At 42.8% G+C, this 144,179-nt stretch overlaps 2 protein-coding genes and 1 long non-coding RNA gene across 12 annotated transcripts; 1 reads left to right on the forward strand and 2 right to left on the reverse strand.

Moving 5' to 3' along the window:
- Window positions 1–966: 966 nt before the first annotated feature.
- LOC138788340 (uncharacterized) lies at window positions 967–34,951 on the reverse strand. Of its 2 annotated transcripts, none has more exons than XR_011362573.1 (3): window positions 34,859–34,951; window positions 3,139–3,304; window positions 967–1,647 (listed from the first exon to the last, which is right to left on the reverse strand). It is a non-coding gene; the product is annotated as an uncharacterized lncRNA (long non-coding RNA). The 2 variants fall into 2 exon arrangements; XR_011362572.1 differs by lacking the exon at window positions 34,859–34,951 and adding an exon at window positions 34,423–34,501.
- On the forward strand, window positions 1,265–112,065 carry NFAT5 (nuclear factor of activated T cells 5). 9 transcript variants are annotated; one of them, XM_069966109.1, is made up of 14 exons: window positions 1,265–1,665; window positions 72,807–72,932; window positions 79,329–79,860; window positions 85,756–85,942; window positions 87,595–87,785; window positions 89,581–89,753; window positions 91,402–91,536; window positions 92,775–92,827; window positions 93,310–93,442; window positions 93,921–93,998; window positions 104,169–104,317; window positions 106,415–108,671; window positions 109,201–109,424; window positions 109,958–112,065. In XM_069966109.1, exons 1-13 carry the CDS (start codon window positions 1,575–1,577, stop codon window positions 109,419–109,421), a joined length of 4,326 nt encoding a protein of 1,441 aa, XP_069822210.1. In that variant the 5' UTR covers window positions 1,265–1,574; the 3' UTR covers window positions 109,422–109,424; window positions 109,958–112,065. The 9 variants fall into 9 exon arrangements, with proteins under 9 accessions (XP_069822210.1, XP_069822213.1, XP_069822211.1 ...); XM_069966110.1 differs by lacking the exon at window positions 1,265–1,665 and adding an exon at window positions 32,135–32,217; XM_069966111.1 differs by lacking the exon at window positions 1,265–1,665 and adding an exon at window positions 34,802–34,968.
- A 7,527-nt stretch (window positions 112,066–119,592) lies between these two features.
- On the reverse strand, window positions 119,593–133,174 carry LOC138789742 (NAD(P)H dehydrogenase [quinone] 1-like). Its single transcript, XM_069968534.1, has 5 exons — window positions 133,000–133,174; window positions 131,494–131,624; window positions 131,218–131,331; window positions 121,597–121,698; window positions 119,593–121,257 (listed from the first exon to the last, which is right to left on the reverse strand). Exons 1-5 carry the CDS (start codon window positions 133,172–133,174, stop codon window positions 120,943–120,945), a joined length of 837 nt encoding a protein of 278 aa, XP_069824635.1. The 3' UTR covers window positions 119,593–120,942.
- Between the last annotated feature and the right edge of the window lie 11,005 nt (window positions 133,175–144,179).

A 144,179-nucleotide genomic window follows, 5' to 3' on the forward strand; every position in this document is an offset into this window, starting at 1 on the left:
CACATGCCCTATGTAAATTTGGAAGGTTTTTCACAGGACAAAATTATAGTCCGACCATCCCGCCACACTAGAAGTGGCTGGTTTTAAGAATAGAAAACCTGTCAAAAAAATTGGCTGCTTAGTAAATCTGTCACTCACACCCGCACCCACTTGGCGGATTTTTGGACAAAAATTACGGGTTTGTCGGGTTTCTGGAAAGAGACAAAAAAGGTCAATTTTTTGACAGGAACACATTAGTAAATCAGCCCCAATGTCAATAAATAAAGTATATGTTAGCACTTAAGAGGGCACATTCCCTCTACCAAAGTTACTATGAGGCCATATGAAGCGCACATGCACGAAACAGCTGTAGCCTCAGTGGGAAGCGCCTGCTATGTATTAATCTGACCTGCATGACGGGGATCCACAAAATAAATCTGCACTTTCATGCTGAGTGGCTTTATTTCTTCTGGATGCGTTACAATTGTGTGGCAGAACACCACCAATATGAAAATAAACACAACACAATGGAAATAAACACAAACGGCAATTTAAGATAAAACAATAAAAAAAAACATTCAATATAAAAGGCATGAAGAGGTACATACTTCACTAGATCAATGCCTGCATAGAGGGGAAGGCGCCTTTAAGGCAATAAACAGCCAGAACAGTACAGAAAAAAGTCCATCACACTCAAAGCCATTCATACAGGTGCCCCCTCTCCACAAATACACAGGCCAACCAAAAATACATGAATCATATTATCAAATTGAATCAGGCAAGGATGTATTGGTCCCCATCTCTAAATATACAATAATGTACAGTAATGCACACACGATTCTGTCCCAAAATGGCAATAAGGTCCATTTCTTCTTCTTTTTTTTTTTGCCCATCTTAATATTATACAAGGAAAGATGTAGTAGGCTCTCTAGAGAGCCTACTACATCTTTCCATTTACTCCCACTCTCCAGGCTCTGAGACAGTAGTGCACTCGAAGGGGGTGATTTACGATATTTTATATACATCAGTTAGGTGCAGCAAACCTTACTACTCTTTTCTCCTCGTCTTAATATTATACAAGTCTTGATAAAATACTATAGCACCATAATTGACCAGGCATCGTGCCCAACATTGAACCAACTATTTCACATCCAAGTCCTTGGCAAAGACAACATTGTGCAAGGGGTTAATTTTTAGCAAAGACAAAAGGGAGAAGGACCAACATGTTTAACTTGGAAGGACACAGCCCGAGAGCTGCCAGACAGGTTTAGGCAGAGTAACAGAGAGGAATTCTCTTTAATGAAGCACAGCACTTCTGGCTCTGATAAGCTGCAGTGTGCAGGTTTGAGAGTGCTGCTGTATGACCTATGGTAACAAAGATCTGACCCTGTCCATATATAAAGGGCAGCCCAGGACTAACACAGTGCTACTGTGCCTATGCCAAAATAGCCGAACCGATCAGGACTCTTCGTGAGAAGCTAAAGGAGCTGCTGTTCCTGGATTTTAGAGACAACATAAAGAGTCTTATTGAGTGTTATAAGCATTGCTCTTAGAGAGGCTGACAAGCGTCAGGCGGTCTGAGAGTCAGCAGCGTTATGCGCTCTCTCTCTGAGGATATCTTCTCTGCTCCACGGCTTGCAAGTCGATGGCGACATGGTGGTCCAATTCCTAGAGTGAGAAGGAGAGGTAAGCAGATTCAATGTAGATTTTTGCAGAAACCTGAGGAACACTGCAACCCTTAGACTTTTTGTAATTAAAACAAGGCAAAGAACATTAGAACTAAATAATAATAATAATAATAATAATAATAATAATAATAATAAAAATTAAAAAAAAAGTATAACATTTCTTACTCTTACATGTACCGTATTGCAGCAGATTTAATGGTGCAGATTCGTAGTGGATCCGCAACAGATTTTATCTAAATAACTGAACACAGCATCAGATCTGCACCATAAAATCTGCTCCGGATCCTGTACTTGTGAACGCACCCTTAGGGTTAGTTCATAGAATTTTTTTTTAAGGTGAAAATATGTCCAAAAATAAAGGGCATGGTCATTATTTTACAGCTTTTATTTCAGATGGTGTGTGCACTGGCGGCTGATGGCACATTGACTTCAATAGGGCACATTATAGGTTGAAATTACGGCCGTAATTTTCCCCCAGATTAGGGCTGTATTTTGCCCTCATTCCTACGCTGTGTAAACATAGCCTAAAGGTATTTTTGAATTACATTGTGTACTGTAACACAGTTTTCTTTGGTAATCTGTGTCCCAAAAGAAGCCCAAAGAGTTTGAGCCTATGTAATGAGTGTGTCCACTGATAGGCCGGGTTCACACTATGTACAACACCGGCCGTTCTGTGACCCGGCCATGTCACAGAACAGCCGGTGTCAGTGAAGTTTATCTCGGCCAGTACTGCAATACCGGCCGGATAAACTTTAATTCTATTTAATTGGGATGCAGGCGCATCCATGTGCGCCCGCATCCCAATTCACCATTGAACACAATGGAGAGTGTGGCCGGAGCCACACTCTCCATTGTGTAACCTGTCAGGCTTGTGCGGCCGCTATTCAATAAATATTGGCTGCATAAAACTGACATGTCAGTTTTTACTGTGGCTGCTAGCGATCCAGGTAAGGATCTAGCCAAGGGATGGCTCCTGTAAGCAAGGTCATCACTTAACATTACTGTAAGGCTCATTTATGGTGCCTGCAGAAAAGTTGACAAGGATGAGGGTTCATTGATTCAACTACAGTTTAGAATTTACAAGTAATGCTAGAGCCACACTGCATTTTTGCTGTCTGTTTAACATATCTGTTTAAAGGGAAAAAAAATTTATGCAAAAAACGGTTGGTAAAAACAAATGCAGTTGTATGCCATCGTGCAGCACCAGTTTTCCATTGAAATTTCATATTATAAAAAAAAATCATGGAAGTGTATCTTTTCATATGTACACAAAGACGTGATACAGGGAAACAGGTGTGAAAACAGTGTGAACCTAGTCTGAGGGTCAGTACTAGGATATTAGAGACCACTTTATTGCTCTGCAATGGCAGAAGGTTAGACAACCTTCTATATTTCTTAAAGGGTTGCTTCACACAAGCGTTTTCCTCTCTGTCACAGTTTTTTTTTCATTTTGATATCAGAGAAACGTTACCTAGTGGATCTGTCAAACTACCAAATAACTTCAATGGGTTTTTATTTTTCTTCGTCTGCATCAGTGGTGCTCCATTAAGTTAGTACCATTAAAAAAAAAAAAAAAAAGGTAATTTTGCAGTCAGTTTGCTCAGTACTTTGTGCTTATCCATTCATTCAAGGCAGATCTGTTCAAGAATGAGACAAACGCAGATGTTAACATAGCCTAACATAAAGGTTTGTGTATATTTTTATGTTTGCATAGAACAAGTGCTTATGGAGAAAGCTGGCCGTACAAGGTGATATAGAGCACTTAGTAAACATTTTACTGCTTGATATTGTCAATTCCCCCATTAAAAGGAGAAGTTCGAGGAAGTTTGGGGATGGCCCTGGTACTACTCCCCCATCATCTATCTGCTCATACTATGAGCAGATAGATGATGGGGGAGTAGTACAGTGTGCATGATTCCAATGGAGTGTCCAGCAGGGGCGCACTATATATAGAAGTCAATGGTACTCATTGACTTCTATATATAGTGTGCCCCCTGCTGGACACTCCATTGGAATTACACCCTGGTTCGTGACGTCACGGTATTTCTGAGATTTTGAAGTCTCCGTGATCTACTAAATTAAGGGAAATAGCAGTAAATGTGCATTTCCCATAATTAATGTATATTAGGAATTTGTCTAACTTTCCCTAACTAATAACATATTAAAAAATGCTTTTGCCCGAACTTCTCCTTTAACTCCATTTAATCATTGGAATGGGATTATACCCCCTATATAGCATATGTTATCTGACACATATTTTAGGGTATCCTTTAAGTGTCACTGTCTTTACAAAAAACTTTTGACATGTCATAGAGACATCGGGAGAACGAATGGGGAGAAGACACGCTGCAACGTGTCCACTCTCCGCTCTGAGTTAGAAAAAAAAAATCGTACTTATAATGGAGCTCTATGGACCCTTATTCTTTTTTCTAACTCATTGTGGGGAGAGAACACGCTGCAGCCGGGAGCCTGAGAAGCGTGTGAATGCACCCTAAGGGTGGGTTCACATGTAATGGATCATCAGCGAATTTCACGCTGCCAGTTTGCAGAAAAATCTACTGCAGATCCTTTCCTGTCACTTTCAATGAGATGACATACACATACAATCACAGCGGGATTGTCATTGCCATTACTAGTCCGCGCTCCGGCTTGCTTAGGGGGTTCCTAGCGTCTGGACACCCCACTCGGCCAATGGGTGCACTGCCTCACCGCAGCCATTAATGTATGGCGGCAAGGATGAAGGTAAGAAACCTAATTTTATCCTGAATGCCCCATGCACAAAAGGGACATATCAGCAGGTTAGATTCCTCTAACCTGCTAATAGCTTTTCCTTAAACTATTTGACACTGCAGATTCAGCACAGCCCAAATGACCGATGCTTAACTGATATATGGAGGCATATATAACAGTATAGCATCCATGTCCACATATTAGGTAAATGCAACATTGTTTCAAAGAAGGTTAATGGCACCTTAAAGGGGAACTCCAGGTAGAGGGGGGAAAAAAACGAAACTTCTGCAGAAGCAAATAGCATTACTTACCTATCTATCTATCTATCTATCTATCAGTTTCGAAACTACCAAAAATCTTTTTTTTTATTTTTTTTTTAGGGGGGGGGGGTTGTCCTGTTGCAGAACATAAAGGCTGTGTTGACACATTGCAGTTTCATTGTGTTACTGAATTATTTGCAGTATTTTATTGTGCCCCCCCCCCCAGTACACTGTATTCTCTACCTGTAACACCACACAGCATGCTGTATTCTCTACCTGTAACACCACACAGCACGCTGTATTCTCTACCTGTAACACCACACAGCACACTGTATTCTCTACCTGTAACACCACACAGCGTCCTGTATTCTCTAACTGTAGCACCACACAGCACGCTGTATTCTCTACCTGTAACACCACACAGCACACTGTATTCTCTACCTGTAACACCACACAGCACACTGTATTCTCTACCTGTAACACCACACAGCACGCTGTATTCTCTACCTGTAACACCACACAGCAGGCTGTATTCTCTACCTGTAACACCACACAGCACGCTGTATTCTCTACCTGTAACACCACACAGCACACTGTATTCTCTACCTGTAACACCACACAGCACCCTGTTACTACCTGTAAAGCTGATAAAGTAAAGAGAAGAACTGATAAAGTAAAGAACTTTTTAAATTTAATTTATTTTTTTTTTCTTTTCATCTCCACACACATATTATGATCAAGCATCTTTTATCTTTGAGATTTGAGCCCCACAATAAGGACTTTATCAAATATTATCTTACAAGAGATATACTGTTTATGCCTCCAGATGGGATTGACAGTGCCAGCTCTGATACTCTGCATCATTTAATTGTGTTACTGCATCATTTTTGTGAATACGCTGCAGTACTGCAATGAAACTCCATCATGTGTGAACATAGCCCTAATTTCACTGCAGAGTGTTGCACAATCAGTAAAGTTGCAGCACCTGCTTCTGGCTGGTCACAGATGATGAATCACTCAGGGAATTGGGGGATCCAGCCAAGCCTCCTGTGACATCACACCCTATGCTCAGCAAACACACACAATGTGAGACAGAGGCATGGAATATTTGTCTCCTAAGGTGGGAGAGCAGAGGGAGCGGGAGACAATGTGGATTGACACAGGGGCAATTTTTCTTCACTTCCTGGATTTCAATCAGTTACCAGTGTGGCAGAACCGTACAGATGTGGTAATACATTGTATAGACACATCTATATAACTTTAAATATACTTTTAATAGAAAACAAGTTTTCCTTATGTAGAGTTCCCCTTTAATAAGATAATAGGTAAATCATTTGGCTACAGCCAATGAGGCTGGTGCAGGCAAGAAAGCTAAAGTCATGCATACCACATTCACACAGATGCCAAATATCAAGCTGTTTAACAGGACCTTAAGGTTTACCTAATGCTAATGCAATCATGCCTGCAACCATGGTCCTTAAGATCAGTGGCATAGCTACCATAGAGGCAGGGTAGGCAGTTGCTATGGAGCCCGTGCAGGAGGGGGGCCCGGGGGAGAAGGTAAGAGCGTGTGTCCTTCTGCTTAACCCCTTATGTACTACAGTGTGTAAGTGACCCAATGTTTACTTACATGCTGCAACACAAAAAAAGGTTAACAAGACAGATCTCTGCTTTACTGCACTGATAATCTCTGACCTCTGTTCCCCAGCTAGCAATTATGCACAGTGCTTTGTGTTGTGCGTAGGATAGGGGGGCCCCTTAAAATTTTTTGCTATGGGGCCCCGTGAATCCTAGCTACGCCCCTGCTTAAGATCAAAGCAATATATTAATGGGAAACTATGGAAGTTGGGGATTTCCTGTTAGGAAGAGAAGGGGCAGTTCATTGTAAGGGGAGTTCTTTCATGGTAAAGTTGGTAAGAAGGTTGGCAGACGCCAATGTCAAATAGAGAATGAGGTGTAATCATAAGGGCAGTGAAAGTACAATACAAGGAAACTGGACAGACAGGTTGTTATTCTTAGTTCTGATACTATTAATTATCTACAATTAGCTGAAAATACAACACCCCATCTTTTCAGAGCAAACCTGAGACATATCTCTGAAACTTTTATAATGTCCTGAACCCCCTTATGTACGTTTGCACATAAAATGTTCAGAGCCATAGATAAAATCGAACACAGGCTCTGTTTGTGATGTAAGGGGTACTCGGGTCCTTTAAAATGGTTTATATAGTACTGCTGTTATATACAACATAATAAGCATGCTATTATTACCTCATCACGCTCTCCCAAGGTTCTCCTGCACCATCTTTTGGTTCCCTGCTGAACACTACCATGGCACTTCTTAAACAAACTTGTCTCGGCAGTGACAGCCTGCTTAGCCAATTGCTGAGGCAGGACATTGCCATAGCCAGTAAGTGGCTAGAGGGTGATGGAAGTGTTCAGAGACATCGCAGGAGGACCTTGGGACAGTGTGGCGAGGTAACAATAGTTTATGTTTATTATGTTGTAGATAACGGCAGTAATATGTATAAATATAAAAAAAACACCTTTACAGGCTGGAGTACCCTTTTACTTGAAGGGTTATCCACCTAAGTGCTAAAATATGAAATGCTCCCAAACCTAGTAAGTCTTACCAAGTCCACATGAGTATTTTGAGCCGTCTCCTGTCTTTCTAGCTTCTGCCATTCCTGAGTTACAATTTTTTCTAAAAGCCAATCTATAACAAAGATAGCAGCATCCAGGAAACTACATTTTCCATCATGCATCTCCCTGATTGGTCCATTTGCGTACTCACTTCCTTAGCTTTCCAGACCACTGCTTTCATTAATATTGCACAGTAAACATAGGACTGTTTTTTTCCCCCACTGATTTTGCATCACATCACCCTAGTATATATTCCATACTAGCCGATGATGTAGCAGAGCTATGTGCTACACCTGCAATGGGCATATGTTTACCAGGGGTTGTGGTGTAGGTTTAGATCTCTGCTTGCTGACTGTGAACTATAACTTTTCATATTACAGGTGCATGGAGATGATGCAGATGATGTCTCCTGGGGGCCGGGTTACCAAGTCAATAGGCAACTAACCCAACCCCAAAGAGGAGATCACATGTCCTGTGCCTACAAGGGGGGGGGGGAGGAAGCAGCGTGTTGTCAGAGAGGATGCAGATGATTTTAGACATGCAGAGCAGGTAAGTATGAGAAAAAAAACTGGGAAAGGGTGCAAGATCGTTTACACATATACATAACACGTATATTAGACCTAGGGTGGTATTGGGAAGGGGAATCATTAAGAATATTGTTTTTGTTACCTGGATAACCCCTTTAAGTCTACTAATGCTCTAAGGTGAATCTCAACATTATGAAGAGATGTCAATAGATAAATCCCACTAGAAGTTACTGCCCATCAACTTCCAGCAGTTAAATGTCTAAATCTGATATATACTATCACACTCTGCACATTACATCAATCTCTTGTGTATTATTTTTACACAATTTAATTTCATATTGTCTACTCTGTTCATTGTTTATGGTATGCCTGTGAGTGAACCAGGTGGGGCAGGGATATAGAAATTGTTGTCACTGCCTTGGTTTTTGCAAGTACACCCAAACTACTTATTGGACTTATGGTCTGTTTACACGAAGGGATATTCCGCCCAATTGATCGTTTAACGATTTTGAAGCGACGAATTGGTTTTTATAACGATCAGAGTTTAGACGAATAAATCATTAGAAAAATCGTTATTGCGATAGTTTTTAAGATCGCTTAAGCCCTTGTCACACATAGGGTGAATCTTTAAAAGACTGTTTACACAAAGCGATCTGCGTTTTTTTAGCGAACGACCAACGACGATTTGAGAACATCGATTAATGAACAATTTTTCGCTCTACGCTTGATCGTTCGCTGTGTTTACACGAGCCGATTATTGCTCATGCAAACGTTAAGGCGAAAATTCGAACAACAATCATTCCGTGTAAACGCACCATAATGCATGTGTATAACCATTCCACAACCAATCTCCAATTATTATTATTTGTTTTTATCTACTATTCTTTCTGGGGGTCAAAAGGAAAGCACAATTATGGCATGTGGAATATAGATATATAGATATAGATATAGAGAAATTTAGAGATATAGAGGGATTATATAGTGATATAGATATATATAGAGATATATAGAAATATAAAGATAAATGTAGACATAGAGCGAGAGAGAGAGAGAGCGAGAAAGAGAAAGAGAGGAAAATATTTGATACATAGATGATTTTGCAACTCTTCCCACCTAAAGCGAATGGAAAGGTCTGTAATTTTTATCAAAGGCACACTTTAACTGTGAGAGACAGAATATATATATATATATATATATATATATATATATATATATATAAAACATCACATTGTAAGATTTTTAAATAATTCCTGGAATGGCCTTGTCAGTCTCCATACCTGGCATGGTGGCATGGTCAGTCTCCATACCTGAACCCAGCAGAAAATCTTTGGAGGGAGCTGAAACTTGGGACCCAATTACACTGGCCAAGCGGCGCGGAGGAGGCTGGCGGCAGGGCTGACATCTCACACTGCTCCGAGATCTGCGGTTCTGCTTCGGGATCTGCGGTCTGGTGCAACGGACCGCAGATCCCAGAGCAGTGTCAGATGTTATCCCTGCCACCAGCCTCCTCCGCGCCGCACAGACCACCAACCCCCCGCCTGGGATGTAACCTGGACATGATCTCTGAGGGATCCTCCGGCGGGGCAGTGATGACGTCGCTGCTCCTGCTGGGGGATCACTCCGGCGACTGACCGGCTGAAGAGGCTAGAAGAGATGAACACAGTATTAGGTGAGTATATATATATATATATATATATATATATATATTTTTTTTTTTTTTTTTTTTTTTTGTAGCAATGCAGGGGGGCATAATAACTATATGGGGGACATTGCAGGGGGACAATATAACTATATGGGGGACATTGCAGCGGGTCATTATAACTATATGGGGGACATTATTACTATATGGGGGACATTGCAGGGGGTCATTATAACTATATGGGGGTCATTATAACTATATGGGGGACATTGCAGGGGGGCAATATAACTATATGGGGGACATTGCAGGGGGACAATATAACTATATGGGGGACATTGCAGGGGGACAATATAACTATATGGGGGACATTGCAGGGGGGCAATATAACCATATGGGGGACATTGCAGGGGGACAATATAACTATATGGGGGACAATGCAGGGATACATTATTAGTATATGGGGTGAGGGGGCTGGTTGAGGGTGTGAAGGGGGAGTTAGGGGAGGTTGGTTGAGGGGGGAGTGAGGGGTTGAGTGTGGGCTGGGTGAGGGGTGGAAAGAGAGGGATGCTTTTACTTTTTTTTTGGGGGGGGGGGGGCGTTTTGGCATTTTGCACTGGGATTTGATTATAGTTTTCTTTTTTATAGTCCAGCCCTCCGACGGTCTTAGGGACAGTAAACTGGCCCCCTCTGTGAAAAGTTTGGGGACCCCTGCCCTAGAGGTTAGCTATTTGATGGAAATTCATTGTAAAGTGTTCAGTTCTGCAATGGCACTGTAAGGCAAATAAAGCATTACACAGGCGTCACTAAAATCCTGATCCAGGCCCTGATAATAACTGTATTTCATTTTTGTGATTCCTTCTATTAGTATATACTAGAAAATGTACCCGGCGCTGCCCGGGTATAAAGTGTCAGTGTCCTGTATACCTGCAGGGTCGTATTTACCATTAGGCACCCATGGTCTGGTGTGTAGGGTAGCACCTTGCAGAGGGGCAGTACCCTCCTGTTCAGACTTGCCAGAAAATCTGGTGTCTTTTCGAGGGGGGTATGGCGGTATTGGTCTGGTATAGCGGTGTTTTCCAGTCACAGTATGGCTGTATTGGTCAGGTCTGGTATGGCAGTGTTATTCAGTCACAGTGTGTCGGTATTGGTCATGACTGGTATGGCGGTGTTATCCAGTCACAGTATGGCGGTATTGGTCAGGTCTGGTGTGGCTGTGTTATCCAGTCACAGTATGGCGGTATTGGTCAGGTCTGGTATGGCAGTGTTATTCAGTAAAGTGTGTCGGTATTGGTCATGTCTGGTATGGCGGTGTTATCCAGTCACAGTACGGCGGTATTGGTCAGGTCTGGTGTGGCGGTGTTCTCCAGTCACAGTATGGCGGTATTGGTCAGGTCTGGTATAGTGGTGTTATCCAGTCACAGTTTGGCGGTATTAGTCAGGTGTGGTATGACAGTGTTATCCAGTGACAGTATGGTGGTATTGGTCAGGTCTGGTGTGGCAGTGTTACCCAGTCACAGTATGGCGGTATTGGTCAGGTCTGGTATGACAGTGTTATCCAGCACAGTATGGCGGTATTGGTCAGGTCTGGTGTGGCAGTGTTACCCAGTCACAGTATGGCGGTATTGGTCAGGTCTGGTATGGCAGTGTTCTCCAGTCACAGTGTGGCGGTATTGGTCAGGTCTGGTATGGCAGTGTTATCCAGTCACAGTATGGCGGTATTGGTAAGGTCTGGTTTGGAGGTGTTACCCAGTCACAGTGTGGCAATATTGGTCAGGTGTTTTATGACAGTGTTATCCAGCACAGTATGGCGGTATTGGTCAGGTCTGGCAGTGTTATCCAGTCACAGTATGGTTGTATTGGTCAGGTCTGGTATGGCAGTGTTATCCAGTCACATTGTGGCGGTATTGGTCAGGTCTAGTATGCCAGTGTTATCCAGTCACAGTGTGGCGGTATTGGTCAGGTCTGGTATGGCAGTGTTATCCAGTCACAGTGTGGCGGTATTGGTCAGGTCTGGTATGGAGGTGTTACCCAGTCACAGTGTGGCGGTATTGGTCAGGTCTGGTATGGCAGTGTTATCCAGTCACAGTATGGCGGTATTGGTCAGGTCTGGTGTGGCGGTGTTACCCAGTCACAGTTTGGTATACCTGTCCTGTAGTGCCCTGTATATACATGTACTGTATAGATGGAGTAGGGGGTCCTGTATATACATGTACTGTATAGATGGAGTAGGGGGTCCTGTATATACATGTACTGTATAGATGGAGTAGGGGGTCCTGTATATACATGTACTGTATAGATGGAGTAGGGGCTCCTGTATATACATGTACTGTATAGATGGAGTAGGGGCTCCTGTATATACATGTACTGTATAGATGGAGTAGGGGGTCCTGTATATACATGTACTGTATAGATGGAGTAGGGGGCCCTGTATATACATGTACTGTATAGATGGAGTAGGGGGTCCTGTATATACATGTACTGTATAGATGGAGTAGGGGGTCCTGTATATACATGTACTGTATAGATGGAGTAGGGGGCCCTGTATATACATGTACTGTATAAATGGAGTAGGGGGTCCTGTATATACATGTACTGTATAGATGGAGTAGGGGGTCCTGTATATACATGTAATGTATAGTTGGAGTAGGGGGTCCTGTATATACATGTACTGTATAGATGGAGTAGGGGGTCCTGTATATACATGCACTGTATAGATGGAGTAGGGGGCCCTGTATATACATGTACTGTATAGATGGAGTAGGGGGTCCTGTATATACATGTACTGTATAGATGGAGTAGGGGGTCCTGTATATACATGTACTGTATGGATGGAGTAGGGGGCCCTGTATATACATGTACTGTATAGATGAAGTAGGGGGTCCTGTATATACATGTACTGTATAGATGGAGTAGGGGGTCCTGTATATACATGTAATGTATAGTTGGAGTAGGGGGTCCTGTATATACATGTACTGTATAGATGGAGTAGGGGGTCCTGTATATACATGCACTGTATAGATGGAGTAGGGGGCCCTGTATATACATGTACTGTATAGATGGAGTAGGGGGTCCTGTATATACATGTACTGTATAGATGGAGTAGGGGGTCCTGTATATACATGTACTGTATGGATGGAGTAGGGGGCCCTGTATATACATGTACTGTATAGATGAAGTAGGGGGCCCTGTATATACATGTACTGTATAGATGGAGTAGGGGGCCCTGTACAGGGCCGCCGATAGGGCAGTACAAGTGGTACTGCCGTATGGGGCCCGGACCCTAAGAGACACGGGGGGGGGGGGCCCGGCGGGCCCGCCGGCCGCCGCCCCCCACCGCTACGCTAGGAGGGCCCGCACGGCCCCCCTTGCCCCTTGTCTCTGAGCATCCTGAGAAGCTGCAGCCGCGCAGCTTCTCCGGATGCATTGATCGCTTTGATGTTCCGCCCGCACATTGAGCGGGCGGAACATTGAAGCGATCAGAATACAGGAGAAGGACCTGTCAGCGTCCTCCTCCTGTATTTCTCCCATAGGCTGCCGGCACTTCATACCAGCAGCCTATGGGAGGCCGGGACGTGACCATGTGCCCCTCCGGCAGGCGTGATCATGTGACGTCATCACGTCTGCCGGAAGTCCCGTCCCTGCGGCTCGCAAGATGGAGCCAGAAGAGGAGGAGGAGAGCTGCTGCCTGCAGCTACACAGCCCGGATTAGGTGAGTAGGATGTTTGTTTTTTTAGGGGCACCTCTGGGGGCATTATTAGTATATGGGGGGCACCTCTGGGGGCATTATTAGTATATGGGGGCACCTCTGGGGGCATTATTAGTGTATGGGGGCACCTCTGGGGGCATTATTAGTGTATGGGGGCACCTCTGGGGGCATTATTAGTATATGGGGGGCACCTCTGGGGGCATTATTAGTGTATGGGGGCACCTCTGGGGGCATTATTAGTATATGGGGGGCACCTCTGGGGGCATTATTAGTGTATGGGGGCACCTCTGGGGGCATTATTAGTGTATGGGGGCACCTCTGGGGGCATTATTAGTGTATGGGGGCACCTCTGGGGGCATTATTAGTGTATGGGGGCACCTCTGGGGGCATTATTAGTATATGGGGGCACCTCTGGGGGCAGTATTAGTATATGGGGGCACCTCTGGGGACATTATTAGTATATGGGGGCACCTCTGGGGGCAGTATTAGTATATGGGGGCACCTCTGGGGACATTATTAGTATATGGGGGCACCTCTGGGGGCATTATTAATGTATGGGGGCACCTCTGGGGGCATTAGTATATGGGGGCACCTCTGGGGGCATTATTAGTATATGGGGGCACCTCTGGGGGCATTATTAGTATATGGGGGCACCTCTGGGGGCATTATTAGTATATGGGGGGCACCTCTGGGGGCATTATTAGTATATGGGGGGCACCTCTGGGGGCATTATTAGTATATGGGGGCACCTCTGGGGGCATTATTAGTGTATGGGGGGCACCTCTGGGGCATTATTAGTGTATGGGGGCATTAGTAGTGTATGGGGGCACCTCTGGGGGCATTATTAGCTCATGGGGGGAACCTCTGGGGGCATTATTAGTATATGGGGGTACCTCTGGGGGCATTATTAACTCATGGGGGCATCTCTGGGGGCATTATTAGTATATGGGAGCACCTCTGGGGGCATTATTAGTATATGGGGGCACCTCTGGGGGCATTATTAGTTCATGGGGGCGTCTCTGGGGGCATTATTAGTGCATGGGGGTACCTCTGGGGGCATTATTAGTTCATGGGGGCCACCTCTAGGGGCATTATTAGCTCATGGGGGCACCTCTAGGGGCATTATTAGCTCATGGGGGCACCTCTGGGGGCATTATTAGCTCATGGGGGTACCTCTAGGGGCATTATTAGCTCATGGGGGCACAGCAGGGAATCCTACATACAGGGGGCATCCCACACAGCGCAGTTACTATGGGAGCCTACAGGGGGGAGAAAGGAAAGGAAGTTGCTAGAAATGTGCGGAGCCTAAATTGTTTGTCTCGCAGGTTCTAAGGGGATGAAACGTATCTGGAAGGACTCATCATGGAGGTCTGGGCCAGATGGAGAGGAAAAGGGAAAGTGACGCCTCAGATCAAAGAAGACATCACCTGTGAGTCACTGTATGACACTTTTCTTATTTTGTAGAACATCATTTAGTAGGGGCGCCCCGAGGTGACAGCTACTACATTATCTGTACTCAGAGATATCACTGTGTTATCTGTGCTGTTACATAGGACTGCAGGTGACAGCTACTACATTATCTGTACTCAGAGATATCACTGTGTTATCTGTGGTGTTACATAGGACTGCAGGTGACATCTACATTATCTGTACTCAGAGGGATATCACTGTGTTATCTGTGCTGTTACATAGGACTGCAGGTGACATCTACTACATGATCTATACTCTGAGATATCACTGTGTTATCTGTGCTGTTACATAGGACTGCAGGTGAAATCTACTACATTATCTGTACTCAGAGATACCACTGTGTTATGTGGTGTTACATAGGACTGCAGGTGATATCAGGTGATTTCTCCAGGTTGCAGAAGTTCAAACTTCATCGTGCCCTGGTGTGCTGGTGTCTGTATGTCTGTATACATGTGTGCTGGTGTCTGTATGTCTGTATACATGTGTGCTAGTGTCTGTATACATGTGTGCTGGTGTCTGTGTGTGAGATCAATTCTAGAGAACTGGCTCATATATCCCATTTTCCCCAGTGGCTTAAAATGTAACCTCTGTTATACAGTTATAAAATTGTAGAACCTAAATGTGAACAAGGTGCAATTCAAAGAGACACTTACTTGTATAGCTGTCTCTTGGGCTCTGTATGCAGTGCATTATATTCACCCTTGCAACGTACAATTTATAGCGCGTCTACAAGCCCAGCGGGGCTCATTATGATGGAGACTAAAACCTATACAAGAGTGGGGTAGGGGTTCCCCTGTATTCAGAATGCTGTTGAGTGCTAGGCAATGCCCCGTCTGGGATTATTGAATTTCGAGGGTCTATGCAGAGCAGGATAAAGACACCTCTGCTGCACAAACAGGATCTCCTAGAAAGCGTTCTCACCGCCATGTATTCGCTATCACTGGCTTGGGTGAGCTAAACTAGTCTGCCTGGGGGGGGGTGTGATTTGTATATGCTCACTAACATGGAACAGCCTCATTATATTAGCCTTATCAACATATTCTATGTTAGTGAGCATACCGGGGGGGGGGGGGGGGGGGGGATATTGGTGAACATATACAAATCAAACAGCCCCCCCAGACCCTCGAAATTCAATAACCCCAAACGGGGCATTGCCTAGTACTCAACAGCATTCTGAATACAGGGGAACCCCTACCCCACTCTTGTATAAGTTTTAGTCTCCATCATAATGAGCCCCGCTGGGCTTGTAGACACGCTATAAATTGTACGTTGCAAGGGTGAATATAATGCACTGCATACAGAGCCCAAGAGACAGCTATACAAGTAAGTGTCTCTTTGAATTGCACCTTGTTCACATTTAGTTTCTACAATTTTATAACTGTATAACAGAGGTTACATTTTAAGCCACTGGGGAAAATGGGATATATGAGCCAGTTCTCTAGAATTGATCTGAACCAAATTATACCTCCCAGCAAGGCGTGGGGCGAACACACAATTTTTTTTTTTATTAATGTGGGGGGCCCAGACACTTTGGTTGTATGGGGCCCCGAAATTCCTGATGGCGGCCCTGGCCCTGTATATACATGTACTGTATAGATGGAGTAGGGGGTCCTGTATATACATGTAATGTATAGTTGGAGTAGGGGGTCCTGTATATACATGTACTGTATAGATGGAGTAGGGGGTCTTGTATATACATGTACTGTATAGATGGAGTAGGGGGTCCTGTATATACATGTACTGTATAGATGGAGTAGGGGGCCCTGTATATACATGTACTGTATAGATGGAGTAGGGGGCCCTGTATATACATGTACTGTATAGATGGAGTAGGGGGTCCTGTATATACATGTAATGTATAGTTGGAGTAGGGGGTCCTGTATATACATGTACTGTATAGATGGAGTAGGGGGTCCTGTATATATATGTACTGTATAGATGGAGTAGGGGGTCTACCAGTTATTACTGTGGATGTTGTGAGGCAGCTTCCCTAGCAACCATTGCTCCCTGTGAAAATGAAAGCAGTAATCCTATTGGTTGCTAAGGCTCCAGCTGCCGTGTCTGCTGCAGCTAATTATATCACCTGTGTTTGCAGTGAGGAGATTTTCCCATTCATCTCTATGGGGCGCCTCTCTTTCCCCTCCCCCTCCCCTCCTGTACATCTGGCGGGGACGGGACCTTCGCAATAACCTTCCCGGGCACCCAATGTATCTGTGTGCCAAATTTGGGGTCAAACGGTTCAGGCGTTTGGAAGTCTATAGAGGACAGACAGACAGACAGACAGAAGGACAGACAGACAGACAGACTTTGATTTTTATGATATAGATGGCAGAGTTGTTCATATTCTTATGATGTTATCCATACTCTTGTGACAGCTTGTTGTCTAGAATAGATTGTCTGGCTTGTATATATTTACTTGTAATGTAGATGTATAGAGATGTAGTGTATAATATATAAAAAATGTATACAACAACGAGAGAGAGAGAGAGAGAGAGAGAGAGAGAGAGAGAGAGTAACCTAGTAGTGAGAGGACTATCATATCCTCTCACCCTTTGGATCGTTTTCATACCTATATGGTTTTTTAACTGTTTTTAATCATGTTTGTTATGGTGCTTCTTTTTGTCTTGTTTTGTTGTGGAATCATGTACTAATAAAATTGATTATATATTATCTTGGTGGTGTGCGCTATTATGGTGTTTAGCTTGTGTTCTTCTTTTTGTTTGGTTTTAGAGAGAGTAACCTAGACAATGATACTGTAAGAGCTTCTGGGTAGTGAGGAGAAAGTGAGAAGGATACTTATGGGGTATCACTTACCTGCTAGTGTCCAGATCACACAATGATTCATTAAATTTGTATCTCATGCAAGGAGCAGCTGAATTATGCATGTAGAAACAGAAAGCACATGTTCCTCCATATACCTGGTAACATATCCTGCTCTGATACATGCTGAACTATTCTTTTTCATGCTTTTTAGGCTGCCATCACACAGTGAAGTTTTTTTTTTACTGCCACTGGAGTTTGAGATAAAACTAAGAGTGGATTGAAAAGGAAAGGGACATAAAAAGGAAGGACTTCTACCTTTGATTCCTGCTGGATACACTTTGGGCTATGGCTAAAAACTGCAATGGTAGTTAGAAATAAATAAACTCTGAGCACTTGGTGAGATGAATAATAGTGAGGACTGTCATCAATGGAAGGGAGAACCAGTGCGCTGGGGGCACTAGCCCGCCTCCAGAGAACCAGATACACCCATATATCTCCGGAACTGGACAGCGGTTTTGATATTGAAAAGTGCCGTTAAAATCAGTGCAGCTGTGCTGATCAGGTAGAGATAAAAATGTGATTGAAGCAATCACTTAAGCAACAGGACCCCATACAATGCGGTTTTCAGGGGAATATAGAGACCTTAATCTGGCCCTGCGAAAGGCAATAGTTCAAGCCCCCCCCCCCCCCCCAAGTACTCTTCAGCATAATGGTATGTTGAAACTGCACCTTCTTTCTTAGGGTGGGATCACACAAACCGGATCCACAGCGGATTTCACACTGCAAATTTGCAGTAAAATCCACTTCGGATCCCTTGCTGGTAATTTTGAATGAGAATACAGTGTGACAAGACCCTTAATCCCCCGCCGGCCAGAGCATACACTACCTGCTCCACTCTCCGGCTTGCTTCGGAGGTTCCCAGCTGGACGTCCCGATCAGCCAATCAGTGCGCTGCCCAACTGCAGACACCGATTGGCTGAACAGGACGCTGAGATGCCAAGAACCACAAAAGCAAGCCGGAGAGAGTAGAGCAGGTAATGTATGCTCCGGCGGGTTAAGGGGGCTGTTACCTACATACTCACAGCGGGATGTCAATCCCGCTGCGAGTATGTATTCTCTTTCAAAATGACCGTCAAGGGATACGCATCGGATCCGGTACGTGTGATCCCGTACTTAGAGGGAAATGTACATACAAACCTGCTGATATGTACCTTTTGCGGCTGAGGTGCTAATTCCAGTGCCAGTCTTCTTATTTCTCTATGTGGTGCCCTTTAGGAGCCATTTCTTTCTAAATAAATGTGCTAATCAGTCATTTTGGTGCACTGTGGTTGTTTCTTGGCTCCTCAGTGCACTGTCCTGCCCACCGGCTTGTAAGTCCACAATTACTTCTGCATATTCCTAAATGCATAAGTAGGCATGTCTCTTTCCTTGGTGAGAGTAGGGGGGGACATAGGAGCCATCAGGTTGGATGGGGCACTGAGGGGCCCTTAAATGCCCTTAATGCACTAAAAGGGTGTTACATAGAATAATAAGACTGGCGCCGGAATGGGCACCTCAGGTACATATCCGCAGATGCATATGTATGAACCTGCTGATAGGTTGTCACTTAAAGGGAAACTATGTATATATAACCCTTACAGTACAAGGGTAAAAAAAAAACCCTGCAAGTACACAAACCTGTAATGATATACTGGATGCAATAAATTGTTTGAGACACTGACAATGGTGAACGCCAAAGGATAAATGAATTACTTGCCTCCCAACAGTCACAACTTTTAAAGGTCAAAATGGGCATGACATGCAATTATCAGGGGCGGGAGCTATACGTGCCAGCTATCCCATCAATCATTTTAGCATGTGTAATTACAGGTCTGATCTTAATAGAGTAATATGATAAGTGATATGTCTGGTAAATATACACAAATAGGGCTATTTACTATAATTGACTGATTGCAAAACTTTTTATCTAAAGGGCGCAGGGAGGCAATAAGCAAGAGGAAGGGAATTACAATAACAAGAAAGCAACCTTTCACCCATTTATGCCAAACTGCCATATATGTACAGGTGAAGTGTTTTGTGGAAGCAAGTGGCAGGCTTAAAATAGAACAGGTCCAAAGACGGGTTACAAAAATGGTAAAGGGTGTCAGGCACAAAACATATCAGGAAAGACTTAAGGATTTCGATCTGTATAGTCTGGAGGAAAGAAGAGAAAGGGGGAACATGATGGAAACCTTTAAATATGTTAAAGCACCAAATGAGGTTCAGGAGGTAAGTGTTTTTAGAAAAAATGAACTTTAAATCTTAAATCTTTTTCTATCAAATCAACTGGTTTTAGAAAGTTATATACATTTGTAATTTACTGCTATTTAAAAATCTCAAGTCTTCTCGTACTTATCAGCTACTATAAGTCCTGCAGGAAGTGTTTTGTATTTTCATTCAGACGGTGCTCTCTGCTGCCATCTCTGGCTGAGAGAGGAAGTGTCCAGAGCAGGAGAAGTTTTCTATGGGAATCCTCATCAAGCCTCATCAAAAAGTGGTTTCTGAAAGCTGCTTACCTAATCTTCTGTAGAAAGTCTGGTGATGGGCTTACTGCACTCTGATTGACAGCACAGGAGAGCACCAAGCTCTGGATGTTCTACACATATTACTTGTTATTTGTCGAATGCTTGCAGTTGTCATAGACAAACATGTATTGACAACAGGTAGAGGAGCAGAAACATGGACACCTAGTGGCCAAAGTTAGAACTTTCAATTAGACGCAGAAAACAACACTAGTGTATGGGGAACCCTGTGCTATGTAATACCATGGCAATATGAAGCACAAAGTGTTTTTCTGGTCAGGGGTTTACCTGTAGCCCTGTCCTCATGTCGCAATGTGATTGAGTGAGTGTGTGTAAATATATATATATATATATATATATATATATATTTGCTGTTGTTTTTTTTTAATTATCAGGTATAATACATATGGTCCCCTCTACGTTTGCTTATATTTTGCTGCTGTAGATTATGTATTAGTTTTAGTTTACTTTACAGAGCCACATTAGGACCCCCATAGAGGTGCACAGTGCCTTCTCTGTATGTGTAATAAATATTTCATGGCAATTGTGGTATGCTCCATCTGATGTTGTAGGCTTTGTGGGTTTCCTCACTACACAGTAGGGGGAATTTCAATCATACAATGCCTTATGGAGTCTCTGTAATGGTGCATGGGGGCTATTCCACTCCATTCTAAGGATCTGTATGGCCTCTGTGCATGCAGTGACTATGAGCCTTACCACTTCATTTGGAAATGAAAATTTTGCTTGTATTAGGGTATGTTCACACTATGGAATAGGTAAGGAATTTCAAGCGGAATCTGCGATGCGGATTCTTCTTGAAATTCTGCCTGTTGCATTGATCCAAATGGGTCTCTCTAGCGCAATCCTCCCAAAAAGGGGATCGCAGAAGTATACAAGGGGAGCAGGGATCAGGGTATAAAGCCTAATTGCCAGCGGTCAGGAAATGTCCGCTGGCACTTTAAATACAGGACCAGGAGCCCGGGCCAGAACACAATTGGTCCAGACTCCTGAGTCCTGACCACAACACCTGTAATGCTACAGGCCGAGTGGCAGTGGCGTCTGCCACTCAACCTGAGTGCAAACACCGCTCAGCTGAGCGGCTGTAGTGAGCAGAACCCGCAGCGTCCTTGGTTACCCGTCGGGTATCTGTGACATCACCCGGGAGGAAGCCAGAAGGTGGCGCCGAGCTAGATCCCGATCAGGTAAGTTCCTGACAATCCCTTTCTCTTTTGTTTAGATAGATACTGTATGTATTGTCTCACTCTATACCCCATAGGGCCTGTGGGTTGGTTAAACGACATAAGTGCTTTGCCTATTTAATTTGTTTTACGCTATTCATATGTAGTACAAATACACCTTTGATGATTCTTTACACCTGTGATTTTGGATACAAAAAGAAATATAGACAGAAGGGAAAAGGTAAACATAGATGCCATAGGTATACCAGGACCCTTTAGGCCAGGGGTACTCAACAACTTTTAGTGAAGGTCCACTCACCGGGACTGTCTTTTGTCAGGTGAAGATCCGAGCTGAACATCAGTAGTAAACGTGTTGTGTCAATTTTTTATAAATGTTGTTGAACTATTTACATACAGAATTGATGATTTTAGTGGGAAAACTGGCATTTTTTTTCTCTCTCACCAGCCCTTTGAAATTAGGTACAAAGGGGTTGACTGCCCCAGTAGTATATGGACCCCCTGTTGCTCCCCCAGCAGTATATAGACCCCTGTGCGCTATCCCCTGGTAGTATATAGCCCCCTGTGCGCTCCCCCTGTAGTATATAGCCCCCCTGTGCACTCTCCCCCTGTAGTATATAGTCCCTCCGTGCGCTCTCCCCCTGTAGTATAAAGCCCCCCTTTGCACTCTCCCCCTGTAGTATATAGTCCCTCCGTGCGCTCTTCCCCTGTGGTGTATAGCCCCCCTATGCACTCTCCCCCTGTAGTATATAGACCCCCTGTGCGTTCTCCCCCAGTAGTATATAGCCCCCCTGTGTGCTCTCCCCTTGTAGTATATAGCCCCCCTGTGCACTCTCCCCCTGTAGTATATAGTCCCTCCGTGCGCTCTCCCCCTGTAGTATATAGCCCCCTATGCATCTCCCCCTGTAGTATATAGCCCCCCTGTGTGCTCTCCCCCGGTAGTATATAGCCCCCCTGTGTGCTCTCCCCTTGTAGTATATAGCCCCCCTGTGCACTCTCCCCCTGTAGTATATAGTCCCTCCGTGCGCTCTCCCCCTGTCGTGTATAGCCCCCCTATGCACTCTCCCCCTGTAGTATATAGACCCCCAGTAGTATATAGCCCCCCTGTGTGCTCTCCCCTTGTAGTATATAGCCCCCCTGTGCACTCTCCCCCTGTAGTATATAGTCCCTCCGTGCGCTCTCCCCCTGTAGTATATAGCCCCCTATGCACTCTCCCCCTGTAGTATATAGCCCCCCTGTGTGCTCTCCCCCGGTAGTATATAGCCCCCCTGTGTGCTCTCCCCTTGTAGTATATAGCCCCCCTGTGCACTCTCCCCCTGTAGTATATAGTCCCTCCGTGCGCTCTCCCCCCCTGTAGTATATAGCCCCCTATGCACTCTCCCCCTGTAGTATATAGCCCCCCTGTGTGCTCTCCCCCGGTAGTATATAGCCCCCCTGTGCGCTCTCCCCCTGTAGTATATAGCCCCCCTGTGATCTCACCCTGTCGTATATAGACCCCCTGTGCACTCTCCCCCTGTAGTATATAGCCCCCCTGTGCACTCTCCCCCTATAGTATATAGCCCCCCTATGCGCTCTTCCCCTGTAGTATATAGGCCCCCTGTGTGCTCTCCCCCTCCAATATAACCCCCCTGTGCGCTCTCCCCCTCCCTCACCAGGGTTCGGGCGTGTCCTCTTCTCTTCCCACTTGTGGCCGCACTGCAGCGGTCACAAGAGGCTGCTCTTCCCTTGTCTTGGCGCCATCGCAGTGACGTCACTTGAGCACCGACACCAGAGGCAGAGTGAGGCCTCTTGTGACCGCTGCGGCCAGTAAGGGGTAACTGACAGGGAGGGAGCCAATGGCTCCCTCTCAGTCAGTGCTGCTGCATGGTAACTGTGAGCCCTCGTTACAGGTGCTCATAATTACTGTGCAGAGCGCAGCTTTAACAGGGGTCCGGAGAGCTGGCCTCAGGCGAGGCCTGGAGACTTTGTGCCAAAAGGGTATCATTATTTCTGAGCACCTGCACCCCTTAGTGGTATTTTGAGTAAAACCTATTAATTTTAAGCCACTGGGACCCTAACAATGATAATATGCCCTTCAGAGAAATGGATATTGGACTAGTGCTTTGTCCTGGGGTGGAGCAAAGCTAAAATCTTCTAGAACCCCTAACTCGTGTCTTACTCAGGGTGATCTCCTTACTCCAGCCTTTGTTGGACTGCTGTAATTTGAGACTGTGCCTCAATATTGTTGGATTATTTTTTTGTGGTATTAATGACTACATTATATTGATATATAATGGCTTATTATATTGACAGCTAATATCAAGGGCATCTCATGTACCATCTGACCGGATACCTAACAGTTTGTGCCCCAACACCACCTGTGCAGTCCCTCTTCACTGCACCAATGGAAGAAGCATGGGAATACCCTTAAAGGCTGGGTTCACACTACGTATATTTCAGTCAGTATTGTGGTCCTCATATTGCAACCAAAACCAGGAGTGGATTAAAAACACAGAAAGGATCTGTTCACACAATATTGAAATTGAGTAGATGGCCGCCATATAACAGTAAATAACTGCCATTATTTCAATATAACAGCCGTTGTTTTAAAATAACAGCAAATATTTGCCATTAAATGGCGGCCATCCACTCAATTACAACATTGTGTGAACAGAGCCTTTCTGTGTTTTTAATCCACTCCTGGTTTTGGTTGAAATATGAGGACCACAGTACTGACTGAAATATACGTAGTGTGAACCCAGCCTGCAGCTGTGGCGGACATACCGCATGTGCAGCCGATTCGTTTGCACAGGGGCACAGAGGAGGAGTGGGGCGGATTGCATGGTAAGCGGGCTGAACATTAAGAGGAAAAGAATATCAACCACTAGCGTCCTGCACCCAGAGAGGAAGAGTGATTAAGGACCTGAATCACATCACCCGCAGGTCCTCAAGCTTACAGTGTGCAGCAATCAGCCTGACTACAGAGAGGTGGAGGAGGGAGGACTGAGAGTGTGAGTATGTATGTTATGTGTGTCAGTGAGTATATGAATGTACTTTATCTGTGTCTGTGACAGTGGTGTGTGTGTGTGTGTGTGTGTGTGTGTGTGTGCGTGTGCGTGTGCTTGTAAGTGGTGTAGTCTCCCGCTACCTGTTTCTTTTTCTTCTTTCTTACACCTAGGCAAAAGTGTTTCTCTGCAGTGTGACAGTCAGGACAGTAAGCTCATGAACCTTACTACAACCACTAGGTGTCACACTCCTTCACAGCACAGCTGCAGACAAACTATTAATTAAAATGTTTTATTTTTATTAAATTTTCCAATAAATATATAATCAAAATGTATACACTTATACATTCCTCCGTGCATAATATAATTACCACAATTAAGATAACGATGTCCTCAATAAAAGCATTGAGAAAGAAAAAAGATAACGATGTCCATGTCATGAATATCCCTTTTTACAGTCCATAGGCTAATACTCATAATCACCTTATCCATAAGGTCCATCAGTGAACTTACTTCCTTTAGCACTATAAACCGCCAGCTACCTATCTGTATTTTCCAGAACCTGTATCATAAAAGGATAATACCCTTTCCCTTTGTATCTATGCCCACCAACCCCAACCACATCCATCAAATTGCAATAAATATGCAATTATACATAACCCACAGAGGAATATAACATTCAACAGCAAACTAGGTTTAGCTACTCACACCTCTTCTCTCTATAGTAAGTACTTCCTTTAGTTTTAGTTCTTTAGTGTCTGGCTTTAGGCCGGGCAGGGTGTGCTACACCTGTTCTGAGTCTAGTTCCAGACAGAGAGGAGAGTAGACCTGTTCCAGACTAGCTAGTTACCCAACCTTAATGGGTTGCTAGACAAAACCCCCCCAGGGAAGCCGGAGACAAGGGAGTCTCACCCCTTTGCCTTTGCCGTGGATTTTTATAACTTCGGGGAAGTCAACCACCTAAAGAAAGGAGAGGACTTCAAAGGCTGTACCTGCAGTAGAGCACAGCGCAAGTTTAGCCACTCTCTACTGACTTAGGCTTGGCTGAGTATGAAGGATTCGTACTACCCTATTAGGACGGAAACCAAACACTAAGGGGCAGAAGGCAGTCATATATGGAGAGAATATATATATATATATATATATATATATATATATATATATATGAGTACGAGGATTACAAAAGAACACTATAGAGACACTTCACCACATCCCGGCATCCCCCACATCACTACTTAGGCAAGGGGCCCTCTTATCCAGTCCCTGATATCTTATACTGTTAACTTCTTCTATCAACTCACCTATTTGCAAGTTCCTAATACTGTTATTGATTTCTTTTTGCACTAAGTACTTGAGCACTGTTTGTGACTATTTTTGCACTAAAGATACCTTTCCTGACTAAAGTTAAACTTTGCTTAAAGGGAGACTCCTCACAAGCACCCACACTCCGCACTTGACATTAGTCCTAATCAAAGTTCGGATGCCGTGTGTTTGGGGGTGGGTGTTACCACTCCTGGCCACTGTGACAAGGAGGACCCAAAACATCAGAACCCACCAGCAGGCCCAACACCAGTTCCAGCAACCCGGGCCACAGCAGTGGTGTCTCAAGTTATTGACAGGTTTTCGCTCAAAGATGTTCTGCAGCAGCTTTTATTAATGCTGGCCTATTATAAGAGAACTCACCATTAAAAGAAAATGCTTCTCAGCATATAGTAGATGAAGTATCGGATCCTCGGGGTAGGCGGGGACCACAGGAGCCAGAATGACGGTGATTCACGGCTTCAGGTTTAATGAAGTAAAACGATTTTAATGGTCTCATAAACGCTTTTCGAGGCATAAATTGCCCCTTTGTCAAGTAGGACTTGACAAAGGGGCAATTTATGCCTCGAAACGCGTTGTTTATGAGACCATTAAAATTCATTGTTTTACTTCATTAAACCTGAAGCCGTGAATCGCCATCATTCTGGCTCCTGTGGTCCCCGCCTACCCCGAGGATCCGACATTTCATCTACCATTCTCCATTCCCTCTACCATTCTCTATTCCCTGATCTCCTGGCTTGGGATCTCGGCATCTACCCTTGGAGCCTGGCTGCTACGGCTACTACCTCTATTCACTGTGTAGGGATCTTCCCGGGGGATGGTGTGTTTGGACACAGTTCACAGTAGACTTGGCTTTGTAAAATAACAGCTTGGCGTTTATTTGCAGCATAAACAGTCCAGAAAACATAAATACAGCAACACTGTGCTTTTAAGAACAAAACAAAAAGGTCTTGCCCGTCTGGGCGCTTACTAACCAACAGGTCACCTATCTGACACTTCGATCAGCAGTATCGCATGGTATGAATAAGCCCCAACAGCGGCAGTACTCTTTGCTCCCAGCAAACACAGCATGCAGGCTGTTCACTTCTGGCTGAGAGCAAACACTGGATCCTCTGCAGGGCTTTTACCTTGTCAGGCTGATTACGGCCAGAGACACCTGACCCCAAAACCTGACCTGGATCGGGGGAAGGGAATGGCAAGTCCCACTACCAAAACCTACCTGCCATTCCATGTAAGTCCAGGCCCGGGAATAATAAATAATAGCTCAGCAGCATAACACTGCTGAGCACAGATCCCTCCTGGACTTACCATCTCATGCTCCGTATTAACCTGGGTGAGATGTACATCCCCTCGAGCACTTTTCCAGTGATATGTCTACAACTGATACAGGTGCATACAGGTGAGCAGTTCTATTATCAACTTGTTCGACCTACAATCTTTTGTTTACGTTATCACCCTAAGGCGCCCTTTCCACTTTTTTAGCCCTTCTCAGCATATATTGTCTCTCAAATTCCAACAATCTGGTGATTAACAGATTGGCTTATAAAGATGTTCTGCAGCAGATGATATTGTTTCTGGTTCAGTAGTTCTTATTATACTTGGGAGATGATTTCCATGTGTACAGGCTAGTCATCGTGTATACATCTGCACTAGCATAGCCACATTCCAGTGTAAAAATGTGTGTGTCAGTGGTGTATCCGTATATACAGTGGTACCTTGGTTTAAGAGTAACTTGGTTTAAGAGCGTTTTGGTTTAAGAGCTCACAGTTTTTCAAAATTGTGACTTGGTTTAAGAGCATTGTTTTAGTTTAAGAGCAACCTGTACTAGGTGGGAGCGCGAGTGGAGGAGGGGCATGGTCTAACTAGCGGGGTCTACAGCACTGTACTCTGACCCAGGAAGTCTCCCTCACCTTCCAAATCATAGCAGATCCACTTCAGGCTGGGGCTTGGTATTTCTCATCATATTTGTACATGCATGTGTCTATTGTGTGGGGGAGTGAAGGCATTGTTGCTGCTCCTCCTTTCAGTGAATTCCAAAATAAAGATTTAAAAAAAAAAAGTGACAGGCCGATCAGTCAGTCACTGGCTGCAGCACTGTTCCAGTGAATGGCTGAGTGGCCTGTCATTACAGATACTGCTGGGAGTGGGCCAAAGCTAGTAGGTCATCAGGTAGCGCTGAGAGGTATACAGTGGTACCTTGGTTTGAGAGAAACCATGATTTGAGAATGTTTTCCAAGAAAAGCTCACAGTTTTTTTTTAAATTGTAACTTGGTTTAAGAGCATTGCTTTGGTTTAAGAGCTCCCTGTACTGGGTAGGAGGGAAAGTTGGGGAGGGGCATGGTCTGCATAGCGGGGTCTACAGCACTGTACTCTGACCCAGGAAGTCTTCTTCACTTTGCAAATCATAGCAGATCCACTTCAGGCTGGGGCTTACATCAGGGGACAGGACTGTGAAGGTAATCTCTTCATAGCTGTAACCCCTCTCTCCCTGGACAGAGAGTGCTGTATTTATGTGCCCACATCTACTCTGCTCATTCCTTCATGCTCCCTGCAGTCTCTGTCAGCCCTGGTGTTTCCCATCCTCTCCATTTTTTCTATAATGTGCCTCCAATTGCACTCAGCCATTCACACTGCTGCTATAATGTGTCTGCACTCACAGTCAGCTATACACAACACACTGCTGCTATAATGTGCCTGCACTTACACTCAGCCATTCACACTGTTGTATAGAAAAGTTTATGTCAATATTCTCCTGCACAGCTCTGTGATTCTCACTTCCTGATTGGTCCATGCTGAACACACACCCCTTCCCCATTGCTGTCATGTGACCACACAGACCCCTGGCAGCAGCCCGGCTTCTCTATGCCAGCCTGCTGTACTACACTCCTGCATTATGGGGATGTGCACCTTCATCCTTTATCTACAAACTGCTGCTGTTGTTTTCATTCTTATGCACTTACTATACCGTATACACCACATGCTGATTGCTATACTGTACAGTAACGTATAATATGATATATTCAGCTGTTTCTAAATGTTTGTTTTATCTGTTATTCCGAATTTAAAAAAAATCATTATTTTTGGGATGTGGAACCAATTGTCTGCATTTCAGTAATGTCTTATGGGAAAATTTGCTTTGATATAAGAGTGATTTGGATTACAAGCATGGTCCCGGAAAAGCCCCACAAAGCACCCCATTTCAGAAACTGCACCCCCCCCCCCCAAACTCTGCAAAAGCACATCCAGAAAATGTTTTAACCTTTTAGGGGAGTCACAGAAATAAAAGCTAAGGGGGAGATTTATCAAACTGGTGTAAAGTAGAATTGTCTAATGGTGCGTTTACACAGACAGATTTATCTGACAGATCTTTGAAGCCAAAATCAGGAACAGACTATAAACAGGGATCAGGTCATAAAGGAAATACTGGGATCTATCCTCTTTTTAAATCCATTCCTGGCTTTGGCTTCCAAAATCCATCAGATAAATCTCTCTGTGTAAACCCACCATTATGCTGCGTTTACACAGACAGATTTATCTGACAGATTTTGGAAGCCAAAGCCAGGAATGGATTTGAAAAGAAGAGAAATCTCAGCCTTTCCTTCTTGACCCGTTCCGTGTTTATGGTCTGTTTCTGCCTTTGGCTTTCAAAATCTGTCAGATAAATCTGCCTGTGTAAACGCACCACCAGTTGCCCCTAGCAACCAATCAGATTCCACCTTTCATTCCTCACAGAGTCTTTGAAAAATGAAAGGTGGAATGTGATTGGTTGCTAGGGGCAATTTAGGGTGCATTTACACAGAAAGATTTATCTGACAGATTTTGGAAGCCAAAGCCAGGAATGGATTTAAAAAGAGGATAGATTCCAATCTTTCCTTTATGACCTGATCCCGGTTTATAGTCTGCTCCTGGTTTTGGCTTCAAAGATCTGTCAGATAAATCTGTCTGTGTAAACGCACCATTAGACAATTCTACTTTATACCAGTTTAATGAATCTCCCCCTAAGTGTGTAAGAAATTAGAAAATTTTAATTTTCTGTGCAGAGATTTTATTGTAATCTAATATCTTTCATAATTTTAAACCTATTACAAGAGAAATGCACCCCAATATTTATTGCCCCGTTTCTGCAGTTTATAGAAATACCCCATATGTGGCCCTAATGCAGAAGCCTCAGATACAAAGGAGCGCCTAGTGAATTTCAACGCCTCCGTTATATTTGGTCATTTTTGACTGTACCACTTCAGGTTGGCAGCGGCTCTGGGGTGCCAAAACATAAAAACACATCTAAAAGGGACACCATTTAGAAAACTACACCCTTCAAGGAATGTAACAAGGGGTGCGGTGAGCATTTGGACCCCACAGGTGCTTCACAGATTTTCAGAACAATGTTGCGTGAAATGGAAAAACTTAAATTTTTTACACTAAAAAGTTCGAGCCTTCAATTTTTTATTTTTATAAGGGGATAAAAGAAAAAAAAAACACCAAACGTGTAGCGCAGTTTGTAGTGTAGTTTCCAGAATGGGGTCACTTGTCGGGGGTTTCCAGTGTTTTGGCAGCACAAGGGCTCTGTTAATGCGACATGGTGTTTATCATCCATTCTGGCCAAATCCAGCCTCCAAAATCCAAATGGTACTCCTTCCCTTCGGAGGCTTGCCCTGCACACACATGGCGCTTTATGTCCACATGTGGGGTATTTACGGACTTGGGGGAAATTGCTCTACACATTTTGTGTTTTTTTTTTTCTCTTTTAACCCCTTGTGAAAATGAAAAATTCAAGGCTAAACCAACATTATGGTGTAAAAAATGTAATATTTCATTTTTACGCCACATTGTTCCACATTTGTGCCCGTCACCATTGGGGTCCATATGATCACTACACCCCTTGTTACATTCATTGAGGGGTGTATTTTCCGTAATGGGGTCACTTGTGGGGGGTTTCAACTGTCATGACAACACAGAGACCTTTCAAATGCAACAAGGCTCTCAAAATCCATTCCAGCCAAATCCAGCCTCCAAAATCCAAATGGCGCTCCTTCCCTTTGGAGGCTTACCCTGCACCCGCATGGCGCTTTATGTCCGCATGTGGGGTATTTTCGTACTCAGGGGAAATTACCCTACACATTTTGTGTTGTTTTTTTTTTATCTTTTAACCCCTTGTGAAAATGAAAAAATCAAGACAAAATCAATGATTTAGTGTAAAAATAAAAAATTTTTTTACACTAAATGTTGGTCTAGCCTTGATTTTTTTCTATTTCCACAAGGGGTTAAAAAATAAAATGAATGCAAAACGTGTAGGGTAATTTCCCCTGAGTACAAAAATACCCCAAATGTGGACATAATCTGCCATATGGGCGAAATGGCGAAGGATAACCCGTTGCGCATTCTGCAGCTGGCACCCGCCAGCAGACTGATGCGGGTGTGCGCGTCTCAACTTGTGTCACACTCCATTCTATGCAAGGGCGGATTCCGCCCTCTGTCCAAAGAATGAACGTGTTCATTCTTTGGACGGATGTCGGAATCTGCCCGTGCATAGAATGGAGTCTATAAGACATGCAGAGACACGCGCCTGCATCAGTCCGCCGCCAGCTGCGGAATGCATAAAGGGTTATCCTTCGCCATTTCGCAATGTGCACGTACCCTATTAGGCTGCGTTCACACTACGTATATTTCAGTCAGTATTGCAACCAAAACCAGGAGTGGATTAAAAACACAGAAAGGATCTGTTCACACAATGTTGAAATTGAGTGTTATTTTAAAACAACTGCTGTTGTATTGAAATAATGGCCGTTATTTACTGTTATATGGCGGCCATCCACTCAATTTCAACATTGTGTGAACAGATCCTTTCTGTGTTTTTAATCCACTCCTGGTTTTGGTTGCAATATGAGGACCACAATACTGACTGAAATATACGTAGTGTGAACCCAGCCTATAATCTGTAAGTGTAACCTGAGGTACTCTTACAGAGTTTGTAGATTTTCACGCTATACCGTGATCTCTTATTGGGACGGTACTGGCGGAAAAACAGCCAGTGAGGATGAATGGGGGGATCCTTTTTTCCTCCATTCATCCTTGTCATCATCATCCAGTGACGTGTCTGGGGGTAGCGTAGCGTATGCTGCCCCCCAGACACGTCACTGGATGATGATGACGAGGATGAATGGAGGAAAAAAGGATCCCCCCATTCATCTTCACTGGCTGTTTCGGTGTCAGAGGCAATAATAGCGTATGCCTCCGCCGCTGAAAACACCCTGGGGGCCATCTTTATACGGGGATTAGTATATGGGGTATGTAAATGTGTAATGTAGTGTAGTGTAAAACTTTATTTCATGTAGAGTAGTGTAATGTAGTGTTTTTTTTTTACAGTAAGAAAAAATATACTGATAAATGCCGCACTTATGTGACGGTAGGATATAGGGGGGAAAAAAGCCCCTACGCCAAAAAGGAGGAGTTGCTGATCAGTGGTGCACTTACATGCGATGCTGATCAGCACTCAGCGGCGTTAAAGCGCATAAAAAGAAAAATGAAAAAAAAAAACAGTCTTTTTACCCCAAAGCAACTAATCAGTGTATAATATAATAGGGGGCAGTAGAGCGAAGCTGCCGAAGATTTCCGAAGATAGATGACAGAAGAGCCCAAACAGCCGAAGATAGCCGAATGTAGATGACGGGAAGCCGACGGGAGCCGAAGTTAGAAGCCGCCGAGAAGAGGACGCCGCGGGACCGTAGGATGAGTGCTCAGGACGCCCGGATCAGTTGAGTATGGCGCACTACACACACACTCACACACCTGTTCTGCACCCCTCAGCTACCTAGCTGAGGGGTGCAGAACCCGGGGAAACTTTTTTTTAACTTTATAAACGCCGGGCCGGCCTATCACGACGATTTTGGAGGTGGCACCAGCTCCATCTTTACACAGTATACTAATGGTGATTGGTGCTGTCTTGAATGACCCGGAAAGCTGATATTGGCTGATCTGAATTGATCAGCCAATAGCAGCGATCATCGGCACGGAGGGGAGTTTAACCACCCCTGTGCCGACGAGCAGAGATGGCCTGCTATACATTATAGCAGGCCATCTTCCCCGATCCAAACTCTGCTAATTAGACAATAATTATGCTAATGTTTTTTTTTACTGGTTGAAGTTAAGATTCCATACTACAATATTTAATTATTTTTTAAAATAAAAATAAATATCTGAGTGTTACGGGTGTTACATAGTAGCAATGTTTTCAGTCTCCTGTGGTTTCTAAAAGTAATACTCTCAATTTTAGACACATTGAAGCCACTGATAGCCCTTTAACCCCTAGACGACCTAGGACGCACCGGTACGCCTGACCCTCACCGTTAATGATAGGCTGCAGCGATCGTGCTGCAGTGTGTCATTAACCCCTTAAACGCAGCAATTGTGGCGCGACCGCAGTGTTTAAGTGTGACAGGGGCAGTGCCCAGTAACTTACCGATTGGGACCCCCGCAGTCACATTGCGGGGGTCCCGATCACTGTATTGGACTGCCAGAGGTCTCTTACCTTCCTCCGTGCGGCCCAATCGGCTTTATGTTCATTGAGTCTGCCACAGGCAGGCTCAATGAGCAGAACGCCTATAACACTGATCAATGCAATGCCTATGGCATTGCATTGTCCTGTTAACTGGCATGTCTATAGCCTTACTTTCAAAGAGTTTTATACAAAATAGTTTTGTTAGATCACAGCATAAACTTTTGTATCTTTTTTTTTTACGGGTGTTACAAGCTGCGGTTGTTTAGAAGAAGTATAATAATAATGAAGAAAGTCATAACATTTCCATTTAGATAAAGTATGTAGATGGTATAGCAATGTTCAGTCTACTTCCCTTATAAATTTCGGAACAATAAACCGCTGTTAAATAACTACAACAGTCAGCTGGAAATAACCCCAAAACACATATGATTCATTATCACTGGAGTCATGCTCTTAAGACACCCCAAAAATAGGTTACATTTTTTTTTCCTCGGATATCTGTTATGACCTATTAAAAATAGATTTAACTTTTAACCAGTGAAGGTAAATTTATAAAATTAATCATTTAAAAAAACGGTGGAAAGGCTCAGTTTGGATGGAATCGCCCTTGAATCGCACATCTGGGACATCATGTCTCGCTCATCCACCGTCACATTACACCACAGACTGTCAGGAGATGGCAGATGCTTTAGGGTCCATTTACACAGAAGTATTATCTCACAGATTATCTGCCAAAGATCTGAAGCCAAAGCCAGAAAGACTTTAGAGATCAGATCCTAAAGGAAAGCCTGAGATTTCTCCTCTTTTCAAATCCATTCCTGGCTTTGGCTTCAAATCTTTGGCAGATAATCTTTGTGTATAAATGGACCCTAAATCCAGGTCTGGGAGGAGATCCCTCAGGAGACCATGCGCCACCTCATCAGGAGCATGCCCAGGCATTGTAGGGAGGTCATACCGACACGTGTGTGACTCCAAATCCGGGTTAATAAACGTGATTTCCATTGATGATGTTTGTGTGATTTTGTTGTCAGCTCATTCAGCTTTGTACAAAGTATTCAATGAGAATATTTCAATCACTTAGGGTACTATTACACGGAACGATAACCGGCCGAATCGGCCCGATTCGGCCGATTATCGTTCCGTGTACTAAAGACAACGATCATTGATATAAGTTCAGACCTATAATCGTCGGGCGCCAACCGTGCACCGCTACGTGTAATAGCGGTGCGCGGCCAGTGATTGGCCGAGCGGCCTGTCAGCAGAGACAAGCCGCTGTGAAGCTGAAGTGCGCGGACCCAGGGAGAAGTTAAGAAGAAGCGGAACCCTGGACCATGGATTAGGTATGTATACAGTTTAAACAAAGGCTGCAAGGACATCGGTAACAATGTCCCTGCAGCCCTTGTTTAACGATTATAGGGCCGTGTAATAGGCCAAGTAAACGAGCAACGAGCAAACGAGCACCTGTTGCCTCATGGCCTTCTATTGGCTGACAAGCGGCAGCTTCAGAGCGACCACAGCCAATCACCTCCCTCATAAAGTCTGTCAGTGGCACATGCTGGTGACGCCGTCTGCTTTCCAACGTCACGCGCAAATCTTTTTTCCCCACCGATAACTCCTCCCAGGGGAGGAGCAGCTGACGTCAACCTTCGTACAACAGATGTCAGATCGTGTCACCGCTCAGCTCCACCCATGGTTACCGTCACTACCGTGTTGGCTCTCATGCCACACCCCTAGTAACGCTTAGCTGTCAGTCAACGAATAAACCCCGCCCATTGCTTGGAACGGTCTCCCAGCAGGCAGACTCCGCCCCGCGCATGCGCAGTATACTGTCAGTAGGGGGGCGTGCCGTCGGTTCCTGTCAGTGTGTGAGCAGACCGGAGCGAGCACCGAGGCTTACCGACTCATCCTCGCATCTTCTGCTGGCCCGGGCGGCCATGCCCTCCGACTTCATATCGCTGCTCAGCGCCGACCTTGACCTTGAGTCCCCAAAATCCTTGTATTCTAGAGGTGAGTGGGGGAGCCGAGGGCGGCTGTGGCGGAGAGGACACGCGAGTCGCTGCTGGACACTATTGTTATGACCTCAGACTCTTACTTCTGACATTGGTTGCCGCGAAGGATTCTGGGAAGATAACAGTGCGCCTGGTAAACCTTATTGGGGGTTGGTGTCAGAGCGGATGGCCTGAAGGGGGCGACTCACGTGTGTCAGGAGCTTGCACTCTGCCAATGAGATACGTGTGTTTTGGATTGGCAGCTGCCACCACTTCAGGGTCCTGTATGAGGAGGCCACATGGCTACATGTTATGGGTTCTGTGGAGCACTGACCCCTGTGTAGTCCATTACATGCAGGCTCCTGGCTGTGGAGCACTTCCCCCTGACCCCTGTGTAGTCCATTACATGCAGGCTCCTGGCAGTGGAGCACTTCCCCCTGACCCCTGTATAGTCCATTACATGCAGGCTCCTGGCTGTGGAGCACTGACCCCTATATAGTCCATTACATGCAGGCTCCTGGCTGTGGAGCACTGACCCCTGTATAGTCCATTACATGCAGGCTCCTGGCAGTGGAGCACTTCCCCCTGACCCCTGTGTAGTCCATTACATGCAGGCTCCTGGCTGTGGAGCACTGACCCCTGTGTAGTCCATTACATGCAGGCTCCTGGCTGTGGAGCACTGACCCCTGTATAGTCCATTACATGCAGGCTCCTGGCTGTGGAGCACTTCCCCCTGACCCCTGTATAGTCCATTACATGCAGGCTCCTGGCTGTGGAGCACTGACCCCTGTGTAGTCCATTACATGCAGGCTCCTGGCTGTGGAGCACTGACCCCTGTATAGTCCATTACATGCAGGCTCCTGGCTGTGGAGCACTGACCCCTGTGTAGTCCATTACATGCAGGCTCCTGGCTGTGGAGCACTGACCCCTGTGTAGTCCATTACATGCAGGCTCCTGGCTGTGGAGCACTGACCCCTGTGTAGTCCATTACATGCAGGCTCCTGGCTGTGGAGCACTGACCCCTGTATAGTCCATTACATGCAGGCTCCTGGCTGTGGAGCACTGACCCCTGTATAGTCCATTACATGCAGGCTCCTGGCTGTGGAGCACTGACCCCTGACCCCTGTATAGTCCATTACATGCAGGCTCCTGGCTGTGGAGCACTGACCCCTGTGTAGTCCATTACATGCAGGCTCCTGGCTGTGGAGCACTGACCCCTGTATAGTCCATTACATGCAGGCTCCTGGCTGTGGAGCACTGACCCCTGTGTAGTCCATTACATGCAGGCTCCTGGCTGTGGAGCACTGACCCCTGTGTAGTCCATTACATGCAGGCTCCTGGCTGTGGAGCACTGACCCCTGACCCCTGTATAGTCCATTACATGCAGGCTCCTGGCTGTGGAGCACTGACCCCTGTGTAGTCCATTACATGCAGGCTCCTGGCTGTGGAGCACTGACCCCTGTATAGTCCATTACATGCAGGCTCCTGGCTGTGGAGCACTGACCCCTGTGTAGTCCATTACATGCAGGCTCCTGGCTGTGGAGCACTGACCCCTGTGTAGTCCATTACATGCAGGCTCCTGGCTGTGGAGCACTGACCCCTGTATAGTCCATTACATGCAGGCTCCTGGCTGTGGAGCACTGACCCCTGTGTAGTCCATTACATGCAGGCTCCTGGCTGTGGAGCACTGACCCCTGTATAGTCCATTACATGCAGGCTCCTGGCTGTGGAGCACTGACCCCTGTATAGTCCATTACATGCAGGCTCCTGGCAGTGGACTGTCTGTGTGTTGTCCCCATCCTGTATATTGGCACTTCTCTATGTGCAGCTCCGTACAGGGATGGGGAAGGGGAGACTTGTACTTGATGCATCTAGGCCATTGAAGACCTTATCAGTGGTGCTGCACCATGGTCTCTTACTGGCATGCTGGGAGTTGTAGTTTAGTACAGCTGGGGGTGTAGGTCAGATACCAGGAATGTAGATTATCGGCTATTGTGTAGTAGTCATTGTTGATGGTCTCCTATTCCCATTTTAATGTGCGACACTTCTGCACCTGTTCCATACCTGAAACATCTTGACATGAAGTTAGGATCACTTCCATCAGTTTCTGCCCCCAAGAGCTCAAAATCTAATTGCCTTTTCCCATAAATCTCCTAGGATAGCCCACACTTAGGGTAGGTTATCTTAGGGTAGCTACACACACACACACACACACACACACACACACACACACACACACACACACACACACACACCATATTGCAGTGGATTTTCTGCTGCAGATACTCAGCTGATTTGATCTAAATACATTTACAGATGATCTGGTCAGATTTGGACCCAGATTCCTGCCTATTAACCCCCCCCCCCCCCCCCCAACCATTGTCCCTAAGGTGACTACCCGGTCACTCTCACATGACAGTCGACTTGCTCGGCTAGTTCTGGGTAGTACTACATTAACTTGTTAAGTGTAAATAAAATTCTTTCTTTTATTTTCCTTGTTCTTCTGCTAACCTGTCACCTAGAAGACGTCTGACATGTCCCCGAGGACAGTTTAGCCTCCATCATGGCCTGCTCTATACACCAGTATGTGTGTACAATTGTGTTTCTGAGACAGCCAGCTGATGACACAGCTTTCCCAGACTCCTGTGTAGAATAATTCACAGGATAACTAGGCAGATCTATAGCTTAGTGCTCTTTCAAAGACTGGGCACTTTTCCTAGAGGACTTACATAGTTCCTATATTGGCTGCCACCCTGCTTTCCTAGAATGGGTTCTGGGTACCTAACTGATCAGAACTTTATTGGAGGGTGTTGGCCATTTGCTATATCCATGCATATTGGGTATTATTAGTATATGGTGTCCATAGATGGGTAGATGTCCCAGCAACTTCAAGAATCAGCAGCGCCCCATAGTGGTTCCAAACCTTCCATGAAGTAAGAGAAGGATAGACCTTGTAATCATAGTAATATGTGGATGGCCACAGGTTGTAGACTTCTGTGTACAGTATGGGAAAGGCAGGACCAGTCCGGGTAGCTAATATATGTGGATTTTCTCTGCTGGTGTCCTGCACAGGAGTTGATATGTACATTGACGGTCTGTACATGTATCTGCGCTCCCCTATAGGCGCCCAACTTATTATGCCTTTCAGTGTAGAGTGCTGACCGTTATACAAAAGTGACCCATGTGAATCCCTGTGCGGTTGGTCTATTATAGTAAGGGTAGCTTCACACGTACCATATTGCTGCGTTTTTAACTCTGCGTTTTTATCGCTGCATTTTTGGTGCGATTTTTACATGCGAGTTTTGATTTTCACATGAAAATCATGTGAAAATCAAAACACGCATGTAAAAAAACGCAGCGATAAAAACGCAGCGATACGGTACGTGTGAAGGCACCCTTAAGCAGGATTCATAGCATTGGATGAGAAGAATAACTTCTCTGTGTGACACAACATGGATATCGCCTGGGGACGCCAACCCTACTTATATGGGAACCTGCTGTAGCTCACATAGGTGGATGTAATATGTTTATAGAGATTCACCGTACAGGAGATATATGGGATACACTGTAAATGTGTGGGCAGGGATTTATGTGGAGTTCCTGGTAGTCTAGAACACTATGGTTATCATAGTCTAGAATGGTTGAAAACATTGGGCTCTCAGTCAGGTTTACTATCACATTTTCACTGAGCTGGTTAAGAAAACTTGTCAGCTCTCCACAATATATGTAATATGTGTCTGATCACTGTGGGACCCCTTACTATCTGGAACTTGCGCCTGTATGGCCACAGCTTCACTCAGTGTACTGCAATTAAGATAATAGCAGAATGCTTTAGGCTGTGTTCACACATGTCATTTTAATTGCATTTTTTCAGGGCTTTTCTCATGATTTTCCTGCTATTCTGCCACAATTTGATCATTATTAGTAATGAATAGCAAATTTTTTGATGAAATTTTATTTTAAAGAAGCTATTTTACAGTCATTTTGCTGCAGAATAGTGGGAAATTATTGCATTTTTTTGCATCTATCATGTGACTCTGCAGCCAATCTCTTGCCTCAGCAGTCATGAGTCTTACATACATGCAGAGACAGCTAAGGCTGCTGCATTACATGTACTGTGGGGCAACTACAGGTTTTAATTTATCTTTTCAGCTGCCTTCAGCCTTTACACATATAAAGAAAATCCCCTGATGTCCACTGTCTGTCAGGCTGTCACCCAGCTTTCCTGGAGATCTTACGAGATTTATCCACGCATAACTGACAAGCTGGGTGAGAGCTTGTGTAGGGTCACTGATAGAGCTGTCACATAGATGTGCTGATATGGTGAGTGATCATGGTGTGGGCCAGTCCCCTCTGTAATCTCAAATGTTAGGTGCATACTTGTTGCTGTCCTCCTTAAACATTTTAGCCACATGTCTGACTGTCGATTGTTCATTTTAGATTGTTAAAGTAGTGTGTGCTTTGAAGCTGTTGGGAGACGCAGGGTGGGAACCAGTCATAGCAATCATAGCAATGCCCCCCCCAAACCGCTTGTACCTTAAGATAGCTGCTTTTAATCCAAGATCTGTCCTGGGGTCCGTTCGGCAGGTGATGCAGTTAATGTAATAAAAAAACAACTTTTAAACTGGCAGCCCCGTGCCCTTTGGCCGTGGCTTACATTGTGTATGCATTAGGCTGGCCTCCTCCCCAACCTTCTCATCATTAGGAATGCTCCAGGCAGATTGCCTTCTATTCATCAGCTGTGTCAGCCTGGCACATGGGCTGGATCGTTAAGGCACCTGAGTAGTTTTCAGTGCAGAGGAATAGGAAAAATGGTGAAGAGGGTGGGGAGGAGGGGCGGAGAGGTTGTGCCAGCCCAATGCATACACAAACTGAGCTACGGCTAAAGGGTATGGGGCTGCCAGTTTAAAAGTTGTTTTTTTAGGACAATAACTTCTTCACCTGCCGAACGGACCACAGGACAAATCTTGGATTAAAAGCAGCTATTTGAAGGTACAAGCGGTTTGGAGGGGCCAGATTGTGGGTACAGAGTCACTTTAAAAGAGTCACCAGCCGGACTGATTTACTGTATGTGATGCTCATGGAGGGCCAGAGCTAGTGGCCAACCAATCCCGGCTCAGCTTTTATTGACTATGATTGGTTGCTATCAATCTGAGATAAAAATGTGTCCGATTACTTTGTCTCTGATTGGTAAATGTGGGCCAGTGTGTATGTACAGATGAAAAGGTGCGTTTACACGAAACGATAATTGGCCCGATCGTACGATTAACGATGTCGGAGTAACGATCAGAGTTTAGACGGTACATTATATCGTACGGAAAATCATTTTGCGATTGGTTAAGCCTATCTCACACATTGGTTAAATCGGCGAACTACTGTTTACACGGAACGATCTGCAAATTTTTTGTGAACAACGATTTGAGAACATGTTGAAAGATCAAAATGAACGATTTCTCGTTCGTCATTTAATCGTTCGCTGCGTTTACACGTACGATTATCTTTTGAATTCGATCGTAATCGCACAAATTCGCACGATAATAGTTACGTGTAAACGCACCAAAAGGGTTTCCAATCCTGGTTGGATTGGAGTCACTGAGTGGCGGCAGCCGCTTATCCTTTTCAGAACTAACATGCCCTGACCATGACCATGTGGTTCCACTTGGCCAGAGATTTCAGCTAGCTTTGCATAGATTGTGAATGGCAAACATTGTTTGTTTGCGGTTCTGCCTGTGGAAGTGCCAGTCTTCATTGTAGTTTGCATTCTGCTCGTGTAAGGGGATAATCTGGATGAGGGGTGTTATATGAACTGTGCAGTGCTAACAGGTGATACATTAGCTCACTGTCATAGCAAAAGTTTTACAATTTAGCTTTATGGTTTATATTTTGACAGCACAGATTGCTCACTTTGTTGTGGTTGACTGTAGCCGGTTTGTTTCTTTTCTTCTATGTTTTCTTAGTAACCCCTGTCACACTTGGTCTGGGTACATTGGTTGTGCTACCAGCGCCTTTTTTTCTTTGCACGTTCTTGCATGCTACTATTATGCAAGGGCTCATGTCATATAGACCACATGTGTAAAAAATGAATGAAACAGGTAGTTGCATGTCATTTCTTAATGATGATACCAGACTGGCACCAGTCACCTAGACCTAATTAAGGCTGGCATGTTTTGGGTTGTCATTATTTCACAATGCAGTCAATGAATGTACCAGGGGCTCCTGATACATGATCCATGCTATACCTATGATTCTTTAAGAAATGAAAGGTGGAATCTGATTGGTTGCTAGGGATGACTGAGACAATTCTACTTTATTCGAGTTTGATAAATCTCCCCCGATGGATTGGCATCAGTTTTGTCACTGAGCATGCGCAGAAGTGAGAAACCAAAGGAAAAAAATAAACTGATATGAAAACGGATGCTGACTGATGCAAACTGATAGACAAAAGTCAGTTTTTTAAAGCCAAAATGCAAACTGACAATGAAAAACTGAACATTTTGCAATCAGTTTGCAGTAAGGTCTATTTACACAGAAAGATTATTTGACAGATTATCTGCCAAAGATTTGAAGCCAAAGCCAGGAATGGATTTGAAAAGAGAAAAAAAATCTCAGGATTTCCTTTTTGACCTGTTCTCTGTTTATAGTCTGTTTCTGGCTTTGGCTTCAAATCTTTGGCAGATAATCTTTCTGTGTTAATGGACTCTCAGTCTGCTTATCAGTTTTTTGCTTATCCATTCAATTAAGATGGATGGATCTGTTAGCAAATAAAAAAAAAAACTTTAGTGTGAACCCAGCCTAAGAGTGTATTCACACATACCTAGTCTGCTGGGGATTTAACCAAAATAAATAGCGGACATCTGCAACATCAAATCCACAGAGTGAAATGCAAAGCAGTGTGACCATACCCCAAGAGCAGCCCAGTAGGTGCAGGACTTGGATGGACTTGTACTTGCTTTCAGATCAGAGGATTTTGCTCGATTTACAGACTGATGTAATGTAAGCTGAGAGGATCATGCTGTATTTCCTCATGATCTCCAGATCTCTGAGTAGTTGCATTGACATGTTCCTTATGTTCTTCATACTAGTTTCCCCTTTTCCCTATGAGATAAACAAGTGCTTCAGGTGGGCTTATAGCACAGGCATGCAGATCTGTTACCATGGGACTTGGCCTGGATTGTCAAGGTCATTCACTCTGCACGTTTGTCCTTGATTGTGTCTGCGAGGAGGAGTCACAGCTCTGGAGGGCTCGGGAGGAAGAGTGAGCCTAACAATGCAGAACACCCGTCTGGCCCACATACTTTCATTCCCAGGGCTCCAGCGTCTTTTGCTTTCCGTGAGGCATAAAGTTCAGGGTGGTTTTGATCTGGCAGTAACGTGACTCTAACATGTGAGGTCATGGAAAGGACTAGATCTAGTGGTTTCCCTTGGAAGTGACAGAATTTGATTGCAGAAACGGTGCCAGCTTCTTGAAAACCTTTTGGCAGGTCCATTCACGTGGATGCCAAAACTATGGTCTGAGTTATTTTTGGGAACAGATGCATTGTGTACACTTGTCCTGTCAACACGACAGGGGAACTGGAAAAAAAAAAGTGAAGTTACACTGGCATTTTAATGTCTCAGAGCTCAGTTGAAAGTGCCTTAGTATTTGCATGTTATTAATCCAGCCACAGGCTTCCCTTGTAGATCACAAACTCCATTATAAGCTGGACTGACGTAGGTTTAAACTCCAAAGTATCTTAGCAGCCTAGAAAAATGCAGTCTCCAGCATAGAGGTTATTACTGAGCGCTGAGTCCCAGAAAGCTCTAGAGAGGATGGAAAATGAGCGATCCGGAGGACCGGGTCGTGTGCGCTTAACCTGTTTATTGCCAGCAGGTGTGGTGTACATAAAAAGGTATTAAAAGAAATCTGGAGCGGGGGAGACTGGGAACTGCAGCTGTAGTCAGATGTTAGGCCCATCACCATCATCATCATCATCATCATCAGGGGGGCAGTGTGAGACTTCACAGGGGCATAAAGATCTGTACTTGTCTTTGCTGCTCCAATCACAAGACATCACATGACAATCATAAAGCACCTTTGAATTCCGTTTTGCAGTTGATATCTAGATTTAGATCATGTTCACAAATAGTAAGATAATACTAAAAATTTGTCCGTAACTGAGTGTTTGCATTGGTAAAAATAAAAACAGTTGTTTTTGCAAAAGCAAGTGGTAAATAATGAGATTTATTTATTTATTTGGATGGTCGTAATCAATTACAGACATTATTCTATGTGCTGTGTGCACTGCCGACCAATTTCCTATTGACTTCAATAGTGTGTGTGTGTGTGAACAGAACCTTAAAGCGAATGTACCATCAGGTACATTCGTTTTAAGTTTTGCCCATGGACAGAACAGTACAAGCATGGGGAGGCTGGTGCCATGGTCCTTTTTTTGAACTGTGGCCTGGTTCCCGTGTACAGTGCCGTTCTATTCAGGGGCACCCGCCCAGGATGATGCACTGGAGACAGGCCAGCCCACCCCTAGTGGGCGGAAACCCCTGCCCCTCTATGATGCGGCTCCATTGATTTTGGTATTACCAGTTCTGCTGGTTGTCACTGGAAACAGTCAACATACCCCTAACATCATATCTGAGCTGCTGTAATGCAAAGCTGAGGCTGTGTTCACGTAAGGCTGAAATATTTATTTTCATAAAATGAAATGAAATACGCATTACATTTTTTGTGCAATAACCCCTTTAGGGTACAAACACACACAGCAGATACGCAGCAGATACGGAGCAGATACGCAGCAGATTTGATACTGTGTTCAGTTATTTAGATCTAATCTGCTGCGTATCTGCTGCGTATCGCAGCAGTAAATACGCAGCGTATAAGCCGTGTGTGTTTGTACCCAGATGAAGTACATTACACTCATTAAAGCACTGGCACTGGGTCTTGTGCAGGCAGTAGTTACCTAGGAGGCTGGAAGGGGAAACCAATGGTTGCTCAGATCAGGTAGTTACATGCACTGGTAGTAAACTGTGACTTAATGCACACTGTCAGCACCTCAGGTCAGCTCCAGGTGCTGACAGATTCCCTTTAAAGTTGGAAATGACACGACTGTAGTCACCAGCTGACTGAGTTTAGGCCATAGAAGTAAATAGGGTCCATGCCTGTCTGTGCAAAGGTACATCGACACCTGTTTTGACAGGATGGAGATGTATCTATTCCCAGGAAGGTACTATTGGGGTGTAAATGCACCCTCAGGAAATGAGAGATAACAGGACACAGCAGAGTCTGTAGAATAAAATCTAAACAACATGTTATTGGAAGTCCTGTATAAGTACAAACATTTTTAACAGAATTAAAAATGTATTTAAAGGGGTAGATATATTTTAACATGTTTTGCAGGCTAAAGACAGTCCAGTGTTTCTGACTAACCAAACTTTTCCTTGTTAAAAAAAACAACAACAAAAAAAAAGTATTTAAAGTCCATTTTATGGAGGTTGTACCCAAAGACTGACACCAGTGCAGAGAATGAGTGTTATTCTTCTTTTTTAGAATGGTGCTGAATCTGATAAGCTTTACAGCCACCGTTTTACCATTGATAATCCTGACCTGAAGCTGGGCCTCTTAAACCAGTGATTTTCAACCAGTGTGCCGTGACACATGGTCGGGTGTGCCGCGGGGAAAGTTCCCCAAACTATGGTGCCCCTGTGAAACAGGAGAAAAGAATGGGGGAGAGAAACCTGGGGATGGGGGAGAAACAGGAGAGAGAAGCACGGGGGGAGAGAAGCACAGGAGAGAAGTAGGGGGGAGAAGTATGGTGGAGAGAAGCACAGGAGAGAAGCACAGGGGGGGAAGGAGAAGAAAACAGGCCCAGGTTTCACACTGAGTATAAATACATTTAGAATCTATATTATTAACTATATGTATAATATGTACTGTTTTAGTGTCATTTTGTGCCATTTTGGTTGGTGGTGTGCCCCGGGATTTTTTAAGTATAAAAAGTGTGCCGCGGTTCAAAAAAGGTTGAAAATCACTGTCTTAAACTATGTTCCGAGAGATGTTATAGCCTTATACACGTGAGATTAACCCTCAAAGCAACAAACCTTGCCACATTCTTTCATTGGAACATTTCTCATTAAGGCATATCTTCCGGATACTGAGGCTCATGTGACTTAATAATCTTTTGTTTCTCACTGGTTGCTGGTAGACTATAATTCTGGTACTGGGAATCATTTAAATCTCATGCCTTTATTACCTGCTTAACTTCTGCAAGGCTGGTGCAAACGCACAACAGCCAATCTGAATAAGCTTCAGCGTAAAACATGGCTAAAGGTAGGACAGTTACCGAGGGTCTCTAGTGAGACAGATGTAGCCAAACCACAAACACTGATCACAGATCTGGTCTAAAGCAGCGGATATTTTGAACAGAATAATAGCAAACAGTGTGTAAAATAATAGCTGAGAAAATCGTATAGCTGAACAATGATGATCTTGTATTACCTTCGTAAGAAAAACCTGTAAGTTACAGTTATATGTAGAAATCTTAGCAACAGTTATATTCTGTAGCAAGTACTGTATAGTGGGTACAGTACATTGAGGTTCCAAACCAATAATTTAGACAGACCACTGCAACAGCCAATTTACTTAGGGGCTTGGCAGGAAGAACTTCAATAGACCTCCATGAAAAGTATCCCAAAAGGTACCAGGAGGCTCCACAATAGGCTAATCTTGGATTGGATGCCAGCCATCTCTTCTGTCATTGTCTATAAGTTTAAGTACCTGGACTCGCTCCTTAACGGTCCTGTGATACAACGACCAGAAAGCAGGGCAAGCTGAGGCTGTGCAGAACGGGTACTGACAGTGTCGGACACCTCTGTGACACTGTGAGCCCGGAATAAAAATGCTTTTTATTGAAGATGATGGATCACAGAAAATTGCCAAAGGCATGTATGTGATGCTTCTGTGATCAGCATCTGGAAACTTGGAGTACAAGTATATGCATATCTGTATTCAAAGTTTCCCTTTAAAGTGGTAAGCCAGTGCTTAAACTAAACAAAACAATAGAAGAAAGTAAACGAGAAGGCGGTCACTCACCATTAAAGTGCTGTATTTATTGAAGCATCACCATAATAGGTTACAGGCAGACATGCAATGTGCGTCCCACTAAGGCTATGATCTACGATCGTTTCGTGTTCACACGCTTCCACTGCCCTCGTAGTACGTAATGATGTGGGCACATTCGGATTATATATCCTCTGTGCCTCACGGATGCAAATGTGGCAGAACAATTAAAGTGACAGTGTGAAACAAAAAAAATATACATTTCACATAAAAACCTCATCACTAAAAATTACACAAACACACTTAGATCATTACGATCATTAAGTCCAAGGGGGCCCAGGGCTCCGGTCCTTGCTATCCACACCCCTTCTTGTTGCAATAATAATCTTTGGCGATCTCCGCCTCTTCTTGGGGTGTGGACAACCTCTAGACCTGCAAACCGCAACACGTTCAGATCACTATTATGCTTTTGGATTACATTCTCTATACCTGACTTAACAGATTTATAGTGTTCTCTGAACCTTATATACAGATGTCTTATGGTTTTCCCCACATAGAAAAAAATGCAGGGGCACATGACTGTGTACACAAGAAATAAACCAGTCGTGGCTTACTGCAGAGGAAAAACCTTAGTATACTTCCAGAGAGAAAAAGTAACTGGTTACAAGAGAGTATACCTAAAGGTAACTTTAAGTGCAGACACTGCCCCTTCTGTAACTTTAACGCAGGTACAAGGGTTCTCCATTTAGGAGGGTATGAACACTGCGTAAACCAGTAGCGTATCTACCATAGAGGCAGGGTAGGCAGCTGTTATGGGGCCCATGAGGTAGGGGGGCCCCGGGGAAGCACAGGAAAGATAAGGGCGTCTTGTCATCTTCTGATTAACCCCTTATGTACTGCAGTGTGAAGTGACCCAATGTTTACTTACATGCTGCAACACAAAAAAGGGTTACGAAGCAGAAGATAAGGATATCTGCTTCACTGCACTGATAACCCCTGACCTCTGTTCTCAGCTGCCCAAGTAGGAAAATGTGAGAGCTCCATGCAGAGGTCAGGGGTTATCAGTGCACCAGCAGTAAAGCAGATATTTCTTAGTCTTGTGAACTTTCGGTCACTTAGGCCCCTATTCCACGGGGCGACTGAGAGGAGCAAACGCGCACTGTCAGCGTTCCCTGCTTGCTGCCGCCGCTATTCCCTGTGTCGGCGGCGAGCGGGTGAGTACAGGGGGGGGGCTGATCGTTGCCTTCTATTAAACAGGACGATTATCAGCCGTAAAGGCTGATAATCATACCTTGTTATAGGGCCTTTACACACTGCAGTACATAAGGGGTTAAGCAAAAGTAGTCGGCTCCTGCACCTATGTATTTAACCATAAGGGCTCCTAGTTAAATACAGTGGACTGACAGAGCAAGCAGCCATTGGCTCTCTGCTCTGCCAGTCACTCTTGTGAATGCAGGCAGGATTCTGTCTCTGGCCACAAGAGATTTTATTTTTTGGCCACTTTACAGAGGTTATATATATATATGTGCGGTGCTTTGTGTTGTGCGTAGGAGGGGGGGGGGCCTTACAATTTTTTGCAGAAGCAAATGTGTTGTGTACACAGTCATGTGTCCCTGCGTTTTTTTTCTATGTGGGGAAACCATAAGACATCTGTATATAAGGTTCAGAGAACACTATAAATCTGTTAAGTCAGGTATAGGCTCACCAAAATTGATAGAGCATTTAATTCAAAAGCATAATAGTGATCTGAACGTGTTGCGGTTTGCAGGTCTAGAGGTTGTCCACACCCTGAGAAGAGGCAGTGATCGCCAAAGATTATTATTGCAACAAGAAGGGGTGTGGATAGCAAGGACCGAAGCCCTGGGCCCCCTTGGACTTAATGATCGTAATGATCTAAGTGTGTTTGTGTAATTATTGGTGATAAGGTTTTTATGTAAAATGTACATGTTTTTTTGTTTCACACTGTAACTTTAATTGTTCTGCAACATTTGCATCCGTGAGGCACGGAGGATATATAATCCGAACGTGCCCACGTCATTACGTACTACGAGGCCAGTGGAAGCGTGTGAATGTGAAACGATTGTAGCCTTAGTGGGACGCACAGTGCATGTCTGCCTGTAACCTATTATGGTGATGCTTCAATAAATACAGCACTTGAATGGTGAGTGACCGCCTTCTCGTTTACTTTCTGCTATTGTTTGGACTTTCTAACCCGGCTGAGCACCACCAGAGTTTTATCTCTGACAACACATCCTGCAACGACCTAAACTTGCCGTACCAGCAACCTACCCGTGACTCAGGTGGAGAGGCAGTGCCTAACTGACTTTGTTGGTCCTTGCTCTATGTACTAAACAAAATAATAAACATTTTATTCTTACCTCACCACACTCCTCTGGTGTGCTCCTGTGGCGTCTCCGGTTCCGTGATGGACTTGTCTTGCTAGTGACAGCCAATCACTGGCTTTGGTTAGGCCCATCTTAGTCAGTGATTGGCTGAGTGGGCTGCCACTGCCAAGATGAGTTTGTACTAGAAGTGGCGGCAGAGGTCAGCGGAGGACCCAGAGATGCCACAGAAGAACACCGTGGGAGTAAACAGCTCTAAAGTCTTGACCACTAGTTGTCTTCTTTCCTTGCAGTTTGCTATCCACTGCCTGTTAGTGGAAATAAATCTTGTCAGCAATACAGAACACAGAAAATAGGGAGAGTGTATATTATGTGCATGGTGCAGATGAGAAAGAACAAGAAAGCATGTGAAAACCTGTGAATTGATCCTTTAAACTATCTTTACTGTCCATACAGGATAAAGGCTTTCCTCCCATCTCGGCAGCAGCAGCAGGGCTTATTGTAACCTGTTGTAATACAGCACCTTGCAAAACCAGTGCATCTGTAACCAGGGCTGTGGAGTTCGTAAGCCGAAGCTCCAACTCAAACTCCTGAATTTTATTAGAGTCCGACTCCAGCTGCTTTATAAATGGCCAGAGACTATGGGAGTTATTTATTACACCATTGCAAAGTAGAATTGGCTCAGCAGCTTCTGTGTAATGTTCTCCATGATCCAGAGGCAACTTCTGATGGAATAAGGCAAAGATTTAAAGCTGATTCTCCTGTGTGTGCAGTGGATGCAGCCAGTCGCCAGCCTCCATGTCCTGAACAACTCAGAACTAGACTAGATAGAGCCGGTGGTCTTTTCCTGCTGCCGGGAGGTGGAGGCTCCGGCTAGGGGGTCTGTGCCACGATCCTCATCCCGTTTGCGGCACAGACAGTGTGAATGAGCCCTTACTTTAGTAGGCAAATCTGTGCTGACAGATTTTCTTTAACAGGTTATTGTGGCCTTTTTGTTTACTGGGAAATGTCAACTATTACTTAGAGGGGGAGTTAGTTACTTTAAGAGTTAACTGAATTATTCTCCCTTGCCAGGTACACGTCTCCTTCCAGGGCTGTGCGACCTGATCCTTGAGTTTGAAAGATGAGATCTTGAAGTAGTTTCTCCTTGGCACCTGGTTCCACATACTGACTAGTGACCCAATCCTGCAGGCTACTGTAGTGGATGGTTGTGTATTGGAGATCTTAGGGCCCTGGTAAATTCTCTCCTTAACTATTGAAACACATGGAGCCAGGAACCTTTAAATGCCGAGAGGTAGACTAGTTCTGGATCTGTGGGCTGGTCAGTACAGGGATGTTTTCTACGAGATGAAAGCAGCCATTCACATTCTGAGCAGAGCTTGTTACTGGCCATGTTCCACATACACAAGTTTACTTAAGTTTCAGCCATGAAAATACTGTTCTTTTGTAGGAAAACTGTCTGTTTGAATAAGCAGGATTTATGTGATGTGCGCTGTATTTACTCGCCTGTGACTATGTTAACAACATGGTGATTTCATATGGTCTTGTTTCTTGCCTTGAATGGCTGTATACAGAATTGTGTAGAATTACGGGTTCACATAGACCCTGATAGCAGGAAATTCAGAAACCACCTTTTCTGATGGTGATCAGTATTATTGTCTACCTCACTCCTGGAAAGACTTGTATTTTTGGTAAGTTTTGCCATGCCACTAAAATTGTTGGGTTGACCATGTAGAGTGGACTAGTTGGTTTTGAAACCAAGCAAAAATAGAGGAAATATGATAATATAGTATATGTTTTTGATAAATGTAGATTGTTGCAGTTGTTCATATACTGTAGTATGCTAGCAAAATAGTTATATCTTAATATATAGTAGAAAGGCACTGCAAATACACTATATAGAAAGAAGCATTAAGACACATACACATAACACTGCAAAAGCTTTGACTGTCCAGGCATGATGGGAATTGTAGTTTTGCAACAGCTGGAGGGCCGAAGGTTCCCCATCCCTGCATTACACCTACAGGAGCATTCAGGACATCCCATTGTAAATACTTAGGCATTTCAGAGTTGGTCTCTCCCGCAGTTATAACATCTTCCACACTAATTCTGAAGAGCATTTCTAAGGTCTGACACTGATGTTGGATGACATGATCTTCAGTCTATATCATCCCAAATAATAATAATAATAATAATTTTTATTTATATAGCGCCAACAGATTCCGCAGCACTTTACAATTCACCACTTTACAGCACTTTACAACCCAGCAAAACATGCTTTTATGCGTCTTGCTTTGTGCAGTGATCACATCCAGCAGATGTGATTGGTAAATCTACAATAACAGAATTTACACCTGCATGCGATAAGCATATATTTATCCTAAGCTAATAATAAGAGAAATACTAAAAGGGAAGACTAGATGGACCCAGTGGTCTTTTTCTGCCAACAGTCTTCTATGTTTCTATGTCTGGAATATCTTGGTGTGATGAAGCATCAAAAGGAAACTATATACAAACCTGTTGAAATGTCCATTTAGCCCCCTACCCACCATTTCCGCCGCCACCGCTGTTAACCTTGAATTTCCCGCTGTTTTGAGAAATTCCATCTGAAATAAGTATCTAAACTGGCTCCTTCGGTGCACTTTCATGTAATGTACAGAGACAAGCTGCTCTTCCTGTGCATGCGTAGTTTGCACCTGACCCTATTCTGGAAGTGCTAGGCCACTGCCAGAGCTTTCTGCAGCTTACCCCTACTGAAAGGGAATACGCCAAATGTTAATGTACATGGGGAAGCTGGGAGAAACAACTGTTTGCCACATAGCAGCAGCATACAGATAAAGTTGGGTGTGGAGGGAGCGGTGTGGGCCTCCAGGAATAGTCTGCTAGATGATGATGTAATCCTGTAATTCACAGGAAGTCACAGGAGAGACCACCTCCAGTTACACATAAAGCCATTCTGGTGGTCATGTCTGTAATGACGTGTAGGGGAGCTGAATGAAACAGCTGGCACTGCAGTGCCTCATAAGAGGTGTGTGTGCCTATACTTTTGATAATACAGTGTACTTGATCTTACGGGTCTTCATAGAAATCCATTTTCAAGTGCCAAGAAAAAGTACACAGAAGAGCATAAGTATCTTTTGCCAATGTTTCTGTGGGGCAGAAAAAGGTAGCGGACCAATGGGTATTCCTGCAGATTCATACCTTCCACAGGCCCGCTACTATTTATCTAACTCTATGGACTCATCCTGCTTTCCACACAGACTCCTTGATAAAGGTCTTAGTACTGAAAAGTTGATAAGGATACCTATACGTCTGTGATTCTGCCATCTATGTATGAATAAATATGCACACAACCACTTGCAACTATGTTTCTGCATACTTCTTTCTGGGACCTGAAGTGGATTTTTATATACACACCTGATAACTACTTTCCTCTGGGCCATCTACCCCACCATAAAATGATCCTACAGGGATTCCTTTGATATATTTAATATATTCTTTAAATCTGTATTATTGTGTCATTTAGGCGAATAATAGCATCATGCTGAGATGGTATTAAATACAGCTAGTAAGGCTAAGGGCCCTTTTACACAGAAAGATTATCTGACAGATTATCTGCCAAAGATTTTAAGCCAAAGCCAGGACTGGATTTAAAAAGAGGAGAAATTTCAGGCTTTCATGTATGACCTGATCTCTGTTTATAGTCTGTTCCTGGTTTTGGCTTCAAATCTTTGGCAGATAATCTGTCAGATAATCTTTCCGTGTAAAAGGGCCCTAAGTTTCCTCTGCAGCAGGTGCTGCTAGAGAAATGAGGAGCCAATTACAAAATTGATAGTTTGTCAGGGATTTTGGGGACAAAAGTGTGTTGATCAGCTTATGGCTGCATTGACTTTCATATTAAAGTGTCACTGTCGTTATAACTTTCAAACTCTAAATCAACAGTAGATGTGACATAAAGCAAGTTTGCAATTTACATTCATTATTATTTTTGTTGTTTATCAGGCTGTAAAACAAAGCTGTACTTACCAGAAATCCAGGTCCAGTCTCCTGAAGGCAGATTTTCTGACTTGTGTTGGTTGAAAAAAACAGACTAAACATAGGAATTCCGGCCAGTACAGAGAGTCACAGCTCAATGTGTCCATCAGTCACATGACTGCCTTCTCTCTGTGAGCGCTCAGATGGCCTGGGATACACAGGACTTTCTGTTTTCTGACTCTTTGAGAAAAAAAGGTGTCAGAAAACAGGAAGTGCCGTATACTGCCATGATAAGTTAATAAAATAAATAACTAAATAACTGTAAATTACAAACTTGCTTTATATCACATCTACTGTTAATGCTTTTAAAAATGATAATGCCTTTATTTGTGTAGCGCACACAGATTCCGCAGCACTTTACATAGTTATGCCAATTATTGCTCCCTGTCCCCATTAGGGCTCACAATCTAAATTCACCTATCTGTATGTTTTGGGTGTGGGAGGAAACCGGAGTACACAGAGAAAACCCACGCAAACACGGAGAGAACATACAAACTCTTTGCAGATGTTGCCCTTGGTGGGATTTGAACCCAGAACCCCAGCGCTGCAAGGCTGCAGTGCTAACCACTGAGCCATCGTGATTTAGTTTGAAAGTTATAACAACACTTTAAAAGGTTTGTCTATGGTGAGACCTCTCCTTTAACCTCTGATCCATACTCTGAGGTCTTAATATTGTGTAATATAACAACGTAATGAAAAAGAAAAGCCAGCTTACCCTCTTTCCTATTGCTTCCTAGCTCGGACTCTCACTCCAACAGGTGCCATAAGATGCGTCCAACAAAACTTTGAGTCCAGCTTCCAGCAGATAGTTGCAAAAATAAGATTTATTAAACCTTCATCCCCGTACACACATATAACAGGCTGATCGTTTCAGCCTTCTGAAGAGAATAGGTGATTTCTTGCCTTTGCCACAACAACCACCACAAACACACAGAGCAAATCCTCCCTAAGGGTGCGTTCACACCTACAGGATCTGCAGCTGATTTTCTGCAGCAGATTTCATTTAAATAACTGAACACAGCATCAAATCTGCTGCAGATCCTGTAGGTGTGAACGCACCCTAAGGGTATAAACCCACACACCGTATATGCAGCGTATTTACTGCTGCGATACGCAGCAAACTCGCAGCAAAATCGCACCAGATTAGATCTAAATAACTGAACACAGCATCAAATCTGTACCAACAAATCTGCTGCGTATTTGTTGCATATCTGCTGCATATACGGTGTGTGGGTTTATACCCTAAGGGTATATTCACACGGGCGGGCTCGCAGCGAGATTCTCGCTGCGAGCCCGGCAGGTCCTGTCAGTTCCCATAAACTACATACTTGCTGCGGTCTAAACGACCGCAGCGAGTATGTAATTATACCGCCCTTAACCCCTTCTACTCCCGCCGGCTCCCCCGCTGTAAGCAGCATACATTACCTGTCCTCGCTGCACGGGTCCGGCGTCCTGCTCTCCCGTCCGGCCAATTAGTGTGTTGCCCAGCCGCAGCCACTGATTGGCCGGACGGGAGAGCAGGACGCCGGACCCGTGCAGCGAGGACAGGTAATGTATGCTGCTTACAGCGGGGGAACCGGCGGGAGTAGAAGGGGTTAAGGGCGGTATAATTACATACTCGCTGCGGTCGTTTAGACCGCAGCAAGTATGTAGTTTATGGGAACTGACAGGACCTGCCGGGCTCGCAGCGAGAATCTCGCTGCGAGCCCGCCCGTGTGAATATACCCTAAAGCTGATTAGACCCGAGTTTCCTCCAGATCTGCCAACAGGTCATGTTTTCATGGCTTCCTTTGGCAGTTAGGGAAATTACTAAACGGAGCAATTGTGACAAATCCCCTGTGCAGAATTAAGGATATCTTTAAACATGGCCTCAAGAGGGGGATGTAAGAGAGAGCTAAGAGCTAAACGTTGTGTTTTGTAACCGAGACTTTACATGTTTTGGAAATATACACCATTAAACACATAGTGACAGAGACATGAGGTCTACGATTTTCCTATTGATGACGCTGGTGTCTATTACTGTGTGGACAAGGCTGGCATCTGTGTCATCAGTCGAGGCGCAATCCTTCCTTGTGAAAATGCTGAGGGAACCTGATCCTTGTCTGTGTGTTTATCCCTGCACGATTGACGACATCTAAAAATACTGTAGTGGGAAGTTTAGCGCTCGCTGAGCTGGTGACACTGCATACCTTTATTACCATCACATCCTTGGTCTCTTCTTCCATTGGTTACTGTATTAGATAACCTGTTTTCTGCCCTCCTAAGATTCTCAGAGTATACATGTGAAGGGGGGGGGGATGCTGCAGTGTACGCCAACAAAACGCTAAAGATTAACAGTCATCCCCTGCATTCCTTAAATACTTTGTTGGCTTTGGAAGTGGCCTGGCTCTTCGTGGGGTACTTTAACCCCTACGTGGTAAAGTTGGAAGGGGTCACTATCAGGTGCATGAAATGAAATCTTATTTTTCTCTTTCTTATTACTGTGGAGTTTTTAGCTACTTCCTGCTACTAGATTAAAGGGTAATTCCAGCCACAAACCTTCATATATGTGGTAAATACATATTAGAAGATGACATCATCGCAGTCTTGGATCTTTGGTGATGATTTGTAGTACAAAGTACATGCATGCTGCACTCTGTAGGATTGCTTAAATCAAAAATCTTCAGCTTGCTGCTTTACAACTGTTGCAAAACTTCTCGCAGCTTCTAGCTGTTACCCCGTGCCTGTATTTTCAGTTTAGCAAACATCTAAGAGCTGTAGGTAGGATCCACTGCTTCAAGAAGCTCCATAGAACACAGCAAGCCTATCATGTATTATAAAGACCTGTACCTGTGTCACCTGAATGCTTATATATAATCTAATTTATTATGATCCACACCTGAAAACTGCACCGTGTCAGAGCACCCTCTGATCAGTCAGCTGTACTGTGCAACTCTTCTGAATCCTTTCTGAAAGCCTTCAGAAATGCACCCCCATTTCTCCCCTAATACCTGCACAATATTGCTGGGATTATTAAAGTGACACCCCCTTTTTGCATTTTGACTGCTCTCCACAAGTGTAAAGGGTAAATGTTACAGCTTTCATTACTTATTTTATATTATACGTCATGGTGCTTGTTCTGGTAAAAAGTGGTTTTTATCAACTGTGGATTGGGATATGTGGGCGGGGCTTCGCAGCCTAAGCGCCACATTGCCCCGCCCCAGCACAACTTGGCCCTGCCCCATCCATGATGTCGTCACCCCATAGGCCCCACCCACTCAACAGCCATTAGAAGGGCCAGCTTAAAGATCTAGGCCCCACCCCCCTAGATTGACCCACACCAATGGCCGATGAAGGGCGGGGCTATGCAGCAATGATGGCACTGACAGCGGCGGGGCTAAATGGTGTTAGGGGCGGGGTGATGTGGCGCTTAGGCCGCGAAGCCCTGCCCACATATCCCAATCCACAGTTGATAAAAACCACTTTTTACCAGAACAAGCACCATAACGTATAATATAAAATAAGTAAGTAAAGCTGTAACATTTACCCTTTACACCCGTGGAGAGCAGTCAAAATGCAAAAAGGGGGTGACAGTGTCACTTTAACAACATTGCCCAGCTATTGGTTAACAAATGTGGGTGTAGTTGAAACAGCCTAGACCTTTACTTTACAGTTGTCCTTCATTTCTGATCTGTTAATGCAATTAAAACCTGAATGTGTGAACACACGTCTTGTAATTAACATTGTGTTAGGAACTTTCCCACTGTATTATGATCGTTTTACACAAAGCGATAATTTTTGTAAAATCGATTGTTTAACGATTTCAAAGTAACAATGTGTTTTTTATAACGCTCAGCATTTAGACCGAACGATATAATGTTTGGAAAAATCGTTCTTGCGATCGTTTTAAGATCGCTTAACCCCTAGGGGACCCTGGACGTACCCGAACGTCCAGGGCCGCCTCCATGTGATCAGAGCGGGGCAGCGGCCCCGAGTGTCGCTTGTAGCCCGGGACCGCGGCAATTAGCGGGCACGGTCCGACCGCCATGCCCGCTAATAAAGTAGTCAGATGCAGCTGTCAAAGTTGAAAGCTGCATCCGATTACTTGATGCAGCCGATCCCTGGTGTCTAGTGGGGAGGATCGCTCTTACGGGACGTTGTCCCGGAGGAGCGATCCACACATCTTATCCTGCCCGGGGTCAGCGCCGTATTGGCGCTGATCCTGGCTCGGCACTCGATTGCTTCCGGCCGGAAGCAATCAATGTGCCTATCTCATCAATCTATGCTGCATATCTATGCAGCATAGATCTGTATGAGAGATCAGTGTACTTATACTAGAAGTCCCCCAGGGGGGCTTCTAGTATAAGTGTTAAAGAAAAAAAGTGTTGTTAATGATAAAAAGCCCCCTCCCCTAATAAAAGTTTGAATCACCACCCTTTTCCCATGTAAGGGTGGGTTCATACTGAGGAATTCTCGCGGATAATGTCCGGAATTCCGCTGTCTGTCCGCGTGCACGGCCGCACGCTTTTCCGCCGGCTCCATAGACACCACTCTATGGGCCGTCTTATTCCGCTATCTGCTGAAAGAAGTGACATGTCTTAATGGCGTAAGCGCAAAAAAATCCCAAAGTGCAAAATTTGAAAAATTGTAATAAAAAGCAATCAAAAAGTCGCATATGCGCAATCAAGGTACCGATAGAAAGAACACATCATGGCTCAAAAAATGACACCTCACACAGCCCCATAGACCAAAGGATAAAAGCGCTATAAGCCTGGGAATGGAGCGATTTTAAGGAACGTATATTTGTTAACAATGGTCTGAATTTTTTACAGGCCATCAGATACAATGAAAGTTATACATGTTACATATCGTTGTAATTGTTACGACTCAAGGAACATATATAACAAGTCAGTTTTACCCCAGGGCGTACTGCGTAAAATTGAAAAAAAAAACAAATAAAAGAAATGCGTTTTGTTTTTTTTCAATTTCATCACACACTGAATTTTTTTCTGGTTTCGCAGTGTCCTTTATGGAAAAAATCAGCCTGTCATTGCAAAGTACAATTAGTGACGCAAAAAATAAGGGCTCGTGTGGGTTTCTAGGTGAAAAAAATGCAAGTGCTATGGCCTTTTAAGCACAAGGAGGGAAAAATGAAAACGCAAAAATTTAAATAGGCCCGGTCCTCTAAGGGTTAAGCCCATCTCTCACACAGGGTGAATCGGTGTTAGGGTACGTTCACACTTACTGGATCCTCAGCAGATTTCATTTAATTAACTGAACAAAGCATCAAATCTGCTGCGGATCCTGTAGGTGTGAACGCACCCTAAGGCTGGGTTCACACTATGTATATTTGAGGCTGTATTTGGTCCTCATGTCAGGTCCTCATAGCAACCAAAACCAGGAGTGGATTGAAAACACAGAAAGGATCTGTTCACATAATGGTGAAATTGAGTGGATGGCCGCCATATAACAGTAAATAACGGCCATTATTTCAATACCACAGCCGTTGTTTTAAAATAACAGCAAATATTTGCCATTAAATGATGGCCATCCACTCAATTACAACATTATGTGAACAGAGCCTTTCTGTGTTTTCAATCCACTCCTGGTTTTGGTTGCTATACAGCCTCACAAATACAGCCTCAAATATACATAGTGTGAACCCAGCCCAAGACTGTTTACAGAAAGCGATCTGCGAATTTTTAGCGGATGACCAACGACTATTTGAAAACATGTTGAAAGATCAAAATGAACGATTTCTTGCTCGTCGTTTGATCGTTCTCTGCGTTTACACAAGCAGATTATCGCTCAAATGCAATCGATAATCGTTCCGTGTAAACGCACCATTATTCTAGCTCAAACAAATTGTAAAGGGCATGTCATACAGTAAACTTGTAGCTGTTTGTAAGAACAACTAGGAGTATTGTAAATGCTGCTGTGTACTAAACCTTTTTTTGTGGTACCTCATTGTCCTTTTTGGCCACAGTAATAGCTGCCATTTAGGGTCCATTTACACAGAAAGATTATCTGACAGATTATCTGCCAAAGATTTGAAGCCAAATCCAGAAACAGACTATAAACAGAGATCAGGTCATAAAGGAAAGCCTGAGATTTTTCCTGTTTTCAAATCCATTCCTGGCTTTGGCTTCAAATCTTTGGCAGATAATCTTTCTGTGTAAATGGACCCTTATCCTCGGCTTCTCATCAGGCTCCTAAATGGGCAGCAGCAATAGTCTGTTGTGCAGCACTGAAGAGGTTTCGCTCCTGGCACTGCAGATGGAGCCTGTGGGTGGAAGGAGACGTAGACATAGCTGTGTCACTGGCACTGGAAATATTTACTAGATAAAACTATCCATAAACACAGAGGTTATACATCGTTCCCCTGAAAACATTAATGCGGTCTAATTTACTACTTTTATAAGGATGAATTGTTTGTTTTTTTACAAACAGGAGTTGGTTTTGCATTTGCAGGAACACGTTTGATAGCCTGCTTGCACTGTAACACTTTTTAGGTTTACCTACCTCCCAGTGTACTGTAGACTTAGGTGACCTTAGCAATGACCATACTGTCCTAACTTCTGGCCTCTTCTATTCCACCATTACTGTGCCCCAGTGCACAAAACAAGGCCCATAGAGGCAGGTTGATGGGGGGAGGGGGGTTGGGAGTGGAAGAACTTGACTGGTCTGCACAGAATCCTAACCTCACCCCCACTGACACACTTGGAATTAAGTTAATAGAGATGCCTATGGGTTTGGAATGGGATATCCTGAAAGCTTTTGTAGGTGTTCCAGTAATTGTGTTCATATAGTGTATGTCATCATATCAACTTTCAAATTGCTATTGGCAATTCATGCCTGTTGGGGTTCCAATATTTTATGGCAAAATCAATGCTGCTGATTGGATTTTTTGTATTTATTTTATTCATCCCCAGGGTTACATCTATGACAACCAAAGTATGTGCAGTCAATAATATGGGTTGACAGGTCTATTATAAACTATAGCAATGGAGACCACAACTATATCTAATATAATAGGCCCTTGTCTATAGAAGCTTAAATGGGTTGTCCAGCAAAAATCTTTTTCTTTCAAATCAACTGGTGTCAAAGTTATATAGATTTGTAATTTACTTCTATTTAAAAATCTCAAGTCATTGCAGAATCCGCCGCTCGCACCTGCGTCTCCGCCCGTGTCATAGACTCCATTCTATGCACAAGTGGATTCTGTCGTCCATCCAAAGAATGAACACGTTCCGCCCGTGTCTAGAATGGAGTCTATGACAGGGACGGAGACGCGCGCGCCCGCCGCAGTATGCGAGCTGCCGCGAGAGGTGAATTCCGCTACGAATTTTCTATCACTTTTCCTCAGTGTGCCCATACCCTTAGCGGATGCTTATGCATTGCAGATGCAATCACGGACCATTCTTCACATATCCAAATAGTGGACCTGAAAAATCACTGAACGTGTGAATGAGGCTTTGATGATAAATGGAAATATTTGACTGAAGGCTATTTTTTTACCTACCCTTAAATATAAAAATACACTTTCAGTGTATGGTCCATAGTTTAGGATTCTACTTTATCCAGGTCAAGCAAATCCTAACACATGTAAATGTTTTATGTTCAGGGTGACTAAAAGGCTGTCTGTCTTATTGAGTATTATTGGGTGTACTTCTGTAGTATTTATGCTGGTTTTATGTGTTATATAAATGGTTGTGGACCAATGAAGGGAAGTGGAAAGGGTCTCATTATAGGTTGATTGGTTTGCAGGCCATATTACTGCAGTCCTCCACAGGGTGAGATCATGGCGCCAAAATGCACACCGTCCTCTGCCAATCTAAACCCCATAACACTGCTGACTCCACTGTGACGCTGCTGCAAACAGCTTAGATAACCTCATGCATTTCCAGCTCTTTCTCACCATGAGAAAAAAAGAGGACTGCGGAGCATCACGTGGCAGTGATATATTTTCTTTGGTATCCCTTAGTGTTATTTTCCTTTTTTTTTTCTTTTATTATGGGTCATTGAGAGTTTATAGAACTGTTTGTTGCCTTTTGAATAGTTCACATACTTTTTACACATTGGCTTTACATTTCCTTTCACAAGATTTATGGCTAAAAATATTCCACCGGTTACCTTGACAAGGATTGTCGGGTTTTAGGTTAGTCCCAGGTTTGCTGTTGAACGTTTACTGAATATGGATTTATTTTTGCTAGACTTGTAGTTTATGGAATGTTAAATGTTCAGTGTTTTATTCATATACAAGTTAGATGTTTCCCCCTTAAAGTGACTCTGTACCCACAATCTAACCCTCCCAAACCACTTGTACCTTCAGATAGCTGCTTTTAATCCAAGATCTGTCTTGGGTTCCTTTCGCTGGTGATGCCGTTATTGTGCTAAAAAACAACTTTTAAACTTGCAACCCTTTCTCAAATTAGCGTGGCCTAGAGTGTCTGTGCATTAGGCTTGCACCACCCTCCGTCCCTCCTCCCCGCCCTCTTCATCGTTAGGAAAGTCCCTGGAACATTTTTCTAGTATTCGCCACCTGAGTGAACACGGCACATGGGCTGGATCTTTAAGGCTCCTGTGCAGTGTTCTGACAGGTGATGAATAGGAAAAATTGTGAAGAGGGTGGGGAGGAGGGACGGATGGGTGTCGCAATCCTAGGGCATGGGTACTCTAGTCCAGTGTTTCTCAATTCCAGTCCTCAGGCCTCACCAACAGGTCATGTTTTGAGGATTTCCCATACAAAGAACAGCTGTGATAATACCTGATGCACTGACTATAATTATAACACCAGTGAAATACTAAGGAAATCCTCAAAACATGACCTGTTGGTGAGGCCTGGAATTGAGAAGCACTGCTCTAGGCCACGACAATCTGACACAGGGCTGCAAGTTTAAAGATGATGTACCATCAGGTACACTCTCTTTAAGATCACACATGAATCAAACAGCGCCGGCAAGGGGAAGCCGGTGCTGCAGTCCTTTTTTTGAACTGTGGCCCGGTTCCCACATACGGTGCCACTCTATTCATGGTTACCAGGGCAGGGGTGAAGCACTGGAGGCGTGCCAGCCCGCCCCTAGTGGGAGGAAGCCCTACCCCTCTATGACACAGCTCCATTGATTCCCGGTGCCGGCGCCCTTCGATTCATGTGTGATTTTAGGGTACAAACACACACACCGTATATGCAGCAGATACGCAACAGATTTGATGGTGCAGATTTGATGCTGCGTTCAGTTATTTGCATCAAATCTGCTGCGTATTGCAGCAGAAAATTCACTGCGATACGGTGTGTGTGTTAGCACCCTTAGGGTGCGTTCACACCTACGGGATCCGCAGCAGATCTGCAGCAGATTTGATGGTGCAGATTTGATGCTGTGTTCAGTTATTTAAATGAAATCTGCTGCGGATCTGGTAAGTGTGAACGTACCCTTAAAGAGAGTGTACATGATGTTACATCCTCTTTTAAAAGTTGTTTTTTAGGACAATAACTGCATCACCTGCCGAACGGATCCCAGGACAGATCTTTGATTAAAAGCAGCTATCCGAAGGTACAAGCGGTTTGGGAGGGTCAGATTATGGGTACAGAGTCACTTTAAAATAATGTTGTCAGGGTTGTAAGTGAATCAGGAGAAATGTACTACGTCCAATGGTGGCTTCATAATAAAAGTATTTGATTACTTATATTGTGTAACTAACAGTTATATATGTATTTTATCAATATTGGGTTCCTATTTATCAAAAAAGCCTAATGTTGTGATTTGTCCTGGTGTGTGGAGAAGTCAAAGTGTGAAAAATTAGAGAAGATGGTTTAAGCCTTTTAGTTCCAGTGATCTCTTAAAGGGTTGTCCATGCAGGGAATGTTTCCGATACATGCCTGGAAAAAGAATGATTAAAAATAGTAAACTACTCAATTTTATGCTTTAACCCTTTTATGAACAGTCACCCTCAGCCCAATAATACTAGCCTTTGTGAAATATATGTATTAAAAAAAAAAAGAGAGAGAGTTTGTGTGTGTGTGGGGGTTGTTGGTTATTGTGATACCTGTGGTATTTAGAGATGAGCGAACCGGGTTCGAGTCAATCCGAACCCGAACGTTCGGTATTTGATTAGCTGGGGCTGCTGAATTTGGATAAAGCTCTAAGGTTGTCTGGAAAACATGGATACAGCCAATGACTATATCCATGTTTTCCACATAGCCTTAGGGCTTTATCCAACTTCAGCAGCCACCGCTAATCAAATGCCGAAAGTTTGGGTTCGGATCGACTCGAGCATGCTCCAGGTTCGCTCATCTCTAGTGGTATTGTGATACTAAACTAGTTATTGGTATCAAAGTCAAAATTCTGATATCTTGACACCTCTATAAAGTGTATGCCATATCAACTTTCATATGGTTACTGGTAAGTCCTCCCAGTTAGGGTTCAGATATTTGTTTGGCAAAAATAACGCTGGAGACTGGACGTTATTTATTCTTTTAGTTTCTAACCAGTAGATAACTGTACCAGTTTGTTTCCACCTGGCACTGCTGGGAACACCAGGCTTACTGTGTATAGAACCCTCCGATTACTATTTGACTCCTTAGGTGATGCAATAGTTGGTGTCTCTCACTCAGATGCATTATAAAAAGACAAACAATAAATAAAATGATGGAAACACATCCATTTGTTTAAAAAACCCCAACTCTTAAACGTACAAAAGACATGGTTGACCACGCCTTTCTGTATGTTAAAATTAAGTGTACTAAAACAGATACAGGGGCAGGGGGGAATTTGATCTGGAGTAAGAACTTACCGCGGTGAGTGGCCAGACCGGCCTCGGGACCCCCGCAGGAAAGCATTTTCCTCCATCATCATGACTAGAGATGGTCCGAACAGAGTTCGGTTCGGGTTCGTACAAACCCGAACCCTCGGTAATGATTCCCGCTGTCTGGAGGACCGCCTGGAAAACTGGGATATAGCCAGGAATCTGCTGGCGAGCGTTCGGGTTCATACGAACCCGAACTTCGGCAGGTTCGGACCATCCCTAATCATGACTCAACATCACAATCGTTGGTGTTTCTCACCTATGTCCCCATATATTGTTGAGGCCACACACTTCGAAAGACCGTTCCATGGCACATTTTACACTGTTCTGACCTTGGGAAACTAGGTCTTGTAGTTCTATTTGGTTCCACAATGATTTTGACTTGTTTTTTCTTTTTCCTTTTATTTATGTTTTTCTGGTCTCATGATGTTTTGAGTACTGATCATTGTGATATGCAATATGTTTACTATACATGTCCCATGTCTCTTTACCTCTTTACACAAGCTATGTCTTTTCTTATGAGGATGTCATGCAGACATTTCACCTGTTTTGTTTCTGTTTAATTGTTTAATAGAAAAATACAAAAAAAAAACTAACTGCATTGTGCTCAGCTTAGAGCTTCTGCCTGCTTAGTGATTGTGGGGTGTCTCCGCACCTGGACCACCAACCAAAGCCCCTGACAAGTCTCAAAATGTTTCTTAAAACAATAGTTACCCTTTAAGCTGCATCCACTTTTGGTGGAACACTCACTTTTAGGCATATACTTATAAGCTCATTCCCGGGACTGTTAGAAGTTATGGCTACAGGTATCATAGATGGCTGAAAAATCTGTGCCAGAACTTGCTCTTATAACCCTCATATACAATTGTATGCCATAATTGAACGTTTCAGGGCCCATATATCCTATAATACATTGTTGCAATTTGCAATAACTGCCGTGATTTATGCAAAGGATAATTTTTGTGAATTAATGGAATCCTGGCCGGAGCATATACGCATAGTATACATAGGCATGTCCGTGTTCTGCGGCCGCTGTTCATGGAATAGCGGCCGCAGAAAACCCTGTCAGTGCACACTATGGAGCGAACGGCTCCGGCCACTCGCTCTATAGTGGGGAGTTCTGATGCGAGCGCACGCGGATGCTGCAAAGATCAGGCCAGGATGATCTTTTCTAAGACCCGCTGTTCCGTGACCCAGCCGGTCTCTTACGTAGTGTTAACATTGCCCTAAATAGGTACTCCGGACAGGAGGCTTTTCTGTTGTATGTCTATATATATAATCAGCAGTTTACTGCCTAAACCTGGACTGCTCTTGAGATGTAACCCCTTCCTTGCTGTATTTCCCTCTCCCCATCCCATTTGGTTGTCACCAGCAGTAGCGGTTGCAGTACACTGTCCAGACCAGGGCTGCTCTTGTGATAAAACCACTTCTATGCAAGGATGCTGTTGCTTTTTTTCTGCTTTAATAGAACCCTTCAAAACCAGTGCACCAATAGACACCCCCCCCCCCCCATGTCATAGCATAGCAGTGACCAGTAAGCGCTGTGCTGCGATTGATCAGACAGGTCAGTAAAGGAAGTCCTTGCTTATTGCTAGCAAACTGCCCAGCCCTGCTCCAGCCACCAGTAATGGGGAGAGAGAGAAATAAATGTGCACCATGGAAAAGACCACAAGAGTTAGTGCAACAAAACCATCCAGGTTTTTAAAATTCTTTTAAAAGTACTGATATGCTTTAAAAAGCTGTCTAGCCATATGTTTCACTGTTTAGGTTATTGTTTAAGCTGTCACTTTGTGTTAATCATTGCTAGTTTACAATACAGTTACCTATTTATTCACAATTATGGCAAAAACGCATATAATTTTGCAGATGTCACATGAAACATCACACTAAAGAAGACCTCTTTTTTTTTTTTTTTTTTTTTAACAATTTCTTGTATGTTTCTTGATATGCCTTCCCATTCCTGAGGTGTCAGTTAATAGTTTGTCTGATAATTCAGTCAATATATGGGCATACCTGTCACTGATAGAAAACATCTGACACACCAAGTCAATGGGTATGTATTAGGCTTACCCACTCTTAAAGGGGTACTCTAGCCAAAAAATAAATAAATAAAAAAACGTTCAAATCAGCTAGTGTCAGAAAGTTTATATAAATTTGTGATTTACTTCTATTTAAAAATCTCTAGTCTTCCAGTAGCTATCAGCTGCTGTATGTTCTACAGGAAGTGGTATATTCTTTCCAGTCTGACACAGTGCTGTCTGCCGCCACCTCTGTCCATGACAGGAACTGTCCAGAGCTGTAACAAATCCCCACAGAAAACCTCTCTTGCTCTGGACAGTTCCTGTCACAGACAGAGGTTGCATTAGAGAGCACTTTGTTAGACTGAAAAAATACTCTACTTTCTGCAGGACATACAGCAGCTGATAAGTACTAGAAAACTTGAGATTTTTAAAAATAAGTAAATTAAAAAGCTGTATAAATTAAACAGCTGAGTACTTCTGTACTATGAAATGCTCACATCCTCTGACTGTAATAATTGATGATGCTGACATCACCTGCACGGTCAGTGTCACTGTGTGCAATCTGTGGTGTGTGGCAGCACGGCTTTAGAGGGCATTCGTATATTCTGGGATTACAGTTAGTACAGTATCACGAAGACTTAAAGGAGAAGTCCAGGCGATTTCATAATCTGGCAGCCAGCATGGGCCGGGGAATTTGTTGATGAGTACAAACTTACCTCTCCCCATGCCCACAGTGAGTGGCAGGACCGGCCTTGGGACCCCCACTGGGCACTGGGGTCTCCGGCGCTGACACGTCACAACCCGGCTGATGGACTGGCCGCTCACGGTGGGATGCCACTCCAGTCAGTCATTGGCTGAGCCAGTCCATCAGTTGTGATGTTGAGTCATGATGATGGAAAAAAATTCTTTCCTGCGGGCGTCCCGGGGCCGGTCTGGCCACTCACCGCGGTAAGTTCTTACTCTAGATCAAATTCCCCCCTGCCCCTGCTGGCTGCCATTGTATCTGTTTTAGTACACTTAATTTTAACATACAGAAAGGCGTGGTCAATCATGTCTTTTGTATGTTTAAGAGTTGGGTTTTTTTAAACAAAAGCATGTGTTTCCATCATTTTATTTATTTTTTGTCTTTTTATAATGCATCTGTTTTATATTTTTTTACTTTCTTTTATTAAGGAGGTATCCAATAACATTACAAAATGACAGACTCATGTACAGTCAACAGGGTAACAAGTTCCATAGTACTGAAATCATTATATAATGCTAAAAGGAACAACAATATCAATAAAGACAAATGAGCAGCAATGTATCACCCTAACAAGACTGTGTGTTCCACAACTAAGGCCTTATGCACACGTTCCCTAATTTTTTCGGGTCCGGAAACCACCCGCTAAAAATTACGGGTTGGACATCCGTATTGCTTCCGTATTGCATCCGGAAGCACGGAAGTCTGATGATGCCTGCAATCACCACCGAGCACGGAAGCGTCCCCAGTTGCCATGGTGATCGCAGGAGGACACTTCTGTGCTCGGTCTTTACAGGCATCATCCATGCGATCACCATGGCAACCGGGGACGCTTCCGTGCTCGGCCGGGATTGGCATCATCAGACCCCTCCTGCGATCACCATGGCAACCGGGGACGCTTCCGTGCTCGGCCGGGATTGGCATCATCAGACCCCCTCTGCGGCATCAGACCCCCTCCTGCGGCGGCAACAGACCCCCTCCTGCAGCATCATCAGACCCCTCCTGCGGTAATTATGCGATCTCCTATGCGATCCTCCTGTGCCGTTCTGCCTTCAGTGCTCTTAATTGATTCATTGATACTTTCCTAACTACATTGTAAACACCCCAATTTATTGAGGTAATTGGTACTTGTACCTTTGTAGCCCAGCTGCCAATCATCATTACCAATTAGCACAATAAATTGGTGTTTACTATGTGGTTAGGAAAGTATCAATGAATCAATTAAGAGTCTGTGAGCAGTGAATGAATGGCCTGTCAGCTAAATTCGGCACAATATAATAGATCCCAGCACTTCTATATACTGCTGTGCAAATAGGAGCATGAGTTATCCATATTTTTGTATGGAAATACAGATGCCAAACATGTTGCAATCCGCAAACAATCCGTAGACAATTGATGTCAATGAGAGCATCCGTGAAAAAATCTGGGTCCGCACCGGGTCCGCGATAGGACATGTCCTTTTTTTTTTACGGATTAATTTTCATCCATTTCTGCTACTGATCGTGTGAATAGCCCAATAGACTTCAATGTGCACTAACTCAGATACGGAAATACGGATCCGTAAATTACGGAACGTGTGGATAAGGCCTAAACTAATTTAGAGGCTAAAGGACAACAGGGAAGTTATAACTAAGAGCCATCGGAGGGGTTCGTCGTCAAAAGGGAGTCACACCACGCACCCCATACTTTGCTGAACGTTTTAGGACATTTGTGGTGTAAATAAATAATTTTAGCATACATCAGTACGGTGTTGATTTGTTTTTTCCATATGTGAAGATTGGGAGGACGTGGGTCCATCAGCCTAATGGCTATCAATTTTTTGGCCATAAACAGCGTCTCCCTCAGAAATATGCATGAGTGAAGTGCTCAGTCCTCCTCATCTAACAGGCCAAACTGGCATATCGAGGGTGAAAGCGCCACTGGTATAGAAAGAACTGAGGTTAATAATTGGGTTACCTCTTTCCAAAAAGAGATGGCTGTGCACGTCCACACCATGTGGCAAAAATCCGCTGGTTCAAATTGGCATTTAGGGCATGTAGCGTCTGGAATCCGACCAGTACAGTATAAACGTTGAGGCCTTAAATAAGCTTGAGGAATATAATACAATTGAATAAGTTAATTATTTATTATTTGGGGATTCTAAAAGAGCCTCGCAATCTTCCTCATCAAGATCAGGAATAAAGGATTTCCATTTATCTAGTGCTGATAGACGACTGGACGCTACCACTGCAGTAATAAGGTGGGAGTACAGGGATGATGCAAGTCCTCCTGGGCCTTGCGGCCGTATTACCCCTTTCAGAGGGTGGGACGACAGAGATGTGGTTGGAGATTGGAACTGTGCATTCAAAGCGTGGCGCAATTGGAGGTACCTATACAAGGAGGTGCGTGGGATACCTAAAGCATCCCGTAGAGAGTCAAATGTGCGTAGAGTATTATCCACGTATAAATCAGAAACCTACAAAACCCCTGCCTGTGACCAGAAATTCTGGGAAAGAATAGTTATTCCAAAGAGGCGCCTCCAGAGGTGTACCCTAAAGCTTTAGTGTGTGCTTAGCTGCCTCCCACACCGTGCGGCCCACAGCATCTGTTTTAACCATGTGTCTTTGCATCCTTTTTTTTTTTCTTTCAAAGGCACAGCAAAAATGCAGTTTGGCCATAGCCTTACACAGAAGTACAGTCGCACCACCTCCATGTAGCTGGAAAATGGATGTCAGTTTTATTAGTCTGTCCCGTACATCATGACGGCAAGATCTGGGTAGGATTTAATATTAATCCATGCCCTAGCGAGGGGCTGACTCTCAGTAAAATTCTCAAGGTTCCTGAGTATATAATCTCGTACAATAGGTCACATTTTATGATGCTGACCTCAAAAGACCAGCATGGCAATGAGCCAATGAAAGATCCCTTTTATAGATGTCTTAAGCGGAAGAAAATACGAAAGACTTGAAACACACTGAAAACAAGCACCAGCTTTTAATTTGATCTCTTGTAGGAACAGGCTAGGGGGTTAAATATTGCAAGCACTGCTGGCATTGGGCAGGCACCACTTCCTTTTCAGAAAGCCTGCCACTTCAGATACTAGCAGAGTTATAAGTCCAGGGGGACTTTCTTTCCAACTTTAGGGTCACCTCTTAACCCTTCAGGCCTCCCCCGCGCACATTATCTCACATGTTTATAGATTCTTTTGGAAATGTTTTAATAGCTGAAGATCTTAACGGTACACAAATATGTTTATTATTTAGGGACTTGGGAAATTAGTGGCGTCATATCCTTTTCCTTGCTTGAATGATACAACTGTTAGTATAAGAGTTGTGGCTGTTGCTAAGTGTATTCCTTTGTACTATGACAAGTGTGCCTACTGATGCTGTGTTTACACGGAGCGATAATTCGCCCGATCTTACAATTAACGATATCGAAATAACAATGTTTTTTTTTAACGATCACCGTTTAGACGGAGCGATATATCGCAAGGAAAAATTGTTTTGCGATCATTTTGCGATCGCTTAAGCCTATTTCGCACATAAGTAAAATCGTGAGCGACTGTTTACACGGAACGAACTGCAAATTTTTTGCGAACAATAAATGACGATTTAAGAACATGTAAGATCAAAATTAACAATTTCTTGCTCGTCCTTTGATTGTTCGCTGCGTTTACACGTACGATTATCGTTCGAATTTGAACGATAATCGTTCCGTGTAAACGCAGCATGAGGCAACATCATGTATATGCCATTGCTTGATGAACAATGGGAGTTCAGTCTCTGGAACATCTACAGGCCCTGAAAAGGAGCTGCTCTTTCTGGTGCGATGGTAGGGCATTATGTTGGCAACATCTCTCCCCTGATATCCCTTGCCAGCCATAAGCTCGCTGGTGATGCTGTACAACATAAGATCATTCCAAGCATATGCATGTCCAATGTATAGTCTTTTAAAGTTGATCCCTCTTGAAAAACGTAGGTCCCTATTACACGGAACGATAATCTGCCAAATCAGGCCGATTCAGCAAATTATTGCTCTGTGTAATAAAGACAATGATCAGATGATGAAAACAATTATCACCTGATATTAGATGGTGAATTTCGCCATCCACCCAAAGAATAGACATGACAATTCTTTGGGTGGACGGCGGAATTCGCCGACGAATATCATTGAATCTTTAGGATCGGCGGAACTTCAAGCGGAGTCTGCTTGGAGTCTTTGCGTGTATTCCGTAGTGTGCACATTGCACATATCCTAATAGGGCCATTGCACTATAATGGAAAGAAAACTGGTCACGGAATTTTTTTTGTGTGTGTGTGATCAGAAACAATAGGGGTTGTGTGCTACTCCTTTAACCCTTAGGGGACACAGCCAGTTTTCATTTTTGCGTTTTCGTTTTTCCCTCCTCGTGTATATAAGGCCATAGCGCCTGCATTTTTCCACCTAGAGACCCAAGTGAGCCCTTATTTTTTGCGCAACTAATTGTACTTTGCTATGGCAGATGTAATTTTTGCCTAAAATGTGCCGGGAAACCAGAAAAAAATTCAAAGTGTGGTGAAATTGAAAAAAAAAAACGCATTTCTTTTATTTGGGGGAAATGTGTTTTTACGCCATTCACCCTGGGGTAAAACTGACTTGTTATGCATGTTCCTCAAGTTGTTACGATTAAAACGATATGTAACATGTATAACTTATATTGTATCTGATGGCCTGTAAAAAATTCAAACCGTTGTTAACAAATATACGTCACTTAAAATGGCTCCATTCCCAGGCTTATAGCGCTTTTATCCTTTGGTCTATGGGGCTGTGTCAGGTGTCATTTTTTGCGCCATGATGTGATCTTTCTATCGGTACCTTGATTGCGCATATATGACTTTTTGATCGCTTTTTATTACAATTATTCTGGATTTGATGCGACAGAAATTGCGCAATTTTGCACTTTGGGATTTTTTTGCGCTGACGCCGTTTACCGTGTGAGATCAGGAATGTGATTAATTAATAGTTTGGGCGATTACGTACGCGGCGATAGCAAACATGTTTGTTTATTAATTAATTAATTTATTTTTATTTATAAAATGGGGAAAGGGGGGTGATTCAGACTTTTATTAGGGGAGGGGGTTTTGTGTTATTAAAAATACATTTGTCTTTTACTTTACACATATACTAGAAGCCCCCCTGGGGGACTTCTAGTATATGTACTCTGATCTCTCATAGAGATCCATGCAGTATAGTTATACTGCATGAATCCATGAGATCGGTGTTCTATTACTTTTGGCTGCTGCAGCCAAAAGCAATAGAATGCCGAGCCGGGATCAGCGCCATTACGGAGCAGACCCCGGCCCGGGATGGATGCAGGGATCGCCCCCCCGCAATCGCGCCGCAGGGGGGCGATCCCCCCACTAGACCACCAGGTATGAATAAAAGCAAGTATTTAGAAGCAGCTGTCAACTTTGACAGCTGCTTCTAAGTACTTAATTAGCGGGCACGGCGATCGGACCGTGCCCGCTAATAGCCGCGAGCCCGGGCTACACGCGGCACCCGGGATCGCGGCAGTTCAGAGGGTGGTCGCCGCGCGACCCCCCTCTGAACTCCCATAGCGGCACGAGGACGTTCAATAACGTCCTGGTGCAGCTATGGGTTAATGTGGTCTTGGATATGAATAAATCGTTGACTGACAACGCCAGGACTACTGTATTGTTATGTAAAATTCTTATTATTATTAATAATAATAATAATAATAATAATAATTAATGAAAAAACTTGCAGATAATGAGCATAGACACTCCCTTCTAATAGGCGCCTGTCTCTTACCTTTTACTATGTTTCATGGGAGACCTTCCTAGAAAGGGTGGTCAGCACAGAAAACTTTAGCGTGTATGATGGCGCTTCTTTGTGTAGTCATCATGGTTTGTCTTCGGGAATATTTTATTTTTTTTTGTTACTGAAGTCATCTGTGCTTCATTGGGACAGCCAAGCTGTTCTCTAATCCTTCTTGCAGGGGGGATACACAGCAGGTTGAACTGTTACCTAATTCTTTGACTCCTTTTAAAGGCAACCAATGACCTCTCTGAGGTAAAATGAGTTGGCTGTAGTACCTTACAGCTGCTGGTCATAACTTTCCGACACTTTAAAGGTTGGCCTATATAATAAAGAGCTACTGTTGCACAATTAGGTATATTAGCTGTGATAGCCAGGCATGATAACACTTATCACTGCTTGTTGTCTGTATAGGGTGCTGTTTAGAGTGCCCATGCTGACTCCCTTTCTGTGACAAATACATCAAGTGAGAGGCAGAACTGGACTATGAAGCCATGAAAGATGGTGGCCTGGTTTGAAAAATCACTTTCTAATGCATCCTGACTGGCTATGTGTGTGTCACTTACCTGGAGATGGCACCAGGATACACTGTAAGGAGAAGACAAGCTGCCACTTTTGCAGGGCACTTCTCTCGGCAGTGTTGTAATCCTTGGGTCCTGGCATTGATGGAGATGATACTTTAATATGTATCATCTATGTAAACATCATTGCAGACTAAGTACACATTTGGACAGTGCATAAATTGTTCAGGAATGGTTTGAGGAACGTTACAATGTGTGGGATGTCTTGGAACAGGGATAGGAAAAAACAGGTCCAATCCACTGAGCCTGCACCTTGTAACCTACGGGATTTACAGCTAATGTTTTTGTGGCAGATGCCACAGTACAGGGGCTTGTGGAGCTGCTTTGGCAGCATGAGGGGGATCCACACAGTGATAGCTAGGGGGTATTGGTATGTATATGGATTGGGTAGGTTAAGAATGTATTACATTAAGGTTATCATGTTACACCTAATGTTTTATCATTAAGACCAGATAATTTAACATACTTCACTATCTTGACTTTCTAAATTTCTGCTTGTTCTCCTTTTTAGAATCTGTTTATGACCTTCTCCCAAAGGAGCTGCAGTTACCCACATCTCGTGAAACCTCTGTCGCCCCAATGAGTCAGACAAGTGGAGGTGAGGCAGGATCGCCTCCCCCAGCCGTAGTCGCTGCTGGTACGCATATCTTTTCATTTCTCTTGTTCAGTAAATGCGCCTTTTATTGTTTTTTTTTTTTTTTTATGCTTTCTGTGTTTTTGTTTACTTTTTAATATTTTTATTGCTGGCTTAAATGAGCAGCGCTGTTAAAGTGGAGTGAGGCCTATGTAACAGCATCCAGAAAAAGGCAATGTAAATGTTTGGGCACAGTACTTAAAAAAACAAACAAAAAAAAAACTACACAGGGTAATAACATTTTGATTCATTTTAAATAAACTTTATGTAAATGCATGTATGGTGCCTATCTTTGGACTAACAGTATACTAAGTACTATATTCTGGCAACTTGTTCTGTTAGGAGCGCAGCTTCATTCAGCTTCAGCATTTATTGCTGTGCTGGACTTGGAGGAATTGGTTGGCAGCCTGAGTGCTCTGCTTATAAATAATTATGTAATCCTGTTATATTACATCCTAACTCTGTGTTGTTGTACTAATCGCCCCTTTCCTTTTATCCTTCCAATCTCTGGAAACCATTGCAGGATTTTTGTTCTTCGGTTATTACTTTACAATTGCATTATTAATTTCCCACTGTCCTGTTTATTTCCTTTTTTATATACAAAATCCCTATTTATAGGATTTGTTTAATACATGACAACCATAGGCAGTCTGACCCCCGTTACCCAGTGCTATCTGATTTGTGGTCACTAATACTGATATGCATGTGATATCCCCAGCTTTTTATTATAAACCTGGTATGCTATAACCTACATGCGCCACACTCCATCTCCGCATTTCACCTGTTTTCTGAAATGTTATACTTTACAGAGCTGTTCATTGACCTCTCACCACCAGCAGTGTTCAAATCTGTGGTTTTATTGTGTTATGCCAGGATTACCTAGTGTAATTTTATTTTTTAGTTTATTTAAGTGTTCTACCAATTTTCCGGTCATTTTCCCAGTAAACCCACAGATTGCTGTTTGATCTATTTTTTTTTTCTTTTTATTGCTTGGTTACTTGTGTATTGCAATACAAATAGCCCTAATTCATTACATGGAATATACTGTCTGTTGCCTCACTGCTTCTCCGCTAATCAAACCCACTTTTGTTGTAAGCTAAAAATGCTGCCTCTTGTTTATATTGGCTGCGGTTGGCGCTGGTAATTAGAGATTCTGCTTATCGCACGCGGTTATCACAGATTGTGCACTGGGTGATTAACCTACTAAATCAGTCTTGGCGCTCCCGCCTTGCTACGGTGTGATTGGGGGGATAAATGGGGATTCTGGGGGGATAAATGGGGATTCTATTCTATCTAAAAATAAGTGTAGCTTTATGCTCCAGAACTTAGTTTACCAAAAAGGAAATGTTGACCTTGGCTGTAAGGTTCATGAAATGTAAACTTTTTCCTCTGTTGTTTTCCAATAACAGAAGTGTTTCAGTATACTTAGCCGCTTTTATATAAATATATGAAGGATATATTTTTATATTGGGGGACTTCCTGCTGTTTAGATCAGAGAACATTCTATTCCGGAATATTTAGAAAAATTCCCACCTCCTTGAACAATGCACCTGGATTTATCATTCCTGCAACAAGGCTGGGACAGGCTAAAATTAAATAAATTGCTAATGAGAATTTCCCCCTAAAACAAACCAAAAAGAAAGGAGATAAACATTCAACTAAAACCATTTGGAGATTAAAGTCTTTGAAAAACTTCTGCCTTTTAGTTGTTCTGTTGTTGAATACCTGTTATAATCAAGAGGTGACAGGCAAGTTCAGTACATTTAGGTGTTATTGCCCAACTTTCTGTGGACCCTGACTGGCATCGACATTATACATACACTGATTTCTCTCTCTCTGTTATCTGTGTGCCTGCTTCCAGCAGTTCTGGTATAATCATGAATTTCAAGATGAACAGTACTGTACGCCTCTCCCCTATGGTGAAAGGATGCAGAAATAGTGAATTATTATAAAAGGTATGACCACAGCACAAGAAAACATGGTTGTCATCAGTACAGTACACTACATATGTGACAGCAATCTGTGGAATCTCTGGGAATAGCCCTTTAAGACTTTAAAATATTGTATTATGTACCCCCCCCACACACGAAGGATGACTAAAATAGAGGAGAGAGACAATACTTTACATATGTTCTCCCTAAATCTTTAAACCCCATTATGCCTTTCAGGAAACCACAGCCCTTTACAACTCCCTTTGGTGACTTTGTGGCATAGCCTAGTTTAAGCCCCAGAGAGACCCACTCCACTGCAGGCCCAGAAAGACTTCATAGGAAATAGTCTGATATGGGCCTTCGATCCCCTCAATGCGTTTGCTCTGAGAGGTGGGCTGCTTATCCAACAATGGAATGTTGCCTGCAGGGTGTACATTTTTGGTACAATTTTCACTGTCCCATAGCACCAATATATTAATAACATTGAGGTTAATATTTGATCTAATGTCTGTAGAACTGATGATATATTTTACTAATCGAACATAAATAATTTCAAAAATTTAGTTTTATCACTACCGATTCCCAGTGAATTGATGGAGCCTCATCTTCTGAAGGTTGTTGTCACCTATTGTGTACTTTAGACTTGCTTGTGTCATGTACCTTCAGCTGCCCACATGGAAGGAAAAGCACGTTCCTTAGAGATTAATAGTATTGCGGTAATGGAAAGCCCTACACTATATACAAGCTTCCAGGTGAGCCTGTGGGAGTTTAATATTTATGCATAACAGCATGGCTTAGCAAGTAGAGCTGCAGTGTAAAGTGTGGGGGACAGGATAATGACTAATAGGTTTTTAGATTAACTGAACTAACAAAGCAAGGCTGGAAAACAGATAAATAAAGGTCTATACTTTTTAAAGCAAATGTATTAATTAGATTTTTGGAGGCAGCCTTCTTACCTAAGCTGCTAACAGCATTTAGAGAGATGCTTTACAGCCAGCCCCACGGACATAGGCACCTATTCCCATAGATCCTATTGATTAGAATGGGAACATTTTTGGGACGTATTCTGTAACCCATCCAGCAGCTATTCCTCAGGGAGACTGAGCTGTAATCTACAGCTATTTTGTGTACCTCCGTCATCTATACACAGGTGTCGCCTATTACTGTAATGCTGCCTGTGATGGTAAAGAGGACACTGCTGGGAAGCAATCAGTTCGGAACAAAAAGTATTAGCATTAATATATGGCCTAGTGGTCAGAATAAAAACTGCAAGATTTCAGGATTATTGTGCAATTATCATTTTCTGATAACACATTTCCTTTAAGACCACAACTACCCCTTTTTTTGAGCTAGACATCTGGGCTAGGTGACATGACTTGCCTGATAAATGTACACAATGTATTCCAGCATAATTACTGTCACAACTGCAGCCAATTGCAAGACCTGGTGGGGGTGCAATCAGATGATATCATTGCTGAGGCAACCGACTATTGAGCTTCTACCCTATAGACTAATCGGTCTAACATGAATGAAATCTGTGCCAGACGTAAAGCACAAATGCGAACACCGCAATTTAATCTGTGCATGAATGGATGAGTTGTGGAATGGTGGGGGAGGGGTAGAGGATGTGAATGTGGAGACAGTATTTCAGCGTGAATGTGGACTAAAATATTGATCAAATTGACCAAGAAATTCCATGTGATAATTGGATTGCTTTTTAAAAAAAATTTATTTATATTTGCTGGGATGCTAGCTGTTTTCTCTATTAATACAGTTAACTTGCATTCTAGCTTCTCCACTCAGAGGCAGGCATCGTGTGGTGGGTTGTGTGACTATGTCTGTCTATCAATAGTGAAGACAAATATTGCCAGAGACACTAAACCCATCCAAACTCACCCAGGGTATAGGTCGGTCTCGTTTTCAGACTTCTTCCTAAGCCTTTTTTTCTTTCTTTCTTTCTTTCTTTCTTTCTTTTCCTTTTTATTCATATGTTTTTTTTTTTCAGTTTTTGATTAGTGGATTGATGATGAATGTTGGTAAAAAATGTTAATTTCAATGTTTTCTTTATTTTATTATCTCACAATATAAAAGAATATTTATATATAGATGATGAAAAAATTTGGCACGTTTATTTGGACCATATATTTGTGGCCACTTTGCTTGTATGCATCTCTTTTATAGATAGATGAACAAAGTCTAAGATCAGATCTGATAAATAAAGGGCCCTTGCGTGTGTATCACCTCTGGTCTTATAGTGACCAGACAACATAATATACCTATAGGCTATGTTCCCAAAAGGTTTTTTTTTAATGACATCTGGTGGACTGATTGGCCTTTGGCTGTGTCTTTAATAGAAAACTCCATTGGATTTATATAGTATGGACAGTGAAAAAAGAGAATCTGTAAGTGAATAACTAAAATAACACCCATTGTTTGCAAAAGATGGCCAAATAGTTGTCATGAACGTTGTTTTGTCCTCTGCATAGACAACGTCCGTTATTTAATACACTGTGTGCATTGGACGTCCGTCATTCCACTGACTTCAATGCATTACATTGAGAATAATTAAAATGCGACAATAACGGACGTCTTTTTAAATAGAAAAAGTGGACGCCTTTCCATTATTTTTTTTACTTAGTGTGAACATAGCCAAACTTTTTACCTCCAGTTGCTGAATTAGGTAAATAGTAGGCACTGGATGTGACTTTTAGTAGTAATATTATTACATACAGGCTAACTTCTACACAAAACATCACACTTTGGTTTGTGTGGTTGGGTATAATCTATCAATACTTTTATTATACAGCTTGCAAATGAAATACAGTCATATATAATTGGTGCTTGGAATAATGCGTTCGCTCAAGATATTTTCCTTAATATATTTTATACAGAAAAATCATTTAAAAAACTTTAAGATTTAGTGATTAAAAAGGGGGGAAAAAAGCAGACCCCCTCCCATAATAGGGGGAAAAAAGCAGACCCCCTCCCATAATAATGGCAGAGTCTGTGCTAAAAGCAAAGTGGCTTCAAATTTGGTTCAGAAAAAACAAAGTGATGTAGCATTAATATAGAGGCATTTTCTTAATGCATGACAAAAAAAAAAAGCACAGCACCTATAAAATACTATGATTTTTTTTTTATGTGAATGCTTTGAAAAGTCACTGAATATATTTTTTTAATTTATTTTTTATTTTTTTTGTTTCAGCTGCAAAGTATAGCAGTGTGCACAAACACAGTGTAAAATGGAACTGATAATATTTTATAGATCTAGTAATATCCCGAAAACAGCAATTTCTACACAATGTCATGTTTGATTTTTAGCAGTAGTTATAACTGTAGAACTGTTTAAAAGAACATGCTTTTCCAATTATAGTACTGTTTTATATGATCAGAAGGAAATGACTCTCTCCCCTTAGGGGTAAGTTGTCTTAATGGTAGGGAATTAGGTTGCCACTATCTGTAATTCTTGTTAGTGTTTTACTAAATTCCGATTTGTTAATCCTCTAAATATCTGGCACACGTATATATGAACAGTACCCACTTTGCCAGTTTGTTATGTTGTGATTAAAAATAAAAATAAAGCAATCAATTAATAAACAAATATAATCGTATATAATAGAAAACTGGCCCAAATGCTTAGTAATCCAAAGATACATATTTGAAAAGTTTCACCCTATAAAGATAAAGTGTTGGTGCCATAATAAATCCAGCAATACATTTTAGCTTGTAATCCAACCAGTCTTTCAGGAAAGTTCTTCAAAGTCAACGCCTATTTTGGTAATCATCCCATTAACTTAATGCTTAGGGTTCCAAACTGTATCAGTTCCATTTTGCGAAATACATGAGTTTGTCTTATACTCTATTTTTTTCTTTATTATTTTTAATAGTTGAATAACTGGAATAATTAGCAGTTGTTTCTCATTTATTTTCTCATATTTTTATTCCAGGATTTGCCTCTGAAGCAGGGAGTGTCTGCATTAAAAATGACCAGTAGTTCTCTGCTTCATAGGTTAGAAACTTATTTTAATATTTTGTGGCTACAGTCAGTCCCACTCAAAAGAAAAACAAATGACACATTCTAATTGGCATTGAATACATACCACAAACACATTTTGTAGGGGGTTTTATATGCTGTTTTTTATTGGCCAAAAAAAAACTAAATTCTACCTAGTAAGGTCAAATTATTTTAGGTTTGTTTTTTTTTACCATTGTTGTCTTGAACATTATTGGCATGACCAGTGCACTTTTGATATTTTAGGTGACTGGTGCCTTTATTGGCTAGTAAATTTTTATTAAAACATTTTTGCTTTTCAATATTTTTTTTTTACCAAATTTCAACATTTTTCTGTGGGAATTTAAAATAATTGGATATATTTTTGAAGGAAAAAAAAAATCACTTAAATCCATTGGGACTGCTGGCCAGTGCCGGTGAAAATGTGTGTATTTACTTTTGGATTATACACTGCAGATGCCTCATCTTCCTCCTCTTCCACCATGGGCGGTGCTCGCAGTTCCTTTACCACAACTTCCAGCCCTTCTAATTACTCTACCTCACTCACCGATACCAAAGCTATGCAATCCTCTGCCATGGGGGTAAGTAAGCCAGGGGTAAGTGAACAGCTGTTAGCCAGTAATGCCGGCCGGCAGCAGTCCGCACCATTGAGATGGACAGTCCTAAACATTTCTCCACCCCCGGAAGACCTGCTGGATAGCAGTCGAATGTCCTGTCAAGATGAAGGGGGTGGACTGGATTCTGAGCAGAGCTGCAACATGTGGACAGAAGACTCCACATCAAATTTCAGCAACATGAGTTCCCATTCTTACAACGATAACACAGAGGTCCCACGTAAGTCACGCAAACGAAATACGAAACAGAGGCCAGGGGCCAAGAGACGAGATTCCAACATGGACGTTTTTGATGCAGACAGCGCCAAGGCTCCACATTATGTTCTCTCTCAGCTCACCTCGGACAGCAAAGGGAACGCTCAGGCTGGAAATGGGTTGGTATTTAAGTTTAATACACTTTTTTCCCTCTGTTCTATTCACAAACATTACTTTCAATGTGCATATGTAAATAAGCTTTTGAGTAGATCATACTTGCATAGTTTGAAAAATAAATATAGGCAAGGAGGAAACTATGGTTCAGTCATAAAGCGAATAAAGCGGCCACATTTAATGATTATCCTTGGCAGCAACATAACTTAAAGGTTAGCTACACACCTTCTTTACATATGCAATATCTATTGCTGGTTCTTGTGTGCCCTGTTTCGGGGGAGAAGTTAACATGCATTAGGGTTTTCATCTAGGATGTCATCAGCTTTTCTATGGAGTTGATTTTGGTGCCTTCTCTGTATTTTCCAGCCATGGAAAAAGGCACCATGGGTATTTCAGAAGGTATTAACACGATGAGTATGTTATATCTTAGTTGTTTCCAGGATAGTAAACAGGAAGCATGGCAGCATCAAACTTAAATGTGTATTTAGATATATAGGTTGATCCCAAAGTGTTTGTGGGAAGCAAATCCATTTTAATGTTTAATTTAGTGACAGAAATATTTAAAAAATTCTCTGCCTTAAACAATCCCTGCTTGTTAGAAAGTCTTTTTTTATTAGCTGCCATGCTGCTGGGACCCTGGGGTATTAATTGTAATCTGTGGGACAACCTGCCACTAAGCTTTATTTTTTGCAGCAGGGTGCCCTGTAAAATGCATGTCCTCTGGAGCAAGAGATGCTCTTTGTAACCACTGGGGCCTAGAGATGAGGATCCAGAACAGAGGACACCTCCCCACTAACTCAGGATGTTCTTCTTTTTTTTTCTTTTTTTTTTTATCAAATTTTTTTTAATTAAAATTTTATTTCCTTAAAGCGTAACTGTCATATTTTTTTTATTGCAGAAATCAGTAGTATAAGCGATTTTAAGAAACTCTGTAATAGGTTTTATCAGCCAAAAAAGCCTCCTTCTGTACTCAAGAAGCAATCTCCCAGCCTCCCCCCCCTTGACTTCTTATCTTTGTATTATCAGGCAAACACGTCTTCATTACAGAGAAGCCAGTGAAGATGGGTTCTGCTCTCTCCATTGTAAGCCTATCAAGAGGGGAGGGGCTGAGGGAGATGAGGGAGCAGGAAGAGGTGACATGAAGGTCAGCTGTTTGTAGACTGTCTGAGCACCTAAACCGCAGGATTCTGGGGTAGGAAAGGTCAGTGCTTATCTATGAACTTACTGAGAGAAGATTGCAGGGTATTGTGCTGTGCAAGACTGCTCCGTGCTCAGTTACTCCTAACAGCCCCTCCCCTCTCCATAGCCACATAATGGAGACAGAAATCCTGCTTCATCTGATGTGAGGGGGGAGGCTGGGAGATTGCTTTTTCAGTCCAGAAGGAAACTCTTTTGGTTTATAAAACCTATTACAGAGTTTCTTAAAATCGCTCGAACTGTTGATATTTAATGTTTTAAAAAAAATAACCCTGAAATGACCGTTACGCTTTAACAAAATAAACTTTGCAAAACAGTATTGCGAAAGTTTAAAAAAAACGCAGCATTTCCGACTGGCAGAGGCCATAATTGTGTGGCACTATAGTAGAACTCATCAGATTCCTACATATATTGTATCCTCAACACATAGACTGAACGTGTGCACAACAAAACAGTACATCACATGGGCGTGCAGAAAGAAAAGAGAGAGCCGGAGCGAGCCCCCAACAGTAGCAGTAGACAACCATCTAGGAAACCCTTCCAAAAGCAGCATGGTTTTATGGCATCAATTTCATCTCCCCCAATGTTCACCTAGTCAACACTGTATGCAGAGTAACTGCTAGTCCCCAGAGATACCATTAAGCCCCTGTAAACAGCTTTCTAGACCTCAGCCGTGCATGTTTGTACCAGGCCCCTTTCTCCATGTCGATCCCCAGTTGCTGTGTTTCGCCAGTAGTAGAAACTCTTCCATAGGTGAATGTTGAATGAGTCTGGAAGGAAGCCCTGGGGTGTCTATCCAAGGTAGTTTAAAATGTAGATGTAGCTTTGCTTTTCTGATAGACCCCCCTTTTCCAGCCTAATAATATCATTAATCCTAGTTATTAATTTGACAGCTGTATGTGACACAAGCTGAATCCAATGCCTGGCTATAAGCTTACGAGCATGTTTATAGTTTTCTGCAGAAAGCCACCTCAACACCTGATGGCTCATCATCAGTAGTTACCAAACTTAGGAGGCTCTTGTGGTTCCTCTGGTATTGTGATGCCATATACCTTCCTGATTTTAAGCCAAAACCTCCCTCCAATACCTATCCAGTTCTTTACAGCTCCATATTAAAAGAACTACATGGGCATCCTCCTTCCCACACCTTGGACAGTTAGCTGAGAATGCCAATTCTGTGTAAGAACCAGGGCTGTGGAGTCGGTAAGCCGCAACTCCGACTCCGACTCCTGAATTTTATCAGGACCGACTCCCGACTCCTGCTCCTTCATAAATGGACGGTCATATAGCAGGGGAGTTATTTATCACACTGGCTCAGCAGCTTCTCCCTAATGTCCTACATGATCCTGGGGCAACTTCTGAGGGAATAAAGGAATACTGTATATAAAGCAGATTCTCCTGTGTGTGCAGTGGATGCAGCCAGTCTCCAGCCTCCATGTCCTGAACTACTCACAACTAGCCTAGATGGAGCAGGTGTTTTTTTCCTGCTGACAGTCTTCTATGTTTCTAATTAAATATTCACCATACTTGAAGAAACACTGCTAACAATGCCAGATATCGGTAATAGAGAGGGGTCACACATAGTGATATAGAGAGGGGTCACACATAGTGATATAGAGAGGGGTCACACATAGTGATATAGAGAGGGGTCACACATAGTGATATAGAGAGGGGTCACACATAGTGATATAGAGAGGGGTCACACATAGTGATATAGAGAGGGGTCACACATAGTGATATAGAGGGTCACTGTGGGGGCGCACACACACACACACACACACACACACAGCCTGCTGCAGCCATAGCATACACACTTACCCACACAGCCTGCTGCAGCCTTAGCGCACACCACACAAACACACAGACACACACAGCTTGCTGCAGCCATAGCGCACACACACACACACACACACACACAGCTTGCTGCAGCCATAGCGCGCACACACACACACACACACACACACACACACAGCCTGCTGCAGCCATAGCATACACACACAGACTGCTGCAGTCATAGCACACACACAACCTACTGCAGTCATAGCACGCACACACACACATGTTCTGTATTTGTGAATTGTAATAGGGTTTTTTATTTTACCCATTGTACATATAACCTGTCTTGGGTCTGCCGTCCTCTGTAAATTGTAACAGGTATGTAGATTGTTCTTAATGATCTGATGTGTCAGCCACTTTGTGATATACTATTGTTAGAGGGTTTCTCTGAACAAGGTGTCTTCATTTGAAATGCCTTATTACTGAATTTTAGAGTTCGGTTTTCCATTAAAGCCCACACCATGCTATTAGCTTTTTTATGGGTCCTTTATATTCTGGAGGACTAATGTATCCATGTTTTGTGCATATGGCCAATTAATAGAAATTTAGGCTTTGATAGCTGCTGTTGTATCTCCAGCTGATTAGTGATGGGTAAAAACCTCAATTTAGTAGACACTTAGAACAGGCAGTAGTTGTCCAAAACACAAAGCAGGCTGCTGCTCCACCTCCTAAAAGGGATGCTTACGATAACATTATATTAATAAATTTCTCTAACATAATAGTTTATCTCCAATAAAAACTGTAAATTGAATAGGGATATTTTGGATTTATAATCTATTTAGAATAAATCCCTTAGGCTAAAAAGCCTCGGGAGTAGAGCCCCATTAGCTAGACAATGGAGGAATCGGTCATTATTGGACTAGGAGGACCTGTGATTGTCACTTACTGGCTGAGTGGGCAATCCATCATTCAGCTAAAGTACTTTAACCTGAGTTGTGACGTACCAGGAAGCCGGGGAAATAGGCGCATCCGGGAGCAGTGATTTAGCATTGCACTGCGATTTTTATTTTCACCAGACTTCGCTTATAATGCACTCAAAATCAAAATTTGGTCCCTGAGTACCAGTACCTGGCATGCTGGGGGTGGGGGGTTAGTATTCATCATCCAGTGAGTTACAGGCTCCTCATGGAAGTGATCCATGAGTTCCCCATATTTGACGGAAGGAAACAAAAGTAATACAGTGCACAATTTTTGTGTAAGTAGAATCTCCTTTTAAAGTGTTTTGTGGAATGAAAAAGTAGTGTCACGTACACAAAACATTAGAAAACAATTTGCTGAGACTATCCAGAGGCTCAAAAATGAGTTGGATTTCATTCTTTGTTGTTTGGTCCTAGCATACAGACACGGTACACCTGTTTTTATATGAAGCCGATCATGGGTAATTGAATCTGTAGGAACAACCAGGGCTGTGGAGTCTGTAAGCCGCAACTCCGACAGGGGAGTTATTTATCACACTGGCTCAGCAGCTTCTACCTAATGTCCTACATGATCCTGGGGCCACTTCTGAGGGAATGAGGAAAGATATAAAACAGATTCTCCTGTGTGTGTGCAGTGGATGCAGCCAGTCACAAGCCTCCATGTCCTGAACTACTCACAACTAGACTAGATGGAGCAGGTGGTCTTTTCTGCTGACAATCTTCTATGTTTCTAACTAAATATTCACCATATTCAAAGAAAAACTGCTAGCAGTGCCAGATACCTGTGATATAAAGGTCAGCCATAGTGATATAGAGGGGTCACTGTGGGTTTGGGAGCACGCCATAGCGCACACACACACAGCATGCTGCAGCCATAGCACACACACACACACACACACACACACACACACACACCCTGCTGCAGCCATTGCATACACACACATACATAGCCTCCTGCAGCCATAGCATACACACACATACACAGCCTGCTGCAGCCATAGCGCGCACACACACAGCCTGCTGCAGCCGTAGCACACACACACACGCACACACACAGCCTGCTGCAGCCATAGTACATACACACACAGCCTGCTGCAGCCATAGCATACACACATGCACAGCCTACTGCAGCCATAGAACACTGAAGAAAAACACCACATTGAGGACAGAGGTTACTGCTGCACTACTTATGTCTTCTTTTTCTCTATATTACACAGGATATCATATTACACTGCTGCTCATATACAGTCATCCAGCATCCAGGAAGAGAACAGCACAGATCTCCCCCCACACAATGGACTCTTCCAGCTCAGAAACAAACTGCCAATTAGTGACCGACAACTTTTCCATGACCACCCTTATCTAATAGGGCCAGATACCTATTAGAATGTTGCTCATAATATATATTGATGAGCAAAACTTATAAAAATTGTATCAAAACTTAATTCTAAATTATGCTAAGATTTTTTTTTAAAGCTGGAGTCGGTACATTTTTTCCAACTCCAGCCAAAACTAGTCCTGGCTTCGACTCCAAGACTCCGACTCCACAGCCCTGGGAACAACTACCTTTCTTTTCTATTCCCCTTTCTTCATAGTGCAGCATAGTAAATAGATGCTGTTTTGTTATCTCTTAAAAGGGGCTGTCTGAGCAGGATCCATTTTAAATATATGCCTGGGAAGGGTGTAAATAAAAAAAAAAAATCATGTATTTATCATTCTGGCTGCCCCTGTCAGTATAATGCAGCTTTGGTACCTGTCATGTTGTGTTTTCAGCTTCAGTGATGTGACATCACAGGACCTCCCAGCCAATCAAGGGCTGGAGTGATGTCTGGCTTTAGACACTGGCATATTTATATATAAAATGAGTTCTGCTCAGACAACCTCTTTAATGGTTTATTGTACATTTTAAAACCTTAAGACAAAGAATTTATTGAATTATGTTATGTTCAGAGCCTCAGAATCTCCAAAGGGAGGAAAGAAGAGTCCATTACTGTGTGAGCAGTTTCCATCGAAAAGTGAAGGGAAAGAACTGAAGATTGTGGTACAGCCCGAGACTCAGCATCGTGCCAGATACCTGACAGAGGGAAGCCGTGGCTCTGTGAAAGACCGAACACAACAGGGATTTCCTACAGTAAAGGTAGGTGTAATTGTCACATTGAGCATGGAGGGGTTTTCACTATGTCATAAGTATTTTACTGTAGTGCTTATATTGACTGTTAAACTACCACTACCAGCATGGTAGAACCTGTTGCAGGGCCTGTTTTTGGAAATCTATTAAAGTTTTTAAAGCAGACCTGTCAGCAGGAATACATGGTGTATATAAGCACATTTCTAGATAGAGCTTCACATCATGATTCTGGGCATACCTTCTTTTTATCTCCATAGTCCTTTCCAGTGGTGAGATATAGTCTTTTTTGTTAATATGTAAATGAGGCTCAAAAGCCCAGGTAGGTTCACTTTTTCACCTCCTCTGAACCCACTTGAATCCGCCTGCCCTGTGTCACAGACAAACAACTTTTTCAGTCAATATCCAAGATAGAAGTTTAAAGGGGTATTACACTCAAACATAACTTTTTTTATGTTGCTGATGAGACTAACAATTCATTCCATATTTGTTATTATCTATTTGATCTCCTTCTCCCAGTTCTGAGCTGCTGCTTTCTGCTGAAGACATAAAAAACTGTGCAAGCCCCTCTCTCTGTCTCCCCTTCCTCCAACCTCCAGCTGATGTAAACAAGTCCCTGACTGGCTTTATCTGCAACATTGTAGGTGTTTTGTAATGCTGGAAGGGTTATTTTGAGGTCAAGTTGCTCACTTTGATTAATTCTCCCAGCATTACAAAGAAGCTACAATGTGGCAGATAACGCCCGCCAGGGAATTGTTTACATAAGCTGTCTCAGAAGGGAGGGGGAAAGAGAGAGAGAGAGAGAGAGAGAGAGGCTCAAACATAGATAGGGCCCTATTACACCAACATATATGTGACAGATTATCTCACAGATTTTTACAGCCAAAGACAAGAATGGATATGAAAAGAGGAGAAATACAGTCTTTCCTTTATGACCCGTTCTCTGTTTATATTCCATTCCTGGCTTTGGTTGCAAAAATCTGTCAGATAATCTGTCATATATGTTGGTGTAATAGGGCCCTTAAAAACATGGCCACCTTCTTTCAGCAGCACCACTTACATTTTGGTTGTGCTTTTGCAGTTCATTTCTCTTTAAGTGAAATGAGCTGAATTGTAATGAGGACAGGGCTGGTGCTGTTTTTTCAAGAAAGTAGTTGTGATCCTAAATAACCCCCTTTAAGGTGAGTAGTTTAATAGTGTACAGAAGAAACTGCTTAGCATCCAGGATTTTGAACAAAGCAGTCACCTGAACATAATAGCCAAGCAGAAGCTTATTAGAGTTCCTTATTGTCAGCCAATTCCTATCTCCTCAAGTGCTGGAATTTCACAGACAAGAAATACATAGCAGTGTTCAGAATCGCTAGAACACCATCATCCTTGTCCCGCTGCAGAGATTCCAACTTAATGCAGGGATTCAGGGAGTACTAGATCAAATCCTGAAAGAGGGCATGAACCATGTGAAAGTTTTATCGTGAGGTGTTATTTAGATGCATTAGTAGGACAATGTGAACCTGGCCTAAGGCATTAAGGTGTGTTTATTGCATATATAAGTATGTACAGTCTAAAGCCTTTTATAATGTGTGTAGAAGCTCATACACTATTATCCTAGTACATAGACACCCTTATTTTCTGAACGCTGATAAGATATTATTCCTCTTTTCCAGCTGGAAGGTCATAATGAGCCTGTGGTGCTTCAAGTGTTTGTAGGCAATGATTCTGGCCGAGTGAAGCCGCATGGATTCTATCAGGCCTGCAGAGTGACTGGGAGGAACACAACTCCCTGCAAGGAAGTGGATATAGAGGGCACCACAGTCATAGAGGTCATGCTTGACCCAGGCAACGTGATGACTCTAGCGTAAGTAAATAATCTACCAGCAGCTCTCACCCTCGGGAGCTGAATTGCTGTACCCCTTGTGACATGTTTCTGTCACTATGCCATGCATGTATGCTGCTTTTATTGGGCCTTATCATAGATTTTTATCTAAAAGGCAGACATTCCAGATTCTATTACCACTGGACCATGTGAAGAATGCAGTCTTTCCTGAAACTCTGCATGAAAGGGAAAAAAAAGAGGAAAAAAAAAAACCTGACAATGACCCTGTAATTTTATTCCATTGCAAAGCTATTGGAGAAATGTATGAGTCATTTATACAAAGTTACAAAGCTTTTTGGTAGACTTTTTGGAGAACTAGCTGTTCTCAAGATCTCTAGTCTCCCTTTAGAACAGAGTTGTGGATTGCCCTTGGTACCGCCATTCCCCACTAACAGCTGTAGACAGAGGATAACATCTTAAGCTGGGAATATCGCAGAGGCATGATACTTTCTTGCTTTCCTTTTATTGATGTACTGAATTATGTTCTAATAAAATAAAAGGAAAAGGCTTCACCTACAAAATAACTGCCAACACATTAATGATCTCTGTCTGCCCGAGCCATGTTTAACTAGGCTTGTTGAGAGAACAATAGAGCTGTTACACTCACATTCTGTCATTCCAATCCCCACACATTATAATGATACTGCTTTACAGCGCACATCCTCCATTTGCAGCAGCAGTAAAGTGACAACATTTTCCCCTGCCATTCAGCAGAATAAAGCCAGGATTCATGTAAAACAACAAATATTTTGTATCTAATTGTCAGTTCCATAGAACTACCGAAATAAAAAAAAAAATGAAATGTCCCCTTTTAACCTCTTAATGACTATGGGCGTAAATGTACACCCTTGTGTCGTTAGGGGAGTTCAGAAGGGGGCCGCACGGCGACCTCGCTCTTGCTATCTGCGGCTGTATTTAAAATGCTTCTTTTCCCCTTCCCTGGTGTCTAGTGTGTGTGTGTGTGGGGGGGTTGCATATATTTTTAAAAGAATGTTAAATTGTTTAAAAGCCATCAAATAAAATAAGTGTTACACAAGTTATATATCGTTGTAATCGTAACAACTTGAGAAACAGGCATAACAGGTAAGTTTTACCCTAGGGAAAATGGCGTAAACCCGAAACCTCCCCAAATTAAAAAAAATTCTGGTTTCGCAGCGTACTTTATGAAAATATTCAGCCTGTCATTGCAAAGTACAATTAGTGGCGCAAAAAATAAGGGCTCATGTGGGTCTCTAGGTGAAAAAAATGCAAGTTCTATGGCCTTTTAAGCGCAAGGAGTCAAAAACAAAAGCGCAAAAATGGAAATTGGCCTGGTCCTTAAGGGATTAACGTGATCTGTTTTCAAATTAGTGACATGAATAGCGCACCTTTGTGCAAGTAGGCACACAGAGTCACACACATGAACTGGCCACATACACTAAGGACAACCAAACATATGGTAAATCTGACAGACACTAAAGCCCCAGTGTGTCCAGACTTTGAAAACCTGGGCCAATGTCCTATAAATCCCATTTTTATTTCAGTGTTTTAGGCTTTTTTTTACCTTGAGCCATTTACTAGTTTTCTAAAGCATACTGTGGGGCTAATACTGGGTTTTGCAGCTGTGTTGCTGAGCTGCAGTTTTTGGCATGTCTTCTCTTCGCTTCCAGTCCGTTTGGTGTTAAATACAGTTAAGTGATAATTGCCGTAGTAACCCATCCCCGCCATGCTTTTTGTAAGGTATTTCATTAAAAGCCTTCACACATTTAACCCTTTATGCACTTTGCTTTTATCACAGGGTTGATTGTGTTGGGATCCTCAAGCTCAGAAATGCTGATGTCGAAGCCCGTATCGGAATTGCTGGTTCCAAGAAGAAGAGCACACGGGCAAGGCTTGTGTTTCGAGTAAACATCCCTCGGAAGGATGGCTCCGTTTTAACCTTACAAACCCCCTCATCTCCAATCTTGTGTAGTAAGTGTTTTAACTACATTAATTCAAAACTGTTCACCATTGTATGATATGTCTAATGGCATATTGGTTATCTAAAAGATATATGGAAATATAACACATGTACATTCATACATTTTGTTGACTGTTCTGACTACTGATAGAAATTCTAGTCAAGATGCGCTCTCCGTTCATAGCTATACAGGATGAACAGGAAGCTCAGCTAAACTGGTCACAAACATTTTCTAAAATTCATCCAGTATTGTTATCTTCCAACATTGGTTTAACATGAGCAGTGTTGGATTGGGGTGCATATGGCCCACCAGCAAAGTCGATTTTGGGGACCCATTGTCCATCTACAGGCAATGTATTCTCTTATTCTCTTTTATCAATTTTCAAGCACTGTGTTTTCCATTAACTTTAAAAGGGTGATCCAGGGTTTAAAAAAAAAAAAAAAAACACAGCAAAAACAGCACCACCTCTGTTCCCAGGTTGTGTGTGGTATGTATCACACAACTCAATTGGACTGAGCTGCAAAAACACCCAAACTGAAGACAAGAGTTTTGCTGTTTCTGGAAAAAGCAGCCGTGATAAAAAAGTAACAACTCTCCACCTACAAAGAAACATAAGATTGTTGTCAGAAGAAGACCACTTGGTTCATCTAGTCTGCCTTATATTTTCCATTTTATTTTCTTAGCATAGATGTGACATCTATGGAGTATGTAGTGAGCAGGAATGGGCAGTTTGGCTCAGTGGAACCCTGTTCTCCCAATAGGTGACAGCCAGAGAGGTGGCATTAATGGCATATCCTGTGATGTCATGCAGCTTTCAACTTGATTGTTTATGGCAATGTGGTTTTGCCTGTAGCTTTAAGCAGATCCTGAAAGTCTGCATCTATTAGGGCATGGTAGGGGCTGTTTCCTTTCTCTGTACCATTTACTGATTCCTATGTACCATATTGACCGAAAGACAGACACCAGCATTGCCCATGGTGGGGTTTGTTAGAGCTCATGGTGTGTGTCATTTTACCAAACAAAATATCTCCTGCATTTTGTGCCATTTTGTCCAGTATTTTTTAGACTCTGCAAGGCAGGTGGGAATTACAAAATGTTGTTAAAGTCCGTGCTTTTGGAAGGGGCTTGTGCCCTTTGTTCCCATTTGTTTTTAATCTGCTGTGTACACACAATCCATTTTATTCATATAGCTGCCAAAGCATACACTATCTCTGTTTCCATGATCAAATAAATATATCTTAAAATTTTACCAGAGTGTTTATCAGTACAAAACCATACAATCAATCCCTCCCCCCCACAGACAGAGTAGCTGTCACTATTGAAGAGTATCAAGGAACTTATTAGCTAGATGATCACTGTTTTCTGATCAGATGAGGCTGGATGAATAGAACTTTAATACTGCCTAGGAAACCTGGAAAGAAAGAAAAACACATTACCCTTTTATACACCATTTGGCCTACTGTTTGTGTTTATACATTATTGGGGCTTAGCTGCAGTTGTCCCTTTCTGAAAACTCACCAGTAATGGCAGACTTCCTGACATGACTAACAAGTATTTCTCTCGGAGGTACAACTACCTATTGCATCTTTCTACAATGGTTCAATACCCAGAAGCCTTTATGTATCTGTTACATTAACATGTCCTCTTCTGTTCTCTAGCTCAGCCGGCAGGGGTGCCAGAGATTCTCAAGAAAAGTCTGCACAGCTGTTCTGTAAAAGGAGAAGAGGAGGTGTTCTTGATAGGCAAAAACTTCCTAAAAGGAGCGAAGGTTGTGTTTCAAGAAAACATTGCTGGTATATACAACTCTGGTTCTACTTGTTCATTTTCATATCAGTTTTTTTTTTTTTTTTTTTTATTGAAGAAATGTTTGGTAATCATCTGTTTATCTGCTCTTCTTTTTGTCTGCTAAGCTCAAAGTACCCTGTAAGCAGGGTAACACTAACCATTTGGGCAGCACTTGAAGGCCTATGGTCAAGAGGAGGTTCTAAAATTTCTCAGTTAGATGAAGTGTTTGTAAAAATTTGGATGCAAAGGTTGAAGAAAGGAAAAGTGAACATATTGAAGTGAAGGTTGTTAAAGGAGTTGTCCGGCGCTAAAAAATTATTCACAGAATAACACACATTACAAAGTTATACAACTTTGTAATGTATGTTATGTCTGTGAATGGCCCCCTTCCCCGTGTCCCACCACCCCCACCCGTGTACCCGGAAGTGTGGTGCGCTATACTCACCTGTCACGTGCCGACCACGGTCTCCGATCCTCAGCAGTGACGTCTTCTTCGGGCGGCCGGCGGATCTTCCCGAGTGCCGGCCACCCTCTGCAGCGTCATCCGAAGCTCAGCCGCGATTGGCTGAGCATAACTGTGCTCAGCCAATCGCGGCTGAGCGGCTGATGACGCGGCCACGTAGGGGGCCACGTAGGGGGAAGGGGGCCATTCACAGACATAACATACATTACAAAGTTGTATAACTTTGTAATGTGTGTTATTCTGTGAATAATTTTTTAGCGCCGGACAACCCCTTTATCTAGGTGGTCAGGAGCACACAACTATTTATTGCCCAGTTGTTCACTCCAGGTGGGGTACTTTTAGAGGTTTTGCAGCTTGAGGCAAACATGGAACGGCTTTCCCTCCTGGAGTGTCGAATAGGAGTGTTCTGCATAGCTGCCCAAATGTAACTCCACCTGCGGTCAGAAAAAGGTGCCTCCCAAGGGATAGTTTTTATTTCACCATATGGGTGGTGCACTCATAGTCCAGACTACAGTGGCCTTCATTGGTAGGGCAAAAAGAAATTAAACATGAAGATAGTATTTCATTTTTAGGTGGGTAGTAAAGCTTTGTTAAGACTGAGCCTGGGTTCACACTGTGTTTTTTCAGTTTTTTAAAATATCCTTCTTTAAATTGTTACTTTTAACAAACACAAAAATGTGGTCAACCACGTTTTCGTGTACGCTTAAAAATCCACAGTGTAAACCCAGCCTTATATGTTGTGGTTGTTGTTAATGGTGGATTTTTTTTTTCTCTCTATTTCAGATGACAATTCGTGGAAAGCTGAAGCTGAAATTGATATGGAGTTATTTCATCAGGTACCACAGCACTTTCTGGGCATTATACATACAGCTACCTTCTAATTATGATGATGGACAAGAAGACAATTTCAAGTTATTTTTGATTTTAAAGAGGCACATTAAATCAGGGTGTAGAGTCTTACCTCTATGCTTGGCAGGGCAAATGGCCAGTGCTTTGAATCTTGTGTATGAGCCCCATAAAAAATCAATCTAAAGCCTGCTATATGTATAAAATTCAAAAATAGTGCATACTAACTGTGCACATTTCAGCATTGGTTTTCTGGTCAGCCCTGATGCCCTGAATGTTCTCCCTGCTCTGCTGATGATTGAACTTGCTGCAGCCGATCACTGAGGCTGCAATGGGTTCAGAACATCAGTAGCATCATCTGAGTCAGATTTCTGGTTGTCTACAACCCCCACATAGTAGCTGCTGTTTTATTTTTCAGTGCATTAGTCAATATCGCAGAACTTTTTATTTACATGGTTTTTATTTGCTGTAGAATCATCTTATAGTGAAGGTTCCTCCTTACCACGACCAGAATATCACTTCTGCTGTTTCTGTTGTAATGTTTGTGGTGACAAACGCAGGTCGATCTCATGAAGTTCAGCCTTTCACATACACTCCAGAGTCATGTAAGTATTACCTTCCTGCCAGATCTATGTTTGGGGGTCCACACTACACAGCCCAGACTAGTGGAAATCATTGCAGTCTCCCTACAGTTTTACTGATGCAACTGCAATTATTTTAGACATAACAGTGGCATATACTTTGCTTATTCTATTTTACCATGTTGTAGATCTGTTTCCTAGTCTTCTGTAGAGTCCATGATCCTCCTTGCTTTCAGTATCCTATGCATAGTTTTTCTCTGTATTGCCCCAACCTCCCCCCTTGGTCAAACGGTGCACAGATTTGAAGCAGCAGACTTTTGCCACAGCATCTGAACCACTTTCTTTAGTGCACTACTTCTTAATCCAAGTAAAGTGGGGCATTAAAATAGAAAAGCGTTTTATATTACAGAATTATATCTTAGAAGTATCCACTCTTATTATTACTGAGATTTTAACTTTTCATTTTCTTAACATGTAATTAACTCTTGTATTCCATTGGCAGCCATTCCTGTAAATGTTCTCATAAAGAAAGAGACATCCAGTCCAACACAGTCCTGTACTTTTGAAGACTCTATGAAAGGTATTCATATGCTTCATATTGATTCAAAAGTTCATTAAATTCCATCTAGACATTATATTTTTAAAGGGCAACTATTTCCATAATTGTGTTTTGAATTTGATTTCAAAGTTTCCAGCCTGTAAAAATTAATAGCCTGTCCTCAGGGTAGGCCATCAATATCTAATTGGTTGGTGCCGACTCCTGCACCCCTCCAGTAAGCTGTTTGAAAGGGCTGTGGTGCTCGTGCCCCTTCAGTGCTTGCTTGCATAGTTAGGACAGTGTTGAATATTGCTTTTTGAAATAGGGCTTAAAGGAGTTTTCCAGAAAAAATAAAATAAAAATATTTTGAAATAAAGTGGCGCCAAAATTATACAAATTTCTAAATATTTTTTTATTCATTGGCTGCTGTATACCCTAGGAGGGCGGTGTGTAGTCTGTGTCAGGAACTCTCTAGAGCAGGATCAAACCTGTAGAGCAAATTTTTGTTCTTGTTGCTCTGACATCCCTATGGTTGGACTATTGGTGGTTTATTGATGCTAGCTATTGGAGATTTTTTAGTACAATGTATATATAGCCATTTCCACCATCAAATACTGCAGTAAAAACTTTCACTTATAAACTGTGACCACCAATGCACAATTTGCTGGGTTTCATACACTAAGCAAAATATTACCACTTTGGTTTCTATGGCTTATGTCCCTTTGATGCTCTGTTCTTTGGCAGTCTCTTGTGTGCAGTTAAAAGAGGTATCCTTGGTTGTATTCCCCAGTGTACAGTCTTAGCTGCAGTTGAATTGATAGACTCCATTCAGCCTGATTGATGTCACTCCATCATGTGGGAATGCCCTGCTACATTTTGGAACAGAAGCACATTGTAAAGCCAGTAGTATCGTAATTACAGTGTAAAATGTTTGACCCTACTTCTGTTAGTAGAAACGGAAGTTATCTGCATGTTTAAGTAGGCCACATATGCATGGAAATTTAGGATACCCATATTAACTATTGGCCAACCATTGTGTGACTGATAGTTATTATATCTTTACATCTTTTAATACAAATATTAGATGTTTGCCATTAGCAAGGAAGGCTCTCAGTAGACCACACTGTACAGCCTCAGCAAAAGTTTATAGGTTCCTGCTGAGCAGATTTAGCCATGCATATTCAGTGGGTGTGATTTAGCTCAGTAATTTACCTCTTCATTAATTGCCAGCAGACATTAATGGGTTTATTTGCTCTTTAAACATTTTCTTGCCACAACACTCATTGTATTCAATTGCAGATTTGGTGAACACACTTACAGCAAGTGATGTTACCCACTCCTATACACATTTCTGTGTAACAGACTTGGGGCATGGCTATGTTGTCTACGTTGAGTCTTGTACATAAGGTCTGAGTGTCATAAGCACCATTTTATATTGTGTGGACACTGTCATTTCTCATATTCTTTATGAATCACCACAAAACAGTAATTGTTGTTGAACAATGTTTTATACCTGGTCCAATTGTATGTTATGACATTTTGTTTAGTCAAGAACTTTCATGTGTTTTGTAGACATTTGACTACTAGCATCATGGTGCAGTAACTTTTTTCTTAATTTGAGTGGTTAGGGATTTTTAGTTATAAGATTTTTTTTTCGAAATAACGTTCCTGAATGTCTCTCATCTTGCCTTAGGTTTCACATATTTCTTAAGGTTGCATTCACATGTACCACATTCACAGCCGATTTCACATTGCAAGTTTCACAGTAAAATCCGCAGCAATATGCTGCGTTCACACGTAACAATTGTACAAATTTGCGCGATAACGATCAAATTCGAATAATAATCGTACGTGTAAACTCAGCGAACGATCAAACAACGAACGAGAAATCGTTCATTTTGATCTTACAACAGGTTCTCAAATCGTTGTTCGCAAAAAATTCGCAGATCGTTCCATGTAAACAGTCGTTCACCGATTTAACCAATGTGTGAGGTAGGCTTAAGCGATCGCAAAACGAATTTTCCGTACGATATATCGTACCGTTTAAACGCTGATCGTTAGATCGGGCCAATTATCGTTTCGTGTAAACGCAGCAATACTCTGTCCATTTACAGCCTATGGCCTGCTGTAACTTGTCATTCCATTGCAAGAATGTAGAGAAAGCAGTATTGAATTAATTATCTGCCAGTCTGGTGTAAATGATAAACAGCAAATGCTTACCTGTCTCTACTTCTGCTTCAGTTTCCTGGTCCCGGCTCACTCACAGCATGCTCAGCCAATCAGTGCTCTGTCCTGTCACTACTAGTGATTAGCTAAGCAGGCTGTCAGTGAGTCGGGACCTCTATATTGAAGCAGGAGTGTGGGAAGGTAAGCATTTTCCATTTATTTTTACCAGCCCTCCAGCTAATTAGTTGAATATGGCCGTCACTGCATTTTTGCAGCTGAATGAAAATCCGCTGCGGCAATGAAGGGCTATAGACTGTAATCACAGTGTATCACAGTGTATTTCATTTTAACCTTAAGGGTCTGTTCACACGTACAGACTCGCTGCGTATTTATCGCTGCTAGTTTCTCGCACATAAATCCACAGTGATACTGATTGCTATAAAGCCAATGTATGTGTATTCTCGCTGCGTGTTTGGTGTGATTTTTACATGCGAGTTTTGATTTTCACAGGCGAGTTCAACACCACAAAAAACGCAGCTACTTTCATGCGAGTTTGATGCAAGTTCTGTGCGAGTTTCACGCAGCGAGTCTGTGCATGTGAACAAAACCCTAAAGGAGGTTATCTGCTATGGACAGCTCCTTTTGCTTATCACATCCCCATACAACTAACTGATCACATGAGTTCTACTTGGAACCCCCACAATCTGCTCTTTTATCCCATGAAGAGTTCTTGGAACCTTATTGCTGCAGCAAATGAGAAAAATTACATGGCATTCATTGGGTGTCCATAGACTGTAGAGTCTTCTTTTTAGGCTAGGCCATTTATATAAGATCAATTGGGGTCTAACTCCTGAAACCCCTGCCCATGAGTGACAAGTCACAAGACTTCTGTCTCATAGTATTAATAATCATGTTGACCTTAGAGTCATTTTAAGCTTTCAGATTTTGGTTGTAAAAAGTTATGGATAAACTGCAGGCAGATGTTTGGAGAAGCTGGCCTACAATATATTAACCATAGATTTTTGTGAGTTTTAGCAGTATTTGTCTTTTAAGACATAATTTAATTCTTCCATACCACTGAGAAATGTGACTTATCATTGGCATATAACATAAGGATCAGTCACAGCGTAGGAAATAACAAATGGGTCATATGGGACCATGCAGCACAGCTTACAGCATAGCACTGGGGTTGTAAAGCTGTTTACCTCCAGTCTCCTCTAGGCTCCAGCGTGACCCATGTTTTGGTAGACCGACGTGCATTCCCATTCTCACAGGCTGGAGCTATGGAATGTGGTTTGGATGGGGGATGAAATGAAATTGACTTGTGACTTCGAATAAAGGGGAGATAAAAACCGGAGAAGGCAAATATCCTCCACTAATTCCTTAAACACACAAGCACTGGTGGGAACATCCAAGCCCATAGAAAGTGTGTAGTCCAGGTGACGGGGCACATGTTGATATGGGGCACTGCTCTCCAGCTGCAGAGGTATTCACTGTGCCAGACGGTCATAAAACAACGTAGTGTTTGTGGCCCGCTCAGAATAGCGAGACAGACATGGAGTCCTTGCCAAGGAACTCCTGTATGAAAAATTTCTTCTAAAATGACTTTCAAAACCTCAGAGAGGCTTAGAAACAGTTCCTGTTTTTCCTGTCCGAGGCTGGTCAAGAAAATAAGATGCCTCATAATTTCCTCAAATAGAAATTGAGACCTGAAAAGATGACATAGGCTAAATAAAGGCAGATGGTATACATGCTAGACAAGCATTCAGCAGCCACAGATTCTGTAGAATAACTGTGTAATCGTTTAATCGTGTAAATGCCATAAAGAGCATTATACTCTGTATTAAAGTGATGGATGAAATACTGAGAAGGTTTGGTGGAAAAAGGAATGACAGTCTTGGCAAATAAGGGTAAGAATAAAATTCGTATTGACACAAAACATGACACAAGTAATAGAAAAACAACCTTAAACCTAATTTTTATATACCCTTTACGGGACTCCTAGGTGACAATGTTTTTAGACAGAACAGTCATAATTTTACTGCAAGAGCACCACAGTGGCTCAGCGGTTAGCACTGTAGCGCTGGAGTCCTGGGTTCAAAACCCACCAAGGGCAACATCTGCAAAGAGTTTGTATGTTCTCTCCGTGTTTGTGTGGGTTTCCTCCAACACCCAAAAATATACAGATTGGCAATAATTGGCAAAACTATGTAAAGTGCTGCGGAATCTGTGTGCGCTATACAAATAAAAGTTGTTATTATATAACATAAAAGCGGTTGGCTGGGACTTGTCAATAAACTTGAATTGCATTGGCTTCTTTGGGTGTTGTATGTTCTTTATACTTTTTCATTATTCCTAGCGCCTCTTGTGTTTTTAGGATCAGTCACATAAACACTCTGCTTGTGATTTCTTTACTTCCTTTGATGTCACTTTCAATATCTGTTTTTTGTTTCTTCCACTGAACATGATCACAGGTGGAGTCATCAGGTCGGTAGGGCAGGTGTCCTTTTCATAATCCAGCTGGAATTTAGCCCCGACCCTGTGGAAGTAGCTAATATTAGAGCTGTAGCAGCAGAAATGGTAGCATGACATGGAGGAGAGCCGGGGATGATACTTATGTTGTGGGTGACAGTAGTTAGACTTGTTGTCTTGTAGTGTTGGACTCCAACAAGGTAGATATCAGCTCCTGCTCTTCTCCATTTCATACTGCTCTTATTACAGTGTTTCTCAACTCCAGTGCTCAAGGTCAACATGTCATGTTTTAAGCATATCCCATACACTGATGGTGATACCTGATGCACTGACTGTGGTTATATCACCTGTGGAATACTATGGAAAACCTTAAAAGATGACTTGTTGGTGGTTCTTAAGGACTGGAGATGAGAAACGCTGCCTTACTGCCACAGCTTCTACTGAGCTCCAGTATTAGCTCTGCCTACAGTGGCAGGTTAAAATCAATGTGGAATTCCAGCCAGCCCATGGGAGAAACACTTGCGCCATCCACCTGATGACTCCACCTGTGGTCATGTTTACCGGAAGGAACAGGAAATAGGTATTGAATGTGACATCGCAGGAAGTAAACAAATCATAAGCAGAGCAGTCATGTGACTGAGCCTAAATACACAAGAGGAGCTAGAAATCAATAATGAAAGCTTATATAGAACATACAACACCCACAGAAGTAAGTGCGATGCTAGTCCTGGACAACCCCTTCTCCCCATGCCACAATATGATGTTCCGGGAACATCATGTAAAGCAGGGAGTTCCTGCAATATGATGATCCCAGAACGTCATGCTGTAAAAGGAGGTTCCCCAAATGACGTCAACATAAAGTAGACATGTTGTAGATGTTGCAGTAATAATTAGTTTGTTGCATGACTATCTGTCTTAGAAAAAGAGAATTTTGAATAAAAAGAAATGTGAATTTTTCAAATTTTTGCGCAAATTTAAGTTTTTTTTTAAATCACAGAATAAGCATGATAGTTAAAAGCATCACAGAGTTATTACTACATAAATAAAAACAGGTCAGATTTGAAACATAGATAAGGGGTTAAACTGTATTGTCATGTCAACTAACATAGATAAACTTGTAGGCTACATCAAGTTAAATATTTGTGCAAATACATCCATTTAACAAACTTGCCTCTTTCTACTGATATGTCCACTTTTTCCCTCCTATTAGCATCTCATAGTTTAGCTTACTGATCACCGCTCTGCATGTGTGTGTGTGTGTATATATATATATATATATATATATATATATATATATATATATATATATATATATAGAACACTGATAATTCAGGTACTTGATTTAGTATTCGTATTCCCTTCTATAACATATATTCACTGAATTAATAGGAATAAAATATAGCTTTTATTTGTCTTTTTTTTAAAAAAATCCAAAAACACAGGGAAAAATATAAACAATAATTAATCTTCACGACCATCATCTTAGTCCTTAATCATATTTAGTTTTTGTGTGTGACACATATTGCATACTTCTTATTGCACAGTTCCTATTGCACATATGGTATTGCACACTTATATTTCATAGATGTTATTGCACTCTTTTATCTTGCATTTGCACCCAGTCTCTATTGCACTTAGTTGATTGCACTCGTTTAGACTTTATTTTTCATAAATAATGCATATCAAATTGGTATTGCAACAGTCCTTTCTTGTGTCTAAGGTGCTTTCATATCATTATCCCCTTCAATATTCTTTAGTATTCTTTCCAAACACACGTCATATAAATATTTCATTTGTTGTATATGTTTTTTACTTCCCTTTAGAAGTCCGTTCATACACGATATTGCAGCCCTACGCGTTTCTTGTGCGATTAGTCCTCAGGGGCTTGTTACGCTTGTAGTGTTGGAGCTTCATTGCAGGGTATCCATGTGGTCAGCTCTGATGATGGCCGTACACTGATTCCTCTTCCCTGGCTTCCTTAAATATAGTCCATGATCCCACCTCCCTTTTGATTGACGGTCCTAGTGACCACTCATAGCTGTGACCTCAAACACTGCCAGGTGATCACTTAATTTGCCGTCCGGGATCCCGATCATGTGACTCAGTCACGTGGTAGATGTATCCTGGAACGCTCTGTGCGTTCCATGCCTCGCTTAGGACTCCTCTCCATCTTTAAGTAGACATTCACCTAGATGGTATAAAGAAACTGATTGCCGCAGACATCTCTCTCTTGATGTTAGGTACGTGGGGTAATTTACTTAAAGCACATGTATGAAATGAAATCATTTAACCCTTCCGGTTTTATCGTATTAAGCCGGAACGTCCATTGGGCTTCCTTTTGTAGTAGGGTTCTGTTATAATCTCCTTGTCGCTTGCTCCGCTCAACCACTTCCAGTACTTGGCACCTAAGTTCTTCACTTCTCCCGGAGTGCTCCTCATTAAAGTGTATAGCTATTGGTGTTTCTCTTTTATTTTTTATATCCCCAACATATATATATATATATATATATATATATATATATATATATATATATATATATATATATATATATATATATATATATATATACACAGTATAGAGATATCTCTATATATCTCTATTTGTATAGTGTATTCGAATATACATATTGGGGGAGATTTATCAAACTTGTGAAAAGTAGAATGGCCTTAGTTGCCCCTAGCAACCAATTAGATTCCACCTTTCATTTTTTTAAAGAATATGTGAGGAATGAAAGGTGGAATCTGATTGGTTGCTAGGGGCAACTAAGACAAATCTACTTTACACCAGTTTGATAAATCTCTCCTGTTGTGTGTATATATACTGTATAACATGTATATAAATGTGTACTATAGCCATATATCAGCCAGACCACTGCTTTTAGAGCAGAGTTGGTAAGACAACGAGCGGTCATCAATGGGAGGAAAACAGCAGCAGGAGGAAAAAAGTTTGTTAAATGAATGTATTTGTAAAAATGTTTAATTTGACACATCCTACAAGTCCTACATGTTTAGCTGTATTAGTTGAGATAAGATATGGAAAAAAATCAGTGCAAAGTGTTTAAAAGTTACCTTTTAATGCAATTGTGAACTTTTAAAACTGTGCTCTAAGATTTTTTTTTTTTTTAGTTTTAAATGGATAAAAGATTATGTAGTTTAGAATTTGTACTCCATGTATCAAGTTTTATGGTATTACTGGAAAAGCACTTTATTGATAGTATTTTTGATGCTAAATATTTCCAGGTTTTGATCTAAGGAGAAACTGTCAGTTCTTTGATGTGGAGGAGATCAGAATAAGCGTCCACTAAATGAGGCCAGATAAATGCAGAGCCCTTTTCCTGCAAGCCCCCAGACAGGAAGGGAGATCCAGTTTGTGACCAGCCTTCTAGAACTCTTTCCTGGCTGTATTTTGGAGCCTTTTCAAAGGTCCCTGCATAGATTGGGAGAACACAGGGAGTAGAATGTATCTAAGTGAGAGAACAGATGGGAATGTGAGAGGTTTTGCCACAAACGTCTCTCAGCGTCTTCAGATTAAACAGAACTATTTTTGGTCTTTGAGCAAATATTCCGTGTGCTGCTGGCTGGTGTCCATCCTCTCCACCAGCCCATATGAGCCAGTTAGAATTCAACTAAAAGGAGATGCACAAATGTCATGCAGGCAACACCACAGCATTTTATTTCATTTATGGCAATGAAGCGGCTTCTAAGAGCTTTTACTAAAGCTGTTGTCCAGGCTTGGAAAACATGGCCACTTTCCTCCAGTAAGAGCATCACTCAGTTTGGGTGTAGTTTTGCAACGCAGTTCCTTGTCAGTTTTCATAAATTTTATAAAATTTCTGACTTCTGTCTAAGGCTACCACTGCAGTGTTTGAGCCAAAACTTGGAGTGGATTTTAAAGAGGTATTCCACTCAAACATAACTTTTCATATGCAGCTCAAGGAAGAAAAAGAGTGCTGCACCTCACACCTATGGCTGATACTAGTGCCCCTAGGCTAAATAAAAAACACATCAGAATTTTGTGTATGAATTGATCAAGCCATACTGCCCCATGTACCTCGTGCCGGTATCTGATACACATGGGTCCTTACACTAAGTCCACACCGTGCCAGTCAGTGGCCACCAACCCCGCAGGCACGCACAGTCAGGGAACGGGGGCCATGGGACGGCCCTGCGACCCCCATGCCACAGGACCAGACCCAAAAACACCACACCAGAACCCGTCCAGCACCGCCGGCGGAGAAGGTCGCCCCAAACAGAACAAGTCTGGATGAGGTATTGCACTCACCATAGCTGCTGCAGACAGAATGGGAAAAAACAGGAGGGATTAAAACCATGTGCACTCAGGTGTCTGCTGCTAATTGCGGTCATGTGGGTCTCACCAGGAGGAGTGCAAAACACGGAGAAAAGAGAGAAACAAAATGCGGCTCAAGGAAGAAAAAGAGTGCTGCACCTCACACCTATGGCTGATACTAGTGCCCCTAGGCTAAATAAAAAACACATCAGAATTTTGTGTATGAATTGATCAAGCCATACAAGCCATGACCAAAATTAGCAGGATATGCCTGTGCTCACATGTCTGGACCCTATGTCTTCCCCATTCTGTGAGAGCAGCAATGGTAAGTGTAATACCATATCCATACTTGTGTTTGGGGGCAGCCTTCCCCGCCGGTGGTGCTGGCCGGGTTTTGGTGGGGCTTTTTGGGTCTGGTCCTGTGACATTGGGGTTGCAGGGCCATTCCATGGCCTCCCTTCCCTGCACGTGCACGCTTTGCGGGGTTGGCGGTCGCTGACCGACACGGTGTGGAGTTAGCGTAGGGACCCGTGTGGACCAGAGGACCTGCGCGGTGGTACACGGGGCAATATGGCTTGATCAATTCATATACAGACACTCTGGTGTTGATTTTTAATATAGGCCTAGCGGCATTAGTATCAGCCATAGATGGGATGTGCAACCGTTCCATTCTCTCCAGTTCGTGTCATAACTTTTCATATGTTGCTACCCATGCTGAGACTAAATATTCTTTCCATACTTGTTATCTATTCAGTCTCCTTCTCCCAGTTCTGAGCTGCTGCTTTCTGCTGAAGACAAAAAAAAATAAACTTTTTTCTCTGTCTCCTCCCTCCTACCTTCTGAGATTGCTAACGAGTCCCTAACTGCAACTTTGTAATGTCGGGGGAGATAATGACAGTTCATTAGCATTTTGACCTCCGATTAAAACACTCAGCCTTACAAAGAAGCTACAAAGTTGCAGTTAAAGCCAGCAGGGACTTGTTAACATTATACATCTTGAAAGGGAGGGGGATGCCGCACTAATCGTGAAATCAGTACATTTTACTGTTTTATGCCTAGAGCAGGGCTTGAGGAAGCATGACACGTGGATTTATAGATTTTGAGAGAAATTGTCTCTGCTGTGTCATACACCACCCCCCTCACTTGGCAGAGCACAGTCAATTTTGTCCAGAGTTACATTACTGTTGGGCAGCACTAGAGATATTCTGCTGCTGAGGAGATCTAACTTCAGGCAGATGGCTTGTCAAGTGTCTTATGCAGATATGTATTCTTTCTCCTTTACTCAGCTGTGACTCCACCTGGGTGTAACATCGATCAAGTGACTTTGCTTCCTCCTTCCCGAGGGTCTCCACACAAGTCAAGCAACATAATCAAAAATGAAGACGTTGCTCCTATGGAGCTAACAGGAGACCAGAGAACCTCACCATTGTATAAGGTGCGTCCAGCATTAAAAAAAATACTAGATGTCTGCAATCTGACTTGGGTACACAGATTAGGACATATAAAATCCAGTTTCTTAGTCATATCCCCTGATATAGTAATATAATGATCAGCTTTGTTTTAAAGTATGTCTCAAATCTGAGCTGATTTGGAGAGGATGCAGAGGACTCTGAGGGCTGAAATGGGGGAGGGGGATCAGTGAGAACCTCTAGAAGAGGCTGGATCCTGCAGCAGGTACTGTCTGCATCTTCTAGTGGTTCTCTCTATTCCTGCCTTGCCCTACATCACTGTTCATATCCTCCTGCTTCAGCTCACAATCAAAGTAGTCTACTTTCTTACAGAAACCCATAGCTTTGTCAGGAGACTATTGAGGGGCTGGATTTGTCTGACTATACAGACACATGCAGAGGGATGTGTTGCACTCCTCACAGTGACTTCATGCTTCTGTTGCCTATGAACTGTGGCCTGTTAGAACAGACAGAAATGTAGTTTAAAGCATGGTGGAAGGGGCGTAGAAACAATATTAGTGTCTGGGGTATAGGTGGCTGTCAGACTACCTCAGGTTGTAACTTACTAGGCAGTAAAGTAATAGATTAAAAGCCCCCCACAGTCACAGTCCTCTCTCCCTATGTACCATTCTGTCATTTACTTCATGTAATTTTTTGATTTAATGTTAAAGTCTGTATATTAACCACTGGACACAACCCCTTTAAAATAAATAATAATAATGCTGCCTTTTATTTAAAGTGTAACTGTCTTTTCAACAATCGTCTGATGTCACAGTTTGCATCATTGGGGGATGGAGACCTCTGATCACTAGAAGGGAGAGGAAGAAGCGCTCATCTGAGTTGTGTCCCTTTTTCTTTTTCTTTTTCTTTGTTCTGCCCTGACACGTTAGACATTTGTTGAAATGGCAGGTACTAATCTTAAAGTGTCACTGTAAATTTTTGAAACTTTCAACTTGTGGAGTGTTCAGACCCATACTGATTGGGAGAGCAAGCAGGGAAAGGACCACACTGCAGCGCATACTCTCCTCGCTCTGTGTACTAAAAAAAAGAGCCTGGCTCCGTGGACTTACATTATAAGCCCAGACCATGTGTCTTTTCCCATTTGTTCTCCCAATCAGTAAGAGTCTGAACACTCAGCCCTGGACTGATCAAAACTTTTGACGTGTCTCTAACATTTCAAAAGTTTTTACAAATGACAGGTACAATTTAAATAGGATTTTAAAGACCACTTATACACATTAGAAATTCCATATAAAATTGCTAGAGCTGCAGTGCCCTCTAGTGGTAAACCATTTCCACTTGTATTTGTGAAAAGTCTTTGGATGTGACTGTAAAGTAGTATGAAAAGTGAATATTGAGTGGAGTTACAATAGAATATACTGTAGGTACACTAGAATATTTCAACCAGAGCTTTGCACTAAAGTTGCCAGTAGGTGGTATTAGTTGACTTTTTGTTGTTGGCAATATTTGTTGTAGTCTCAATAAATAGGTTTTCCCATCTCATGACAATTTGCTATCACTATATAACCATGGGGGTGAGACTTCCTAGAAATCTCTAGTGTAAGAATGAAATGGCTGTAGTTTCCTCCCTATTTTTCCTGATCAGTGACCTGCCTCTATAGGGGCGCAGGTCCAGAGAGAAATGATTGAAATAGGGTATAAGAAAGTTTAATAAGACCCAACGCGTTTCGGAACCGCACCGGTTCCTTTTTCAAGAGTCATAGTGTTTTCTATGAGGTGTCTTTGACCTTGTGACAGGATTACAGCTCCCTAGCTGCTAAAATGGCTATAGTATATCAGGACCCTTGAGAGACACACCCGACTTTACCTGCAGGTAGAGTCTCCTGACACACTGATTCTTCCCTATTCTTGTATATCATTGATCCACGCTATGGAGCGCTGTCCCCTTGTATTTTATCTGCCTCTATAGGGGGCAGCCAGGGGTTATTGTGTAGGGAAAGACTGTTAAGGGGCCCCTCAGGATCACTGAGAAGTACTAGAGGTCAGTGAGAAGTCTTCATCACTTGATAAAATATTTATAATAATTTGATATTAATTTAATATATATATTTTTGTGTCCGCAGACATCTAAGATAGTTGTATCACCACAACAGAATCTGGAAAGCTCACCTGCCAGTGGATCTTTTTCACCTTCAGTGTCCCACTTATCCTCTGAGAATGACCAACAGACCCCAATTCAGGTGCAAGTTTTCAGCCCGGAATCACGGTCTGCTATCCAGACTCAAGACATTACTCAGCCAAGCAGTTTCCAAACATCACCTCCCAGCCAAAGTGAGGATTCCATCATGCAGCAGACTGCAGCGTTTCAGGCCATGGAATCCCAGACCCGAGACGCACTGCAGTCAGATAGGACACTGGTCACCCTGTCGCAGATGGCAGAAGCTACGAAACAGGCTCAGCAGCCCGCATTACAGGAACAAGCTCAGAGTTTGCAGCAGCAGATCAGTACAAGCTTATTTTCCCCATCTAGCAACCAAATGCAAAATGCAATTCACCAGCTTCAGTCTGGGAACTTCCAGTCTGGGGTGAGTGGCAGCAGTACAGAAGTAGACCTGGTCCAGCAAGTTCTGGAGGCTCAACAGCAGTTATCCTGCGTCTTGTTTTCTAGTCCAGGTGAAAACGACATTAAACAGTCTGGATTGGGGCAAGTACAAGAACAGCTCAATACTGGGATATTTCAACCTGTTGGCTCAATGCAGAGTTCTCCCAGCCAAAGCATCTTTTCACCGTCTGATTCTGTGCATAACAGACCAGAGAATGTACTCTCTGGGAGACCTGAAAGTCTTCTTCAGCAAGCTGAGAACTCTATGACAAGTCAACAGCAAGCCATGGAAACAAATGCATCTCTGGTCATGGAAATGCAGCAAGGTATCCACCAGACTCCAGGACCAATGCAATCAGATATATTTCAAACGCAGAGTCCTGGTGCAGGAAGCATCCAGTCACCTGTGTACCAACAAGGTTCTCATCTAATAAGTGGCCTCACTGCCAGTGAAGAAATGCAAATGCAGTGTGATATGTTCGCCACACCTGGGGTTGCTGGGAATGACGGCAGCACAGGGCAGCAGCAAGTATCTGCCTCCACCTCCAATCTCTTCCAATCTCCCACTGCTGCAGATAGTGATAATTCACCAAGCCAGACAGAACAAATGCAAAGCAGTGTTTTTCAATCCATTGTCCAGATGCAGCACAGTGGGGATGGACAAGCACAAGTTAACCTCTTCTCACCTGCAGAAGACATGCTTGGGGTTCAAACAGGTGGTCAGCAACAAGGGACTGGACTGTACCAACAGGCTGGGGACATGATGGCCCTTGATGGTAATTTTCTTCAGCAGTCTCCTCATTCACATGCTCCACTCTTCCATTCTCAGAATACAATGGCAGATAACCAGGAAACACAAGGAAGTCTCTTTCACCCTTCAGGCTCCATTGGGCAACATCAGGGCTCCTCCTCTTCTCAAGACCAGATGCAGTCATCACTTTTTCATCCACAAGGGTCAATTTCAGCCGCTTCAGATCAGTCGACCACCAACATGTACACTATGAGCTCTCTACAGAGCAGCCAAGTGCCTCAAGAGAAGCCACTTTCATTCTTCTCGAGCCAGAACTCCCTTCCACAGCTCCAAGGAGCAACCAGTCCAGAGCAGCAAGCTGCATTCCAGCAACAAGCCCAGTTGTCTCATATTCAGAATTCAATGATTGCCCAGGAGCAACAACAGCAGTCACCACAGAACCTATTCCAGGCACAGAACCAACAGACATCTATTTTTCAGGCTACTCATTCCATGGTTGGCATGCAGGGCAGTCCTACACCTCACGAACAGACACAGACTATCCTCTTTACTGCACAAAGTTCTATGGCTAATATGACTTCACAAGAACAGCAGCAAAATATGCTGTTCAATCAAAGCCAAGAACCAATGGCTACCCAAGAGCAACAAAACCAAGCCTTATTTCATGCACAAAATATGGAGTTCCAGGCTCAAAGCCCAGTCAACTCTCAGCATGACCAGCAACAGTCGCCCATGTTTCATAACTCTCCACAGCTCCAGCTTGTTCAAGCCTCACCCACATCTCCAGAGCAACAGGTGACGTTATATATGTCACCAGCCTCCATGTCGGCCTTGCAGAACAGTATGGGCCAACAGGAGCTGCAGCAGACCAGCCTGTACTCTCAGTCCATCCAGGGGACCACTCCCCCACCTCAGCAACAGGCCGCCATGTTCCACAGTTCAGCAGGGGGAGCCATGAGTCAGTTGCAGGGTGCATCAGCGTCATCTCCACAGACCACTGGGATGTTCTTATTTGGAATCCAGAACAGTGAGTTATAACTAATTAAACCCTTTTATAGCTCTGAAATTTACTTTAAGTACTTTATTTTACTTAATTACTTATTTACTTATTACTGATCATTAGGTAAAGCAATTTATAAAGCTTATTTACCACACAATGATTCTCACCTTACTATTTACCATCCCCGTCGGTGTGTCTCTGCAGAGCATGCACTGCTGCAGATTACTATGGAAAATTAAATGGTTAAAGAGTTTATCTTCTGTTTTCATGCCCCTTTTTTTCAAGAAACCTAATCCAAGTATTTTGGTTGTTCATAACTTTTTTTTTTTTTCTCAAATATTTTTATTGGATTTTTCAAATTTTATCAATAACAATACAGTTACATATCAAAGGAAGATATAAATAGGATACAATATAGTAAGTTTGAGAACAGTTTTGCTATAAAGAACAATAGAATCTAAAGAACAAAAATGAATGCTCTACAGGATAGAAAGACCATTCACTGTTTAGTTATGATGTTTTATTATCGTAAAATCTGATTTAATTTCTCCTACAGACTGCAGTCAGATGATGTCTCCAGGAGCCGGACAGTTGCCTGATCAGATAATGGCACTTGCCCAGCCAGGCCAATCCCAAGGGGATGGACAGTCTGTGACCACACTCCTGTCTCAGCAAATGAATGAGAACTCCTCAATGACAACAGATCAGAACATGGAGAAAATCAGCGACTTACTGGTGTCTCTGCATCAGGGGAACAATATGTCCAGTTCTTTTTAAATGGTAAATGGACAATGGGCGTTATGTAATACAATGATCATTTACATATAGTCAGGACTAGAAGGGGGTTTCAGTGCCTTAGATTAGGGAAAAGCACAAACTCCTAAGGCGTCAATATAACCAATATGTTGTTATCATTGCTCTGAATTATTCAGTCATCCTTCTAGTTGGCCCTGTATATGCTTACTACTTCTTGGCCCTCTACTGTTTCAAGTGCCACCACATTAGGTCCTAACAATGTCCAGTTCCCCTTACATTCAGGACTGCAGTGTTGTAAGTATTTTTTCCTGGACAGCCAATGCTTTGGCTTATAGTCTGATAAATACTGTATTTTTATCTAGTTCAGCCCCTTATCCTGCAGTGTTGATTCAGACATGGTGTGTTCCACAGGTTGACCAGCCAAGGGTAACATACTGATGGCATTTGATACCAGGAAGTTGTTTGTTTGTTGGATTATGACTAACATCCCATGTAAATTCCAATATGTCTTGTCCCATCATTTACTTATATGCTATTTTGCTGTTTTTCTGTTTTAGGTGCAGCAAGAACAGTGTCAGTGCGATAAAACGGGATTCTTCTGTTCATCGGTCATGGTCCAAGTAGTAACAATTTTTAGTGTTGTGTTCCCCAACTCATATTTGTCTATATATCTTCAGTATTTAGTGACCAAGACTACGAAGCTAATATGATGGCATACTCCAGAAAGCAATAACCCCTGAGACCCCAGAGGGGACACTCAGCTGTTAGGGTTTTCTCCAGTGGTTGTAATGTTTACCTATTTCATCTTTTGTCCATGTGTGTATGTAGGTGTGTATGTATGTATATATAAATATGTATATAATATATATATTTTTTCTTCCTATATTTTTCCCCTGAAGGAATCCTTTAAATCTCCCTCCCATGAAGCTGTGATAGTGTACGCTTAATGCATATACCTTTCGTATTACAGAGCGGTCTGTGTTAGCAAGTGAGGGAGCTGAGATACTGCTCTTTGCCGAACAGGCCTGGATCTAGAATGTGGGTCTGGTGATGGAGGGGTGAGGATTAAGACATGTTGGGCAAGTAACGCTGCACTTAAACCTGTTTCTGCAGCTCTCAGCGTGGCAGAAGCAGCAACTTTGACTTTATTGAGCCATGTAGATATATTTTAGTATCTAATCTGTTTCTAGTTGCTTGTTCTTCCTCTTGTGTTTCTTTGTATGTGTATTCTGTAATCTCTCCTACAAGGAGATGTTGCATCTGGGATTGGCCACTTTTTAGCAGTGCGGCTTTGCTGAGCATGATGGAATACTGTAGCTGAACTGCTGAAAAGTGGCCAATCTCTGATTTTAACAGTTTCAGTAGTGCAAGTTTATAACCGACATGAAGGGAAATTTTTCAGATAGAGGCCTATTGCTGGCCATTTAATTTTTTTTAAAACAGTTTTCAATCGTTCAAAAGTTTTTTGAATGGTTTTTATCTAATGTGTGTTTGTTTTAATTTTTTGGGTTATTTTTTGTTTTATTGAAACCTCTATTTTGTATTTAGGAAACTGGTATTTGCTATATGTACTGAACAAAGTGCGTTAGCAGAAGTATATATTAGAAGTATATAAAATGAAAAGGTTTATATATAAATACTATACATAAGATATTCTTTTTGCACACATTTGTGGCAGATTATGTCAGTCTTTGTCTCTGTAGCTCCTTTGGGCAGGGGATGGGAAGAACTGGAAATGCTTCTTTATTCGGAATATGGGCAGGTGTATATGGGGAGACAGGTAGGTCTGGAAAGGGGTTTTTGCTGTTCTTCTGTTGGGTTTTTATTAAACTGTACAGTTCTGTAATCTACAAGACCAGGAGTCAGCAGCAGTAAACATCACACATAACCCTGCAAGTTTAATACATATTGCAGACTAACAATAACCCTATACAGTGGTATTAGAATGGCTGCAGAAGCTGAGGTTTCTATACAAGTGCTTTTATAGTGTCCCATTTACACCAGTGTATTGAAATGCAGATTAAACGTAAAAGTGAGTTTGCAATTAGATGAGTAAAACTTCATAATGATACGAAACACACAACCATGTAGAATATCTGCAAAGACTTCAGCTTTTGTATTAAACATTTTTAGTTTTTTACCCATATATGATACTAATACACTTATGTGAATTTTGTTGTGCAATGGTTAAGGCCAAAGAAATAGATTTGGGTTACTACTAAGTTCTGTTATATTTGAGCTTTAGCCCCAGGTTCCAGCAAAAGTTAGGAAACAATAGGACAGTCTGTAGCTTCCAGTGCCATTTTTGACATACACAATGTTGCTTAACTAGCTAGTATTTGCAATATTCTCCTAGTAATATGACCACCGTCTCCCAAGTGGCTTAAAGGACAACCCCGGTGAAAAGTATTTTTCTGGTAATTAAAACACATTGCAATGTTTTATATGGCTTTGTAATGTGCTTCAATCACTCTTCTGGCTCCCTTCCCTAACTTCCTACCCCCCTCGGAAGACTAGGAAATACATATTTACCTGCTCACGGTCGGCAATGGGAACCTTCTGCCGGTGCCATCTTGTGTCAGTGTCGACATCAAGAGGGAGGCTAGCCTAACTCTTGTCCCTTAGGTTACTATTACACGGAGTGATAATCGGCCGAATCGGGTCGATTATCGCTCCGTGTAATGAACACAACGATCAGTTGTCAGATTGTTGTCATCGGCTAAACGTTGATATAAGTTTGAACCTATAAATTTCGGGCGGCGACAGCGTATTGCTACGTGTAATAGTGGTGCGCGGCTGACGATATACATTAACTAGCCCTGCTGCAGGGCTCCTCTTGCGGTCTTCTCCCCGCGTCCTGTGCGCTCCAGCTTCAGAGCGGCCTGTCTGAGCTGACGGGCCGCTCAGCAAATCACTGGCTGGGACCGCCGCGGCCGGTCAGCTCAGACTGTAGAGTGCGAGACCTGGGGAGAAGCAGACCGCAAGAGGAGCTCTGCAGCCTGGACAGGTAATGTATAAAGTTAAGCAAGGGCTGCAAGGACATCGGTAACAATGTCCATGCAGCCCTTGTTAAACGATAATCGGGCCTTGTAATAGGCCCAGTAAACGAGCGCCAATTTAGCAGATCGGAGTTCGTTTATAGTTATTATCGGGCCTTCATCGGCCCGTGTAATAGTACCCTTAGTTAGGCTGGCCCCCCTCTACTATGTTGCCCAGATCACTTACAGCTTACTCAGCTCTAATTGGCTGAGCAAGCTGTCAGCCATCTGATCAGATGGCTGACAGCTTGCTCAGCCATTCTGGGCCGGGGAATCATGTCTTTTGAACAAAATGTCAGGACCAGGAAGTAGCAAAGATCCCCAAATGGCGATTGGCAGGGGTCCAGGATGGTGGAAAAAGATACAGGGGTGAGGGTAGCTGCATGGGATTTTTGGGCCTTTTTTTTTTTTAAGCTGGAGTTGTCTTTTGAAGTTACTTAACCTTAATAAAATGTAAAAGAAACCAGTGTCTAGACTGTTTAACAGTCCAGTTATGTCAGACACTGGAAATCTTTATATGCCAAGCATCATTAGTTTGCGTCCATGTTTTGTTGGATGGACTTTAATTAAATTCCATTTTATTAGAATTTATTTTATGGTTCCCTTATTTAATCAGCCTGAAAGGGCAGTGGGACCAATTTTAGGGTTATTACCCCAAAAACCCCAGAGGAACAATATGAAATCTTCATATAATATGTTGAATCATTATATGACTCTGCCTGCAGTTGTGTTCAGGATAACCGGGGTGCACATACACCACATTATATAAGGCAGGACAAGGGAGTGAATGATGTCATATTATGCAGCACCCTGCCTGCATCTCTGATTACTGCACACACATCTCATTGAGTGGTGTAAAACATAACTGATTGGCAAACCTTATTAATACATTTTGTATTTTTGGTAGTAATACATCAATTTTACCACTATGTGGTAGTCATGTGCCCTTAATCCAAAACTTTATCATTAACACTTTGTGCTTCAGCAAAAAAGACATAAAATGTGAAAGGTATTTTTGCTTACACTTTAGGTTGTCTTACAGTCCCTGCAGGGTGCAGCACACTAAAATGTGTGAACTTATTAGGATGTGCTGGAGAAGCCCTTTCTGCACATACAGAACATCAGTATGAGGGTACGGTGGACTTGGTACCTGCCTTTGGCTGTACATATGATAATTATTTGTAATGTATTGTGTGCTAGAAGCTCGGTAAAGTCTGCAGTCGTTTCTACCTTCAAGCACCGCATAAGGACTGTACAATAGGTATTAGAGTGTGGACATATCTGGTGTTCATATTCTCTTCATAGTCATAAAGGAGCAAAGACTTCAAGTGCAGTCATGTAAGTAAACCCCATGATTTGCTGCTTCGAAACTTTCTAGAAAGGTCTGCTTTAGAACTGTGGAGCTTTGTTGCCGATAGAAGCCAATCATAGTGCAGCAAGGAATAAAATGGAATTGGTTAGTGTGGACAATAAATGCTTTAGTATTTCATTAAAGTAGTACATACAGGTGGAGGGAATTTATTTAGTGTCCAGTGTCCTCAAAATGACCTGCCAGAGGGACTTGGCTGTTCACACCTTTATGGGCATCTTGGGGGAGATTTATCAAACATGGTGTAAAGTGAAACTGAAAAATATAAGGTGGAATCTGATTGGTTGCTAGGGGCAACTGAGCCAGTTTCACTTTACACCATGTTTGATACATCTCATCCCTTGTGTTTAAAAGAAGTATTTTGTGATGAAAAAGGGTCCGTTTTGACGGTGGTTAGGGTTGGCAATATTGCTGTTCTTAAGTGTCAGCAGTTTGTCAGACTGTGTTTTATCAGTTATTTAGACTGACAGTAGAAAGGGGTTTTACGAACCGATTCCCATGCTTGGAAATTAAACCGCATAGACCACAGGTAAGGTAAAGCTTTTTATTTCAAAAACTTCACTGACAGCCTAAAATTATTACCTGACAGCCTATGGTTTGTGTATACCAAGGAATGATTCATCTTGGCACACACTAAACAGCCAATGCATCAAACACTACACTGAGTAGGCCAGAACACTAACATGTTACATGTAATGGCATCTACAGCACATTAAGAACTTTATAATCTGTAATCTGGATAAAACCATTCCCTAGTTGTGTCATTTACTTCTAACAAGCTCCACTATAATTGTTGTATACAGTACTAAAAACCCATCAGGCAGAAGATCCATAGATTGCACACTCCTGACATGGCATCCATACATGATAGAAGCTTCTGCCAGTTACATCTTCATGGCTGCTGACCACTTCAATGGTCTTGTTGATGTGAAAAACAGAGCAAGAAGTTGCAGCAGCTGTGGTGGGAAGGTCACTCTGAATTGTAATGGTATAGGGTACACCAGGCAGACCTGCTGAGTCTCTTCATCCTCCTACCATGAGTGAGCGGTGCAGGGCACAGCTCCAGGTTCATGAGCAACAGTTTATTTTCTACCAGCTACACAGTTTTTTCTGTCGGAGGCAGAGGTATTTTTATTGTTTTTAGCAATCTTGTAATAACGTGTTAAATAATAAAGGATATTTTGCTTCTATTGGGACATTTGTATACTCTTTGCAATTATATTTCTGTAAACAGCTCAAATCGATAAATAAAACATTGAAAGTTTTTCAGCTTGCGTGCATTGATTTTGTTCCTCTGGAGTAAATACTGTTATGTATTATACTTGTATTTGTGATTAAAGGGGTCTTAAAGGAGAAGTCCGGAAATGTTTTTTTATTTAAGTATTGTATTGCCCCCCAAAAGTTATACAAATCACCAATATACACTTATTTCGGGAAATGCACAAAGTGCAGCCACAGCCCGCACAGCTCTGGGGGTTGGGCCTTGACATCCCCATTTTAACCAGGAAGTGAAGCCTTGATGCATTAGTAAGTGCAGGGAAAAAAGCACTTTGTGTTCCCATAATAAGTGTATATTGGTGATTATTACTTTTGGGGGCAATACAATATTTTAATAATTTTTGCCAGACTTTTCCTTTAGGAGATTATAGCAGTTGTCATTCAGCTTTCCAAGAACTAGGTAAATATACTATGTTACTACAACATCTCATTTTGGGCGTTTAATGTCTTTTTGGACGGCTGTCATTTTGTTGACATGTGTCTGGAAAACATGGATACAGCCAATGACTATATCCATGTTTTCCACAGACAACCTTAGAGCTTTATCCAATTTCAGCAGCCACCGCTAATTAAATGCCAAACGATCGGGTTTGGATGGACTCGAGCATGCTCGAGGTTCGCTCATCTCTAAACATGTCCTATTGCAGATTGCGGTATGGATTTCCAATAGAAGTCTTTGGGATGCCTGTTTTTTGTGGACCTCACAGATGTGAAAAACGTAGATCCAATCTAAGCAAACTAGTTAAAGGGGTACTCCGGGCCGGGGGGTATTAAGGATCGCCGGGGAGGGGGTGGAAATTGAAGCCGGAGGTCACTTACCTCCCCCGTTCCAGCACCTGCGCTGGAACGGGGGAGGTAAGTGACCTCCGGCTTTAAATTCCACCCCGCCCCGACAATCCTCAAAAATACCCCCTGGCCCAGAGTACCCCCTTAACTTATATTTTACCAGTTCAACATTGCTGCTGTGGATACGGATGCAATTATGGACCATATTTCCTGGGTCTTGGAGTAAAAATTAGCGGACCTGAAAAATCACTGAACATGTGATGAACATCCCTACACTTAGAGGATGGTCACCCAGTTTGTTAAAATAATATACACAATTCACAGATTTGACACTATGGGGGAAATCTGTCATTATTGCACCTGGCATACGTCAGGGAATAGGGACTGATTTTTGCACAAAAAAAGGCACTTTTTCCTTGATGTATGCACAGCCTAATGGGCAAACAGGGGGCAAGGCAGGGAGGAGGTGCGCCTTTTAGTAAATGTGGGGGAGTGCATGGGGGTGGGTCTTTGTTACAATGTGGTGGACAGTGTCACAGAGGCGGGGCCTTTGGGTCCCCTCTCCCCGTCTAAGTCGGTTTGTAGATACAGGATGGAACTGCAGATCCCCATAATGCAGTAGCGTAGTACATCAGAGGTCTGTGTGGTCACGTGACAGCAATGGGGAAGGGGGTGTGTGTGTTCAGCACGGACCAATCAGAAGTGAGAATCACAAAGCTGTGCAGGAGGACAGTGACAGAAATGTTTCTATACAGAAGTGTGAATGGCTAAGTGTAAGTGCAGGCACATTATAGGAGCAGTGTGTATAGCTGAGTGAAAGTGCAGGCACATTATAGCAGGAATGGGAAACACAAGGGCTGACGGAGACTGCTGGGAGCATGATGGAATGAGCAGGACATATGTGGGCACATACATGCAGCACTCTCTGTCTGGGGAGAGAGGGGTTACAGCTATGAAGAGATTACCTTCACAGTCCTGTCCCCTGATGCAGTGGGGGTTGTGGCTACCTTCTTTTGGCTTGCACTCCACCCATGTCCCAAGGGTGCTATAAAAGATCATTTGACTTGAGTTTTAAGCTTATTCAGCCCAGGAGAGGCCATTGCTAGTGTGAAAATGCTGGAGTAGGACCATGTCTCTGAGGACGCCTTAACGTGGTGACATGGTACACTCTGATCAAATAGTTTGCTAAGAGCCTCACTTTTCAATATCTACAGAGCAGGTGTTTATCGTGTGTACGCTGGGAGGAGAATATACAGTAAGCCCTTGCACCTGTGGGTTGCTGTTGGATCTTCTGTTTTTTGTTTGTCCCCTGATGCAAGCCCCAGCCTGAAGTGGATCTGCTATGATTTTGAAGGTGAGGGAGACTTCCTGGGTCAGAGAACAGTTCTGTAGACCCTGCTATGCATACCATGCCCCTCCCCCCAGTACAGGGGGCTCTTAAACCAAAGCAATGCTCTTACACCAAGTCGCAATTTTTAAAAAAACTGAGCTCTTCTTGCAAAATGCTCTCAATCCAAGTTGCTCTTAAACCAAGGTACCACTGTATTCAGTTAGTAATTTTGTTGATAAATGATTTACATCATGTTGCAGTATACACCACAACCGCTTTAAGGGTAGCTTCACACGTACAGGATCTGCAGCGGATTTCACACTGCGAGTTTACGGATCCTGGTAGTGTGAAGTTGAACGGGTCACATACCCGCAGCGGAATTTTCATTCCGCTGCCAGTATGTGACCCGGCACTTTTAACCCCCTGCAGCTCCTGGCCCTGGGCATACATTACCTGCTCGGCGCCACGGCTGTGTGTGAGGCTCCCGACTCCCCATCAGGGCACGGCAGCACTGATTGGGAGCCAGGGGCTGCAATGAGGGGTTAAAGGGGCCGGGTCACATACTGGCAACGGAATGAAAATTCCGCTGCAGATATGTAACTCCTTAGACCTTCACACTACCAGGATCCACAGCGGATTTCGCTGCAAACTCGCAGCGTGAAATCCGCAGCGGATCCGGTACGTGTGAAGCTACCCTTATTGGGGTTGGAGGCTTCTGAGCTTTAATGTTGTGATGTATCAGAAAAAAACTATGAGGGATAGGGGCACCAGTTTAAGAAAAAAAAATAAAAAAACTTGGGATTTTTCTTAAAGGGGTTATCCAGCGCTACAAAAACATGGCCACTTTTCCCCCTACTGTTGTCTCCAGTTCAGGTATGGTTTGCAATTAAGCTCCATTTACTTCAATGGAACTGAGTTTCAAACCCAACCCCAACTGGAGACAACAGAAGGGGAAAGTGGCCATGGTTTTTGTAGCGCTGGACAACCCCTTTAATCCTGTTTACTATAATGTAACGTGACTGGTATACTAGAGAGGTATTGTAATACAGTAACTTACTCTGAAATTCCTGAATTATCAGTAAGGAGGGAATAGGGTAACTAGTAACAGAGGGCAGTCCCTGGCAGCTCCTTCTCACCGGCCTTGAGCGACAGGTCTCTCCCAATACATAGAAATAGGCTGGTGACTGAACAACCAATAATTAAGTGATTATCAGGTAAACAATTGTTCTACCCAGGGGTGTAGTTCCCTAGAGGGGGTGGGGCACATGGCCCTGGAGAAAGGGGAGGGAGGAGCAACTGGTAAGTAAGTCACATTGTAATAGAAACGATAAGATAGAAAGACGAATGGTCTGATGAAGTGTGAATGCGTGTGAAATGGCTATAACTGTCTCTGCTGATCAAATGTTTGGTGTCCCCACCTGAGATGTAATGCCCTGCTGACTTTTAAATTTAGCAGGAATAAAGATTTTGCGCGGTATGGTGATTGTCCTCAGGTCTTTCTATCTTGTTGCTATTACATGAACTATATTATACACGAGAAGCACCTCCATAGCACTTAGTTTCCAGTCCTATTCACACCTATAATCCTGCCATCTAAATTAAGCCAAGCAGACGAGTGCCGGTGATCAGTCTACCAATTATGTCTGTTCACATTGTTCACATATTTCCTAATGATCATATGATTGTAATCTCTATTTGTTTTGGGTTTTTTGCTAATGTCATGTAAACTATGTACAGCGTGCAGTGTACCAGTATTTTACCTCTGATTAGTGTAGAAATGGACTGTACCAGTCTAAGAAGGCTGGGGTATAGTTCACATCAGAGGTGACATAATAGTACATTGCATACATTTTGTGTTGTCGCCAAACAATAGTTTAGTTGCCTCTGGTTTTACCAATACAGCCATACTCCTTTTAGTCCATATATCATTAATGACATCTTGAAAAGGTGAATGAATGTTTGTTGTTTTTTCCCTTCAAAAGATTGTTCAAGGACTGACACCTGTAATGAATTTTAAACAGCCAACTTTATTTCAGACAAAGACAAATCCGTGTTTTCACTTGACAGACAAACGAATTATCAGACAAACAAATGATCTTTTAGGCTATGTTCCCACACAGTGTTTTTGCTCAGTATTTTAAAACTAAAACCAGAAGTTGATTAAAAACACAGAGAGGTTATGTTCACACACTTGAAATTGAGTGGCTGGCTGCCATTTAATGGCAAATAACATGTTATTTAAAAAAAAAAAAAAAGACACTTGCTCCCCAAAGTATTCTATAAATGTATTCATGAAGTCCCCAAAAGTACAGTGCATAACCTAACATTACATACACTGTAATTCCTATGGAGTGTCCAGCAGGGGCGCACTATATATAGAAGTCAATGGCACTCATTGACTTCTATATAAAGAGCGCCCCCTGCTGGACACTCCATAGGAATTACACCTTTCGTCGTGACGTCACTGGATGTGAGAGAATTCTAACACTTCCTGATTCACTAAATTAAGGGAAATAGCAGTATATGAGCATTTCCCATAATTAATGTACATTAAAAAATTGTATAACTTTTCATAAGTAATAACATATAAAAAAATAATTTTGGCCGGACTTCTCCTTTAACGGCAAATAACAGCCATTTCTTTAAAATAACTGCAATTATTTGCCATTAAATGGCAGCTATCCACTAAATTTCAATACTGTGTGAACATAACCTCTCTGTGTTTTCAATCGACTCCTGTTTTTTGTTGCTACAAAATACTGAGCAAAAATACTGTGTGGGAACATAGCCTTAAACTGTTTCAGAGCTCCCAGCATCACAATGATACTCGATGCTGGGCGTTCTAATAAACCATTCCGTTGCACACCATCTGTATATACAGACTGCGAACAGGATGTGGGAATAAGGCCTAACAGTCAATGGAATCATAAGGCATCTAGTGGACTGTTTTATTTGTATATCAAGTAAAATAAAACAAAAAGTAGTAAAAGACATTAAAAGGAGTATTCCCCTCAAAAATAACTTATGTTTCATATGTTGCTGCTAGAGATGAGCGAATCTACAGTAGGGAAAAAGGACCCATCTTTTTCCAGCAACTGGGAAGGTGCGTCACGGAGTGGGGTAGACTTCAAAGCCCGCAGCCTGCTGAGCGGAATACAGATGGGAACGACCCGCTTTGTTTTGTTCCAACTGGAGATCTGCTCATCTCCAGTTGCTGCCCATGGTGATACTAACAATTCATTGCAAACTTGTTACTATCTATTTAGTATCCGTCACCCAGTTCTGAGCTGCTGCTTTCAGCTGAAAACACAAATCTGTGTGTGTGCCCTTTTCTACCTCCCACTCCTCCCTTCTGGGACAGCTGAGGTAAACAAGTCCCTGACTGGCTTTATCTGCAACATTGTAGCTTCTTTGTTATGCTGGGAGGGTTATTCTGAGGTCAAGTTGCTAATGTAATCACTGTGATTAACCCTCCCAGCATTACAAAGAAGCTACCATGTTGCAGATAAAGCCAGTCATCTCAGAAGAGAGGAAGGGGGGGGGGGCAGGGAGAGGCTCACAGACTTTTGCGTTTTCAGCAGAGAAAGCGGCAACTCAGAACTGGGGGAAAGAGAGTGAATAGATAAGTATGGAATGAATTGTCTTACAAGGGGCAGCAACTTATGAAAAGTTATATTTGAGATGAATACCCCTTTAGGTAGTTTTTTTTTTTTTTTTACATGATTGCGTAGCAAGCAGTGCTCAGAGCCTGGTGCTGCCAGCTTTTACTTGATTATCAGGAGGTAAGGCTTTACCCGCATGTTGACCCACAGTCAACCCATATTTTTTACTAGAATTATTCTCTAGCACTTCCTTCTTTAGTACAAACCCTCCTGCAAAGGAAAGGTCAAAATCCTCATTGGCTGCAAAGCTGATGGGTTTTTCTTCCATGATCTTGCTCAGGCGAGCCTGCCATGCCTCCAGGAGCAGAGAGCGTTTCTCAGGAGGAGTATGTGCAATGCTGAAATTGATCTGAGGCTCCAGCACTTGGAAGCCGCAAAAGTTCAAAATTCCTCTCTACGGGGAAGAACAGAAAGAAATTACAGGAGATAGCAGTGTCCCCAGAAATTCCTTTCTACAGGCTGTTTCTATTAATACAACTTAGCCCCTTTAAATAATATTCACATAAGTCATCAAGTATGCAACAAAACTGGGGATAAATGTTGGCTTTCCTCCCCCTAACTTTAATTAGAATTAAAAATGTCTGATAACTGTTAACAATAGACTTCATTGGGTATGCCAGCAAGAGGTTTACCCATGATCCATACTAATAGCATTCCTGGGAGACATTGGTTCTATTGCCTGGCACCAGTGCACCCACTCCCCTTATGAGTACAGAATTATAACCCGTATTACCTGTATTGGCCAAAGAAGGACATTGACATCTCCATTGATCCCAATTGGGCTGTACATGGATTCCAGCCCTCCAGTGGTGAAAGACAGAACTGCCTTTTTATTCTACAGGGGAAAAAATTGTAATTGCCATAACAGTATGGGTTCTCTTTTCAGACATTAGGCAAAAAAAAAGAGAAAGCTCATAATAGAATTTGTCACCAGTTTTTCTAACCTCACATTGTAATGATCCGGTATTGCCCCCTTAACCTTTATTGCACCAGAGTAAGCTAACTCTCTTGGGTTCACACAAGTGGGATGAAGTATCCACATCAGTTAGTGTTTTCCCCACTAGGAGTCACTTGAGTATCTGTTGTTTCTTGTGCACAGCTGAAGGAGAGTAAGGGTTAACTGTTGTTGTCACATGTTGTACTTTACCCACTTACAGGTGCAGGTGATTTCCCTCCTTATTCTGCTCTCTCTCTCTCTCTCTCTCTCTCTCTCTCTCCACACACAGCTCCACCAATCACAGGCAGGGTTAGATGGACCCCTGTAGGTAGGACTTAGTTCCTGGTGGGAGGAGTTAGTTATTGTCTGGAGTGAGTCTGAGAGGGATATGATTAAGCAAGCCACAGATTCTTCCTTATGAGTAACACAACCAAGATGCAGTGCTAAGGAAGTACCAAGGGGAGAGAAGCCATACAAGGATCACCCGGTCCACACCTGGAACCCCTCTTAACATGCAAACCATTTACAGTAACTGACCCATGTGGAACAAAGCTACAGAAAGTCTAGGTGTTTCACTGCGCAGTGCAGGACCACTGGGAAATCTTGGGCGCTTAGCCCAGATAGTAAGGCCTGGGGCTAGTACTAGAGGTAAATGTGGCAGCGATGACCGGTCTCAGCCAGTGATTGCCTGAGTGGCCACTTCCTAGTATCAAGACTATGACCAGGAAGCGCAGAGCTGCAGGACCAGATACGGACATAACAGTAGCAGCAGGGGATCAGGGCATGTGAGTAGACATTTTTTATCATTTTACACTACTAGCCTGTCTTTTTTAACTGTAAAAAGAATTCCCCAGACAACCCCTGCAATAGGAAAGACAACATCCAGAATAAAATGTTATTGGTGCAAATTTTGCTGTGTAAATACAGCAAAATCCATGGCTGTAGATTTGGAACGTATTGCTTTTTTTTTTTAAAAGATTTTACATTTTTCAAACAATAAATCTCCAGCAGAAAATGAACACACATTTGGTGTGAATTTGCTGTTGCAATTTTATCATGTGGATTTTCCAGTGTGGAAAATCTGCAGCATTTTTCACCTCATATGAAAGTTTTTTGGAGTGTTGTGTTGTGTGTTGTGACAGGAGTTGATTCAAGAAGAACAAGAAATATGTACGAGTGAAGGGGTTATGCAGCAAGGCAATTCCTGGTTGTGTGATAGGAATCACTGTGTAGCCAGAGTCTTATACTTCGCCTTTCTGCTTAAAGGGGTTGGCCACTTTATAGTAAAATAGTTCAGCGTACAGTATTAGTAAGTGTACTCACTGTATATACTGACAGCAGCTCCCTGTGTACCTCATAGAGCTAATATCACACTCCCCTCCTCCAGGCTGGGCTGCCCTGCTCTGTGGTGTTTTGGTCCATAAGATTGCTGACATGGAGGAGCATGTGACCATGCTCCGCCCCCCAGTGTCCACTACTGAGCCTGTATAAGTCTATGGTGGACACTTGGGGGCGGGGCATGGTCACATGCTCCTCCATGTTGGCCATTTTATGGACTGAAACAAAACAGAGCAGCCTAGCCTGGTGAAGGGGAGTATGATTTTAGCTCTATGAGGTACACAGGGAGCTGCTGTCAGTATATACAGTGAGTACACTTACTAATACTGTATGCTGACCTATTTTACTATAAAGTGGCCAACCCCTTTAATCCACTTCTGGATTCGTGCCTCAAAGGCTATGTTAACACACTGTTGAAATTAAATAGATAGCTGCCATTTAAAGGAGAAGTCCGGCCAAAATTATTTTTTGATATGTTATTACTTATGAAAAGTTAGACAAATTTCTAATGTACATTAATTATGGGAAATGCACATATAGGGCTATTTCCCTTAATTTAGTAGATCATGGAGTGTTCGAATTCTCTCAGAAACAGTGACATCACGGTGAAGGGGGTAATTCCTATGGGGTGTCCAGCAGGGGGCGCTCTATATGTAGAAGTCTATGGGACTTTATTGTTTCTATGGATGTCTATGTAAAGTAATGTAGTGTACAGTGTGCTTTATTGAATGAATACATCTATGGAATACTATGGGAAACAAGTGTCCTTGCTCTTCAAAGTATTGCATAAATGTATTCATTCAGTACATTAGGAGGGCACCGAGCAGGGAGGGAGAGACGTCCAGGTGCATACCTCCCACCCTGCTCGGTGCTGCTGCCGCCACATATACACAGTGCTATTCCCCCATCATCTGCTCATAGTATGAGCAGATGATGGGGTAATAGTACCAGGGCCGATCTCCATCATTGGTACGCCCGCCGATCCGCTGCACTCCCGCCACCGCCGGCCGATCCGCCGCCACACTGGACTTTATACACTGAACTACTGCTCCCATCATCTGCTCATAATATGAGCAGGTGATGGGAGTAGTAGGTGGGTTATCGCTATCACTTGCCTGATGCCGCCGGGCGCAGGGGGGAGCCACTCATCACACAGGAGCGATCATGCCCCCTTCGCTCCCCCCTCCTCCTTCTTCTGGAGTCCGCTAAACTTCCCCCTATCCCACAGCTGACTCCCCGCTTGGCCGCCACTCTCACATACCGACTCCCGATGCTTCCTGGCCAGCACGTGTGGGAGAGGATGGTCAGTGCGGACATCAGGAAACACCGGGAGACGGTATGTGAGAGCGGCGGCCAAGCAGGGAGTCAGCCATGGGATAGGGGGAAGTTTGCCGGACCCCGGAAGAAGGAGGAGGGGGGAGCAGAGGGGGCATGATCTACTACTTTTATTTTCACAGGGAGCTGTGGTTGCTAGGGCCAGCTGCCTCACAACATCCACAGAAATAACTGGTAGACCCCCTACTCCAACTATACAGTACATGTATACAGGACCCCCTACTCCATCTATACAGTACATGTATACAGGGCAGTATTACCAACTGCTGCTGCCCTAAGCACTAAACCTGAGGATGCCCCATCTTCACTTACTAATTAGCATCATGATAGATTTGTAGGTAATAGCTACAGAGGTCACATTTAACACCACCATATCAGACCTGACCAATACCGCCACACTGTCACTCAATAACTCTGCCATACCAGTCCTGACCAATACCGCCATACTGTGACTGGATAACACCACCACACCAGACCTGACCAATACCACCATACTGTGACTGGATAACACTGCCATACCAGACCTGACCAATACCAACATACCATGACTGGATAACACTGCCAGACCAGACATGACCAATACTACCATACCCTCCTTCGAAAAGACACTAGATTTTCTGGCAAGTCTGAACAGGAGGTGGAAGACTAGAAAAATAAAAAAAAAAGTTGTTTCCTTCCCCCTGCTCCCTGGTGCTGCCCCCATGCAAGGTGCTGCCCTAGGCAGACCACGAGTGCCTAATGGTAAATACGACCCTGCAGGTATACAGGACCCCAAAACTATACACTAAAGGTGCACGGGACCTCCACCAACTATACACTACAGGCATACAGGACCTCCACCGACAATATACTACAGGTATAGAGGAATCCAAAACTATACACTACAGGTATACAGGACCTCCACCAACTCTATACTACAGGTATACAGGACCCAAAACTATACACTACAGTTGTACAGGAACTCCACACTACAGGTATACAGCACCTCCACCAACTCTATGCTACAGGTATACAGGACCCTCAAACTATACAGTACAGGTATACAGGGCCCCCGAACTATATACTACAGAACACTACAGGTATACAGGAGCCCAATACTATACACTACAGGTATACAGGACCTCCACCAACTATACACTACAGGTATACAGGACACAAAAATTATACACTACATGTATAAAGGACCTGCGTCAACTATATACTACAGGTATACATGACCCCAACCTATACATTACAGGTATACAGCACCTTCACCAACTATACACTACAGGTATACAGGACCCCCAAACTATTTACTTCAGGTATATACAAGATCTCCACCAACTCTATACTACAGGTATACAGGACCCTAAAACTATACACTACAGGTATACAGGACCTCCACCAACTATATACTACAGGTTTACAGGACCCAAACTCCACACTACAGGTATACGGGTCCCCAAAACTATACACTATAGGTATACAGGACCTCCATTAACTATATACTACAAGTATTCAGGACCCCAAAACTATACACTACAGGTATTCAGGACCTCCACCAACTATATAGTACAGGTATACAGGACCCCAAACTATACACTACATGTATACAGAACCCCAAAACTATATACTACAGGTATACAGGATCTTGACCAACTATAAACTACAGGTACACAGGACCCCAAAACTATACACTACAGGTATACAGGACCCTTAAACTATAAACTACAGGTATAGAAGACCTCCACCAACTATACATTACAGGTATACAGCACCTTCACCAACTATATATTACAGGTATACAGGACCTCTACCAGCTATACACTGCAGGTATACAGTACTTCCCAAACTATACAGTACAGGTATACACCCCCCCAATTATACACTACTGGTATACAGCCCCCTCCCCCCCCAACTACACACTACAGGTATACAGGACCCCCTCAACTATACACTACAGGTATACAGCCCCCCCCACCTATACACTACAGGTATACAGGACAGATGTTTGAAGTTTTTAGTTTATTTCCAATGGGCATATGCTACAATTTACATAAACAGTGCAGAACTGTTGGGTATATAGGGGCATTTAGGGCTACTGGCGATTTCCCCTTAAACAAAAAAAAAACCAAGGACACAGATTGGCCTCCTGGGCACCTCAGAATAAATCTAATTAACACACTGACACTTGATACCCGGGCAACACCGGGTACATTTTCTAGTACTGTATATATACCTGAAAAGTAAAAAAACAAAAACAAACACATAAATAAAAAAATTAATTATAACAAATTAAATAAATACATAAATAATTAAAATAAATAAATAAATATACACATTCCCTATTTCCCTTTATAAATGATCCCCTATAAATAAAGTACATATTTGGTATCGCCGCATCTGTAATGACCCAGTCTATTAACCCATTACATTAATTATACCGCCCAATTGATGCCATAAAAAAAACAAAAAAAAACTAACCAAAATTAAATTTTTTTGTTAATCTCGCCCCCTAAAACATATAGAAAAAAGCTATCAAAATGATACATGTACCCAAACAGCATACAAAAATGATGAAAAACAGCTGCTAAATTGTGTTTTTTATTCGTACCACCTCATTAAAAATTAAATAAATATTGATCACAGTGTCATATGTCCCCCAGAGTGGTAATGATGGAAACGTCAACTTGTCTTACACACATATTTTGGCACCGCAAGGCCTCTGTGACATGGTATAATGGCTAAAAAAAAACCTGAAATAAGAAAAGACCCCAAAAATACTCTGAGGCCTGTGGTTGAGTCAGGGGACGCACTGCGGCCACATATGGGGGATTTCTAGAAACATTGAAACATGGGGAATAAATAATGAGTTTCATTTCTCATTTAGTATTTGCTGTGTTAGAGGAAAAGAGGAAAAAATGAATTAAAATGGAATATCTGCCAAAAAAATGAAAATGTTAAATTTCCCCTCCAACTTGCTTAAATTTCTGCGAAACACCTAAAGGGTTAATAAACTTATGAAATGTTACTTTGAATACTTTGAGGGGTAAAGTTTTTACAGTGCAGGGATTTATGGGGCTAACATCCTAACAAGTAAAAGGACATTCACCAAATGACGTCACCATAGAGTAGACAGGTTGTAGATGTTGCAGTAATAATTAGTTCATGTGGCATGACTATTTTTCTCAGAAATTCTTTTTTTGAATATAAAGGTTTGTAAATTTTTCAAATTTTTGCGCAAATGTGTTTTTTTTTTTTTTTTTTTTTACAAAAAACTACTGAGTGTATCAACCAAAGTATACCACAAACATAAAGAGGAATATGTCATGAAAAACAATCTCAGAATAACCGCAATAGTTAAAAGCATTGCAGAGTTATCACTACATAAAGAGAGCCAAGTCAGATTGGCAAAATAGGCCTCGGGCATTAAGGCTAAAACAGACTGCGGAGGCAAGGGTATAATGCTTAGAAATAACAGCCATTATTTGCCATAATATGAATGGCCATCCACTCAATTTCAACAGTGTGTGAACATAGCCTTTCTATGTTTTCAATACATTCATGGTTGTGGTTAAAAAATACTGAGCAAAATATTGCAACAAAAAACAGGAGTGGATTGAAAACACAGTTAGGCTATGTTCACACACTGCTGAATTTGAGTGGATGGCCGCCATTTAATGGCAAATAATTGGCTTTATTTTAAAACACCGTCCGTTGTTATGAAATAATGGACATTATTTGTCATAAAATGAAGGCCATCCACTAAATTTCAGCAGTGTTTGAACATAGCCTTTCTGTGTTTTTAATCCATTCCTGGTTTTGGTTGCAATATGAGGACCACAATACTGACTGAAATATACGTAGTGGGAACCCAGCCTCAAAGTGTAAATGTTTCAAAACACCGGAAAATTGCTGTTTGACTAGCATAAAATGCAATGAAAAAAAACTAAAAGCTCCAGAAACACTAAAACTGAAAAATGAAAACAAAAAGCTTTAGAAACACTAAACTAAAAAGTGTATAATAACACTGAAAATGAAATTTGATGCTACTCTTGTCCATTGGTCATGTATGTCTGGTATTGCAGTTTGGCCCCTTTGAGGAAAATAGGACAAGTATTTGATGTGCTATTGTGTTTCTTTGAAAAAGGACCTAGCTTCATTTTGCAGGCTTTTTGGAGTAGGCTTAAAATGTAAGCCCTATTCTAAAAATAAGCCCTAGTTATAGTCAGCTGACTAGATCAGTGCCAGACTTGTTATGCTCCACCCCCACCTGCTCAATACAAGCTGCAGGGAAGGCAGGAGTGGGAAGAAGATGGTCAATGTAAGGGTCCTATTACACAGGCCGACTACAGCCCGATCATTTTAGTAAATAAGCGCCAATTCGCTAGATCAGCGCCCGTTTACTGGCCCTTTTAGGTTCCATTTACACAGAAAGATTATCTGACAGATTATCTGCCAAAGATTTGAAGCCAAAGCCAGAAACAGACTGTAAACAGAGATCAGGTCATAAATTTTTTTCTCTCTTCAAATCCATTTTTGGCTTTGGCGGAAAAAAATCTGTCCGATAATGTCAGACATCTTTTGGTGTAATAGGGCCCTTAGACGGCCCAAACACCTGACACATTACCTCTCCCGGTCTTCTGTCCTGTGTTCCACAGCTTCCTGATCCCGATGCGGAGCGAAGCTGCGGAACACAGAAGAGAAGACCGCTAGCAGGGAGAAGTAAGGTGTCATGTGTTGGAATCGTTGGCGACGCAACGCTATTACATGTAGTGATGTGCGGTTGGCATCCGATTTTAGATCCAAACCTAAAACAACGATCAGCCGTTCATCGTTGTTTACATGGTAGACTTGATAGCAAAAGCTACCAGTATAGTTAAAGAAGTATTAGTGGCTTGTGGAGATTGATACCACATATACCTTTGTGGCCATGTAGCTGCAGCTTCATTTTTTTTTTTTTAATTCTTTAACTTGATGTCACGCAAAAAACATCGGAAACAACTCCAAAATTAGACAGGGATAAATGACAATACCTCCATACATTAATATTACATTAGAATACATTAACATATGAAAGAGTCAGAAGCACTCTTAGTGTGAAAATTATGCTCCACGGTAAAGATGGCCGCTTGGAGGAGAAGTTCCAATCCTTCCGCCCAACATACAATATTTCTCAGTATATTATAGACAACGCACACACAAAAAGCCCTAGGATCGAGATCCAGAGCCTAAGTAGCAAGTAAAGGTAGAAGTTTTCCCCATAAAGGGAAAGTAAGGCAGGAGAAAGCTAAGACATCAGTAATAAAGAAATAGGAGGAGATAAAAAAAAAATATATATATTTTTTATAAATAAATAAAATTAAAAAAATAAATAGATTAAAAAATCTAAAAATTTAATAATAATAAAGAAAAATTAAGCATTAAATATAGAATAGGCGGTGGCCAATTAACATAAGGCAGAATAGGACCGAGGGAGGAGGGGGGTGGCAGGCAGAGGCCAGTGCGGGGAGGGCCGCGAACCCAGTGGCGCAGGGGGCACTCAATCAGGGCAATCGGCGAGCAAGGCCTCAAGCCGAAAGTGTCTCTCATAAGGTCTTTATAGGAGTCAGGGTCTTGAAATTGCATCCATGTAAACCATATGCGTTTGAAGCGATCCTCGTAATGTAGAACACTGGACGTCAGGCCCTCCATGTACATCAAGTCGTTCACTTTGGACAGCCAAAGGGAAAGCGTTGGGGGGTTCTGCTAGCTGCAGCTTCATGTCATCCTGTATATTATGGTATATACACCCACAATGTGCTGGTTACCATTTTCTAATACATCCCCTACTTATGCAGCAATAATCATTCATACATTCTGCCATCCATAAATGGACATTTGCTACACAGAACTCTAGGAAAGTTGAGTGAAATGTATGGGTTGTGAGGGGAACCATATTGATTATCAGCCAGTTTTTCAGCCAAGTTTCAATAAACTTGCCGAATTCCATTATGGTCAAAAAGCTAAGACACAAAAAATTGTACGGGTATGATATAGAGATGAGCGAACCTCGAGCATGCTCGAGTCCATCCGAACCCCTAAGGCTATGTGGAAAACATGGATATAGTCATTGGCTGTATCCATGTTTCCCAGACAACATTAAAGCTTTATCCAAGTTCAGCAGCCACCACTAATCAAATGCCGAACGTTCGGGTTCGGATGGACTCGAACCTGAACCAGGTTCGCTCATCTCTAGTATGATACATTCCGTGTCCTCACTTGTCTGAACACTGCACAGGAGCCTTAACTATCCAGCCCATGGGCCATGCTCAAACAGGTGATGAATAGTAGAATACCTGCCTGGAGCATTCCTAATGATGAAGAGGGCAGGGATGAGGGACAGAGAGGTTGTGCCAACCTAATGCACAGACACTCTAGGCCACGCCGGTTTAGCACAGGTCTACAAGTTTAAAAGTATTTTTTTAGGACAATAACTGCATCACCTGCCGAATGGACCCCAGGACAGATCTTGGATTAAAAGCAGCTATCTGAAGGTACAAGCGGTTTGGGGGGGGGGGGGCAGATTGTGGGTACAGAGTCGCTTTAAGAGCTGAATGCCCAATATGTAGAAGGGAAGGCAAGTGAGAAAACACCTTAGGTATGAGAGATGGCCTCGTGCAAGAATGCATCAAGAGGGAGAGGAACCCCAGCCAACCCAATTCCATCCTTATTTTCCTGTTGTGATCAGGCTGTATACATTTTTGTTTTTGTTTATAACCTTACCTTAAATGGCCCGTTGTCGAACATGGATGATAGAGTGTAAGCAAATCCCTGGGTTAAAACTCGATCAAACCAGCCCTTGAGCATGGCAGGGAGTCCAAACCAGAACATAGGGTACTGCCAAATATAAAAGAAACACAGTGAAGAGATTTATTAAAACTAGTGCAAAACTAAGAGAAAAAAAAGCAATTGGTGCCATCGTAACTAGTCAGGCTCCAGTGGCTATAGAGAACCGCTGCAGTTTCTATTCTATACATCCCTATGTATGAAGGTTTGTACCTGAAATATCACAAGATCCGCAGCTTCCAGCTTCTTCTGCTCTTTTACAATGTCTTCACTGAGTCGTCCTTCCTTCCAGGCATTCATTGATTCTGGGCCGTATTTGAAATTTTCAGGATCCAGAATTTTTTCTGCATGTAGATTATAGATTACAGAAATACTTACATGTTATATTGGTAAAAAAAGGACGGTCAGTGTACAGCTGCCAAATGGGAAATGTAGTACTATGTGGAATCAGAACATAGCGTTTCAGGAGAAGTTGCTCTAGATGCAGTATTTCAAGGGTCATGGAAGTTTTTAACATGACATGTAAGGAAAGAAACCTATAGAAAATACTCCAGTATTACGTGTAAACCAATTCACTGAGAAAGTATATAAAACTTTTAATTACATTCTAAAAAGTGGGCTCACAAACAGCCCTACCATATCACAAACCCCATATTAGACCATACAAAACAAAATAGGGGTCCCATTCCTCTGCGACGGACACAATCATCCGGTCATATGAGACTACATGTGAGAGGCAGTTATCACATGTAGAGTCATATGACCGGATGATTGTGACCGTCACAGAGGAATGACGTGTACCACCGTCATGCAGAGGAGGCGTCTATAAGGCATAATGTAATGTAAAAGGTGAGCTTATGTGAGAATTAATTATGCATCTGCAACCTAAAGGGCAGAGCTATGTGTTTTTAAACCCTGGCCAGTGGATTAGGATGTGCGGTCGCCATACGTGCATGTTGCGTGCACAGTATTTTCTTTGTGGCATACAATTATCCCCAAGAAGTTCCCCATTTACAAGCCTGTTAGCAGCCACAGTCTGTTTTAGGGTATAATAAGGTTTAGAGAGGGTGAGAATGGTTGAGTCTCCCTTTTTAGGGTGGGAATTCTGTCTGGAGGGATAGAACTGTGTGGGATAGAGTAGGGGTAAAACAGGGATTGGCAGCCAAAGCCCCGGGAGTCATTGGGTTTGTTATATTGGGTTTTTAATGATTAAGGGTACAAACCCACTTGACGTATTTGCTGCGTGAATCAATCTTAAAAATAAGCAGGCAAAACGCAGGTTGGCTTTATACGATTGTTCTGCGTTAAAATACGCAATTGCGTGTTTTTAAAGCGTGAAGCTTGTTGTTAGCAAAGCATCAGTTGTTAAAATACGCAGCTGCGTATTTTTGAAGCGTGAAGCTACCTGCGTTTTTCGCACAGGTTGTTAACAACTGATGCTTTGCTAACAACAAGCTTCACGCTTCAAAAATACGCAATTGCGTATTTTAACGCAGAACAATTATATAAAGCCAACCTGCGTTTTGCCTGCTTATTTTTAAGACTGATTCACGCAGCAAATACGTCAAGTGGGTTTGTACCCTTAAGTAAAAGTTATGTTTTATATACATCCTCTCTGAATTGGTTTAAAGATGACAGTTCCCCTTCATGTACTTATTGCATACACATATTTATTGCATGATGTATATTTCTATAATGCACACCTCTGGGATGAGTTACCTGTAATATCATCCCTGGACACTAGGGGGTTAAACTTCATGGTATATAGATCAGACACGGTGACCTCCCATCCATCTTTCTCTAAAGCCTCCACAGCCGCCTCCTTCATTCCATAATTAAAGGACGTGTGCTCTGGATGAGCCAGCACCACGAGAGCACGTTTTCCTACAAACATAAAAAAGATAGAACATAGTTATTTATGTAATATACACATGATCCATACATTATGCAACAGCTTTATAGTCAGTCACAGTGGTGTATCCCCGGGGTGTTGTGTCGGAGGATCGGCCCGTCACTTGCTAGATGGTCGCTGTAATGCCACTCCGGTGGTGGTTGGCCAAGATATAACTGGGCCTTAAGATGTTATGTCGTGACACCAGTGCCGGGTAGTAGAGAGTACAGTCGTGTGAAATGAGTAGCGTGTTGAGAGATACAAAGAATCAGAGTAGTAGAGAGGAGGATGTTGTGAGAGTCTCAACCCAAGTAGTACTGTGCTCTGCCGGGATGTTGGAGGATGAGGTAGAAGAATATTTAGAACAAGAATACTTGTGCCAGTGTATTGACCTTTGGGTCTTCACGCCACCTAATGCCCACTAGTATTGGCCGAACCATCGTATGAGGACGTCACAAGGCCCCAGACCTTGTTACCTGGGATGAGCGGAACGCTGAGGATTTCCTGCTGATAACCGCACTGCGAGATAGAGTCCCTAGGCCTTAGCAACTTTGCTCTATCCAGATAAGTTCCTAGCTTACTGCTGTCTGTGGATACTGTCCTGCTCTGTGACTCTCCTAGTCCATGGCATGGGTTGAGGTTGTCTCTGACTTCTCCTCTCCTAAAAGGGGTTTAACACTGCATAGTGTTGTGTAGCGTTACTGAGTAGAAACTGTTAGCTGTGTCTTGTCTTGCTTACTACCCATATGGCTAAGACTGACCCACTTGGGGGTAGGAGACCTGGCAGAGGGCCAGGGCCCAGAAAGGGCCACTGTAGAGAGCTGTCTATCCTGCGTCCTTTCTCCACAATGTCTAACACTAAGGACCCATTCACTTCCTCTACCCACTTGCCTTCCTTCCTCAGCGTATCTTAGGTGCGCGGTGAGTGGGTGAAGAGTGCAATAGAAGAAGTGATAGGAGAGATATGATAGGCGAGAAGAGAAAATTCCTATAGGTCCACAGATCCATGTGACACACAAATAAACAATAACCCTTTACATACTTCAGCCGTGCGGCATCTAAGCGCATACATCTAATACAGTGACATCTAGTGGCGAAACTTTATCATTACCTTCATCGCCACATGTATACAATAAGTACAGGGTTTTACGAGGGGTGTAAACAATAGCAACACCCCTGCTGGGACACCACATCAAAGAACTGACATGGCCATGTTTTTCTAACACTGGATAACCCCTTTAATCACAACAGGGGAGCTGGAAGAACAGACTCTCACACCTGGGCTGTGTATAGATTGTGCAGTTTCATAGTTTTTTATTTTCTTTACTAGATTAGTATATTCTGGGATGTGGGATGTTTTATTACTTTCATTTTTCACCTTGGGGGACTAAAAAGCAAATGGCAGTGTGACAGTGATAGAGCTGGAGCTGCTGTGCTGGACTCTCCGTCTCCCCCTGGTTTTAGTTCATGATGAACTAATCTTTGCCAGGAAAGTGCTGTGAGAATGAGGAAGAGGAGTAGCCAATGTGCAATTGCTTGTCCGATGGAGGAGTGTGTAAGCTGCGGCTTAGTGTTTGCGTAAGCTGAAGGAGCTGTAGTGGGGCAGTCAGGTACATTGGTAAAGCACCCCATTGTAAGATGCGTGGTCCTGGTCCTGGCGTTGAGAAAAATGTCAAGAGGACCATGCGATAAAGAACCCTCTTTACTTGAAGTAGGCCGGGTTGCTCCAGAATGGGGGGCAGCCAGCATTGGAAAACAATGGAACATTGCATGTTTCCTATAAGGGCGCAGCCTGACAGCTACAGGAGCGGCTGTTGTACTGTATTCTGAATGTGAACTGAAGCAGTGGCACAGTATGTAGCAAGTTATGAGAAGAGGCATGTAAATGCAGGGAAACTATTGAAAGCCAGCGGAGTAAGGGCCCTATTACACGGGACGATAATCGTGCGATAGATCGTTAAATTGTTCGAATTTAAACGATAATCATTCTGTGTAATTGCAGGCAACGATCGAAAAATTGTTCGTATGTCGTTGATCGTTGATTTAGAGCTAAACTTAAAATTATCGTTAATCGTTCGCTAATCGTTTTCTGTAATTCCACGTTCGTTCGCTCAAGTTCCGCATTTTTTCACTAATCGTTCAGTGTAATAGCACATTGTCCATTGTTTTTCTGGAATCAGAAGGAATAAACGATCATAGTAACGATCGTAACTAACAATTATCATTCTGTGGAATATGGTAAACGATTTCAGGTTAACGATGAACAATCTCGTTTGCGATCGTTAATCGTTTAAAATCGCTCAGTGTAATAGGACCCTAATGCTGTGCTTACACGGAGTGATAATTTGCCCGATCGTACGATTAACGATTTAGAAGTAACGATTTTTTTTAATAACAATCAGCGTTTAGACGGAACAATATATCGTACGGAAAAATCGTTTTGCGATCGCTTAAGCCTATCTCGCACAAAGGTTAAATCGGTGAACGACTGTTTACACGGAACGATCGGCGAATTTTTGGCGGAAGACCAACGACGATTTGAGAACATGTTCAAAGATCAAAATGAACGATTTCTCGCTTGTCCCTTGATCGTTCGCTGTGTTTACACGTACGATTATCGGTCAAATTCGTTATCGTGCAAATTCGCACGATAATAGTTCAGTGTAAACTCAGCATAAGTCATTAACCTGCTTAAATGGTAATGGGAGCACAGAAGATGTGACTGCTTACCAGGCCCGGACTGGTAATCTGGCAAGCCGGGCAAATGCCCGCTGGGCTGGCCGGATTACCAGTCCGTGGGCCGCCCGGGCTGCATAATTAAAAAAAAAAAAAAATCATCGCTGTGGCCCACTCCCGTCACTGCAGCCCGCTTCTCTCTTCCCACCGGCTCCTGACATGCTCCACCAATCCAATCAACGTGGAGCAGGAGCGTGGGGCCGCAGCGGCCCCTCTTTGATTGGATAAGAGGAGCATGTCAGGAGCGGGCCAGCTGGGCTGAGAGGTGCGGGCTGCAGTGGCGTGTCTCCGTCCCGCCCCCGGGACCGCGCGCTCAGGGGTAGGCTGGGCTGGGGGTAATGTGCTGCCTGCGGCCGGCCCTCTGCGGTGGTTAAGACTGAGAGAATAGCGCGACCGGCCGCCGTGCTATTCCCTCAGTCTCTTCCAGGCCGCCTAATTCCTCCCCCAAGTGCTGAGGCCGCAGACGTGCCTCGCGCAGGCACGTCTGCAGGCACCTCTGCCAGGCCCCCAGCGGCTGACGTCACTTCCCTGACGCGCCGCTGAGGACCTGGGAGTAGAGTGGAGAGGGGCCGCCGGCTGCTACAGCAGGAAGAAGATGCTGTGCACCAAAGATCCGGAGGAAGAAGCTGCTGGGAACGAGGTGAGGTGAGTGTTTTTTTTTAATTACTTCACATGTGGCCACACAGCGGCAGGGGGGCTACTCTATATGAGGGGAGGGGATGCAGGGGGGGCTATTTTTATGGGAAAGGGGGGGATTGCACAGGGGGGGCTATTCTATATGGGTGGGATGCACAGGGGGGGGGCTATTATGCAGGGGGGCTATTCTATATGGGGGAATTGCACAGGGGGGCTATTCTATATGGGGGGATTGCACAGGGGGGCTATTATGCAGGGGGGCTATTCTATATGTAGGGGATTGCACAGGGGGGAAATTATATATGGGGGATTGCACAGGGGTGGCTATTATGCAGGGGGGGCTATTCTATATGTAGGGGATTGCACAGGGGGGCCTATTATGCAGGGGGGGGCTATTCTATATGTGGGGAGTTGCACAGGGGGGGCTATTCTATATGGGGGGATTGCACAGGGGGGCTATTCTATATGGGGGGGATTGCACAGGGGGCTATTCTATATGGGGGGATTGCACAGGGAGGGCTATTATGCAGGGGGGCTATTCTATATAGGGGGGATTGCACAGGGGAAGTTATGCTATATGGGGGGGTGCAGGGGGAGGTTTTTCAAATGGGGGGATGCAGGGGGGCTATTCTATATTGGGGGAATGCAGGGGGGCTATTCTATATGGGGGGATTTCACAGGGGGGCTATTATGCAGGGGGGCTATTCTATATGGGGGATTGCACAGGGGGGCTATTCTATATGGGGGGATTGCACAGGGGGGCTATTCTATGTGGAGGGGATGCACAGAGGGGGCTATTCTATATAGGGGGGATTGCACAGGGGAGGTTATTCTATATGGGGGAATGTACATGTACAGCAGGGGGGCTATTCTATATGGGAGGGATGTACATGTAGAGCAATGGGGCTATTCTCTATGGGGGATGTACATCAGCAGGGGGTTATTCTATATGGGGGGGGGGGGGGGAGTACAGTGGGGGGGGGCTATTCTATATGGAAAGATGTGCAGCGGGGGGCTATTCTATATGGGGGATGTATAGATGAGGATGTTGCTGGAGCAAGAAGCCTAAAATGTCTGTCTGACAGATCCCGTGGAGAGGAGTCATGGCCAGAGAAGCCTTCATGATGGCCGGAGATAGATGGAGAAGAAAAAGTGGACGTCTCTTCATACAGAGAAGACGCCTACTGTGAGTCACAGGATGTAACTGCACTATAATCACTTATAAGGTCTGCAGAACCTTTACACAGCTGGGATCTACCTCAGTATCAGGGGTGTCAAACTCCGGCCCTCCTTGTGTTGCAAAACTACAATTCCTGTCATGCTTTAGCTGTCCAGGCATGATGGGGATTGTAGTGATGTAACAGCTGGAGGGCCGGAGTGTGACACCTGTGTTCTATTGTCACTGCTTTGGGAGAATTATGATCTTTATATAGTGGCTGTTATTTGGTGACAGTATAGTGGTATCCAGTCACTGTATGGTGAGAGTAGTGGGCATGGTGTGATGGTATTACTTGTCCTGAGTATTCTGGTAGTATTGGCAATATTAGTGTTGTATATAGTGGATTGTATTCAGTCACAGTGTAGCGGTATTAGTCATGGTGTGGTGATATTATTTGTTACTTATATACTGGTAGTATTGGCAATATTGGTGGGTTTGCTTAGTAACAGTATGGCAGTAACGTGTACAGTATGGTGGTAATATTTGCTTACAGGTGTTATTAACTATGACAGTATTATCATGCACAGAAAATTCTTACCTATGTTACCATTATATATCCTAAAATTTGTCCTGGGGCCCTACATATACCTGAGATAGATGATTGATAGATAGATAGATAGATAGATAGATAGACCTTTAGTCCAGTCTAAACTTATATAATTGTCCTTTTCATTTCCAACTAAAGTTTCACAACAGCAGCGGCAGCAGCAGCACCAGCACCCTATACGTCCATCAGTCAGAGCAGGAAGGGGCGGGGGCAGAAGGTGACACCTCAGCTGGTAATGAAAAGAATGATTATAGAGGTTTACACTGGACTAAAGATCCAGTCCCTGACCTGTACGCTGGGATCTACAGCTCTGTACCTGGTATAGACCCCACAGGTTCCCTTTACGGGCACGTTCACACCTAATCCAATGCGGATTTGATGCTTCTGATTTAATCAGTTGAAATGATTGCATAAATATGCCGCATCATTATGCGTGTTATATCATTACTTTTAGGTGCTGATGGTGGGTTCACATGTTTAAGGGAGTAGTGGGGACATGGCTAAATGAAGCAGAATTTGCTCCAGCACGTATTTTACACGGCTATCCATGATATGGTATGTGGGCTGCTGGGGTTTGACTGCCAGGGCTGATTTTAAGTCCCAGTCCGGCCCTGCTGCTTACTAACAGAAGGTGGGAGAGTAGCTGCTATTCACAATTTAGGTGCGGAGTGTGTGGAAAAAAAAGGAGGTCCTTATAAAAGACATTACCATACTGATCCTCACCCCTACTGAAGTATAAATAAACGCAAATATTCCTCACATGAGAGTTTGGAGAAATTGTAGTTAACTTTACAAGTGACTAAATTACACTGAACTTCATTCCTACTAATGTACAAACAAATGTAAATATCACTTACAGGAGTGTTTAGAGACTTGGCAATTAACCTTATAGGGGTCTATATAGGGCCGTATTTACCACTAGGCACCCGTGGTCCGGTGCCTAGGGCAGCACCTTGCAGGGGGGCAGCACCAGGGAGCAGTGGGAAAAAACTACTTTATTTATTTATTTTTTAGTCTCCCACCTCCTGGTCAGTCTTGCCAGTAAATCTGGTGACTTTTTGAGGGGGGTGGGGGAGGTATGTTCAGGTCTGCTATGGCTGTGAAGCCTGGAGCTATTACCTACCAATCTACCAATCCTGTGATGAGAATTCCATCAGACAACATGCAGACGGTTCTAATCATTGATTCAATGTGGAAATTTATGTTATAAGCAGTTAAAAACCATGAAAATGTGATTCAATGTTTCTACAAGTAAAGAAATGCATGTGGCCAAAACCACGCTCCCCCACGCTGGGGCGTCTTCAGGTTTTGTGCCTAGGGCAGCAGCAGCTGTTAATATGGCCCTGTGTCTATACTGTACTGACCTATATTTATACTAAGGTCCAAGCAAAGTTAAACATTTTATAAGAGTATTTGGTGAATTTGTGATTAATCTTATAAGGGACTATACTGTGCTGATCTTTATTCCTACTAATGCACATACAAACCTAAGTATCTCTTATAGGAGTGTCTTGAGAATTTGCACTTAAGGTTATAGGTGAATTTACTGCACCGGTTTTGATTTCTAGTATTGTATGGTCTGGAGTAGCTGTGAGTAATCCTATAAGTAAATTATACTGCGATGCTTCTCACTTCTGCTAACATATGAAATATTCTAATTTTGAGTATGTAGTTAAACAAAGGCTACCTCATAAGGGATTTTTTTTTAGCTGATCCCTACCCCTATGACGTATAAATAAACTCTAATATTAGGGAATTTTAATATGTGGGAGCATTAGGGGAAACAATGGAAAAGGGGGGAAAAAAATTGGTAAGGGAACGTAGAACTATGAATAAAATGGATAAATTTCTGTCCCCGAGCGAGGAGTCAAGAAAGCCAATGACCTACAAGAGAGTTGACCTACAAGAAACAGCATTGGAACAGATACTATCTGTTATAGCTGCGGCATGTTACTTTCGTCACGGCCGTGATGTCACTCCAGGCCGTGTGTTCTCCTGTCCTGCCCGCCAGTTGTCTGTTCCCCTGGACTACTGCCCTTCCTCCTGTCGGCAGTCTATGTCTTTTTTGCAGACTGTGTGCGCATCCCTTTCCCCTAGGGTGCGCACTGGCTCTGCTTAATCTTAAAAGGGCCAGCGTGCCCCTGATTGGCTGCTACATCCTTGCAGCCTTCCAGTATAAATTGCAGCCACTGCCCTGCCCTACTTGTTGGAGCCTCTACATGCTTACTAGCGTGTGGTCCCAGATTGCCCATGATGCCCGTGATTCCATCCAGTTCCAGCCGTGAAGATGGGTAGTGTGCTGGGGTCACCTGCTGCAGCAAGTTCATTCCACCTTTGAATGACCAGTGGCCCCTTAGACTCCATTCCCTGGTGCGGCTTACGCCATTGCTAGCAGTGGGACAGCGGACTCTACTCGCTACACTATCTGCAGTTACTAAATATATTACCTCTCTAGAAGATCTAAAGAAGCAGGCAGGAAGTATTTATGTAGAGATATGGTAAGGTTATGGATATGGATAGGTTATGGATAGGTAAGATCAGGGAGAGATGCAGTGAGGCCGAGACTAAGGTCAGCTCATTGAAACGTGATGTAAGAAAAATGAAGGTCTAACAAAAAAGTAATGGAATGATGAAAGAAAAACTGATAGATACTGAAAACGTTCAGGGAGAAAGAAAGAATGTGAGAATAATAGGAATTCTAGAGGGTGAGGAGGGAAACAATCCAACAGTATTTGTTCAGAAATGGTTAAAAGCTCAAGTCCCTAATAGTCTGTCAAAAATGCTTAGAGCTAAAAGATCCCACAGAATACCAGTAAGGAATACATTGGTCTGTAACTCTCCAAGGTCTATAATTGCAAACATCCTTCTCCCTATAGACAGAGAAACAATAATGATGAAGGCTAGGGAGATGTACAAGGATTGTAAAGTGGCTACTTATCCAGATTATGCTGTGGAGACGCAGAAAGCAAGGATGCAATTTGCAAGTGTTAAAAAAAGGTTACGGCTAAATGAAATCCAATATGAACTTATTTTTCCAGTCTTCTGAGGAAATGGAAAGATAGAAGTATTTATAAGGATTCAAATGACTGTGTTATTAGGCATAGAAACAGAATCTGATATGTTTTTTTTTTCTTTAAATAAAATAAAACATGTGCAGAGGGGATAACCCAACCCACTTCCGGGGAGAGGGTTGTTGGGAGTGTAGGAGTGGGGATAGAAAGAGATGGGGGAGGAGGTTGGTGTTAGGGCCCTATAACACCATCAGATTATGACTGATTTTTTTGAGCCAAAGCCAGGAATGGACTATAAACAGAGAACATGTCATAAAGAAAAGACTGAGATTTTTCCTCCTTTCAAATCCATTCCTGGATGCTATGACACACTGAGGCAAGTGGAATTCCGCAGCGGAGAGTTCCGCCGCAGAATTCCGCCTATTTTACTCAGTGTGAACATACCCTTAGCCTTACATACCTGGGTGGTAGGAAGTCTTGCAATTGTTCCCCCCGTTGCAGGAGGGGGCTGTTGGAGGTGCCAGACGGATAAGTGTGGTGTTACCCTTGACTCCATTGTGTCATATGGATAACTAGGTAAGAGTATACTGAATAAAGTAGATGGTTATATAACATATCAAAAGAAAAGGAGACACAATTGTGGAGCAATGAAAAATGTAGTCAAAAAATTGTGGAGTGACCATTGAGCATTATATATGGTTGATGTAACTCTACAGGGGCCCAGGGTAAGCTTGACTGTTACTGTCAAGGGTTAATTAATTACCTCTGTCTGGCAGTTAGAGAATGAGAGAATGCCAGTAGTGCCAGCAAACAACATTGCTAGTTGTTCAGCAGTGGGGAAGTTAACATTAAGAGCTGTGCTGTGCATGCTGCGAGAGGAGAGGCATGGAAGAAATAGGAAGGGAGTCCAATCAATGTTGTGTGACGTAAAATGAAGCAAGGTCCTTTGTGTGAGGTAACAGGAAGCAAGGTCCTGTTGTGTGTGAGGTAAAAGGAAGCAATATAGAAACATAGAAGATTGTCGGCAGAAAAAGACCACTGGGTCTATCTAGTCTGCCCTTTTAGTATTTTCTTTCTTATTATCTTAGGATAGATGTATGTTTATACCAGGCGTGTTTAAATTCTGTTATTGTAGATTTACCAACCACCTCTGCTGGAAGTTTGTTCCAGGTATCTACTACTCTTTCAGTAAAATAATATTTTCTCACATTGCTTCTGATCTTTCCCCCAACTAACCTCTCCCTGTGTCCTCTTGTTCTTGAGCTCAGGTTTTTTTTTTACTAAAAACACTCCCCTCTTGAACCTTATTTAGTCGTTTAACATACTTAAAGGTTTCAATCATGTCCCCCCTTTCCCTTCTTTCCTCCAGACTATACAGATTCAAATCCTTATGTCTTTCCTGATATGGTTTATGCCTCACACCCTCCACCATTTTTGTAGCCCATCTTTGGACCCGTTCTATTTTATCAATGTCCTTTTTTAGATGAGGTCTCCAGAACTAGACACAGTATTCCAGATGTGGCCTCACCAGAGCTCTATACAGCGGGATCACAATCTCCCTCTTCCTACTGGTTATACCTCTAGCCTCACCAGAGCTCTATACAGCGGGATCACAATCTTCCTCTTCCTACTGGTTATACCTCTAGCTATACACCCCAGCATACGATTTGCTTTCCCCACTGCCTGGTTGCACTGGTGAATCATTTTAAGGCTGTCAGAAATCCCTACCCCTAAATCCTTCTCTTCTGAAGTCTTTTCCAATACAGTATTGCCGTTGAATACTCGGATAGAGGATTCCTCCTGCCCAAGTACATTATTTTACATTTGGAAACGTTGAAGTTCAATTTCCACTGTTTGGACCACTTTATCTAGCAAAGCTAAATCATTTTCCATATTACTGACACCTCAAGGAATATCAACCCTGCACATTTTTGTGTTGTCAGCAAACAGACAAACTTTACCTACCAACCCTTCTCCTATGTCACTTACAAACATAATAAAAAGAATAGGGCCCAGAACAGACCCTTGTGGCACACCACTTGTAACCAGTCTCTGCTCGGAATATACACCATTAACAACAACCCTCTGATATCTATCCTTCAGCCAACCACAAATCCACTGAACTATCCAGGGATTAAGTCCAATTTTCTCCAAGTTCTCTATCAGCTCTTTATGGGGAACTGTATCAAAGGCTTTGCTGAAGTCCAGATAGGCAATATCCACAGCACCACCTTCATCCAGCACTTTTGTGGCATATTGAAAGAAATCAATGAGATTAGTCTGACATGATCGGCCCTCAGTAAAGCCATGCTGGTTTGGATCCATCAAATTGTTGATTCTTAGGTGATCCATTATCTTCTTTTTTAGAAGAGTTTCCATCATTTTCACTACGACAGATGTTAAGCTTACTGGCCTGTAGTTACTGGGCTCTTCTCTACTCCCCTTCTTATGGATTGGTATAACATTGGTATCCTGTTGTGTGTGAGGTAAAAGGAAGCAAGGTCCTGTGTGTGAGGTAGAAACAGTGACAGAGAAATCCAGATTTATGTGAAAACAGCAGTCAGAGATCACAGCACAGAAGCTGAATTTGCCACAAGGAGAGAGACTTCAGCCCAGTGGGAATCAGATGGATTACAGGATAGGACTAGTGAAACTCAGGTACCTATAAACTTATCCCCCTGTGAGAAGCAGCCAGACTGTGTGGTTGCTAGGAAGCATTTCATCACTGTCAACAATGAGGTTTCTTTCTGTTGGAGTTTACTGTATATACCTGAACCTGAATAAATCCTGTTAAACTGCACTACAATGGAGCCTGCTTAAAGGGAACCTGTCACCCCCCGTACCGGGGTGACAGGCTCC

This window comes from Dendropsophus ebraccatus, chromosome 4 (assembly GCF_027789765.1).
Source record: "Dendropsophus ebraccatus isolate aDenEbr1 chromosome 4, aDenEbr1.pat, whole genome shotgun sequence".
Lineage (NCBI taxonomy): Eukaryota > Metazoa > Chordata > Amphibia > Anura > Hylidae > Dendropsophus > Dendropsophus ebraccatus.

Coding starts and splice junctions, on each gene's coding strand:
- NFAT5 (XM_069966109.1), top strand. CDS start 1,575: ATGCGCTCTCTCTCTGAGGATATCTTCTCTGCTCCACGGCTTGCAAGT. Junction 72,933..79,328: donor CCCAGCCGTAGTCGCTGCTG/GTACGCATATCT, acceptor TATACACTGCAG/ATGCCTCATCTTCCTCCTCT. Junction 91,537..92,774: donor GTTTCAAGAAAACATTGCTG/GTATATACAACT, acceptor TCTCTATTTCAG/ATGACAATTCGTGGAAAGCT.
- LOC138789742 (XM_069968534.1), bottom strand. CDS start 133,174: ATGTTTGTAGGAAAACGTGCTCTCGTGGTGCTGGCTCATCCAGAGCAC. Junction 121,699..131,217: donor TCGACAACGGGCCATTTAAG/GTAAGGTTATAA, acceptor TTTCCCCTGTAG/AATAAAAAGGCAGTTCTGTC. Junction 121,258..121,596: donor TCCTTCTTTGGCCAATACAG/GTAATACGGGTT, acceptor TCTTCCCCGTAG/AGAGGAATTTTGAACTTTTG.